The 144179-nt window shown below is 38.9% G+C and overlaps 1 pseudogene; it reads right to left on the reverse strand.

Moving 5' to 3' along the window:
• Positions 1 to 34261: 34261 nt before the first annotated feature.
• Positions 34262 to 101529, reverse strand: LOC149228701 (glycosyltransferase family 92 protein At1g27200-like; annotated as a pseudogene).
• Between the last annotated feature and the right edge of the window lie 42650 nt (positions 101530 to 144179).

Genomic DNA, 144179 nt, shown 5'->3' on the forward strand with positions numbered 1-144179 from the left:
TCCTCTTATATTTATACACAACGTTGGTGGGTGAATAGATGCGATTGTTGGGCTTCTGAGCCTACATGAGTTGTAGGTTGGCTTGATAATAATTCCATAATCAAAATAAATTCATATCTCCATGAATACTTATCGGAATTGGATGATCTTTATATCAATCTTACATCTCTCGACGAGAGGAATCTAATAAAAATATTATTAGCCATGAATAAGATGACCCACATGAATTTTTTCCCTGGTTTCCAATTTTAACACTCCCTCTCAACCATGGAGAACTTCATCTGCAATATGTCTATTGGTCGTTACTATTCATCCATAAAATGCACTGCCCTGTACAACCTGACCCTTGCCCTGCTCTGCTCTATTCTGCCTATTCTGCTTTGTCTTGTTCTGCCCTGCACTGATCTGTACTGTTTTGTTCTGTTCTGCTTTGCTCTTGCATTGTTTTGTTCTACTCTGCTTTTGTCCGAATTATGAAGAAGAAGAAATGATCGAGGATGTATCATACCGACTCAAAGTCAGTCTCAGAGTATGTACCACTGGTCCCAGACCAGTCTTAACCAACCCAAAGTCAGCGTCATAGTGAGTAAAACTCCAATGGTCCCAGACCAATATCATCCTCCACTAACTCAAATTTAGTCTCAGAGTATGTACCACTGGTCCCAGACCAGTCTCAACCGACCCGAAGTCAGCGTCATAGTATGGTACAACTCCTACCACTGGTCCCAAACCAGTATCATTGATCCCAGATCAATGGAGGTCATCCTAGCGTAGGGAGTACGGTAGTTACAACGATGCATCCATCGGTACTACTATGGTCCCTAACTTCATTTCCATGCTCATTGATCAGATGAGAGGTACTTCCCATGAGTCCCAGACTGCATGGGTAGGATGCCTCGACAGGAGAACTAATCAATCTTGTCCTCACAGGAGAACACATCAATCCTGCTACAATTTCCATGGAGAACACATCAATCCAGGCCTCACAGGAGAACACATCAATCCTGCTACAATTTCTATGGAGAACACATCAATCCAGGCCACCATGGAGAACACATCAATCCAAGCCTCACAAGAGAACACATCAATCCTGCTACAATCACCATGGAGAAAACATCAATCCAGGCCTCACAAGAGAACTAATCATCCTGCTACACAAGAGAGCAAATCATCCTGTTCCACAAGAGAGCGAATCATCTTGTCCCACAAGAGAGCGAATCATCTTGTTCCAGTGTGCACCACTAGGGGAGGGTGAGTCACCCTGTGGTCGTATGTTGCTCCAGTAATAACCGCAAGCCCTCAGAGCTCCCAGAGCTCAATGTATGCAACATGCAGGACCCTTGTACAAGGGTTTCTTACCGACTCCAAGTCGTTTGGGAAAATCACAGATTAGATCTTTCCTCGGGGCTTTGACAAGGTGTATCAACCTGTACATCATCTTAATGTGATGGAGCCTCCTTGCTCATCAACTTACCATATCCAAGATGATGTCGATCTGCTGGAGCAATCGACGAATACGGGATTCCTCAATAATCGAATCCCACCTCTGGTTGTTATAGAGAATCACAGTGGTATCCAATGTAAATCCAAACAGCTCACTGAAGAGCTTTCGCAACCAGACTACCTCACACAAGGTTATGCTAGCAACAATATATCCTGCTTCGGTGGTGCTCAAAGCCACCGACTTCTGCTTCCTACTCATCTAGGATATCGAAGCAGATCCCAAGGTGAAACAGTGCCCGGAAGTGCTCTTACGGTCCACCACACTGCGTGCCAAATCAACATCAGTATATCCAAGTAGTCTCACATCTCTGGCAATGTATCTTAATCAATGAGAGATTGTGTCCTAAAGACATCTCAGAAGATTCCTGGCATCAATCTAGTGAGGCTCAACCAAATATGAGCTCACAATGCTAACTGCAAGACATATGTTCGGACGGAGGTTCACCAAGAACATCAATGCGAATGAGTTTATGAAACTCAGAGGCATTTCCCAAATCTGGTCCGACATCACTACCATATAACTTCTAAAAGTTAAGATCCTCGAGGTAGTCACAGGCTTGCAGTCCATCATACCAAATCTTTCCAATATCTTTACCACATATTTCCCTTGAGATAGGAAAATTTCCCTTGGCTTCTGCCACACTTCAAGTCCTTGGTCCTTCATTTCAAATTCAGAAGCCATCTCCCTCTTACATTTGTGAATGAGAGGGTTTGCACCTATTAGAAAGAGGTCATCCACATACAACACCAGTATGAGAGGCTTGTCATCTTCAACCTTAAAGTAAAGGTTAGAATTGGTTTCACTCCTAATGAATCCCAGCTTCATCAAGTAGCTATCGATCCTCTCACACCATGCTCGGGGTGCTTGCTTCAGCCCATAGAGAGCCTTTTCAACCTGCATACATGAGATTTTCGATCATAAATCTCAAATCCTTCGGGTTGCTCCACATAGACCTCTTATTTGATAGAACCATGCAATAACGCGGTCTTAACATCCATCTGATGTAGGTTCCATCCTTGTGAATCCACAAGGGCTATGATCAAGCGGATGGTCGTATATCTGGCAACAGGTGCAAATATCATAGTCTATACCTCCCTTCTGGGATAACCCACGAGCAACAAAATGAACCTTATACTTTTCCATACTTCCATTTGCTGCATTCTTTATCTTGTCAAGCCATTTTGAAGTAACAATTGTCTTGTCCAGGGTCTGGGAACTACTTCCCAGACATAGACTCATAATCTATGGTCATAGCATCCTTCCATAGTTAATGCTTGACGACATCTGAGAATGATGAAGGCTCATTTTGTATGATCGTGCTCATGATGGTCAGGTATCCCTGATACTTGTTAAGTTTCTTACTTTGACGGAAGGTTCCTCAGGGTGTAGCATGTCCTTCGGCATCATCAAGTATCCCCCTAAGCCATGAAGGCCTCTTCCTAGAAGAGGAAGGCTCATGTGGATGAGAATCAATTAGATCAATGGGTTCTTCTACATCAGGCATTGATTCATCATCCTTTTCTTTCGGTTCCCTGGTGTCAGCTTCTTGAGAGCTCCTCAAAGTCGAAAGATTGTTCACCTTGTGGTGAACTTTTCTTCAGGAGTCTAGGAACCCAATGCTTGATGAGGGCATCGATTTTGTACATATGCGGCGGTGATTGTAGTTTCAGCTCATAGAAACTTCAGAAGTCTTTGATCATGTAGCATGGCCTGGACAGCTTCCATCATCGTGTGGTTCTTCCTTCCCACCACACCATTCTGCTCAAGAGTATGTGGTGTAGTAGTCTCCCTCTTAATTCCAACCTCAGGAGTGCATGAGTAAACCAATTGTAATATATCGGAGGTCTTGCTTTGGCTTGAGGGGAATGGTCCCCTTTTGAGCTTTCCTTCGGCACATCCTGGACATACACCTTCTTTCTCTACTCAGAATTCAGGCATCCCTGTCACCATTTGTCTTACACCGAGTATAGCTTTATAATAAAGGGGGGCAAACCTCTAATGCCAAAGTTCAGACTGAAGAGATGTGTCATAAGACATGACACCTAGCAGACTTCCATCGACCTGATATAATGAATCAACACTAAACCCAAGAGTAAAGGCATATTTAACATTATTTTTCCATATAAGTACCATTCGGATGGTAATCCTCCAAGAGTCGTGAGTGCCATTTCTCTGTCAGTAATAGTTTCCCCAATAGATAGGAGACCATTCTTGATCTCGGTGATTCTTAATAAGTATGCTTGCATACTTTCATCTTTACCCTTCTTGATTCAGCTTATTTCTAAGAAACAAAACTTGATTTGCATCATTAACTTTAAATAAACTCACCAGTCTATCGTAGATTTCCTTGGAGGTGTCCAGTTCAGAGATGTAGGCCACCAAGTGCTTGTCGATAGAGTCCCAGATGATCTTCTATTGTTTTGACTTCTCCATTTTTTCATTTGTTCCAGGCAGCAGCGGATGCATTTGATGGAGACTCAACAATATTGCCTCTCACATGATCCAACACTCCTTGATTCTCAAGGGTTAGATCGATAGACATCTTCCATCCATGATAGTCAGCTTTCTCACGGAGCTTTTCTTCAGCAGGAAAGAGTGTTGAGGACCCCATAGTTCTTTTAGGACAGCCTTGCCAATATTCTCTTCGATGATTGCTCTTGCTCTTGCTCGGGCTTTCTCTTCACCTCAGCTCTGATACCATGTTAAGTTATGGTATGTTCTATGCTTATAACAATTTACTTCTTTTTCTTATTATATTCCACTGATTAGCAATCACATGTACATAAAGTAAAGTGCAGATAGAACATTAAACGATCGACAGAAAACAAGCCAAGACAAGAGACACAAGATGTGGCGGCTAGCCAGGGACAAACCCCACAATGTGTGGGGAAACCCTTTGATCAAATCTTCTTTTATCTTCAATAATTCAGCAGAGAGAAATAGTACAATAAATCTGATTCATATCAGCAGTAGCAAACCCTAGATCAGTAGCATCAGCATTAGCTGCTTCATTATCAAACTAGGGCAGACCATATCTCACAAACCGACCGTCGGATTGACTTCATTCCACCACCAAAAGTTTCGGCTTCCAGAGGAGGTTCAGATGAACCTACAACGCAGTTCAAATGAGGAGATCTTCTAGGCCACGCAGGTCAATCTTTACTTCTGCAGTTGCAGCTTCAGTTTCAGCAGTTTCTAGCTTCAAATTAGGGCAGTCGATATCTTGCAAACCGTTCATCGGATTGACTTCATTCCACCACCAAAAGTTGCAGCTTTCAGAGGAGGTTCAGATGAACCTACAGTGTAGTTCCAAAAAGGAGATCTTCTAGGCCACTCAAGTCAATCTTTAGTTCTGCAATTGCAGCTTCAGTTTCAGCAGTTTCCGGCTTCAAACTAGGGCAGTCGATATCTTGCAAACCGTTCGTCGGATTGACTTCATTCCACCACCAAAAGTTGTGGCTTTCAAAGGAGGTTTAGATGAACCTATAGAATAGTTCCAAAGAGGAGATCTTCTAGGCCACGCAAGTCAATCTTTACTTCTGCAGTTGCAGCTTCAGTTTCAGCAGTTTCTGGCTTCACATGTGTGAGAGAGAGAGACCCATTTCAGCGCAGTAGAGAAGAGACTCATATCTGCGCAGTAGAGAGAGAGATGTGATGAGATGAGTGAGTCTAAAATGAGGAAAATTCCTCTTATATTTATACACAACGTTGGTGGGTGAATAGATGCGACTGTTGGGCTTCTGAGCCTACATGAGTTGTAGGTCGGCTTGATAATAATTCCATAATCAAAATAAATTCATATCTCCATGAATACTTATCGGAATTGGATGATCATTATATCAATATTACACCTCTCGACGAGAGGAATCTAATAAAAATATTATTAGCCATGAATAAGATGACCCACATGAATTTTTTCCCTGGTTTCCAATTTTAACAGATTCTAAACTCAAGCATGAATTGGTTGAAGTTGTTAATACTTATGACAAGATGTTTTAGGAACTTGAAGGGTTGCCTCCAAAAGATGAATCCAACATGAGATATATCTGCAACAAGATGCACCACTTCTGAATATTGGCATGTATAGAATATCAGTTTTGGAGAATGTAGAGATCAATAAGAAAATCCAAGCGCTGTTTGACAAAGTGATCATCGTTCCTAGTACATCTCCTTGTGGGTCTCCTATTTTTCTGGTTCCAAATAAAGAAGGTACATGGCACATGTGTGTGGATTTCTGATCTTTGAACAGGATCATGGTAGAGAATCGTTATCCTCTTCCTCACATTGGTTATTCTCTATATCAGTTGAATTATGTTGTTTATTTTACTAAGTTATACTTAAGAAGTGGTTATCATCATATAAGGATTGTTGATGATGATATTTGGAAAAATTATTTTAAGACAAAACAAGGATTTTTTTAATGGTTATTTATGTCATTTGGGATTTGTAATGCACCTGCTACATTCATAAGAGTTATGAATAATGTATTGTGACCATTCTTTGATGATTGTTTCATAGTCTACTTAGATGATATTCTTATTTTTAGTAAGACTCGTGAAGAGCATGTAAAGCAAATTTTAGATGTCTTGAAAAAGGAAATTCGTATTTGAATATGTCTAAATGTGAATTTCGGAAAACCTATTTGGTTTACTTAGGTCATATCATAGGAGGTGGTGAATTGAATATTGATCCCTACAAAGTTAAATTCATTGTGAATTGGCCTGAACCCAACAATGTAATAGAAGTTAGGAGATTTTTGGGAGCAGCCCAATATTGGATAAAATTTATTGCTAACTTTGTTGGAAATAATACTGAGAGGGGGGGTGAATCAGTATTATCTGATTAATCAAACTTTTTAAATGCTCAGAAACATATACGCTACTTCAGTTAAGTGAACCAGCGTGTACACGCTACTGTGACGAAGTAAAACAGCGTATAGGAAGAAAACTCACAATTTAGTTAGCTTTTTCTTCAATTAAGTGCATCAGGACATTATTCATCACATTAACAGTAAACATGTGCAGTAAAACAGAACAGATAAAAAGCCACACACATGAACACCAAGATATAAGGTGGAAACCCAATGTGGGTGAAAACCACCTGCTGCAAGTTGTCTCTATCTTTCTTTAATATGAAACTTCAGTTTACAATCTTTTGTACTGGTGCAGCCTTATACCAGTACGCAGGCTACAACCTGCAGAAGGCTTCAACCTTCTCTCGTTCTCCAAACTTCCTTGGAAGGGAGCTCCAACCCCCTTTGCTCTTGTACTAGCCAAGATACTAGTACGTAGGTGCTGACCTACAATCTTCCTTCTTTCAGATATCACTTTTCATACATTTTCAGACTTGGATATTCCTGAAGCACAACATTACAATCTGAAGACCACAAATCATTCAATTTCCACAACAGATCATTGAAGCATAAAACAACCAAACTTTGAATCACTGAACCACTGAACCCTGTCAATCACCAGTTACCAGAACACAGAGCAGACTACAGAATTCTGCAATAACAGTCAGACCCCACTGTAAACCCAAAATCAAGCTTCAAAAGATATACGCTACTTCAATGAGCAAAACCCGCGTATACACGCTCTTTTACCGAATCCAACCTGCGTACAGATCTAAAACTAAACTTTCTCAATTTGCAGCTGTACCAGACATTAGTTAGATCCAAAACGTAACATTGCGACAATATGCAGATCTAGAAATACGCATAATCAACCATATCATGATAGTGTATTTCAAACCATTAGATCCCGATCTATCCTTAGATCTAGTCTTCCATCAACCGATGTGATCTCTCCTTGGCTTAGATCAAGCAACCCAGAACCTGCATATCAGATCTCTTTCTCTCTTAGATATTCAAGCCTTGTCGAAAGATGATCTTGCCTAATGATCTTCTTCTCCTTATATAGTCTTAGTCCTAACTCAATACCAAGAGCCAAAACCATAGTAACACAATACCATCAACTTCAAAACTAGGGATCGACACGCCCGTCGAGACACAATGGTCCGAAATCATAGGCACAACTTCCAAGGACTAACCACCATGGACCAAAGGAACCTTTCCACATACACGCGCTTTTTATGAATCGAACTTGCGTGTACACGCGACTTGGGCTTAACGAAACGGCGTGTATGAGCTTCCTTGGTATGCTGTACTGAGATCTGTCTTCTGATTAAGTTGCCATCACCTGTACCAACCTCTGAGCACCTGTACCATCCTCTGAGTGAGTTGCCATCAAGGACAACACTTGAATCATAATGCCAACAATCTCCCCCTTTGGACTTGATGGCAACCATCACACAACCATCACACCAAGTCACTCTCCCCCTTTGACATCAAGGGCAAAGGGCTGTGCTCCCCCTGAGGACATGCTGATATCTCTGTTTGGCTGTGCTGACTTGTGCTCCCCCTGACCGAAGGCCAGATCTGCAAAAGATGTTCTTCAACAAGAACCAAGACTTATACACCATAAGGGACCTTCCTATCACCAAAAGACTCAATACATACATCCATACTCCCTACCAAGAGGGGACATACCAGAAACAACCAATTATATTACAGCATTCATCCCAGGCATAGTGGGGAAACCAACAAAGGCCGTTACATGACCTTGATACCATAAAAGAGATATGACAAGAGAGATACATGACATAGAGACAACAGATCTAGACCAAGACTTAGGAAAGACACCAGCAGCATCTGATAAACATCTTGTTAGATCAGCAACCAGAATTTCTTTCTGAGCTCCTTCTCCTGAAACCAACAACCAAAACATCTGAATGCCAACAATGTTTTATGAGACTTTTGAGCTGCTCCCCCTGAACCTGTGCCTGTTGCACTCCCTGAAACTGTGCCTGAAGAATTCTGACATTCCTATTGCTGTTCAGAACTTCAGAGTTTTCCCTTGCTGTTCAGAACTTCATATACGCGTTTTATTCTGTACAAAACAGCGTATGTACGCGGATATTCTTTCTGCAACAAGCGTCCAGCATACACGCGACTTACCCAGCATGAATCCGCGTGTATACGCTCATATCCCTTCCGTAACCTGCGTATACCAACTTTTCTGTAGAACAAACAAACTTCAACAACAGGATGAAGCATCAACTACTCCCAGCTTTTGTCTGAGATATTCAAAAGTTTCCCTGGGCAGTGGTTTTGTGAGAATATCAGCAACTTGCTCTTTAGAAGGAACATACTCCAACTTGACCTTCTGCTCAAGCACTTGTTCCCGAAGAAAATGGTACTTGATTGGTATGTGCTTGGTCTTTGAGTGCATGACAGGATTCTTTGAAATGCTGATTGCACTTGTATTATCACATAAGATAGAGACAGGTGGAGTGCAAGTGATTTGAAAGTCCTGCAAGGTCTGCATCATCCAAAGAAGTTGTGTGCAACAAGATGCTGCAGCCACATATTCTGCTTCAGCTGTAGATAAGGCAATCGAACTTTGTTTCTTGCTGAACCAAGATACTAATCTGGAACCCATGAAGAAAGCACCTCCACTTGTGCTTTTCCTATCATCCACACTTCCAGCCCAATCTGCATCTGTGTAAGCATGAAGAGTGAGATCAGTATTTCTAGGATACCATAAGCCATAGTTTTGGGTCCCTTGAAGATATTTGAAGATTCTTTTGACTGCCTGAAGATGAGTTTCCTTTGGGTTGGCTTGAAATCTTCCAACCATTCCTACTGCATGTGTAATATCTGGTCGAGTACCTGTCAAATAAAGCAAACTCCCAATCATGGATCTATAAGTGGGTTGGTGGACTGCTGCTGATTCATCATTTGCACTGAGGCTGCATCCTGTAACCATGGGTGTACATACTGGCTTTGACTCTTCCATGCCATACTTCTTCAAGATCTGCTTGAGGTATTTGGTTTGAGACAAGAAGATACCTCCTTCACTTTGTTGGATTTGCAATCCAAGAAAATATGTCAATTCTCCAAGAAGTGACATTTCGAATTCTTTCTGCATAACCAAGGCAAAGTTTTGACTCATGGTCTCTTCATTGCTGCCAAAAATAATATCATCTACATAAACAACAAGAATTAGCAATTTGTTATTTTCAACTTTTATATAGAGATTGCTATCTGCTGATCCTTTTGAAAAGCCTTGTTGGTGAAGATATTTGTCCAACCGATAGTACCAAGCCCTTGGAGCTTGTTTGAGCCCATAGAGTGCCTTTTTCAATCTGCATACAAGGTTTGGATCATTTCCAAGAATGAACCCATCTGGCTGCTCAATATATACTTCTTCTTCTAAGTCTCCGTTCAGGAAGGCTGATTTCACGTCCATTTGAAATACCTTGAAGTTTTGAAAGCTTGAGAGAGCAAGGAACATTCGGATGGCCTCTAGTCTTGCCACAGGAGCAAAGGTCTCTTCAAAATCTATTCCTTCTTGCTGTGCATACCCTTTACAAACAAGTCTGGCCTTGTTTCTGATTACTTCTCCATTTTCATTTAACTTATTCTTGAAGACCCATTTTGTTCCTATTACATTCTTATCTTTTGGTCTAGGAACTAATTCCCAAGTGTTGTTCCTTTCGATTTGCTCAAGTTCTTCATCCATTGCTTTGACCCAACATTCATCTTTGCATGCTTCTTTCACATTTTGTGGTTCAATGGAGGAGAGTAGAGCCAAGTAGCTTGAAGCTTCTGCAAGTGTCCTTCTTGTTTGTACTCCTGCTTCTTTCTGCCCCACAATCTGAGTTTCTGGATGATTCTTTTGGACATATCTGGATGGAGTCTTCTCTTCTATTCTTGTCTGCTCCACTGGTTCTTCTTGAGATTCTTCTTCTTCTTGAGGTTCTTCTTCTTCATCATTTCGCCTTTGAGAGTAACCTTCATCTTCTTCAATGTCTTCATGATGAACTTGCCTAGGAATATATCCCTTCTCATCAACCACTATATCAATACTGTCAACAATTCTGCCAAGTCTTTTATTGTAGCACTTGTATGCTTTGCTATGTGGAGAATAACCAAGAAGAATGCCCTCATCTGCTCTAGGTTCAAGTTTGCCAAGTTGCTCATCAGTGTTCTTAATATAACATTTGCTCCCAAAGATTTTGAAATGCTTCACGGAAGGAGTTTTACCACTCCAAAGCTCATGAGGTGTTTGAGTGCTGTTTACTCGGACATTTGTTTTGTTAAGAATGATAACAGCAGCATGTGCAGCTTCACCCCAGAAGGTTGCAGGAGTACCTGATTCATCGAGCATAGCACGAGCCATTTGTTGGATAGTTCTGTTCATTCTTTCCACAACCCCATTTTGCTGAGGAGTTCTAGCTGTAGAGAATTCTCTTCTTATCCCATGTTCATCGCAGAAATCGAAAAATTCATTTGATGTGAACTCCCCACCTCTGTCAGATCTGAGGCACTTAATTTTGTGTCCTGATTCATTTTCAGCCAATGCTTTGAAGGATTTGAATTTTTCGAATGCTTCATCTTTGTGCTTCATAAGCCCTAACCAAACAAACCTTGAGAAATCATCAATGAATAATATCAGATATTCTTCTCCTCGAGGTGTCCTTTTCCTAAATGGACCACATACATCTGTATGAACTAGCTCAAGAGGCAAGCTAGCTGATCCTTCCTTCTCTGGAAAGTTAGTTCTGGTTTGCTTTCCAAACTGACAAGATTTGCATATGGTGTTGTCTGGAATTTTGATATCTGGAAGATCGCGAACTGCCTGATATTTGCATGCTTTCCTTATTTGTGAGAAGCTTAGATGTCCCAACCTTCGATGCCATAACCAGTGCTCTTCATCCTTGCTAAGATAGCATTGTTGTTGTCCTTCTTCAAATATGTACAGATTATTTGGAGTTCTTTTGCCTTTGAGAACTGTTTTACCTGTATCAAGATCACGAACAAGACATCCATTCGATCTGAAAATAACCTCGGTTTTTTGATCACACATTTGGCTGACACTTAGAAGATTATGCTTCAATCCATCAACATACAAAACATTTCCAGCCTTAACCTTTTCTTTCAAAGGAGCAATACCTTTTCCTTTTATAGTTGCAGGAGTATCATTTCCAAAAGAAACTTTCTTTCCCTTTTCTAAAGTAGAATAAGATTCGAGTTTTTCTTTATCACCTGTCATATGTTTCGAACATCCACTGTCAATGTACCATAGATTTTCCTGTCCTTCTGCATAAAACGCTATCCCACATCTTTCTGTCTGAGGTTCTTTTATTCTCCATTTTTTGGTGCTCGTGGCTTGTTCCTTTTTCTCCTGAAACCTGCTCCTGCATTCAGACTCTTTATGACCAAAATTATTGCAAATAGAACATTCAACTTCATTTTCAAGAACTGAAAAGTTGTTATAGGTCCTCTTTGTAATCCCTGTCATACTTCTTTGTTTTTGAGCTTCCCTAGTCATGATTGTTTTATATGCAACACATTGAGCTGCTTTGTGACCAAAGTTATGGCAAGAAAAGCATTGTCCATTGAAGAAGCTTCTGCGGTTATTGAATCTACCAGCCAACTGATTGTAATTTCTATTTTCATCTATTCTTGTGCCAAACTGAGAAGATTTTACCTGTGGTTGGTTGTAGCTTTTGTTCACCCCTAAGAAGGATTGTCCCTGATAGTTTCTGTTTGTAATTCGTCCCTGCTTTACCTGATTATCTTCATTGTTCTTCTGCTCATTTCTTCTTGCTGCATCAAGATAACTTTTTGAGGTGGATGCTTGAGAGGTTTCTCCATTATAGCCCAAACCTGTCTTGTTTAGAGGAGACCGCTGCACATTGATAATCTCATCCAAAGTTTCAGATCCTTTGACAAACTTAAGATTAATAGTTTTTGTTTTCTCAATTTCTTTTCTGAGACCAACAATTTCACCTTCTAGTTTTTCAAGATGTTTTTCCTTTTCATCAATTTGAAATTGCAAAGTATCAATGATCACACTCTTTTCTTCTATGCATCTCTTGAGTCTAGTAATTTCATTATAGAGATTATCCACATCTACAGCATCCTCATAATCATCATCTTCAAATGCCATTAATAGCTTATATTTATTACCTTGTTCATCTTCATCACTGTTTGATAAGCCATCACTATCTTCATGGGTGTAGTAGCTTTTCTTATTTGCACTTTGTTTCTTATTCCATCTAGCAGGTTCTTTTCCTTTATCCTTATTAGGACATTTTGCAGCATAATGACCTACTCTTCCACAAGCAAAGCATTTGAAAGGTAGCTTACCTCTGAACCTTCCAGCACCCCTTTGAAGATTTCTGACAAAGTTTGATTCTTCTTCCTCTTCTTCTGGAACATGGCCTGCTTCATAGTAATCTTCTTTTCTTGATGCCTTAAAAGCAGCTTCCCTTCTGTCTGATGGACCTCCCTTTCTCATTTCATAAGCAGTTAGAATTCCATGTAGCTGAGACATAGTGAGAACTTTGAGATTTTCCTTTTCTTCTATTGCAGATACTTTAGATTCAAACTTGGGGGATAATGATCTTAGAATCTTTTGAACTACTATAGTCTCTTTTATTTCTTCACCCAGATTTTTCATACAATTAACAATCTCATCTACCCGAAGAAAATAATTAGCCACACTTTCATCATTATACATCTTGAGGGTCTCATATTGAATCCTGAGAGTTTGAAGTTTAGCTTGCTTTACCTGTTCATCTCCTTCATAGCTAGTGATCATTTTGTCCCATATCTCTTTTGCTGATTTGAAGTGCATGACCTTCATGAATTCTGTTTGAGATATACTTCCTAATAGAGTACTGACTGCTTTTGCATTTGTTTCATATGCCTTTTTCTCAGCTGGATCTGTAGGAGTAGCTGAAGGAAAAGCATAGCCTGTTTCTACAATGTCCCAAACTTCTGTACCAAGAGATTGAAGATATGCAGTAACTCTTACCTTCCAATAATTGAAATTTGTTCCATCAAAAACCGGTGGCCTGATTGATGCTTCTTTCTCGTAGTTGCTCATGATGAATGATCTTCCTTCAAGCGATCAAGCTTCTCTGAAGGACCTGCTCTGATACCAATTGTTGGAAATAATACTGAGAGGGGGGGTGAATCAGTATTATCTGATTAATCAAACTTTTTAAATGCTCAGAAACATATACGCTACTTCAGTTAAGTGAACCAGCGTGTACACGCTACTGTGACGAAGTAAAACAACGTATAGGAAGAAAACTCACAATTTAGTTAGCTTTTTCTTCAATTAAGTGCATCAGGACATTATTCATCACATTAACAGTAAACATGTGCAGTAAAACAGAACAGATAAAAAGCCACACACATGAACACCAAGATATAAGGTGGAAACCCAATGTGGGTGAAAACCACCTGCTGCAAGTTGTCTCTATCTTTCTTTAATATGAAACTTCAGTTTACAATCTTTTGTACTGGTGCAGCCTTATACCAGTACGCAGGCTACAACCTGCAGAAGGCTTCAACCTTCTCTCGTTCTCCAAACTTCCTTGGAAGGGAGCTCCAACCCCCTTTGCTCTTGTACTAGCCAAGATACTAGTACGTAGGTGCTGACCTACAATCTTCCTTCTTTCAGATATCACTTTTCATACATTTTCAGACTTGGATATTCCTGAAGCACAACATTACAATCTGAAGACCACAAATCATTCAATTTCCACAACAGATCATTGAAGCATAAAACAACCAAACTTTGAATCACTGAACCACTGAACCCTGTCAATCACCAGTTACCAGAACACAGAGCAGACTACAGAATTCTGCAATAACAGTCAGACCCCACTGTAAACCCAAAATCAAGCTTCAAAAGATATACGCTACTTCAATGAGCAAAACCCGCGTATACACGCTCTTTTACCGAAGCCAACCTGCGTACAGATCTAAAACTAAACTTTCTCAATTTGCAGCTGTACCAGACATTAGTTAGATCCAAAACGTAACATTGCGACAATATGCAGATCTAGAAATACGCATAATCAACCATATCATGATAGTGTATTTCAAACCATTAGATCCCGATCTATCCTTAGATCTAGTCTTCCATCAACCGATGTGATCTCTCCTTGGCTTAGATCAAGCAACCCAGAACCTGCATATCAGATCTCTTTCTCTCTTAGATATTCAAGCCTTGTCGAAAGATGATCTTGCCTAATGATCTTCTTCTCCTTATATAGTCTTAGTCCTAACTCAATACCAAGAGCCAAAACCATAGTAACACAATACCATCAACTTCAAAACTAGGGATCGACACGCCCGTCGAGACACAATGGTCCGAAATCATAGGCACAACTTCCAAGGACTAACCACCATGGACCAAAGGAACCTTTCCACATACACGCGCTTTTTATGAATCGAACTTGCGTGTACACGCGACTTGGGCTTAACGAAACGGCGTGTATGAGCTTCCTTGGTATGCTGTACTGAGATCTGTCTTCTGATTAAGTTGCCATCACCTGTACCAACCTCTGAGCACCTGTACCATCCTCTGAGTGAGTTGCCATCAAGGACAACACTTGAATCATAATGCCAACAAACTTCTCATCCATTGCAACACCATTACATGCTTTGACAAGTGCGAAGAAGGTCTTCTAGTGGAGAGGAAAGAAGCATAAATCCTTTGACACTTTGAAAGATAAAATAAGTTCAACATCAATTTTAGCACCAGTTTTAGCACTTCTAGATCTTAAGCAGCCATTTGAAATTCAAACCAATGCAAGCGGATATGCTATGGGAGCAGTATTAATGCAACATGTGTGAAGAAATGGAAGCATTATTTGATGGGTAAAGAAACGATTATTCATACTGATCATCAACCTTTGTAATATCTTCAATCACAAACTAAGCGACAACAAGATAGACATTTCAGATGGATGGGATTTCTGCATCAATTCCATTTGGTTATTAGGTATAAGAAAGGTATTTACAACAAAGTTGAAGATATGTTATCAAGGCACATTGTTAATGCATCTTCCATTCTTAAACATAACTCAATCATGCATGAAAGTTACGTTGAACAATATTCTCAAGATGAATATTTTAAAGATGGTTATGCAACTTTGAGTCAAGGCAATCAGATTGAAGAGTTGTATTATCATGTTCATAAAAAACTGTTGTATCATCTTGGAAAGTTGTGTATTCCATAGGGTGGAAGAGTTAATGTCATAAGGGAAGCCCATACTTATATTATTGTTGGTCAGTTTGGTGTAGGAAAAAAAATTCTCAGCTACAAAGGTATTTTTATTGGCCTCGTATGAATGAAAATGTATCAAGATATGCAAGAGGATGTTTTACGTGCACTTCGAGTAAGCCAAGTAATAGGAAATTGGGTTTGTACACTCCAATTCATATCCCTTCTTATCCTTGGGAAAGTGTTTCCATGGATTTTATAGGGGGCTACCTATGTCTAGAAAAGGACATAATTATTTGTATGTTGTCATGGATCATTTCAGTAAAATGTGTGTGTTGGTGCCTTGTAAGAAATAGGTCATAGTTGAACAAAACACAAATATGTTCTTCCAAAATGTTTGGGTTCATTTTGGGTTTCCTAATTCTATTATTTCTGATAGACATTCTCAATTTATTAATAATTTTTCGTCAATTTTATGGGAAACAATGGACACAAAGTTGAAGAAGAGCATAGAATTTCATCCACAAACCGATGACCAGAAAGAAGCAGTGAATAGAACAATAGTGCATCTCCTTCGATGATATTGTGGTAACCATCCTAAGATTTGGGATGAGAATTTTCATTACATCTAGCATGCCTACAATCATGCAAATCATTCATCTACATAAGTATCTCCATTTGAAACTTGTTTGGGTTATTTTCCAAAGTATCCTTTGGATTTGGTCGTTGTTAAAGATATTGCAGTAGATGTACATAGTGATGTGGACAAAGCCAAGCATTTCATTGAACAAATCCAGTTAGTGCATCAAAGAGTACAATAACAACTGGAGAAAATCCAAGCTAAGTACAAAGCAAGGCATGATAAGCACCGGGTTGATCACGATTTCCAAGTGGGAGATCAATTGTGGTTGTACATCAGAAAGGAAATATTAAAAGGTCAGAAGGTAAGAAGATCAAACCAATCAATATGGTCCTTTCAAAAATTTGGAGAATATTGGTAACAATGCTTTCCATTTAGATTTGCCACCTTACATGCAAATTTATTTGTTGTGAATGTGGAAACTTTATATTGTATGAACCCCTTATGATCGTTGATCAAGAAGAGAATGTTGATATTCCATCTATAGAATATTTTTCTCCTGAATATTTGAACGAGTTGCAAGAAGAAACTATTCTTACAACAAAATATTGACTTCACCAAGAGGTAATGTGGAGTATATTCATGTGGGGCTCAAAGGTACCAATATAAGTAAAGAAATTTTGATAGATATTGGGAAAGTGAGGGATTTTTACCCTCACTTCTTGAGTAAAAACATAATTTTTGTGGTCCAAAAGCTTCCAATGGGGAGTAGTGATCCAAGGGATCCAGAAAATTCTCAAAACTTAAAGTGCTAAAAATATTCCAAAACTAGTTCCAAGTCGTAGTGTTCATCATGTTGAATCGCCTCAATGTAACACAATATGAGAAAGTTATCACATTCAGAAGTTTTTGGAAAACAACAAAAAGTCAAAGTTGCAGGGTTGACTGTGAAGGAACGAATGCCATGTGGCAGTCCGTACACTGACATGCTGTTGACATCATCGTCTTACTGCATTGTATGGAGCAGTGATGTGTTGGTTTGTGATTGGATGGTACGGTGATTTGGTGGACCAACTACAGGCCACCATGTGGGCAAATCATAGGGCGCCACATGGCTCTATGGGAGACCACTAAGTGATCTTGATTTTTATGTAAAAATTTTGTTATGGACCATATTAGCCTCCATAGGACTCGAACCATCGACCTCCAAGTCATGAGTCTACCACCCAACTAGTGGGCTACAAGTATCACTTGTTATGGATAGGCGACAAGTTATATTTAAGGTGTAACGGGTTATCATTTGGAATTAACGTCAGGTCACTAGGCTAACGTGCCTCGCCCAATGCTTGATTATATGACACCCATGATACCAGGGCGCAAACATTAGAGGTGGAGTGTAGGAGGGGCAACAACCCCAGGTTTTATGAGTGCAAGTGATTGGTGGTGGAAGGGTTGGAGGGTTGGGCAAATAGCACCACACCCACGCCCATGGCCCATGGCCATATAAATCAGTGGAACCAACAGGGAACATAATGCGGGCATGGCATGGGCCAATGGCTTGATTTAAAATAATAATATATATTAATATATATATATATATATATATATATATATATATATATATATATATATATATATATATATATATATATATATATATATATATTATATTATATATTATATATATAAAAGCTCCAACGATATGATTGTTGACATTGAAGGATCAAACCTGGGATTTTTGAGTTCCTAAATAATGCCTCTGACCACTGAACTACGGGGTTAGTTTGTGAAACAATTAGTAGAGAATTTGATTTGGTAGAGAAAGTTTGTAGGCAATAGATGAGGAGGGCATATTTTGCTCAAATTTTAACCTTATTGAGTTGAAGAAGAGCCTAGATGGGGGTTTTTGAGCATTCTAGACACAATGGTAGTATTATTTTCGCATATTGAAGCTTGTATGTTGAAGTATTGATAATTTTATCATATAATAAAGCGGTCACCACTAGATGCTGGACCCAGATACATAGCCCAAGATGGGTGAACTCGTTATCAATTTGCATGTGTTTGATGCTACATTTTTTTCCTCTTTTAGCTATTAAAATTTTTCAAATTAGCTTAAGTTTATGTACTTTTTCAACCATGATCTATTGCCTAAAAAAATGTGAAAAATAGATATTAATGTCAATGTTGTGACCAACTCAATGAGAGATTCCTAATCATCTAATCATTTGCACAAGAGTCAAAGAGTTACATAGGCATTCCTATATAAAGCAGAGTTTGTCCCCATGTCAAAATGCCTAACAAGTATCTTATTTTAATCATGTACATTATTTTTGAAATTTTAGCCCCTTAAACTCAACACACGTATTGCTTACACATGTCAAAACTTGTCATTTATGTATGTTTTTATATAAATACATGTAATAAACAAATCATGGCCACTTTTTCTCATGTTGGTTAACTTGTGGATCTATTATTCCACCATTTGAACTCATTGAGGATATATATATATATATATATATATATATATATATATATATATATATATATATATATATATATATATATATACGTCAATTGAGTTTAGTTTTGGTTGTAAGGAAGAGTAGTTGTTATCCTCCTCACCTAGGTTCAAGTCTCGTAAGTTGATATGTTGACACTAGAATAGAGTAACTTTGTTTCACCCTTAAGTGATTATATACTAAGGGTTAGCCTAGTACCAACAACCTCTCTCTTGCCTTTGGGATAAGAGGGAGGTTGACTTTCCTCCCCGGGAAGTACTCAATGCCCAAACTTTCTACATAGAACACACACACAAATATATATAATTAATTGATAATATGTGCTCACCATAATGACCATCCCCATAGGTAATAAAATAATTTCCCCGCAAACATGCATAGTCAATCCTTGATTTATCTAGATTCATTCACTATTAATGCCAATCGTCATTACTTAATAATAAATAGAATAAACACATTAAAACAAATGTGTCCATAGAAAAGAACCCTTGAAGAATTCATGCATTTCTCACATTTAAGTGTCAATGACACAACCTCAAACCATTGTGAAAATAAAATTAAAATCATCTATACAAGGCCCCAAAGAACCATATAGACAATGCTATAAAATGATATAGCTATTAGTGCATGTAATGTATGATGTGGGAACATTCCCATATGTTGAATGTTGATCCATAGTTTAGATCCATAATAACAACAATATTTCAATAAATATTTACTAGTTTAATGCATTAGTTTTATAAATCAAATGCACACTAGGAGGACCCACCCCCATCACCCTGTCATGGGTCGGGGATCCAGTCCTTTTGCAAAATAATTACAATGTATTGTGAATCATCTTATTAGTCCCTACCCAAAGGTTCTGACAGGGACTATAGTAATTGTTCGATGTTTTTCCGATTAAAATTTCATGAAAACCAATGCTCATATCATGGCTATTTCATTCTTTTTCCAAATTCTGAAGCAAATGTTACTTTATGTCATTGTTATAGCGAAATTTTGAAGATGGATTTAAATTCACCATCTTATTTGGCCTCTTCCTGAGGCAAGTATGAGGCCAAACTTACGATAAGTATGGGCAAACCATGAAATTTTCAAGTTCACTTGAACTAATGTTAACATTAATTCTTAACATTAAATTCTAAAATGTTTGAAAACTATGGCTCTCAAAGTAACATTAGGTCAAAAGTAAAAAATATTGTCCACTGCTTATGCCTTCCACCGCTTATGTCTACCTATAACAAGTGCCATACACTATAACAGTTATCATATGCTTGCCATCACACTGTCATTGTTGTCCCTGAGCCCTTTATCCCCATGCCAGAAGCATGGGTTGGCTATAGAAATAGCTTCCTTCCATGGTTTTCTTCCCTGGGAGAATAGAACATATGATAATAAATGTAGTTGAAGGAGTTGGAATCATAGAGTTGGAGCGTTCGAGTGTTTCCTCCCACAACTTCAGTGTAGCATCCTAAATATTATGTTTGGTTTACTTGGTTACTCGGATCCTTGATAATGATATTGATTCCATTCCAGTGCGATATATGCATGACTTCAAATGGTTCTGCAATGCTCACTACTTATGATCAAAGCTTTGCACCTATCTTTGCAACACAAATTCCAGTGAGTTTTAGACAAAGCATTATCCTTTTAATTATGTTTTCTAGCTAGATATTACTCTTATTTTTTCAAAGTGTTACATTCAATACAAATCACTATTTTATCGAACTTGGGAGGTTTACAGAGTCTCCCATAATATGTGAAGAAATAGTTTTATAAATTTTTCTATCCAATACAAATCACCACTGAAGATCTACACAGTCATGTGAAGAAAAAAATAAAATTTGTTTTCCTTCTATAAAGCAAACATATAAATACATTTATCCAAGTAACATGGATTGCAATTATTCCTACACGAACCAATAACATGTAATTGTGTACATCTTAAATGGTCTAAAAGTGTATCTCTGGATTTATGAATGCCTCTCTTTTGGCCAATTGGGTCATTTTATTACTTGGGGTGGAAATAATGTTACTAATCAAAGGCAATGACAGTCAACTAATCAATTAAAATAAACATCTATCTGAAACAAATTAATCATAAGAATCTTCATTAAGAAACATACCTCTTCCACTGATGGTAATTCCTTCCATCTTCTCTACACCTGGTCTCCCACAAAAACCAATATAAAAGAAATATAGTTTACAAGTTCAAGGCTCCAGCCAACCTTTTACCACACTCATCAATTGTAAAACAAATAACCTATTTCAAATGGTAACTTTTCATGTCAAACCTCAACAAGAAATAAAATAATGGCCAAATAAAATTAAGACTTAAGCTTAGTAGCCTCTACCAATTTTGAATTTGTGCATAAATTTGAGCCTATCCTTGGAAATCGGCACTTGCTCATCTAAGAATGAAATGGAGGCCAAGTATGAGAGACTTCTTGAAAGTGGAATCAAACTGTAGATCTCTTTAGACTCTAGACAAAAGTAGCTTTGATAGGGAAGTTAGAAGCATACATGGCACACAAAAGTTATCAAAAGTAGCTTTGACAGGGCTCACAAATTACAGTTAAAATCATACAGTTCACACAAAAGTAGCTTTGGGAGGGAACACAAATTTAGATACATGAATTTCTGAAATGTGTTAGTGTCTCAAAAGAAATGAAACTAGGATCTAAAATTGACTTGGGGGAAGCAACATCTGCAAGATGCAAGTTAAAGGAGGCAATGAAATGCATAAATGCATCAAAAGAAATGGGAGCAAGATCCAGAAGCTTAGGTAGCTTAATGTAGTAAGAAGATACAATGAATCGCTTGTAATGAAGAAAAGTAGAATCTCTTGCAATGCAGAAAAGTAAAATTATGCAATTATTAGCTTAGGGTGTGCTCTACCTATATTTTCAAGTGTTGGTATCGTGTTTCTTCTCTTTATGGTGGTCGATAGAGATCCTCATTGTGTGACTCTTATATACTGTGGATCTCTATGAAAATTTATTTGCTTGATGATGTCATAATAGAGGGAATTTGAAGGCTTGGCCTAGGAGAGGGAAAATTATGGCAGCTCCTGGTAGAGAATGACTTTAAATTCTATCAAAAATTCATCTAAGACAAAGGATTTCTCTATTTTATAATTTGGTTCCTAGTCACCCCCTTATTGAGTGCATTTATCATTTTTACCAGGGTTTGGTGACTTCCAATTGCTTCTTTAAGTCTATTTTTGTGGCCCATGTGAGGGGAGATAGATAAGGCATCAGGTGGAGTAGGCCCTAGAGTAGGTGTGAGGGAGGTGGATTCGAGGTCTGAGTTTTGTAGCATATTAGCATGACATCCATTTTCTCTCCATATAGGCATATTAGCATGACATAAAATTAAGTTTCATGGCTGAATCTTGCATGCTATGTTGTGGATACAAAGTGGTGAGGAATGTGGATTTCATGTAAGGGCCTACGTGGTCCATCGAGGTCATTTTTTATATATATTTGTTTCATATTTTTTTATAATAATAGAGAACAGGACCTCCAATTTATCCATGAAAAAATTCAAAGCAGTCATATGTAGCCATAAATATCATGATTTAAGTCTGCATTGGTTGTAAATACCTCTCTCAGGTTTGTTGGTAATACACTTTTCAAAGCATCCTTTGTTGCCATCTCCATCATTATTGATGATGTGTTCAAGGATTTATTAGGTCATAGAGTTCCTGTAGAATGTAATGAATGTAATGCTATTGAACATGTGCTTTCTTTCTTGAGTTTTTTGAGAGATGGTTGAGATATATGATCATTTTCAAAGAGGCCTTTTTCTATAATGGATCGACTCCTTTCCGTTCTAAGTGTTTCCTCAAAATAATGCGTTAAGGGCCATGGATGGCCTTGTAAAATATCTTGCTACCATATACTATCCCTTGTCCATATTTGATGCAATGGTTGTCATTTAAGAGAATGTACCAAATGTTTTACATATATCTCCTGCAACATCTATATAAGAGGCTACTAAGGAAGCTTTATAAATCACCCACATGAGTCACTTAGCTAGGATAGATTGATCTGAATTCAAGATAAAATATTCGAAGGAGATTTACTATTTTAGATCATAACCTTAATGCAATATGAAGAAATGTTGACTCAACAGGTGTATATTGCTCTCTTTATATTGAAAAGTTCTTGTGGTGTTCTTTCAAATGTGAAATATTGTGATTTTAAAAGTGACTAGAATTTCTGAGCATTGCTTATATTTTTTTGCATTTTCTCATTTGATTCATATATGAGGTTCTATCTATCTCTGAATGCAAACAAATTTGATGCAAGATTCCCGATATGGACACTAGGAGGTGGTGCAGATTCTTCTTCTATTTAAAGCGAATGTAATAGTCTTTTTTGTATTTCTTGATTTCAATTGTCAGAGCATTTTATTCATTAGTAATTCTTACCAATATTTGAGTGAACTACCAATATTTGAGTGAAGTACTAATGACACTTAGGATGTCAAGTGAATAGAGCAAATTACCTCAGTGATAGGACAACCTTGCATTTTGCAGCAATAAATGGTCACACAAGATGCATCAAACTTCTTGTCGCATACTCTGTGCCCAGTGTACCTTACCATTTAAGTATACCTCCAACTTCTATAAACAAGGATGATCCCTCACCTGTGAGACATCGGTTTGACCTGAAGTAAGCATCGAGAACTTGCTGCCTCTATTTCTCTCTATAAAATGTTTTTTTAAGAGCTAGAAGCACTCCTATACATTATGCGGTGTGTGGAGGAAATATACAGTGTTGTTAGGTGTCTTATAGGTTTTAATTGCAATAATAGTCTCACTTTATTAACCTTTTGGTGATTGTAGTTCATGAGAGTTACCTGGAAACGTTCCTATTGGACTAATAGAACCATTATGAATTTGTGCCCTTTTGAGATCCTGCTTGCTCGGGGCGCTAGTAGAACCACTCTTATTTATAACAGGTATGTTGAATTCATAACCCAAATGTTCTACTTATAAACTGGTCATTTATTATATATATCTTTCATAAGTGTAAATGGTCATTTAGTCCCATGATTGTTTATGTTCCACCAACATATATTTGATTGTCTTTTCTTGTAGGTGGGTATCAGTTGAGGTAGCTAAATATGGGGGTGTCAATGGCTTGAGCCACTGTTAGCATGTAACTCGAATTTATCTTTACATTCATATGCTCCATAAATATTTCTTTCACTTCCCCTTATGAGTATACTTAATATTGCCAAGTATTCTCTATAATTTTTACGACCAAATCTGAAAATGTTCAGTTATGGTGACAATGATGTTTTACATCTCCTTTCCATATCTAGAAATGTTAATTTATGATGACAATGTTGTTTTATATATTCTTTTCCATATTTTTACAGATCCATTTGCGCACATCAATCCCATCATCCATATCAGTGTTTTAGGGCTCATCAAACCCTAATTTTAGTTGCTACATGCCCTAAACAAGTCACCCTTTCAATGCCTCCTTCCCAAACAGTTTCATGACTTGAAGACATCCAGAAATAGCCTCTAGAGGGACCAGCATAGGTAAGCCCTTGTAAGGGTGCGCTGCAGAGTAGTTAAGTCCACTGCCAAGGTGCTCTGTAGAGCACTTAGGCTTCCTTTCACTTGCGTTGGGCGAGATTGAGCGAAATTCACATAGGGTTTGGGGAATATTATTATCTTTTGGAGTCATATAGAAGGTTCCCTCACTTATCAACTCCTATGAGGTCAAAAATGGATGAGGAATGATTTAAGGTGCATCCTATCCTCTCATCCCTTCCTCGATGGAACTAATTCTAAGTATGGAAGGCCATTCAATGCCACCATTTATGACAAAACCTCCTTCATCTTCCTATAAATTGACCACTCATCTAAGTGATCAGGGGCTGGATTATGTTGAATTATAAGGAGATAATGCTGCTATGAGATTTGGCTTTGAAGCAAGTATTGTAATGCTACAAGTTTTTCATGCTTTTGATGTGATGTGGATGGGATCCAAGCTGGAGGAATGGCTTTGAATCAGACACCAATGGTTGTAATTCCTTCTTCTATCTAATAAAGTGTTTGAACCTTTTTCCCATATGTTTGTATTGTTTCATAATTCTTATATGTGTGAATTGTATCTGATTCCTTTCACTTATATTCAATAGATCGTGTGCTTTGATCGATTCTTTGTTCTCTGTTGTGTTTATAGGGTACTTTTGAAGCATATTAAGTACGGGAAGGAGCAATAGGATCAATACAAGGGATACGAGAGGAAAGTGGAACTGCTAGGTCTTCTTATCTTCTCATTTTATCTATTTCTTATAGGAAAAGTCTAAAACACTTTAAAATGTTGCTCTAGATACAGTTACTTATCTAGGGAATTAGTATTTATCCGTAGATACCAAATTATCCAAAACAAATTGGCAACCATACTGGGGAAGATCACCTTTCCTAGTAGCTTATCCACCTCCTAGGACATACTTGCAGGCCCTACTTGTGTTTACTGATTGTATTTTATCTCTTTTGCATTGAATTTTGGTCAAAATTTGAGGTTAGATGACTCTTGAATAGCCTGTCAATAATCAATGTGGGCTTGGTCAGGGGATAGTGCTCTGCAAAACACCCTTAAGTGAGAGACAGTGCTATGAAGCATAGTTAGGTCCTCTTTGACCTACGATGATCCACCTTAGGGAAAGATTTCACCTTTGGATTGAGTTTTTTTACCAAATTTCCTCTTTTTGATTGCTTGCTGATTGATCAATGAATGTCATGTCTCAGAAAACAAGTCTATCTCCTTTGCCAACCCTATTTTGATTTGATTGATTAATGTTTCTTTAATGTTTTCTTTGTCATTATCAGTCTATAGTCAAAGTTAGAATATAGTTGATTAATCTTCGTTCGAAAGAAAGTGTCGTAAAGTCTTATCTTCCTTTGAATTAGAACTGTTATAAAATTCTTCGTTCTTATGAAAGATTTATTGATTGTATGTGCATATTTCCTTTTGTTCATATTCACATTAAGGAAATCGAAAAGAAAAAATTGCATCGTTCATATTGTATTTTTTGAATGCTTGAAAGGAATAACTAGGGAAATTGCATTAGTTGTGCTCTTTGCTCTTTGTCAAAGATCTGATTGCTCTATCCCTACTAGCTAAGGTTTTCATTGTTCAATTGAATGAAAATAATTCTTATCATATTAGTTTCATTTTAGGAATTGCAAACATACATCACATGGTGAACCTTGAAAGGCAAATTCTAAAGAAGATCAACTTAAAATTTATCTGAATTTACCTAATGGAGCATTGTCACCTAATGAAAAACATTTAGTGGTTCTAGGCTAGAGACGTGTTCCGGCGTCGTAAAACAAAGCAGCTGTCGCTAAATTTTCTGCAATACATCCCAAGTGTGATACCTCATTCCATGTATGTGAGTATATTGTAGCTTGTCCACGTACCTTCGGGTATATAGGGCGGTGTTATAGTTCGTAAAGTATATGGGAATGCTCTCACTATGCCGTTTTGAATTAGGTAATGCTTATATGGATTGGGCCTCCACATACTTTCGGGTATATATGGGAGGAAAACACTCGATTTATATCCATCCTTAGGTAACCAAGTTGGCCACCTTGTACACTGTGATACACCAAACACAACATTTGGGTAGATTTCCTACCTGTACTTCTCGGTTCACCGGGAGGTATTATGCAATTCACAGTTGCTTGGTAAACCTTTTGCCTAGATTATCCTTCTTTTGGTTTTGTTATGTTACTTTGATTAAAACAAAATTAATTGACCGCAGATAACATCCTCCATGCTCACTCCTTAGTTGATCTTAAGTTGAAACATATGGCAACAAATCCAGAGTCCACCGATCAAGGAATTCCTTTTGATGGGAATCCTAGTCCTTTTCCTCCTTCCGAAAATATTGGTGCTCCATATATGGCTACATTGTCCCTTATGGGATTTACCATTGGCTTGCCAGTATGGTTATTTTCAACCCCCTTGGTTCAAAATGTTGTGATTTCTTCGTAATCGAGTACTCCTCCAACTAGACAAAATCAACCTCCAATTGATCCAAATGTTGACCCTTTGCCTTCTTCCTCCCCTTCTTCTTCTTCGTCTGGTGAAAGTATTGGTACTAGTAACCAGGTGGCTAAGAAGAAGAAGAAAGAGAAGAAGAAGAAGAAGAAGAAGCGAATTCAGCAGAGGGACAACCAAGAAACCATTTCTTTGAATGCAACATCTGATGAGAAACCATCTATCATGCCTCACAAAGTTTGATATCCATGCAAAATTTGTGCGAGATATCATCTTCTTCGAAATTGTCCTGATATTCCTCAAAGCTTAAAAGAATGGTCTTCTCATTCACATCATCCCATTTCGTCAACTTCTGGAGATCATGCTGGTGACACACCGTCAACTAGTGGAATAAAAGTTCATGAAAAGAAGGGTAGAGTTAAGTTTCCTTGTAGGTTATGTGAAGGGAATCATCCCATTCACCTTTGTCCCTATCTGGATGAAGCCAAAAAAGTGTTGGGTAACTGTCCTGCTTCACCGCAGTAACTTCCATCTAGTTACAGGAAAGTCTCCCTAAGTCCTTCACTAGTTGATAAATTGACAGACCAAAATCAACCGTCGGTCAAACCCACTCTCTCTGAAAGTGAATTCTATGAGTCTATACCCAGCCCAAATCAATAGGTCGAGGTAACAGTTGACCCGATTTCACCTTTAGCTAATGATACCTTTCCCGAAGAGAGTAAATATGATACCACTCAAGTTCTTTTTGTTTCTTTATATTCTGATGAGCTTGGGGGCAGTCCTCTTGTTCCATCATGACAGGAGGAAAATCCCCCCACTCTCATAACTCAAGGGTTAATTCTCCCATTTCTACAGTACCCCCTCCAAGTAGTCTGGTCACTTCCTTTGATTGGAATCGACTGGGAGGATTCCGTCTTCCTTCTTATGTGCCTTTCCAAATCATAGTACAGGTTTGTAATATGTTTGTATTGGGAAATATTATAGATGAAGGTGCATTTGTTAGTTTCTTTTCCTCAACTGCTTGGCAAGCGCTCAGTTTGCCATCACTTGTGCCTGTTACCCAAAATCTGTTAGCTTTTAACAAAGGAACCAGTCAACCATTAGGGATCCTTCCTCAATTGCCTATTACTTTGGGAGGAAAAATAATTTATCTGAATGTGATGGTAGTCCCAGGCCCTTTAGATTACAATTTACTTCTTGGGCCTGACTATGTTTGTGACATGGAGCTATTGTTTCAACACTCTTTCGAGTGATTTGTTTCTTGCATGAAGGTAGAATTATCACCATTCACCAGCTTTCATTTCCTAGTCCAAATATGGCTTCCAGTCAACCATATTCCCTCAATGGTCCTTTCGTACCAATGGTATCATCCCCACCACGGGTTAATTATGTGGCAACCCGTTCCATGCATACATCAACGGGTGATCAATTCTGTGATGTTGTACATTATGTATTGTGGGCACTAGAACCATATCTCTCCTTCCAGATCATTATTCTCCCATCTGATGAGAACCTCTTGGAAGTCATGACATCTTATGGGTTATGAACCAGGTCCCATGAGGATACTTCCTTGTCTTGTGTCAACCTCATTAAAAAATGAAAAAAGGGATATGAGGGTAGTTCCTTGTCTTGTGTCAACCTCATTAAAAAATGAAACCAAGGATATGAGGATAGTTCCTTGTCTTGTGTCAACCTCGTTAAAAATTGAAACCAAGGATATGAGGATAGTTCATTGTTTTGTGTCAACCTCGTTAAAAAATGAAATAAGGAATACGAGGATGGTTCTTTTACTGTGTCAACCTCATTAAAAAAATGAAATAGGTTCATGAGGATAGTTCTTTTATTGTGTCAACCTCATTAAAAAATGAAACAACTCCCATGAGCATAGTTCCTTGTCTTGTGTTAAGCTTGTTAAAAAATGAAATAAGGAATCTGAGCAGAGTTCCTTGTCTTGTGTCAAGCTCACTAAAAAATGAAACAAGGACCCTTGGACCAAAGTTACAATTCAAGACTTTGATTAGATCTCGTAAAATCCCAGTTGAGTCTTTCACTTGATCTCGTATATGAACCTTCATTCCATCCACTTGATAGCCATGAGTAGTCTACTTAGGTGAATGTAATGAAGCTTGGGGGGCATGCACCTTGTGGTAAAGTTAAGTTTCCTTGTAGGTTATGTGAAGGGAATCACCCCATTCACCCTTGTCCCTATCTGGACGAAGCTGAAAAGGTGTTGGATAACCGTCCTGCTTCACCGCAACGACTTCCATCTGGTTACAGGAGACTCTCCCTTTCATCATGTTGGGGGCATGTAAACCAATCTCAAGCATAGTTCTTCGTTTCAAGCTTGTGTAAAAATGAAACTAAATCCAAGCATAATTTTTCGTTTTAATCTTGTGTAAAAGTAAAACTGAATCCAAGCACAATTTTTCGTTTCGAGCTTGTGTAAAAATGAAACTGAATTCAAGCATAGTTCTTCATTTCAATCTTGTGTAAAAATGAAACTAAATTCAAGCATAGTTCTTCGTTTCAAGCTTGTATAAACATGAAACTGAATCCAAGCATAGTTCCCTATGGTTCAAGCTTGTGTACAAATGAACCCATTTCCATTTTTAACCCTCATGATTGCCATTCTATCACCCTCTTTTGTGAAATGAGCCTTGGTTTTTTTCATCCCATCGCGACCATCCCTTTGTCCGATCATACGCTTTCACTTGGTTGTTGTACCCCTTTTGAGGAACAGTTGCAATAAGTGGTCTTATTAGCCAGCCTCTTCACATAAATCAACATGTATGGAGAAGTTCCAACATCACTGAAACCAGTTGCTATCCTAGACACCACTCATACCTCAAATGGAGTCCTCTTTAAGCTCTTTTCAGACTCTCGAAATATGAAAACATTGCTGAGTGCTTGTCCTTTCTAGCTCGTTAACAGATTGGAAATGATATCTCTCTTGTATTATTTTACGCTTTTTTGGGCTTGAGTGATTAATTTATGAAAAATAACTTGTGGAGTTTTCTTTTTTTCCCTTTTCAAACTCTCTAAACATGAAAAGGATCGAGTTAGCTTTGTTTTTAAACTCCTTAAAACACCAAATAGCGACAAACTTGTCCATCTAGACAAGACCAAGTTTCACCTTCGCTAGACTCATTAAAACATCAAATAGCGATGGATTCACCCAAAGGGTGAAATTATACAACAGGCATATGTTATCCTCCTCAAGCTTGATAAAAATAAATAGGTATTGGTCAGAAATGACTGGGGAAAATGGGAAAAAGGGGAAAACCACTTTATGGTAGCACGTCGCTCTTGAACATGACACTTTCACTCCATCATCATGACTATCTAGGTTGGGTTACTAGCTTGATGGTTATCACACCGTTGGTATATCATACCATCCATCACTTTTTTCTGGTTCAATGCTACCAATTCATTTCAATGTCACCGACATGTTCAAGAGAAGTCATTCAGTCAAAATTCATCCTTTGCAATACCATAAACCTTAATTTTCATGACCGTCATTCCTGAACCCTGTGTCGTTAGTAAAATTCCATCTCTAAAATCACTACACTCATTTCGTGTCATTAATGTGGGATACATCAAGGCCCTCCTGCAACAAGTCGCTTCTTGTTGACATCAGCACATTATCCAAGAAGTTGACTTAGAAACACCCTTCCAGTACCTTGAAACTTGCATGCATCAATGGAAGGTTTTTCGCTTCTGGTGATAGGTTGACATCAATGGCCTTCGATCGAAAGACTTTGTATGGTGTTCGACATCAAATCATCCATTCACTCATGCATAATTTACTGCAGCACCTTGAGGATCATTATCATTATCAGTGATTTCACTCGCATCTATTAACATCTTACATCATTGGCTGGTAATCAGATAATGTCTTCGCATGTTCAACATCAGATCACATATTCACATGGTTAGATTCGTACTTGAGCAAACGATTGAATGAGATAGAAGACCCCAGATCTAGTTTCATCCATCCGGGCTATGATTTCAGGAGTACTAAATCATATGTACAATGGCTTTACATTATAGTCATTCCAATCATGGGTCTATATCTGTAGACGATTGTTTATGTACATATAATGAAAGTTTATAAGCTAAGCATGGGTATGCCTTCCCTCAACAATTCATGTAAAATCAAATATCATGATATATGTATTGTAATTGATGTAGGTCACCTTCCACTTCGAAACCTCCTCATCACATCGTAAAGCATTTCATTCAACATTGGCATTTTTCCGACTTCATCCTTTAGGGGACAGCTATTACAGATCCATTTGGGTACATCAATCTCATCATCTAGATTAGTGTTTTAGGGCTCATCAAACCTTGATTTCAGTTGCTACATGCCCTAAAAAAGTCACCCCTTTCAATGCCTCCTTCTCCTACAGTTTCAAACTTGAAGACATCCAGAAATAGCCTCTAAAGGGACCAGCGCAGGTAAGCCCTTGTAAGGGTGTGCTGCAAAGTAGTTAAGTCCACTGCCAAGGTGCTCTGCATAGCACTTAGGCTTCCTTTCACCTGTGTTGGGCGAGATTGAGCGAAATTCAAATAGGGTTTGGGGAATATTCTAATCTTTTGGAGTCATCTAGAAGGTTCCCTCACTTATCAACTCATATGAGCTCGAAAATGGATGAGGAATGAGTTAAGGTGCATCCTATCCTCTCATCTCTTCCTCCATGGAACTAATTATAAGTATAGAAGGCCATTCAATGCCACCATTTATGACAAAACCTCCTTCATCTTCCTATAAATTGACCACTCATCTAAGTGATCAGGGGCTGGATTATGTTGAATTGTAAGGAGATACTGCTGCTATGAGATTTGGCTTTGAAGAAAGTATTGTAATACTACAAGTTTTTCATGCTTTTGATGTGATGTGGATGGGATCCAAGATGGAGGAATGGCTTTGAATTAGACACCAATGGTTGTAATTCCTTCTTTTATCTAATAAAGTGTTTGAACCTTTTTCCCATATGTTTGTATTGTTTCATAATGCTTATATGTGTGAATTGTATATGATTCCTTTCACTTATATTCAATAGATCACGTGCTTTGATCAGTTCTTTGTTTTCTATTGTGCTTATAGGGTACTTATCAAGCATATTAAGTATGGGAAGGAACGACAAGATTGATACAAGGGAGACGAGAAGAAAGCAGAACTACAAGTAGGTATTCTTATCTTCTCATATTATCTATTGCTTATAGGAAAAGTCTAAAACACATTAAACTATTGTTATAGATACAACTGCTTATCTAGGGAATTAGTATTTATCCGTAGATACCAAATTCTCCAAAACACATATCTAGAAATACTTAACCCATTTTGACTTTGTCAACGATATATTATTCGCGTCCAACATTATTTCATGAGATTGGGTAACCTTGTATTCACAATTTAGATGACTCTTTATCACTATCATTGACCATATCTTAAACAAAGTAGAAGAAAAATAATGATTCCAGGAGATCATCCTACCGATGTTGCAGAAACCTCTCATTTCTCCCAAATTTTCCAATCTTTACACGTTGCCAAGTTTTTCTTATTTTTCTCCAATTTTTATGATTTTCCGAGTTGATGACCTCTGTTTCCTTTTTGGTGATGCTGAGTTTTGTAATGTTGGAAATTACATAACAAAGATCATGGTAAATAATGAAGATTACAATTCTATATTATATTTACTTGATTAATAAAATCATCTGGCTAGAATAGGTGTAATTCCCTATGGGATATTGTCAATACAACTAGAAAGTCTTTGGTTTCAAATGTGAGATTGGGGGTATCTATTCTGTTAAATTTACCTATGAATTGCAGTTGGTTTGATCCACAAAGAAAACCACATTATCATATGTCCCCATCTTAACAACACTCCTCCATTATCACAGTAATCGATGTTGCTCCATTGACATGAACCACAACTAGAAACAATGGTCAACTGCATTATCATGGGGATTGTGTTGTGATGCTAATGTTGTGAGCACTCTACCTTGCTTATAGTACACAACCTAACATAAATTTACCTGTGTTATGGTGCCTAAGACTTTTCCATGCAATCTATTATGAGTACAATTGATAAATACATATTTGAATTTTAAAGAGACTTGGACATACACCTTGTATTATTGGTGTTGGTGCCTCCCTATTTATAAAATCCCTCAAGCTTCCAAAATTTCCAGAGGGAGGTATTCTCTTATCCAAATAAATAAATATTATTTTTAAATGTGAAGTCATCAATTTCATTTTTTTATCATGTGTTAGATTTGTATTTCTCAAAGGTATATAATTATGGTATTTATCAATTGGCATTACCTAAAATATAGGATTGTTGTGGACAAATGGTTACAGGTTCCTTCGACAAAAGAGAGTTGTAAGAGACGCAGTTGAGCCTAAGATAGCTATTGTAAAGTATTTGGTTTCATGGAACTAGCATCTAATAATCCTAATAAAAATAATAAGCATTGTGCCATAACTTATTCCAATGTGTATAGAGTTGTGGCACATATATCGTAATGTCCATTTCATAGGTTATGTAGCCCTGTATGGTCTAAATCCATGCCCTTAATTGTTAATCATTTGTAAAATGATGTTTCTGAATCATGGGAGTCAAATTTATTTTCCAGGAAAGAGGGACTTAGAGTGAATCAATATTTTCATGCCTTTAGCCATTTTGTCTTGTAAAAAGGTCCCTAGAAATTTGAGCTAATACAATGAAGTATTGACAGGAATACTCATGTTTTATGTGATCTATATTGAGTTTGGGTGTGAAATTTTGTTAGTGATGCATGATAATTGCAAAATACAATAAAGTGATTAAGTATCAGTCTTGCATAGTGAAGCTTGAGTTTATTGCACATCATGCCTCAGCCTAATAGGATTTTGCGACCTTGATCTTATCCCCAACGTATCTCTATTTGTCTACAATAGGTTTTAGTGCAATTTTGTACCAAACATCTTATGGATCTATATATTGATCATATTGATGTCAATCATGGTGTATCTTTGGTATTTCAAGGGACAAGTGCAGTGGCACTTATATTTGATTTGTATTGGCAGGGATTATCCCATGTGTTCTTGTGATATTAGGCCTTTTCTTATTCCAAATTCCCCTAGATGGTTGGTGAGTATTTTTATTTCTTTTGCTTTGATGGTTGGTGAGTATTTTTATTTCTTATGGTTTGATTGTGGCAAGAAAGAGTTTTATATTACATTGCAAAGTATTGTCACTAATTGGTCATTTTGTATGCTTTTACCATGTTTCTTGTCCAATCTAAAATTGATCCTTAATTATACTTTATGCTATGCTATATTTATATAACAAAATGAATTATAGCAAAGTATCCATTACATACATGATACTACATATAAAAATGAGCATCTAAGAAATTTTTTCAAATCAATTGTACCTTATACCTGAGACTTACAAACCACTCTTTTGCGTCTATGTTTATTAGGGTATTTGATCATTTTTGGTTTGTTATCGACAAAGGTTGGAAAGAAAAAGTCCATGAGCTCAGTCCCTAGAACTTTTTTTCTTATTATCTTGTCAGTTTTGTAAATAAGTTGCCACCCTTATAAAGAATTTGGCCTTGAATGTGTCCCAGACATGGTATTTGTAGTGATTTAACATTGCAAATCCTCTAGGAAGGTTCATGATAATAGCCCTATCTGAGATGAAAATGATGGACTACGTTTATCAAGCTTTGGTTCAATGCAGATAAAAGAATGATAGATTTATGCCTCTCTGTTTTATTCCTCCCGCAGGTGTAACCTGCTATGACACCTTCATCTAGGTGTTTCTTCAATCCAATTGGGCCAAAGCTATGACAATCAAATTTGATTTCTCTTATTTTGAATAAGCCTAGATATGCAGATGTTGCAATATTGATTATCCTTTCCATGAATGTAAGGGCTAGTTTGAGTAGAATATATTGGCATAGTCTCATTGTGAATATATTTTATAGGGTTCATAAATTCATCTACATCCATGAAAGCCACCCATTGACATTCTTGGCGAGCTTTCAATGCACAATGGGAGAATTCAACCTCTTGGGTTTTCATCGATGGCCACATATGTCTACTCACATTGAAATAACCCAAGGATTTTATCACTCCTATGTTGTCATCATTGTTATTATCATAAAGAAACCACCTTTGGACACCCACATAGTTATGGTACATGATTTATTCTCTAAGAAATGGAGCTTTATTCCAAAGCATTGTGCAAGCACAAACCTGATGGAGATGCCTAAGCATCTGCACAGGTTTGGAGCTCATCATGGATTTAACTTCAATCCTAGCTACAAATGAAAGTAAACCACTCTTAGATCTCCATACAGAAACCTTCAACCCTTAAATTTATTTTATTTCTAAGCCATTATGCTTCTCACATTTGATCACTTCTTGAGAAGCTACCAAAACCTTGGTCTTAAAATCCTTGTTGCCCAAATCCATGGTGTACTTCTTGAAATCTCTGGCATTAATCATATCGGTGTCTAAATTGGAACTAAAAACACAAAAAAGATTATTAGTATCAAAAATCTCACCTCTTCTCAAGTTCAATCCTTTGATGAAAATAATCACGATGTATGGTTCTACTGCTGCCTCATAAACAAGCATTCTCCATGCAAAAGTCTTTGGATACCTAGATTGTGAAGGGAAAAAAATTCTATTTTCCTTGAGTTTTATAGTTAAGTTTAATCCCTCTGTAGACTTTTTTTATGGAGGATGTGAGCACCTCACAATTTGAAAGTATTGTTGTTTCATATCCACATATATGTTAGGATTTTAGAGTCTCTCACCATACACACATTCAAACTCATCTTTCTACAAGGAAAAACACCCATCACATGCTTTCAAGAGCAGAAAAACATGATTTAGAAAAGTGACAAGGTCCTAGACCAAAAGAGACTTATCCTTGTCCACGACTAGTTCTTCAACTGCATTATTTCTAGGTAAGGGTTGAGAATGATGTGCTTGGATAACAAGCCTTCCAATCCTTCCTCTAGGTGGAGGGTACAAATATGCCACACAATGAATCCAAAACATCATAAATCTAAAACATTGCATATATCATTGATCATCAAAAATTGCAACCTCATTTTTCTTTCAAATAATATCTTTGAAAGTATGCTACAAGTCCTTGGTCAGTGAGGGAACAAAGGAAATACAATACCATTTGTTGTTGTATTAATGTAAAACTAAAACCCAACATAGGGATATAGCATTGTAATAAGTTTTCATGCAACATCTCATGCATAACTGCCACAAGCCAAAGACAACCCATGTTCCAACTGAAAGAGAGTTAGTTCTATCAACAGAAACAAAGCCTCGCTTGAGGTGGACTATAGACATTCATGAGAGATTCGTAAACATTGTCACTAAGCTTGAAGATCCAGATAGTAATTAGATTATCTTTCTTTAATTTATTCTACATTCATTGATTTGAATTCACTTAGAATGTATGTCATATAGGAGGAGTTGAATTTATAAAATTTTTGTTTTGTTTACTCTCTTTGTACATGAGGTATTTTTGTTTTTTTTAGTCTCTTTGTTCTCATTATAGAGGCCAGACCCAAGGCTGTGAGGACCTGCATACACAATGTCATCAAGCGTATCTATCTTAAACTAAACATATCCTTTCCTTATATGTTTTTCACTCAAGGCAGGGACGTGCTGCTCGACAACCCTCCTTGTTTAAATATGAGTCATAGCGTTATATTATGTGATTCTAGTTATATGTATTTGAATCACATTTATACATTGTAAACCACATTAATTTATATGTTTTTACCTCATCGATTATAAAATTAGGTATTATGGGTCCATTGTAATTCTATACACTCCAATAACACCACATTGTGGTACATATGAAATTTATTGACACATTGTAAATCAAAATTAAATTGTGCATATATATATATATATATATGTGTGTGTGTGTGTGTGTGTGTGTGTGTGTGTGTGTGTGTGTGACTTAGTTGATATGTATTTTACATTGGTATTCATATATTGCTCCTAATTAACTCAGTGAGGCTTGATCTAATTTTCTAATAATAACCATTTGGCACGATTAAACGTCAAAGTGAGACCTAGTTTGAGTTAACATACATACCAAGATGGTTACATCGAAATTAATATTTGTATTTAGCAAAATTTTCATGAATCATGGTCGAGCTGACATTAGCACCCGCATAAATGTTTTGTCTATATGTTAAGTTTTATATGAAAGGCCTTAGGTCGAATCCAACTTTCATATAGTCTATTCATTAATATCTAACCCATGAATGTCATAGAGAAAATACTATTATCTAGATCCAACCTAATGAATATGCAAGAATTGTTACTTGTGTCATAGAATGATACAACAACTCTTGTTATTAGTCTATTACAACACCCAGAGGAGAATAGTGCTAGTATCCCAATAAGGGTGTGTCATGTCATTAGCCATAGTAAGAAGTAAATTTGAATGAGATTAATGTAATTTTAATTAAATCCAATTCATTACTAGAAATATTAGTATGGATTACAGTAAAAAAATTTCCAGTTTAATTTGGCTTAGGTGATACTTAGAATATTTCTCGTGGTTATAGAAGTACATGAGTAAAGCATGCAATGATCATTTAGTGTTATAATTTCCTATCCTTTTCTTAGTCTATATTTTATATTTAAGAAAGAAAAGTCTAATATAGTTTATATAACTTCATTATAAAACTCGAATGAAACTATTCATTTTCCTCACATATGCATCATATTCAAGCGGGTAGTTCCATGTGGTTATGAGAGCATTGAGATCTAGATAAAGAAAATAAGGTATATAATAGTTAAATTAGCTCTTTTTTAATATACAAGTTTCAAAAGTAGTATTTACAATGGGATAATGCACCAACTTATTCGTTAATTATGACAAAACTCTAAGCTTACAATTTCTATATCCCATTCATGCCACACAGTCCTAACATTCATCTAATATGAAATATAAATTCTAATTCCTTCAACATAATTACAAGAACAACACTTACCATTAACAATGAACATGTCTGACAGATTATTCATCTTGATCATACAAAAAAATTAGCATTCATGCATAATTCACACAGTGGCATACATTAAATAATTTTCCATCATAAATAAACATACTCAACATTCATAAACAAAAGGGTGTAGGCCTTGTTACTTATCTATTTTATTTAACAAGAAACTGAAGGAGGGACTTCCGCTCTCCTCCCAATCTTAAATCAATTGCACAATGAACTCTTATGTAGTTGATCACCCTTGAGCCAAATCCAAGATATGAGGACATCGCAGGTGATTTATAGTAGATTTTATTCAACACTCTCAAGTAGGTTCACTATAGTCTTTTTTTTCCATGTTGATGGTACCAAAGGTCTTATGGGGCTCTCAAGTGCTAGATGGTTAACTAGAGTGGGGAAAGGCATTGTTCTTAGCAAGAGGTAATATGACTTTATATCATTTTATTCCTCTGCATATAATTGTGGTCGAGTGGGGGAACCACCCTAATTCCTTCATAGGGATACTTTGTCCTTTCAGACCTCAAGGAGAGAAAATGTTGATTTCTTTTTAGAATAAATTTTTTGATATTCTAGATTATCGGTTAAACATGTGTAAATAATTAATGTCAATCATCTTGGTAATTGAAACAAAAGGTAAATGGATGAGTTTTATCTTCAAATGGCTCACTAATTGAGGAGGTAATATTAGAGTGACTCCTTTATTTACGAGGTAAGCCTGAAAATAACTCATTGAATTTAGAAGTTATGCCTTTACAATAGTACTCCTGGACCATGTGGATATACACAATGGTTGCAAAGAAATGTTCTAGTTAGTTTATACTTTACTCAAAGTTATGATGGTATATTCACTAAATTAACTGACTCGAATTCTTCCCCCAAAGGGAATTGGCTAGTAAATTTGATATGAAGGTATCACAATAAAAAAATTACATTACTATTATTTTTCATCAACACTACCCAAATCATGTTGTAAGTTTGACTTCAATACTAGTAGCATGTAATATTTTTATCGTATTTAAAAAATTTCTCAACCATGTAACTCATAATGAATGTGGTTGTTATAGTAATTCTAGTTAGAACAAGGGTCAACTTTTCCCAGCTGTAGAGCATTCAGTAGTTGACTTAGCGGATAAGGTTTTGGTTTTTTCAGGGCAACAAGAAATACTCAGCAATTTTATCTCAAACCAAGGATTCATATTATGGTGTAGACAACACTTTTGTTAATTAAATTAATTTGTAAATGTTTGAATCATGATTGTCATTACACCAAAACCTACAGGTGTTAGTAAATGGACACATTTCCAGAGTTAACGGATCCCTGAGAGGCGGTCAAGCATATGTCACGAAACACATGGAGAGCACTGGATTATCCAATGCTGAACAATCTCCCCCCTAGCATGAGCTGGGAGTGATTCGAAATTGAGACCTTTGGCTATGGTACCTCTTCTTGGAATCACAATTTTTGTTACACCAAAACACACAAGTGTTAGTAAATGGATGCATTGCCATAGTGAACGAATCCTCGAGAGGTGGTTAAGAACATGTCATGAAACACATGGGGAGCATTAGATTATCTAATTCCCAATAGTAAATAATTAATATCAAATTTTAATTATGATTTTGGCCCATTCTATTTATTTCCACATTCGTGCGCTTGTCATTGCTACATTTAAAATACTAGGGGTAAACAAGGGGATGTTACATTATTGGCTTGTAGGACCCATTTTAGGGGCAAGTCCCACTCTATTAATTTGGGGTCCAAAAACTTCTAGAGCCTATTTGAGGCATAAATCACCATTTTTGTGATATCAAGTTTCTTTGGTGTTTTTATGGCAAGTTATAGGATCTTGGAATTGGCATTAAAAAAAATTCTTAAACACAAGCCATAGTGCATGAGTACAATAATTATCCATTGGATGATCGAAAGGAGATATTTCAAAGCTCAAATCACAAGTCATTGATTTCTCTCACAACACGGTCATCCTCATGATGGCTCTAGAGAACAAGTTTATATATTTTGGTGATTTTGGTAGATCTAACTCAAAAATTAAATCAAATTAGAAATCTAGAGATAAAAAAGGATGCTTGGAAAAGTAGTTGAAATGGATTGGTTTCTTCTGAACCTCTATTTAAATTTGTAGTGAAAGTGGAAATGAAATCCTACAAATATGAGATAGATATTATTAAGTTGAGGTTACGAAGGATGAGGGTTAGGGTTTCTGAAATATTTTAGGTTTAGGGCTACAAAGTTGAGAGGCATGCGACCTGGTTAAAGCCTTGATTTCTACACCCCTCTGCTACTTCTAGTCATAACTATGTATGAAGATAAATTAGACTACTTTAACAAATGAACTATAGGAGTTTACATTTAGGCTACAACACAAGCCCCACTCTCCAACCCATCCTTTGCATGTGTTATATCAAAACATCCTTTTTCACCATAAATATGGGGTTCTCCTCTGTCTATCACAAGTGCAAAGGACATTACTATGTAGCGGGTCTCAATGGGAGGTCCATATTTGATCATGATGTCAAGTGCTCCTTCTAATGTGCCTCCCTTGTCAATGTCTCCTCCTAAAACCCCCCTTTAGGCATATTTTCCTCCTCTCATTCCTCATGGTGTAGCCTTATCCCTATGTTCCCCACTAGATTTTCCAAACCTTTGTTCTTTTTTTGTGCTACTTAGCTATCCCTCTTTATAATATTCTGCCAAAATTCCTCCTCCCAAATCACCTTTTGGTTTCCTAAACAAACTTCTCACTCCATAAATATTTATTGGAGGTGGTTTGTAGCCTAGGCCCACAAGAAACCCAGTCCCTCTAGTTTATCTATCTTACAAACAAACAAAGGAATGGATGAAATAAAATATATAGGAGCATGTGTTGGTACTTGGGAAGGATGTTCACTTAAACGATATCTACAAGATTAAAAAATATATAGTGGTGGGACTTTTTTCTAGTAAGCGCATGTTTACGATGGTTCTTAAGAAATGGACAAAACATAACTTCCTCTAACAGTTGGGTTATATCCTAAAACGCATAATTTTAGCTAAGGGATGGATGGGTTGGGTCATGGCCTCTTAGTAAGATGGATAAAAAAAATTAGATGGAAGATGTTTTTGGGCCACCTAAGCACACTTCACTAAACATTGGTCAATAAACTTTGACATGTGCTCCAAAAAAATGGACATTACTCAATTTGGGTTCAACTTCCTGGATTAGCCCTCATATTCTGGTTGGAGGTTGTATTCAAGGAGGTTGGAAATACCTTAGGTTTTTATTATGTTTCTGATATTTCTTATCATCAAACTTGATACATTGGGCTATCTTGCATTCTAGTTTGATTAAATCTCAAGACATGTCTCCCAAGCTCCTTCTCCATTAGTACTAGTGACATCATCCATCATCAAAGCATCAATTATGAAGGAATCCCCTTCAAATGTGTGCATTTCCATACTCATGGTCATCTCAGCAAGGATTTCCCCTTGAGAAAATCCTTTAAACATTAGGTTTGAAAGCATTTTCTCTTCTTTATGTTTCCTCCTCAACCTCCTAATTCTCACTTCTTGGTGGAACTCCCACAGAAGGATCATGGTCAGTAAAGTAATGTGGCTTTGATAATGAATTCTCCCCCTAATACACTTCTAAAGGTTTCATTAATTTAGGATTCAATGCTTGGACCTCTATCACTCAATCATCTAATATAAGGGATAAGGATCAACTCTTTGGTTCATCTACCATTATTGTTCCATGTTTGGAAGGCCAACCCTCCTCAATTATGTTGAGAGTCTCTTCCTTACATCTATCATATTTGTTTATTAGTTCTATTGTGGTGAGCAATTTGGCTTCTAAAATTTACTCTCCTCATGTTGTTGAGCTTATTAAACCTCTTACCAATCTCACCTCACCATGTTTAGCTCTCATGTTCTCCATTCCCCGCTCTTCTCCTTCTCTCCCCTCTTCTAGTCCCCTACCCTCTTCCTCTCTACTATCCCTTGACTCCATGACTCCTCCCCTTCAGGCCCCTTCTTTTCATTGCCTTATAACATTTATTCATTTGGGAACCTTCCCTCTCCTCAGTATTGAGAATCCTTGGATATTCTATCTTGTTCATAGTGCTAGACCCACCAACATGTCAAGGGATCTCCACAGTAAGAAGTCCCAATTGGACCTCAGAGCATTTGGTGTAGGAGTCCCAGAAGTGGATCGTACGGTAATGCCTTGACTGCGATTTCACAAAGAGGCAAGTAAGATAACTCTATTGGTAGCAAGGTTGTGACATATGCAGTAAGCCAAGGAAGGTGCTTGAGAGGTTCTAACACACGAGCGTTGAGATGAGTGCGCCCCCTGGAAACCTATGATAGCATAGCGTTAATAAGGGAATACATGAGCAAGGATGTATCACAACATGGAAGGCAAGTTAGCTAGAAATCCAAAGTGATGGTTAAACCAATAGCACATTTTAGAAAGATTCATACATACATACACAAAAATAGCTATACATGCATGTATAAGTAAACAAATACATATATCATTTAGAGTAAACAGATAGTTGAAATAAAATACAACATATGCATGAAACGTGTTGGCTATTATTGTATTAAGAATTTTAAGTTCCAGTCATACAATACATCCATGTCCAACCACTAGTTCTGATACGTTACATCGACAACTGCCTACTCCTCCAAGGAGATTTACTAGCTATGCGCAGCGGAGAAGCCAAGGCTCATTACAAAACTGCCCAAGCTCTCTCTAAGATAGTCCTATTGGAATCTTGGCTAAACAAAAGCCTTTATAATTAGTTATGAGGGATTATTTATAGCAAAGGGTGGGGTGACCCTTGACATTCCTCTTTGTGATAATTCATCTACCCTCATGACTCTTCATCTACTCTATGATTGTTACATCCAACTAACGACACTTGAACTTACACTTGACAATACGTTCCATTAAAATGCACATGTACCCATGTGAGACAAAAATGGCTTGAGCAAGGCATGCAAGACATCACTATGACTCCAACAACCATGGGAATTCCAACTCTTCAACATCCTCACAATGATCAATAGTAGCGAACTCGTGCCAATATCAGTAGTCCATGATGGTGTTTGTGTACTACAAGGTGACATATTTCTGGAACCTGACTCTTGCTTCCATAGCATTTGGGTACACTACTTGGGCTCCTCTATCCAACTCATCTAAAAGCATGTGCATCATTGTCTTCAACGCGGTCAGACCAGCAACATACTTGTGCATGGTGTCTGCACTAATTGACAAGTCTAGGCTCATGGTTATGCGCATTAACTCGTCAAAGTACAAGTTAAGCTCTATTCGGACTTGTTCCTTTATCTTCACTTGGGTGAGAGTCCCAATAGATGGGATCACATATGCGTGCACCAAAACATCCACACTCTTGAATACACATGCATGGGAAGCTTGTAGAAGTGATGAGTTGCGGGAGCTCTTCATAGTTCCGGATTTGACGCCGGATGCATGCCTTCAACTCGACCACTCTGGGCTTCATCATCTTAGGCAATTGAAGTGAGGCTCTCTTGTATCTCATCTTCCATGTTTGCATGTAATCAACAACAACATGCACATTTGACAAGATACGTGCTCTTTTAGCACATCGTTGCTGCCATCCATTGAGATGGACGACTACCTTATGCACAATGTCAAATTTGGAATACAACGCCCACATAACTATGTCAAGGACAATACTTCATCTAGTATTTCCTTCCTCAATTCTGCTCAGGAAAACATTGTCACCAACTCTCCTCCTTGCTTGGTTGTCTATAGCTCCTTAGCCATTTGCTCATTCTCAGCTATCAGAAAGCGGACACTTGAGCCTATGGCTTCGGCATATGCTCTAGTAGCATCGGCCAATGTTGTTGGATGTTTGTGCATGTCAGAAACAATCACTCATTCCTCACACGACACATGAGATATATGATCTTTTGGAGTTGACACTCTGCAGGATTGCGCAACTCTATGTTGAGACTCGTCAAATGAGATATTGTGCATCTCTCCTTCCAGCTAATCTCCAAGGATCTAGTGTCTCCTTGGTCACTTGGGACTTGCTCATATTTTGGATGTGTTGAAGCTGATGGGTCAACCTCTTGGTGGTGAGGCATCAGGTCGATGTCCTGCTCTAAATCCCTCCATGTTTGTATCCATCTATTCAAGCGCTCACTCTATCTCCTGAGCAAAGTCCTGCTCTTGCAATGGTTCACCCTGTTTGCCTGATGCTAGCTATTTTGATGATTCGACTACCTGTACGGACATTGTTTCATCCATCTACACATGTTACACCCCCTGTTGTACCTATTTTTTTTGTGCTTCCCTCTCATGTTTGCACAGCTCCTATTCCTTTCTGAGTTTCTCCTTCAACTCATGGAACTCCTTCTCCATTTCCTCCATTCTCTGTTTCTCTCTCTGCCTTTATGTGTTTCTCTTGTCGCATTGTTGCCTCTTTGCATCTATGGCCATAGCTGCTTTCTCCACAAGTGGATCTACTCAGAACTTGCAGCTTTTCTCTTCCTCCATGCGATCGAGAATCTTCCTCTTCACCTTGTCACGCACCGGTATGTTCACCTTTATTGTTGTTGCTGCTTCTGGTGCTCTCTGGGATGTTTCTTCGCTAACCATTCCACAGTGAAGCTAACTGGTTCATTGAGTCTAGAGGAGTTGTAACAATGTCTCCATGGGTCCTCCTCTGCCCAATGACATGCCCCATGGATCCAGTTTAACTGTACTCTCCTGCAGTGATCTTTCACAAGACAATGCAGGTCATATGATTTGTAACTTTGGAGGTTGAATGGATACTTCTTCATCTGCTATGCTTTGGCATCTACATGTTTGAAACTTCGAATCTTGTATAACCCGATGCATAGCAGAAGAGCAAACCAAGGTGCTTTCTTCTTCTAGTGCAGCCTAGCTGTCAATCCTATCGAGATGTGATATGCTACTTCCTGCATGACAAGTACGTCCAAGGAAAACTTCGGTAGAACATGCGGAGGCTTCTCCGTGTTGTACATCCATATGAAGGTGTTGGACGGTGAGGCATACCAATCAACTATGTCTATTAGTGCCTCCATTGTTGCCTTTGACATGCAGGGTGGATCCTGTTTGAATATCATCTTGTAAATCAAGGTAACAAAATGATGGGAAAGCCGTGTGATAACTCCTTTGAAGTTTCATTCCAACAACATCTTACAATAAGTGTTCACATCAGTCTCCATTGGTGACCATGCCCACTTCAAGCCCAAGAACTCCTATCCAGCACATACTGCATCCAAGATGTAGGCGGACATGTAGATTTCTACTTGCATACGTTTGGGTGGTTGTCGAGCTCTTATTACTTGTTCCTTCAGCTAATGATCCAACATGCCGGACTAGTTGCATAAATTTCCTTCTCTGGTCAGTTGGTCCAACCCGACCACCCAACTCTATGGGAAGGTTTCCATGATTTCTTAGCCATATAGTCGACATGCAAACATGACCAAGTATTGATATGCCTCCACAGTATCTTCGTCTTGTAGATTTGGTTGGGTGTCAACCTGAATCTAGTCAGATCCTTTACCCAATTCTTCAGAATGTCTCTGGAGTTGGAATTGCTGTTGGGTAAGCTGAAGGGGGTCTCCATGATAGTCACGGGCTTTGACATCTGATACATCTCATCATAATCCTGTGCCCTGGATTTTGCAATTTTCATCCCGCTGACACTGCTCAAGGTCATTGTGTCGAGATCAGTGTGCGAGACAATCCAGTGTATCATGTCCGCGCATGGGAACGCATGGTATCTGCATGTAATCCTATACAAGCTGGACTTGTGGATGTTTACGTACACCTAGTGGTCTTCGAGGTCTTCCCAAAATTTGCTTGCAAATGCATCATTTACCTCTTTCCATTTCAGCTAGATGTCCTTGTCTAGAATCAACTTGGTATCTTCATAGAACGATAGACTTGTAGAAACTCGCTCAACTGCTGCTCCAGTTGCACTTCCGTCAGAGTCCTTTGATCCTACTCTCTTGGAAGCCATTGATCCTGAACTGTTAAGAGACGGATGAACACTTGATAGATCTAGAGACAAAGAGACGTGCATGGCAAGAAATCTGTCAGGGAAAACCAAAGCGAATTCGGGAACGACATAACACATACTTGGGGATTAACTAGCGAGGATTGTGAAAGTTATTCTGGGAGACTAGGAGATTGGTTGCTAGACTTGCAAAAAAGTAGTCTAGGTTGTCTGGGAGGCATGACTCACTATTGGAATTGTGCAATGCACAATCCAGGCTGACTGCTAACTGTTGGAATTGTGCAATGCGCAATTTTAGCTGGCAATGGTTACAATCTTAGTGACTGCATTGCGCAATTTTTTGGGCCAGCAGTCATTATCCCTTAGAATTGCACAAACTAGGCCTGGAGGATAGTTACTAGGTAGAAATGCACATTTCCTAAGGGGAAGACAAAGCCTTCCCTCTCAGGATTGCGCAATGTTGTCTTAGTGAGGTAGAGTTTGGGCCAAGGCTGCCCAAACCTGCAGATGGGTAACTAAAAGAAAATGTGAAAGTGAATGTACGATGATACTAAGTGTAAGTAGAAGCAAATGATCATGCATGCAAATAGTGAATGAAAGAATCAGAAAATAGAACAATGTGCCTGTGGGTGAAGCGAGTCGCCAAATCGGTGACCACTCGTGCAAACTAGTTTTAGGCATGCGACAATAGTGAGATACTAACGAAAAGTGAAACTATACTAGTACAGGTTAGTATGCATGAAAATGATATCAAACGTTCAAATAAATCAAGCAAACAACACTCACATAAGTGAAAACACAAAAAGCGAAAGTTTTTTTGCAAAATACAAGTTGAGACCACTTACCCGTGAATAGCTAAGTTGGATGTGTCGAAGAGTCCTGTATGTGCTGTGGGATGTGAGAGCTCCAAGATCGATGTGAATAAATGAGATCCGAAGCATTGAATAAATAAGTTTGAAGCTCATGACATGCATGCCACAAATATAGGAAAGAGTGACACTTGGAGGAAATATTCTAAATTGATCTTTGCATGTAACCTCTAGCTGCTAAAAATAGCTCATTGAATCAAGGGATGCTTTTTGCATGTTTCCTTTTTCTATTCCAGGAAAAGGTAGCCCATGCATGCAAGTCAAGTTTCCTTGGTCCTGGGTGGAACTAGTCAACCCAAATACACATGCAAGAGCCTGCTCAACTACTGGGAAAAATGCACACTTCTGGAAGGGAGATGAGCTGGCTACCCAGGAGATTTGCACAATTTCTGGGGAGAGCAGATTATATCTGCCTAGAATTACACAATTCCTAGGCTGAGCAGCCCTGCTGCGAGGAATTGCACAATTTTCTGGATGAAGCTTACTAGCAGATTTGCACAATTCTGGAGCCCAGCAGGCTGCCAAACAGAATTGCGCAATTTCTTGAGGGAGTTGCTCAGACTGCAGCTAGACCAAGTCTGTAGAAGTAACTTGTGAGGAGAATGCAACAAGATTTGATATACATGCTATCTTTCTACAAGAAAATCATTGAAGCTTGTGTACTTGACAATGCAATACATGCTGTTGTGAAAGGTTGGTAGGGAGGTTCCAAAACAAAGCTAAGGCAAAATTTTGGAGGGTGGTTGTAGCCACTACAACACTTGGAGACACACTGGTATAACTCTAGTTCTCTGAATGGACCTTGCTCATGAAAAACAAGTCTAACACCTCCAGAAGTATTTTTTAGTTCTTAGTTCATCTTGGTTTCACACTAGCCTAATTGTAAGATGTAGCATCTACTAAGTTGTTGGTCGATTGACACACATTCCAAGCCAATGAAACACAATTTTTTCAATTGGGGTTGAGGGGTATATTGGTGCACAAGAGGTATAGTTTTCAGAATCTTAGTTTCATCTCTGGTGTTGCTCCGCTACTATAAGGCCTGGACAGTACCTCGGTAGAGTCACACAATAACATATGCATCGCTCTCATGCTAGTGAGCCTGGTCAGTATCCTGGTGGAGTTACTTGCATCACCTATCTATGTAGGAAGCCTTTCTCTTCTTTCGCCTTATTCATTTTTCATTTTTGAATTTTTTCACCTTTTTATTTTTTTATTATTTTCTCATAACTGTGCATAACACTTATTCATTTCAGAGGCAGAAGATGGATCCCAACTTATTGAGAGAAGAAGAGGGTGTTCCTTCATAGAAGTAGTTTATTATATACCTCTAATGTTCTTGTCAATCTTTCCTCCTCACCTTACTCTACTTGACTGAGATGACAAGGGTTAACGCAAAAAAAACCGATTAGAGTAGGTGACACTAGTTAGCTTGCAAGCATTGTGTTTTCGCCATGGTTCACTTCGAACAGTACATATTTTCCATCGATGTATCATGGAATAAAAGTAGAAAGTTCTTCATACAGAGGCAGGATGACAGATAACCAAGTAGTGATAGTTGCACAAAGCCTCTTGTATTTTACCCAGCTTGCTTCAAGAGTCAAACATGGTTTAATGTGAAACTAACATATGAACAAAACAAGAAAACAAAAAATAAAGCAAAGCATAAGTAGTATCAAATGAGAAAGCAAAGTAAGAAAACAAGCAGGCACAAAAACAAGTAAAGCAAGTAAGAAAACAAGCATGCATGCAAACAAACTGAAAGAAAACACTACTCCTACTCCTATGCTAACGGTGCATGGGCCTGATCACGTGAATTGATATTTCCAATGCAGCCACTGGCACATTGGTTGACCCATGTTGGTGAAGGCTTGGCTGTGAGCAACACAATTGTGTGAACCAATAGACAAGAAAGATATAAAAATGAAGGCAAACACACTCCATGTTTAAAAGTGTCCACGAGACATAAGTGAGTGCAAGTGCATGACATGTGGTCTGTGGACATTTCATGGTGATGTGCAACACTGCAAGCAACTTTGAAGTATATGCATACTCTTGACTGTGACATGCAAGCAAATGAAGGAAACAAAGACAACTTGCATAGCACACATGTGCTTACAATGTAAGATTCCTCCAATGCATGAGCGATGGGATCGTGCAATTCGAGTGGAGGAAGCATGATCTGTGTGTGTGATTGATCTTCAATGCATACAGATGAGTGATGAGGAGCCTCAGGTAATTGAACAATTTCCTGATTGAAAGTGAAGCCAACCTCAAGAGAGTGAGGGCTTGACATAACCATCAACTCGGGCTGAAGTGCCTCGAAAGTCTTAGGTGTTTCAACTTCATTGTCAGATAAATCATCATAAACCAGTGGCTTCAAAAAATCAATTGTGATAGAATCATGATCATGATCGAATATGGAAGTAAATGGATCACAATAGCCACAATCATAAAAATCAAAGATTTCATCGACATCCTCATGATCTGATGAATCAAACAGAGGGGTAGATGAGAAGCGAACAAATTCATCCTCTATGTTTCCAGAAAAAGCAGATGAAAGATAAAGTGGATTTTCAATGAATAACTCATCCTCTCCACTGCAAGATGATGGATTGACATCCGATGTGTCCTGCAAGTGATCAATTATGGGTGAATCCATAGATGAAGATACACATGTGAAACGATGGATGGTAGGTTCACCAAAGATGTCAAGAAAAAATGGAGCAGGCTTGGATAGAAGGGATTCATCCTTCGCCAAGTGTTGATGCTCAAGCTCCCAATCATACTCTTCATGAATGACAACACATGTTGGTTGTAAAACACTAACTCCATCGATGGCTTGATCCTCGTTCACAACAAGTGTAGAGTCCGGAATGGAAGAACACAAGACAATATCATCTGGAGGATTAGCTGAGTACAAAGATGGAGGTTGTGGAACAAAATGAATATGACAACTCAATAGACTCACAACCAAATATGTGAAAAAATTGAGCGGAGTGATTTTGGGAGGATGAAATAGCTGAGAAGATCTGTGAGCATGGTCTCCCGCATCACTCTGCAGTGGTGGAGTTGTTTTATGAGGGGACGCCAGACAGTCACTTGTGACAGTGACCATATCCATCTATGATTACGCAGCTCCATCACTGAAGAACACAGAGTGAGGCTTGAGTTCAAACTTCTTCTTGGGATGAGCATATTTCTTAAGACAGTACTTGAATTGGTCCCAAATATAGAAAAATTTCATCTGGCTCTTCGGAGCTTGAAACTGAAAATCATGGAAGCACTGCCAAAAATCCATAGGTGATTCATGTGGAGCATTCTGTTGTTGTAATAGTTTTTGTTCAAGATGCTCTGGATCAAAATGATAGAAAGTCCTCAATGATATCATAGAAGTGCTAAAGTGAGTGGACGCTGTCAATCGGTAGGCTGCACAACCACTGATGTGGAGATTCGCGAAGTGTCTATGCAAGCAGCAAATTGACTTGTTCATTAGAATATACATCTTCCTCATGAAGCATGGAAAGAAAGTCATGCAAGAACTCAGGCCAGGCCACTTCGCCTTCACCATCATATGTGTATGTGGACAAGAGATCAAAAAACTCCCTCGTGATGGTGATAGATTCGGCATGTGAAAAACATTGTGGAGGGAGGAGAGTGCAAGACTCCATGATAGATATGCAAAAGTTCAAAATAGGATGAGAGGACATAGCTTGTCATCTCGCCATCCTAGCACCAGAAATGTTGACGGTGTTGGACCCATTGACATGTCAGGGGATCTCCCCAGTATGAAGTCCCAATTAGACCTTAGACCGTTTAGTGTAGGAGTCCCAGCAGTGGGTTGTATGGTAATGCCTTGACCGTGATTTTGCACAGAGGAAAGTAAGCTAACTCTGTTGGTAGCAAGGGTGTGACATATGCAGTAAGCCAAGGAAGGTGCATGAGAGGTTTTAACACATGGGGGTTGAGATAGCACGGAATTAAGAAGGGAACCCGGAAGCAAGGATGCATCACAACATGGAAAGCACGTCAGTTAGTAATCCAAAGTGATGGTTAAACCAACAACACATTTCAGAAATATTCATACATACATACACAGAAATAGATATACATGCATGTGTAAGCAAACAAATACATATATCATTTAGAGTAAACAGATAGCTAAAATACAATACAACATATGCAAGAAACGTTTTGGCTCTTATTATATTAAGAAGTGTAAGTTCCAGTCATACAATACATCCTTGTCAAACCACTAGTTTCGACAGCATAATGTTACAGCCACAACCGCCTGCTCCTCCAAATAGATGTACTAGCTCTGCACAGTGGAGAAGCCAAGGCTCATTACAATACTATCCAATATCTCTCTAAGATAGTCCTATAAAAAGCTTGGCTAACCAAAATCCTTTACAATGAGTTATAAGGGACTATTTATAGAAAAGGGTGGGGTGACCCTTGACATTCCCCTTTGTGACAGTTCATCTATCCTCATGACTCTTCATCTACTCTATGACTATTACATCCAACTATCAACACTTGAACTTACACTTGACAAGACGTTACATTACAATGCACATGTACCCATGTGAGACAAAAATGGCTTGAGAAAGCCATGAAAGACATCACTATGACTCGGACAACCATGGGAAGTCCAACTCTTCAACATCCTCATGATGATCAATAGTAGCGAACTGATGCCAAGATCGGTAGTCCGTGTACCCCAAGGTGACATATTTTTAGAACCTGAATCTTGCCTCCATAGCATCTAGGTACACTACTCGGGCTCCTCTGTCCAACTCATCTGAAAGCATGTGCATCATTGTCTTCAATGTGGCTGGACCAACAACATACTTGTGCATGGTGTCTGCATTGATCAACAAGTCTGGGATGGTGGCTATTTGCATCAACTCGTCAAAGTATGAGTCAAGATTTAATAAGACCTGTGCCTTTGTCTTTGCCTGGGTGAGAGTCCCAACAGATGGGATCGCATGTGCATGCACCACAACATCCATACTCTTGAATACGCGTGGATGGGAAGCCTTTAGACTAGTGATGAACTTGGGAGCTCTTCATAGTTCCGAATCTAACTCTGGATGTGTGCCTTCAGCTCGACTGCTTTGGGCTTCATCATCTTGGGCAAGTGAAGTGGGGATCCCTTGTATCTCATCGTCCATGTTTTCATGTAATCAATAGCAACATGCATGTTTGACAAGATATGTGCTCTTCTAGCACATCGCTACTACCATACGTTGAGATGGACGACTGCCTTGTGCATGGTATCAAACTTGGAATACAATGCCCACATAACTGTGTCAGGGGATAATACTTCATTTAGTATTTCCCTCTTCAGTTCTACTTAGGCAGATGATATCACCAACTCTCCTCCTTGCTTGGTCGTTTGTAGCTCCTTAGGCATTCGCTCATTCTCCGCTATTAGAAAGTGGACACTTGAGCTAGTGGCTTCAAAATGTGTTGTAGTAGCATCGACCAAGGCTGCTAGATGTTTGTACACATCAAACATGATCACTCATTTCTCATATTGTGTAGGAGATGTATGATCTTCCAGAGTTGACACTCTGTGGGATTTCACAACTCTATGTTGAGACTCATCGAATGAGATGTTGTGCATTGCTCCTTCTAGTGGATCTCCAAGTATCTCAATGTCTCCTTGGTCACTTGGGACTTGCTCATCTTCTGGATGCACTGAAGCTAGTGGGTCGACCTCTTGGTGGTGAGGCATGAGGTCGATGTCTTGATCTAACACTTGCTGCCCCATGTTTGTATCCATTTTTTCAAGCACTCACTCTATCTCTTGAGCAAAGTCCTACTCTTATGATGGTTCACCCTATTTTCCTGATGCCAGCTATTTTGATCTGTCCACTGCCTATAAGAGTGTTGTTTCATCCGTTTACACATGTTTCACCCCTTGCTGTACATGTTGTTGATGTGATTCCCTCTCCTATTTGTGCAACTCCTATTCCTTTCGGAGTTGCTCCTTCAACTCATGCAACTCCTTCTCTGTTTCCTCCATTCTCTATTTCTCTCTCTGCCTTTGTGTGTTTCACTTGTCACATTGTTTCCTCTTTTCCTCTATGTCCATAGCTTCTTTCTCCACAAGTGGATCTACTCGAAACTTGCAGCTTTGCTCTTCCTCCATGCGATAGAAAATCTTCCTCTTGCCCTTGTCGCACACTAGTATGTTCACCTCTACTGTTACTGTTGCTTCTAGTGCTCTTTGGGATGCTGCTTCACGTTGCTTCACGTTGCTTCACTAACCATTCTATAGTAAAGCCAATGGGTTCATTGATTCTGGAGGAGTTGTAACTATATCTCCATGGGTCCTCCTCTACCCAATGACATGCCCCATGGATCCAGTTGAACTCTACTCTCGTGCAATGATCTTTCACAAGACAATGCGGGTCATATAGATTGTAATGTCGTAGGTAGAATGGATACTTCTTCATCTGCTATACTTCGGCATTCACATGCTTGAAACTATAGATCTCGTATAACCTGATGCACAACGGAAGAGTAGGCTAAGGTGCCTTCTTCTTCCAGTGCAGGCTAGCTGTTAACCCTGCCAAGATGTGATATGCTACTTCTTGCATGACGAGTACGTCCAAGGCAAACTTCGATAGAACATGCAAAGGCTTCTCTACATTGTACATACGTATGAAGGTGTCAAATGGTGAGGCATACCAATCAGCTATGTCTATTAGTGCCTCCATTGTTGCCTTCAACATGCAAGGTGGATCTTGTTCGAATATCATCTTGTAAACCGGGGTGACAAAATGATCAGGCAAGCATGTGATAACTCCTCTAAAGCTGCATTCAAACAACAACTTACAATAAGTGTTCACAGCAGTCTTCACTAGTGACCATGCCCACTTCAAGCTATGGAACTCCTGTCGGGCACAAACTACACCCAAGACATAGGCAGACATGTAGACTTCAGCTTCCATACCTTTGGAAGGTTTTCGAGCCCTTGTTACTTGTTCCTTCAGTGGATGAGCCAACATGCTAGACCAGTTGCATACTTTTCCTTCTCTTGCTAGTTGGTCCACCACGACAACCCATCTTTGTGGGAAGGTTTCCATGCTTTCTTGGCCATACCATTGACATGAAAAGATGACCAAGTATTGATACACCTTCCATAGTATCTTTGTCTTCTAGATCTAGTTGGGTGTCATCCTGAATCTAGCCGGCTCCTTTACCCAGTTCTTCATAATGTCTCTAGAGTTGGCATTGTTGCTGGGTAGGCTAAAGGGAGTATCCATGATAGTCATGGTCTCTGACATCTAATACATCTCATCATAATCCTGTGCCCTGAAGTTTGCATTATTTTTCCTACTGACACTACTCAAGTTCATCATCTCGGGATCAGTGTGTGAGACGATCCAGTGTATCATGTATGCGCATGGGAACGTGGGGTATCTACATGCAATCTAGTACAAGCCAGACTTGTAGATGTTCACATACACCTGGCAGTCTTTGAGGTCTTCCCAAAATTTGCCTACAAATGCATCATTGATCTCTTTCCATTTCATCTTGATGTCCTTTTCTAGAATCATCTTGGTATCTTCATAGATCGGTAGACTTGCGGACACTTGCTCAACTACTGCTCCACTTGCACTTTCATCAGTGTCCTTTGATCCTTCTCTCTTAGAGGCCATTGATCCTAAACTATTAAGAGGTGGACAAACACCTTCTATAACTAGAGACAAAGTGACATGCATGGCAAGAAATCTGTCAGCGAAAACCAAAGAAAATTTGTGAATGACATAACACATACCTCGAGATTGATTGGCAAGGATTGAACAATTTTTTCTAGGAGGATAGGACACTGGCTACCAGAATTGCGCAAAAGTAATCTGGGTTGTCTGGGAGGCATAAATGGCTACTAGAATTGTGCAATCCATGATCCAAGTTGACTGCTGGAATTACGCAATGCGCAATTTTAGCTGGCAATGGTTGCAGGCTTAGTGACTGCATTGCGCAATTTTCTGGGCCAACAATCACTGTCCGTTAGAAATGTGCAAAGGACTAGAGGATGGTTACTGGACAGAAATGTACATTTCTTGATGGGAGGATAGAGCCTTCCCTCTCAGGATTGTGCAATGTTGTCTTGGTGAGGCAGAGTCCAAGCCAAGGCTTCCCAGACCCGCCGACGGGCAACTAAAAGAAAATGTGAAAGTGAATGCATGGGGATACTAATTGTAAGCAGAAGCAAATGATCATGCAAGAAAAAAGTGAATGAAATATTCAAAACATGGAACGACATGCATGTGGGTGAAGCGAGTCACTGAATCAACAACTATTCGTGCAAAACAGTTTCATGCATGCAACAACTGTGAGATACTAACAAAAAATGAAACGATGCTAGTACAAGCTAATATGAATGAAAATGACATCAAGCATTCAAATAAATCAAGCAAACAACACTCACATAAGCGAAAACACAAAAAGTGACAGAAATTTTGCAAAAGACAAGTTGAGACCACTTACCTGTGAATAGCTGAGCTGGATGTGTCAAAGAGTCCTGGATGGTTGTGGGATGTGAGAGATCCAAGATCAATGTGAAGAAATGAACTTTGAAGCATCGAATAAATAAGTTTGAAGCTCATGACATGCATGCCACAAATCTAGGAAAGAGTGACACTTGGAGGAAAGATTCTGAAATGATCTTTGCATGTAACCTCGAGGTGCTAAAAATAGCTCCCTAAATCAAGGGATGATTTTTGCATGTTTCCTTTTTCTATTCTTAGAAAAATCATCCCATGCATGCAAGTCAAGTTTCCTTGGTCTCAGGAGGAACTGGTCAACCCAACTACGCATGCAAGAGCCTGCTCAACTGCTGGGAAAAAATGTTCATTTCTAGAAGGGAGCTGGGATGGCTACCCAGAATATTTGCACAATTTATGGGTAGAGCAACTGGCTTCTACTCAGGATTGTGCAATTCTTGGGTTGAGTAGCCCTGTTGGGAGGAATTACTCAATTTTATGGATGAAGCTTGACTGGAAGATTTGTGCAATTCTGGAGCTGAGTAGGCTACCAGACAAAATTGCACAATTTCTAGAGGGAAGGTAGATTTCCCTCCAAAATTGTACAATTTCTTGAGGGAGATGCTCAGCCTACAACTGGACCAAGTTCGGAGAAACAACCTGTGAGGGGAATGCAACAAGATTTGATAGACAAGTTGTCTTTTTGCAACAAAATCACTGAATCTTATGTACTTGATGAAGCAGGACATGCTGCTATGAAAGGTTGGTAGGGAGGCTCCAAAACAAAGCTAAGGCAAAATTTTGGAGGGTGGTTGTAGCCACTACAACATATCCTTAAACCAGGAAGGATGTTTTTTGTTTTTTCCTAACTCCTCTCATCAAAAGTCCTCTAGAAACATAAAATTGTTCTTGTTAAAAGCATAGACTTAAGCTACAAATGACATTTGGGCTAGGAAAAAAGTACAATCTTGAGGGCACTTAGAGCTTCAGACCCTACCATTGCTTCAAAATGAAGGTTCTCTCTCTAAATTGTAGGGGACTAGAAACCCCTCAAAGAAATTGGTTATCAAAATACTTGTTGAGACTTTATCCCCACAAATTATCTTCCTCTAAGAGACTATGCTAGAGGGGGGGTGAATTTATTCAATTAATGAAATCCATCCTTCTAGTGTGGGAATTCTTAGCATTGGACACCACCATCTTGGTCATTTTGATCGAGGTGTTGAATTTTGTAGCATTGGGAGGTATTCTCACATGCCAAGAGGCCTCCTAAGTCAGCCAAGAAAAATTATGGAAATTAAAATTAAATTTTTTATTTAGGCTACATGTAGGCCCCGAAGTGTCAATTCAACCCCATCAATGAATGGGTGTGACACTTGGTCAAAACACACCCTATTTGACCAGTATAAATACACATGTGACTCCTCCACCTTAAGCAATTTGGATCATCCAATAATATCTTATCTAAAAGCCACATATTGGAGCAGAAGAAGGATGCATTTACAGATTTTTGACTAATTCTGAAGTTCAACTAAATTTGACCATTTACTTTCTAATTGACCAAGCTAAAGCTACCATTTGACCAAGTTTTGACTTACTGTTATAGCACCATTTACCACCCTTGGTATTTGTGATGCTTGGTTTATGGCCTAGGGCAACCCCTCCTTCCAGACTTGGTCCAAATATATTAAAAACAATGTTTTATTCCCTGTACGCTACATTTCCCTGAGATAAAAGCATGTACAGGCAGGTTAGTCAATACCCAACCCACGTATATGTGTTAAAAAACTTAAAAAATTAAATTTCCTTAATTATGGGTGGAGTTCATGGGTTTTCTATTGCCCATGGCCCACCTATTTCCCAACTAAAAAACTAATTGGGAGAAGTATAAATTGACTTCTATGGGAAGGCCTAAAGGAGGGGAAGAGATAGTTTTATTATACTGATATTATCCCTGACTGAGTATGATGAATCCATATGCCTCATGCACTTCCCCAAGCTTCAGGAAACCCTTGTTTCCTTGATTATAGATATTCTCCCTCTTGCTTGAGATATCATGGTGTTGGTTATGGAAGAGGACTTTTGAAGGCTGGGATAGGACGAATCTGGAGGATGGTTCTGCTTGGAGCTGGATGAAGAAGACTCAAGTGAATTCTCTCCATGTTATTTATAGCTTACTGAAATAAAAGTAATGTTGTCTTGTTTCCAAAATTAACTTTGTTTATGCATAAAATTATGTTTTAATTCATATATGAATGTTGTTTTAATGTATGATCAATCATTTGCTTATATGATATAAAGTCAAATTTCGTGAATATGTTTTACTTCTATACTACTATGTATGTTCGAATTGAATGATTTTTAGGTCTAAAGAACATTGGGAGTTGCAGAGGGACTGAACCTTGTGGTACCTACTCGAATGAAGGAAATCCAGGTACGGTTGCTCTTACGTAGTTTGATTATATAAGCATTTTTCTTGAGTTGTATTAGTGCTTCTTGTTGTAGTTTGCTTCTGCTCTGTTGGGGTTCTAACCCAAATCCCTATGGTACTTATTCCCGTAATAGAATTGGCGACTCCACTAGGGATAACAATCTTGTTATTCCTAGTTTGGGTTGTTTAGTGTCAATCAGGGCTCATTCTTTGGTTTGCTTGCTGTTACAGTCTTATTTGGTATACTAGAGTCTCAGACCTTAAGTCTAATACTTTTTATCTGGCTTTGTTTTTTACTTTTCTTGCAAAGCTTTGTTTACGCTTTTTACTTTATATATAGTAGCGTACACACGCTTGTTTTTGTGAAGTGAACCCACATATACACGGGTTTCATATATCAGAAGCACATGTACATGCATTTGTGCTTGAACACAATTGTGTATACCAATCTTTGCATTGTTTTTTCAAATCTCTCTGCCCAGATAGATTTTTTGACTAGTCTATTTAGTCTCTGTGTGGTCAATTTCTGTCTAAAGAATTTCATTATTCTGCAAGCTTAATTTTTTGAAGTCTCTTCCTCATTGAAAATATTTGGCCTAGGTTTGCTTTTTGAGCGAGTTTGTAATTGGTGTTTTGGCACACAAGACTTTGTTTAGAAGTTCTTGATTATGCTGGTCCTCCAGAATAGGAGATTGTTTTCAGTCTCAGTGTCAAGCTTGGTTTTTGATCTACTTGCTTTTCTTTCCTTCGTTTCCCGGCCTTATAGCTTTTCTTGCTTTTTGAAAGTCTTTTTGACAAATTCAAAAGTATTTCTTTCCTGGATTCTTGGTTAGTTTTCCAATCTCTTTGCTACTGTTTGGGTCGTTTAGTACAAGTTGAAGCCTTTCTACTCAAGTTTTCATTCATTTTCGAGTTTGTAACTTGCAAAGACTCCTTGTGCTCTTTTTTCGATCTTTGAGTTTTAGTAGCATTTTGAGTGATTTCAAAAAATTATTTTGCTTGTTTCTTGAAAAAGAAAAGATCTCAAAAAACATTATTTTTGTTTTCTTTTGCCAAGTTTGATTTTGGTTTCTTTTGATTTTTGAAAGTAAATTGCGTTCTTTTACGATTTGTCCTTCTTGTTTGGAGAGAATTTTGTGTTCAAAATTTTTATCCTCCTCAATACTTAAGTTGGCTCATTTATAGTTATAAACAGTTTCTTTCGCTTTTTTAGAGTGATTTAGGATCTTGCATCTTCATTATACCTTGCATTAGGGTAGTTTGCATTGTTAAAGCATTTGTAGTCTTTTTAGTTTTTGGGTGTGTGAAGTGTGTTTCAAGAAAAGAAAAAGAAAAAATGTTTTGCTTTATAGAAGTTTTGTAGAACCCATGTAGAGATATCTTTCATTGAAGAACAAATGATTGCATTCATGTAGTTAGTTTTTCATTGATTTCTTTTGCATCATACAAACACCATTGGTTTCACTTCCATCTATACCCTTGACTTAAAAGAACAACCATTAAAATCAAGCGTTTAATTAAAATAAACTATAACTTTTGTATTTTCATCAGAATGCACCAACAAGTTTAGATTTATTAGGGCCTTGGATTAGGTGAGAGGAGAGTTAACTCTCCAAGGCCACTCTAAATTACAAAACATAGAAGTTTTACTAATGAGCGAAATCCAATAGCGTTAGGGAGACCGGGAAAGCTCCGTAACTAGGAGTAAAGCATGAGGGTTAGTGAAGATAAGGATGAGAGATACCCCCTATCTTACTTTTCAGATCCTACCTCTTCTCGGCTTATGATATGAGTTGGTGACCATAGGTTCCTATCCTAGGAACCACAGAGGTGGCTGCGGAGGGGAATCCCGTGGCACATGAGGTTAACATTGTATCACGTTCAGCAGTACTTCTGGAGGGCACCCTTGCGAAGCTTGGGGGCTTGCATTGGAAAAGGTTGTTGTCTGGAGGTCAACGTAACTACCTCTGATACCTTTTCTAGTAGGCCTGGGGCGTAATTACCCCAGTCTATTTTTTGGAAGGCCCTTGTTATTAACTTTCTCGTATTTTGGTGTCTGGTCCTAATCACCTGGAGTAGAAATACTTGAGAATTGTTTGATTGTTGATATCTTTATGGACATTTTAGTGAGTTTTCTTTTCTCCTAGTCGGCCTAACTTTATAATTTTTTGAGTCTTTAAGTAGATCTTTTAAATATTCAAAGTGGCTTACTGACAATCTTGATGGTCTAGGAGACTTCATGGGCTATCACCTACGAGTCTAAAGCCTTCTCCTAGAAGGCATAGGAGAAATTCTTCTAGTGGTTTTCAACCAGTGGCAACAGGTGCATCGGAGATTGATCCTTCGCTTGGGGGCATTAGTTCACAAGATAGACCTGGTACTAGACAGAGTTAGAGAGGAACACACCAATTCTTTCTCGAGTGCTCTTCCAGTCGAAAGATAATATCGAAGTTGAAGAGCTTTTAGAGTCAGTGGCGGCTCCGAATTCTCCCCTTCCTCCTGATCATTTGGACGTTTTGTTATACATTGGAACTCTGACTCATAGGCCTTCAAACCCAGGTTTACATACATCTATTCCTTCGATGACCACTGCTGGAAGCATGGCATCTATGACGAGTGTTGCGAGCATGCAGGCTCCCATATCTATACAAGGGGGAGGAACTATTTCCATCCCTCCTATTACTCCTATCATGACAATATTTGGGTCTGCTTCCATTTCGTCAATGAATGGAAGTTCTCAAGCTACTGCATCCAGTTTTGGATTTTTTCCTTTTGGAATGTTGTCTCAAGGGATTCCTTCAGTTCCTTTGAACATACCATCAATTGCCTCTACATCCATGATGAGTGGATTGGCTTTTTTTTAGGTTTTCCCATTTGGAAGTGGTCATATACCACATTCCAGTCTGACAGTATGGTCAATGCATTTTCCTTTTACAAGTCAAGGTAGTAACCCCTTCCAGAGTTGGAAAAACCCTATGGTTAGTGGGATAGGAGCTAGGAATCAGTTCTTCGGCCAACAAGGGAATGTGTCGTATTCTTCAGTTAATTCGTTTCAAAGTTTTCCACCCTTTGCTAACGCATGGAATCCTTATCAGGGGCTGTAAGATCCTTTCAATACTTCGTTAGGGGGTAACTTCACTGGTTACGGAGGATTTTCGATAGGAGTTGGTCAAACTTAGAATTTTGCTAGACCACAAGGATCACCTTTTGGTTCAATAGGCTCTATGAGCTACTTCGGGCAACTTGGTGCCTTTCAAAATCCAAGTCATTCTTTTCAGACCTTTGGGAACCCCACCCGCTCTGGATGGAATTCCAAAAGTCCCCCACGACTTCCTTTTCTGGCCACACTTAATTTTCTAGACTTAACATAATTGACAAATGATCCAATTAGGTACAATCCAACTTGGCCTCCAGTCCCAACTAAACTTCCCTCGAACATTCCAAAGTTCAAAGGGAAGAGTGGTGAAGAACTAGGAGATGATGTGACCACATTTCACTTATGGTGCTCATCCAACTCCCTGATAGAAGATTCAACCAGGTTGAGGCTATTTCAGCACACCCTGACCCAAAATGTGGCCAAATGGTATATAGAGTTTCCAGGGGGCACCTATACTTCTTTTTGTGATTTGGCTAATAAATTTTGAACCATTTTCAGTTCCTTGTTTGATATGAAGGCAGAACTGAACTTCTAGCCAACTTTCAGCAAGACACCGCAACTCACATTTCGGATCACATCCAAGAATGGAGAAGGAGAAAAAGGCTTATCAAATCTAAAATTCCACCAGACTTCCTTCTCGAATGGTTTCTCAAATCCTTACAACCTAAGATCTCAAAGGACATTTCTCTTTCCGGTGTTTATTCAGAAGAGTAGGCTATTTTTCGAGCCCAACAATTAGAATTGATATACTCTCAGTCTGGGACTCTTTAGAAAATTCTACCTGATGCTCCGAGGTCTAAGGTAGATTTAGCCAAACCGAAACCAAGCCTCCAGGCCGATGGTATATTTTGAGCAATTGACGCTAATACGATGAACCTTTTGAATCAATTGCAGCAATTGTCTCTACAAACTACTTCTTCTACTAGACAACACCGTCTACACCTACACCTTCCCAACCTACCTCTATAAACGTCGTCCAGGCCTCTAACCCCAAAGGAAATCAACAATCTGATGGGAAGAGGAAGGGATGAGGTAAGAAGAAGAACCAGGAAGGGAAAGGCAATGTAAACAAACCCGACAATGGTGCCAGTGAGGGTAGAAAAGAGTCCAAGAAAAAGGTTAAGTTTCCATGCAAGTTATGCAATGGAGATCATTTGACTCACCTCTTCCCTAAGATACAATATGCTCAGTGCTTATTAGTGCAGCAAGGGTCCTATAGCTCCCAAGTTGTTCTAACTAACCCTTTCCCCAAGGGCAGCAATTACTTGCTGGCGTGAATTCGAACGTTGGTACCTTCGCAGGGGGCAACTAAGAAGGGGAAAATTCCTCAAATGTATATATGATGAACTCTCATGTCAACATTGCTACGCGAGCATGCAATTATGGTGAAAAGGAAACATCTAAGGCTAAATATGTTCATGAAACCACAGACCCACTTCATATTGAGTGACCCTCTATTGAGTCTATACCTCGGATACCGAAAGGTTCCGCAATGCGCTCGACTATTAATGGTAATGCTAAGGCAACCCATAACTACTTGATTGTAGAAGATCTGGCTCAAAGTCCTTGTGCTATGTCTGCATTAGACGTACTCCAGTCGTGTCCTACTCATAGAAGTGCTTTGCTTTCGGAAATTAGTTCAGTAGATCCAAAGAGTTCTTTAGTGATCACTTTACGATGAATGTCAAAAAGAGACTTCCTCACCATATGGCTTTCCAGATAAATTCCACTTACCGAAAGACCAATGTTTTTCAAACAGTTATAGATGAGGGAGCTTCCACATGTGTAATGTCTATGTCATGTTGGAAGGCCATTAGATCACCTTCGATTGTTCCTTCACCGACTCTCTTGACAGCATTTGATGGACATTCTCATAGGCCACACACGATTATCCTGAATTTTCCTATATTTGTTGGGGGAAGGTCATAAATATTGAGGTATAAATCATTGATGCCAAGCTAGATTATAAACTCCTCTTAGGCAAGAATTGGATTTACGAGATTGATGCCATAGTTTCATCTTTATTCCACATCCTCTGTTTTCCTCATGAGGGGAGGATTGTTAAAATTGATCAGTTGGATTATTCTCCAGGTGACTCCCACACAACTTCGTATTCTATTGTTCCATTGGTGGATAATCCCTGTCAACCTATTGAGAATTTAGGAGTTGGGATGTACTCTTCGTTAATGGGTATATTTGACCTTCCTGCTCCTACAGCTAGAATCAATGCAATTTTATCCTCTAGGGGACCTTCATGGAAAAATTTATTTCAAACTCATTATTTTTCGGACCCTTGGAACTTACCTTCATCTACCACCACATTGGATGGAGGGCAGGTTGGTGGAATGGAATTTCCCATGTCTGCAGCAGAACTTAGCTATCAATCTATCGTCAACTCTACAGACAACCATGCCACTCCTTTTTCACAAGAGGATTTAGATGTCGATGTGGCTCTGTCTCAGACCCTCGATTCTACTTCAGCTCTGGATTGACTGGATACAGTCTTACCATCTGAAGAAGAAATTTTGGAGACAATGATGGGTGTGGATCGACCATGGGAAGATTTACATCATCGTTCATATTTTCTTCCTCCATTGCATGAAGTTGAATCTAGGTTATCCAATCTGCTTACTAGTGATGTTTGTATAGTTTCAAACCCTTTGGCTCCATCATAATTATCTACCGATGGTAACATGCCAGTTATCTCACGAACTGTACCTATAAAAATCTCTAGGAATCCTAACGTCATAGAAAATGTCTTCATCGGAGCCGATTGTTCCCCTGAAGAAATCCAAATCTACAACAACCTCTTTAAAGAGTTTCGAGATGTGTTCGCTTGGTCTTATCAGGAAATTCTTGGAATTGATCCATCTATAGTCCAGCATGAGATCAAGACGTATGAAAATGCTAAACCTATTCGTCAGAAACTTCAATTAGTCAATCCTCGAAAAGTGGAAGCTATTAAAGCTGAAGTTGAAAAGCTGCTTAAGGTAGGTTTCATATACCTCATTCCTCTAACTAAGTGGGTTTCTAATCTAGTACTCATAGATAAGAAGCAAGGAACGATCTGAGTGCGTATCGACTTTAGAGATTTGAATAAAGCTTGTCCAAAAGAAAATTACCCCATGCCTTTTATTTATCAAATTGTTGATGAATGTGTGGGTAATGAATTTTTTTCGTTCATGGAAAAATTCTCTGGTTACAATCAAATTACTATCCATCTAGAGGACCAGCACAAGACAACCTTTATTTGTCCCTCAGGCACGTTTGCATACAAGAAAATGCCTTTTGGTCTTAAAAATGTTGGAGCTACTTTTCAGTGGGCCATGTCTTATGCTTTTCACGACATCATACATGTTACCAAAGCATACTTGGATGACTTAGCTGCTCGTTCTCGCAAAGAATTGATCATCCTAGCCACCTTCGGTTAGTTTTTGAGAGATGTCATTTTTATAAAATCCGGTTGAATCCGAATAAGTGTGTTTTCGCAGTCAAATCTAGTCGGCTATTAGGATTCATCGTATCAACTGAAGGGATTCGAGTAGATCCTTTCAAGGTTGAGGTAATAATTCAGTTGCCTCCCCCGTCTTCCATTCGTCAACTTCAATGTCTCCAAGGAAAGGCAAATTTCTTGAGGAGATTTATAGCAAATTACTTCGAGATTACTAAAGGGTTTATGCTTTTGCTTAAGAAAGGAGTTCCATTTTTATGGGACGACTTCGCGCAACGATATTTTGATGCTTGGAAAAAGGCATTAATCTATACTCCATTATTGAGTACACCAGATTATGGTAGAGATTTCCTGTTGTATCTCGTTGCGGCAGAATCAACCATTGGTATGGTTCTGGTTCAGGAAGATGATGATGCTCTTAGTGAGCATGTAATCTACTACTTGAGTTGAGGCTTAGTAGGACCTGAGCTATGCTTTTCTCCCATTTAGAAATTGGCCTTGCCAGCTGTCCATGTTGTCCAACAAATTCATCATTACATTCTACTGTGCAAAATGTTCATCTTAGCAGTTGTAATTCCTTTTCAGTTTGTCCTCAGTAGGCAAGTGATTGGGGGCAAATATAATCAATGGATTGTTATTTTGCAAGAATTCAATCTCGAGTTCTTGTTAGCCAAATCTAAGAAGTCATTGGTTTTTGCGGAATTAATTTCAGAGCTACCTTGTGAGGAAGCCATTGTTTATGAGGAGAATTTTCCTGACGAACATTTTTTTCCTCATTTCCTCACAAGATACCTAGGATGGAGATATTATTATATATCTCTAGACTTCAAAGTTCCCACCAATTTTATCTAAAGATGAGCATCGAAAGTTACGTCACCTTGCCAAAAACTATGTTATCATTGGTGATACATTATATCGCAGAGGGGTTGACTCAATCCTTAGGCGTTGCTTAACTTTGGAAGAAACAAAGTATGTACTTAATGATTGCCACAGTGGAGCTTGTGGTGGTCACTTATCAGGGCTTGCGACAACCCAGAAAATTTTGTGTGCAGGCTACTTTTGGTCTTCAATTTTCAAATACTGTATTGAAGCGATCAACATTGCCACCCTTGTCAAATCTATACTTAGAAAATGCACGCGCATCCAGCTCCACTTTCTCCTGTTATCACTGTCGGTCCATTCACAAAGTGTGGCATTGATTTCACTACTTGTAATCTGCCTTCAGCAGCGAATCACAAGTACATCATTATGGCCATAGACTACTTTACGAAGTGGGCTGAGGCCATGCCTACTTACAAAAAAGATAGTGAAACAACAACCTTGTTTCTCTTCAACCAGGTTATTTCACGATTTGTTATCCCAAGAGATATTCTCACTGACCATGGCAGTCACTTCCAGATTCAACTGATGACTGAATTGGATCTCAAGTTGGGCTTCCGGTAGGAGCATTGGTCTCCATATTATCCTCAGGCCAATGGGCAAGTCGAAGATATGAATAAGTCCCTTAAGACTATCTTGCAAAGGACAATTAACAAAAATTGGTCCAATTGGCACATCATGTTGTACCCAACACTCTGGGCATACTGAAACTTAGTGAAGACTACCACTGTTTTACTCCTTTTCAATTAGTTTAAGGGCTGGAATCTATTTTTCCTATCGAATGTGAAATTATGTCCCTTAAGCTAGCTGTAGAAATTCTTCTAGAGATGTCTAGTCTCGAACAACACTTCGTTCATTTGGAACATCTCGATGAGCAACGTCAAGATGCAGCCATAATAAACGAAGCCCATAAGAAGAGAGTTAAAACTCAGTATGATAAAGCTACTCGTCCTCAGGGTTTTTTTGAAGGCAACCTTGTCTTAGTCTATGACCAAGACAAAGATGCCCTGGGGGCAGGCAAATTCAAGTCTATGTGGTATGGTCCTTTTGTAGTCAAGCGAGTTTTGGGAAAAGGGGCCTGTGAATTAATTGATTTTGAAGGGAACAAGCTAGCGGAGACCCAAAATGGGCTGTACCTTAAGAAGTATTTTTCTTAGGTTTCGGCCAAGCAATTTCTTGTTTGTATATATTGTATCTTTGTACATATTTGTTTAGAATTTTGTGATATCGACATTTTTTTTATCTGCTTTCGCAGGTGTTGATGGATGATTCGATATATTTCAGATTCGTCGATGGTGCTAGTCGGAACACTCAGAACCTTGCTTCCATGGCTTGGGTAATTTATTATCCATCTGGCCAGTTTATGGTGTCAAGGGGAGTATGTATTGGCCATGCTTCAAATAACATTGTCGAATATGCTACCGTTATTAATTTACTATCTGAAGTAATTTCTTATGGGATTGATTCGTTGGTAGTTTATCTAGACTCACATCTGGTAGTGTCACAGTTAAATAACATTTATCGGGTTCGTGATCCTTATTTATATTGCCAATTTTTTAGAGTGAGAATGTTGCAAAGATCATTTATTTATATTACATATGTTCACATTCCATGATCTAAGAATTCATTAGTAGAATCTATTACTAATCAAGCATTAGATTGGAATATTAATCATTCATCAAATTAAACAACATCAAAAAATTTGAATCTGTATATATATCATAAAATCGCATGTATATAGATAAAGTGTTCAAAAAATAATATACAAAATTAGGACGAAATGCCCTCAAAATTTGGGTTCATGCCCATAATCATGTCCAGTCATACATCAGTCTGTCTATCAACCTGATTCAGGATGAGCAGCTAAAAGGTTAACTACTACATTGGCTACATGGCGAAGCATGCAGACCCAATCCCATGGTACCCCTACCACATGATGCTGCATCTCCTCAGGTAGATCCTTTATGGCTATCATAGGTACTTGGTGAGTCAGTCTCACCAAGTTTATCTGAACTGCATATAGGACTCTCTTTATCTCAGTTGCTGCCTCTTCGGTTCCTCTTCCATGACACTTGTGCCTTGGAAATCCATTTGGTCTCACAAGGTGCACATCTAGAACATGGTCATTTTGTCAGTATTTTGTCTCATCAAAAATATTTCTAAGTTCATTTCATATTAAAAAATCCAAAAAATCTTTAAAATTTACAAAAACTTAAAAAATTGTTACCTATGTCTCCCCATCCTTCATTTGGTGGTAACAATAAGTCTGTATCTCCTCGGAAATCCATACCAGCATACAGGTAGTTGTTGACTCCGATGATCTGTTGGTCCCACCAAGTGAAAAACTCATCATCAAAAGTCATACTAGGCACGTCCCCGCCTCTAAGGTGTTTCATCAAGTCCGCCCACTTGGCCATCCGTGGATCTCTAGGGCTGCTAATGGAGACAGATACTTTGGGATGTAGCCTAGGTACCTTCTCAAAGAAGAATGAGCATAAGATAGTCCTTATCCAAAGTTCTTTGTCTGACCCTTCTGAATACAGGACAATTTTCTCTTCATGTTGGTTAGAAGAGGCATGCACTAGTCAAAAACCGTGGTAAGCCATTCCACTGCTAGGCTCATGGACACTTTTGATGCCTGATGCAGTGAAGTTGATCCATTTACCCTTGCAATGATAAATAGTAGAATCCTCAAAGATAAACTTTTCACGTGTTTGATTGGAATCTGACTTCCAATCTTCTTTGGGTGTCCAGGACAGTATATATGTACATAGTCTTCTACTGAAAGACTACTTCTTATCCTGCCAGTCGAATGCATGACCTCCCCTCTTTGGGAGAGACCTGTAATAAAGTAGATGTCTTCAACCTCAATCCATAGAGGCATCTGGTCTATCATTAAGGCATCATCCTCTGTACTCTAGTAGTGGATTAGCAGTTTGAGCAGGCGTGTGTTGGCTTTCATGTTTGGAATTTTGAAGAATTTCAATAAGCCACAACCTCTCAAAGCGTCTAGTGCATTTTGGTCATTCATTACCTCATTATCAATTGTGGTATGCTCTCTTTCCCTCCATGTGATGGTCATCCTGTAAAATATTTGAGTTTCAACTATTAGTTTTTATATTTAAACTTTAACTTGCGTACATGTGGGTTCCCTTTACACACAGTCATGTGTAGGGCCATTGTATACGCAGGGTTGATCACATCCAACCCATGTGTACACAGAGATGGATTTTTGGGCATAAATTCCCATATTAAAAACTTTAAGAAAACTTCTAAAAACTATCACAAAACATTACAAGCATGATTTGAAGGTTACCTGATAACTTTGGTGCGATTTGAACACTCCAATTGTTTAGAGGAAAGCTTTCTCCTTTTTGATCCATAGCTCTTTGCTCCAAATAGAAATGAAAAAACTGTGAGTCCAAAAGTCATTATATAACTTTGAAATTGCAAAATATTTTTTCAAAAATTGATTTTTGTCTCATGGATTTTTTGACTTGTGGGCTTGGATTTTCTAGAGTAGGTTTTTTTTCAGGATATTTTGGAGACTTCTTTGAGATGTTATTTTGGTCCCATGACCGCTGACCCGTCATGGTAGGTATCATTCACTCACTGGCATATAGGTTAGGGAAAACCATTTTTTCCCTGCATCTTGCATACTAGCCTCCATTCAACAATACATTAGCCATAGGGTCGACCCCATCGTATCATGTTTAGAAAACCATTTTCACTCACCGATTTTAAAATCATGGTACGATGGTAGAGCCATCCTTTACATGGTCATCTTAGTTAGAACCTCGCTGACATTGGTTGCCCATGCTGCTATATTGAGTAGGCATTGGAGTCCTCTGTAGTCCTGCCATGAATTATGCATTGAAGACACATTTTCCTTTCTTCTGCGTTGATTTTTGGCCTTATACCCTAAAGGCTCCTTTGTGTTGAGTTGTACTGCTACATTGCATTTTGACTATTTGCACCTTTTGGCCTTGAGCTGGCTTCACTTGGACTCATGTTTAAGCCACTTATTTGACCATTTCTTCTACAAAATGAACCATGCAATCACTTAGCTTATGCAACTTGACGCATCCTTTTACCCGTGGAAAGAGAATCCCTTTGAGTGTCCTTGACCAGTTTTGCCTCCCTGCATTGAGCATAGGAATGTTCCCCTCCCAGGAACTAGATCCTCTGTTTCTCTGACACTTGTTCTTTCCACTATATTATAGCATTCTTTTATTCTTTTTCTAGCTTAAAGAAAAAGACAAAAAATTTATATATTCCAAAAAGAGCGAGAACGGGACAACATTTCCATATTTTGTTGGCAGCTAGAGTAAGTTGTGTCGCCCTTAAACAAAGCACTCAAAAGAAAGTCTCTCCTCCATTTTGGGCAGGATTTAGTTTGACTTAGGTACGCCTTAACCTTCTTATTGAGTCAATACTCCTCTGATTGGTTACCTCTTCCATTCATATGGAGAGTTTGCTCATGCCTCCTGCATGACGAACTTATACAGAGTTAACATATGCTGCCATATAGTCATCATTGAGTCGTGCTTTTGTTCAAGGGAAGTAAGCCTGAGTCGGCCTCTTTGTGGTGTCTCTTGACCTAATTTTCATTCAGACATCCCTGGTTGTCAGTGTCATGTTTGTCATCACATCAGTTATATTGGTCCTTTGCTCGTGCCGGTTTGAGAAGGTCTCCATTAACTTCTTTTTGGTGGGTCTTGTCCTTATTGACGATGATATATTGCTCTAAGGGCAAGCCTAGAGCCGCACCTTAGCCCTATTTTCATTATTGATAGGTCACCTTGTGCTCAGCGTCGATTAGTATCATGGGTCTTTCACTGAGTGGTTTCCCTTATGTTCGACATCAGCTTTCATTATCACACATTGGGATTCATGTAGTTCCTTGGTTTCCATTTGACCCTATTAGTGGAATCCTCTCCTCTATGTCAACTTTCATTATTGGTTGGTTCAAAGGATTTCTATCGTGTGCTAGCTACATCTTGTGTACACTGGAAATGTGCTTTGGTTGGGTTACTACATCTTTTCATCTGATTCCTTCCACATTGTTGGCCTACATGTTACGCCTATGGGTTACACTCATGCTAGAATGATGAAGGATGCCTTAATTCCTTCCTTATAATGGATCTTTTCCTATCGACTATAGCTCATTTGCTCTGGGACAAAGATCTAGAGTCCATTGGCAGTACCTTGGGGTTTGCAGTAATTAGTGGCAAATTCCTTCACTATCGACAGTGGGAAACCATCATTGTCCCCTGATTGATAGATTCTTCCAGGTGTTCGACTTTAGCTCATTTATTCGCACTTGTTAGATTGTATTGGGTACCTTGACTCTCATTTTCATTATCGTTGAGTAGTCTCGCATTTGTTAATGGTATACATCAATGACCGGTAATCAAAAGATTTCTCACATGGTCAACCTCAGACCATTTATTCACATTGTGTAGAAATTTACCGCGGCGGTCGGTGAAGACCTCGGGTTGCATCAACATGTTTTGGTTCAATTTTCAGTTGCTTCTGTTACTACTAGTTGACACCATCCACCGTATATGTTACAAGTTTTCACAGCGACATCTTATACGCTGGCATCCAAGTTGCAATGTAGTATCATTTTATTCCATCATGTTCATTTGGTACTATTGGGATCAGTTTTTGTCATCAATGATCAACTTCATCCTTCAACATCATTGATCGTCTTCTTATATGTGATATCCAGACATGTACTTTTTTCGATCATGATTAGATGATCCATCATGTACTTTCAGTTTTTTATACTTGTATACATATTGGATCCACTTGTACTTGATATGTGGACATGCTTTACATTTTCTGAGAATGGTTATGCCCACCTCAGACAACAGTTTCTTTCTGATCTATTTTGATGGCTTGGCAGGCTGAATTCTAGTGAAGTCCCTCTCAGTCTCGACAAGATTCTTTCCATACACTTAATACATTTCGGCCATCATGTACCCCTTCCAACCTCATATATTAGGGGGCATCTGTTATAGCACCATTTACCACCCTTGGTATTTGTGTTTCTTGGTTTATGGCCTAGGGCAACCCCTCCTTCCACACTTGGTCCAAATATATTAAAAACAATCTTTTATTCCATGTACGCTACTTCTCCTTGAGATAAAAGCGTGTACACACGGGTTAGTCAATACCAATCTCGTGTATATGTGTTAAAACACTTAAAAAATTAAATTTCCTTAATTATGGGTGGAGTTCACGGGTTTTACCTGTTGATTACCTCCTATTTCCTGTGGCCCAACTGTTACACAAAAATATTGTCACCGTGATTATTTGCAGTCAGTATGGGTCTATCATCACTTGTACTGTCCTCCTAAGCAAGTCTCAGACCTTAGCTCTTCAAGTCAAGCTTTGAAAATAAGAGAAAGACACTAAAAATCAATGAACCTCTGGTTCCGCACTTTCTCTCACTGTCACCTGTGGTCCCGCACCTTCTGTTTACAAAAAATGTGGACCTGCCTACTCTGTCCCTAAAGGTGTGGGTGCGGACTCCTGTGAAAGTCAACAAGGCGCAAGTTTATTCTAAAAAACTCACTTTGGGTTAATTCTAGATGATTCTAGAAGGAATTTTGGCATGGATTGGCTGCTCTTAGGTGGTTCATGCATCCCAAAAGAGAAGGAGCTAATCCCTTGATGAGAGGAGCTATCCCTTTGAAGGAGGGCTTTATCCCTTTGAAGGAGGACCTAGTAACCTCCCTCCATTGCACTATAAATTCAGGCATTGGGCTGGTTGCTAAGGAGGTTAGAAGCTGAACATTTTTGAGGGTAAATGCTGGTGAAATTAAGACTTCCTAGTTGAGCTTAAGAGGAGAGATCAAATACCTTTTTGGCTTCATTGGGAAGTGAGTGAAACTTGTCAAATTAGAGGAGACTTCTTGTTGGACCCTGGGAGGAGCTTGTATAGCATCAAGGCACAGGTTGTAAAGTTCTTCTTCTTTTGAATTAATACAATCAAACTCATTTTTCTCAACAAGTATCTCATGTTATTTGTTTCATGGACTCCTTGACTTTCATGTTGAATATGTTTTATGATATTGGCTTTTCAGGTGCTATTTAATTTGTTTGCTTGTTTGTGTTTATAGATTCGTGACAAAGGAGCTCATTTGGATCGAAGAAGCGAGGGCATCCACAAATTTGCATTGGACCTAAGGTAGGCCCTAAAAACACTTGTTTGCCTTTGTTTATTAAAGCATATTTAGAGAAAGATAGTGTCTGGTTGGTTTGCTTGTCATTAGGTCTTCTTTAGATTCTAGGAAGGTCTATCTTGTCCGCAAGATCGACTTATTCCATGTGACGAAATGGCGACTCCACTGGGGACTTGATTTTTTCCTTGTTTTTGCTTTGACCTGAGAAACTGTGTTTTTGTTTCTGTTTTTGGCTTGTTGTGTGTAAAATTGGGTAGAGTTTGTAGATCCAGGGTTATTTTTTGTTTTTCATAGCTTTGGGAGAGGACCACACCCTAGCCTTTTGACACAGTGCGTACCTATCCGCACCTTTGCTTTTAGAACAAAGCGGGACCGCACCTGTGTTAACTGTGGGCCTGCGGACCCTGTCAAAATTTTGAAAAACCTAAGATTTCCTCTGTTAGTCATCTTAGTTTTTGTTTAGAAGTTATTATCCACTACCCAGACCTGCATATAACTTGTCAGAAGCTTTCCTTAGGTTGATGTCATTAGTGTTAGGGTTTTAGGTGAAATTCCTAGGAGTTTTGCTTGTTGGGCTTGTTTTTCATTTTGGTCTTGTAGTGGCTCTGAGCTTAGAAGCTGTAGGGACCTCAGATCACCTTGGTGTCTACCAGCCTTCTTATGAGTCGGACCATTTATAAAATCTCCCCTTGTTGAGGAATCCGCTTTGAGTTTTCTCTTTACAAAACTTCGAAAAGCTTGTGTTTAAAAGTTTGGATTTTCATTTTCAAAAGGAAAACAAAATTGGTTATTCTTTCCTGATTTGTGATTCTGCATAAATTGGTCCTTAGCTTACATCTAGCTAAGTAAAACATCCTTAAAAAAGACATCTTATAGGCTTTGACTTCAAATAGGTTTTTATAGTTTATAGATCTCAAAGTTAGTCATTTCCATAGTTTTGAGTGTTTTATAAAAAATAAAAAAATCTCTTTTGGAAAAAAGTTTGTTTTTTGTACTGGTTGAGTGCTTTGAAACGGAAAAGGGAAATTTTTGTGAAATAACTAGTTGTCTCATTTTGAGTGCATTGGAAAGGACAAAAGCTCTTCTTTTAATTTGTTTGATTAAGAAAGATTTGTGTTTACAAAATTATTTGCATTCTCAAACTCTCTCTTAGTTTAGAAGTTCATCGAAGAGAAAAGAAGGTTTAAATCATCTTAGGTGCATTTTTAGTGATTTTGAGTCGAGTCTTCATACCATGAGTTTCATCTCCGCACCTTTTGAATTAAACAAAAACCAATAAAAAATAACACTTAAAGTAAAATTCATCTAGCAACATTTTTATTTCTAGGGCTCTGATACACCAACTTAGCTTAGGCTAGTGTCTTGGAGTAAGAGAGTAATTAACTCTCCAAGACAGTAAAAACAAACAAGTAGCTGTATCTTGTGGTAGGGAAGAAATCCAATTGTTGCATTTATGCTCTGGGAAAGCTCCTCTTAAAGGAGAAGCACGAGATCGTGTTCGAACTAGTGTGGGAATCAATCCTTCCTCATTGGGAATGACGCCAGAAATTCACGTATTAAAAATGGTAAACCTCAGATTAACCATTGTCGAGGAGCCTGGGGTCACTTGTTGGTAAACCTTGGATTATGTCAAGGAGCCTTCAAGGGGATTGAGCTTGCTACTCTGCCCTTGCGTGCGTATCAGATCGTAGACTGTTCCCCCAGGTATATTTGTTTTAGTTGGTAACCTTAGTGGCCATATTCTTTAGGATTCTTCCTGAGGTGACAGTGGTGGGAAGATCCCACTGTACCTGGAGCAGACGTCGGCTAGACTCACTTGGATTTTCTAGGGGGTTCTCTTCACTTGAGACAGTTAAGTGGAGGAACTTGTGCCAGTCTATTCATTAAGCAGGTTGCCGGGGTAACTGTTCCAACTGCCATTTCTGTATTGAACTCTGCGACGTTGGATTTCATCACCAACTAGTGTTTTCAGTACAGAAAGTTACTATTTGTGTGTGTTTGATCTCCTAGATTCTTTAGGCGTGTGATTCAAATTTGTTTGGTTCTTTAGAGGCTTTAGGTGGTTTTCATTGAGATTTTACTTTGTTTGCGTGTGAAGTAGTTAAAAGTTTTTAACCGTGGCTGATTTACCGAGGAAGTCTCGTAGACTTCAAGGCCAACCTCCTGAGTTTTCACCGAGCCAGCTTGAAGGCTTGAAAGTCCTCGTAACTCCTAGAGACAGTAGAGTTGGGTCACCTGAAGAAGGAGAATCTTCTTTGATAGTACATCCTGATTTTCAAGCGTTAGTAGCAGATTATAATCCACAGTTAGTGTCTGTTTCTGAAGTTACCGGTAGCTTTTCATCTACTAGTGATATAGGTGAGGAACCTGAAATATCCGAGCCTGAAAGTGAATTTGCTGCTACTCCGACATCGGGGTTTGCTTCTCCAGCTTCTAGTGGTCTTGGTTCACCTAGGGTAGAAAGAGTAATCACCCAAGATCTTCCTTCTGGACTTATAGCTATTGAAGAACTTGCTACTCTGGAAGAAGAAGTAGGCATCCCTATCCCTGAAAATCAACCTGTTATTGAACTAAGGGAGCGTGAATCAATTTTTTACAGTCCGCCTAGGAGCAGTACTTGGTATCTTTCCTTGACTAATTTTTTAGAAAACCCAGTGTTAAGTTTTTCACCACCTCGCATTCCTTATCACCCAACACCTAGAGGTTATTATCCTCCATTAAATATGTCAAGGCAGTCGTCCATGTTTACTCAATCGCCTGAATCCTTATTGTACGGCGGTCCTTCTGTTCCCTCTGGGTATCAGTCACTTTCTGGTACTTTTTCGGGAGCATCTCCTCAACCCATTGAGCAAGGGTTATTAACTGGAAGCAATGGTACTAAGCCATTGAGCATAGAAGACATTCTCATGATGTCAGGTTCTATTCCCAATCCTCAACCTCAAGTGGCCAGTTACCGCCTAGGGGGCAGCCTCAATTATCGCCTGGGGGGCAACCTCAAGGACAGTACATAGCTACGGGACAGTACGTTCCTCAAGGTCAACCCTAGTATCAATTTGTACCTGAAGGTCAACCCCAGTATCAATTTATACCTCAAGGTCAACCCTAGTATCAGTACGTGCCTCAAGGATATCAACCCCAAGGTCAGTACTCGAACCAAGGTTTCCAACCACCCTCTGGTCAAATGTATGTTCAAGGAACGGGAAATGTACCTTTAAATTATCAATCCCACCCTCAACCCAGTTATGGTCCTCAATATTCTCAACCTGTTATGGGCCCGTACTCCGGAATGAACATAGTGTGGGATCCATCGCAAACTCAACAGGTGTTGCAGCCAAATGTACAGTTGTCATCTCAAACTAGACAACCCTTAGTTTCTGGTACACCCCAGCAACCAGTCGAGTCTAACATTCAAACTTTTGTATCTTCAGTAGTTTCTCAGCCTGGGCCTAGTACGCCTCGTACTCCGCCTCAAACGACTGCTACAACTTCCGCAACATCTGTTCAATCTACCCCACCTACTTCTGGAGTATCAACAGCTCCGGTTTCTACTGTTCTTGTATCTACTCCTCAGACATCTTTACCACCGTCTGGATCCACGATTCAAACTTTGGTTCAGATGCCTATAGGACAACTTGGTTCAAGTATGGTTGTTACAAGTCAACCACAATTTACTTATCAACCGTACCAGGGACAGTACCAATTCGGTCCTGTTGTGCAGCAGCCAGTCTATCAGTATCAACCGTACCCTGGGTACACTTATCAACAACCTCAACAACCCCAGTACAGTCCGGTTAATCCTAGTTTCCGGGAGGATACAATATCCCAAATGAAATTCCTATTCCTAGTTATCCTAGATATCCTCCTCCTGGGGCTGGTCTCATGACCCAGAGTTTAAGGGACCCTAATCGTCAGTTACCATTTATCGCAACTTTGGACTTACCTGACTTGTCATGCCTAATGAACGATCCCATTAATTATCTTTCGTTTTGGCCGCCAATGCCGAATAAGTTGCCTAGTGACATTCCTAAGTTCGAAGGTAAATTAGGAGAGGACCCGTCGAACAATGTGATGACTTACCACCTCTGGTGTGCGTCTAACTCCATTTTAGATGATTCAATCCGTCTTAGACTTTTCTAGCGCACTCTAATTGGTCTTGCAGCCAAGTGGTACATTGAGTTACCGCGAGGCACTTTTTATAATTTTAGTCAGCTAGCTACCTCGTTTTTAACTCATTTTCAGTTGCTAGTCCGATATGACAATGGCATGGAATTGTTAACTTCGTTAAAACAATCGACATCGACTTGAATTTCAGATCATATTCATGAGTGGAGACGTCGACGGCGTTTAGTGAAAGTTTTTATTCCGGATCAGATCTTGGCTGAGTGGTTTGTAAAATCTTTGTTGCCAAAGATCACTGAAGATGTAGCTAAAGCCGGAGTTGTTGCTGAGGAGCAAGTAATTGCTCAAGCACAGTACCTTGACTTGGTCTATACTCAGTCAGGTACATTACACGAGAAAATCCCTGATCTTCCCAAGAAAAATCAAATCGCTGCAGCTCGTTCGGGATCTCATGCCATCGATGGTATGATTGGTACGGTTAACACTAAAAGTAAGAAGAAATCTTCCAAGAATTCTTCTCCTATCATAACCTTGCCTGATTCCCCAACAGGAGATTCTTTTGCAGAGATTTCCTTCGATATTCACGTTGTAGAGTCATCTGCAGCCAAATCAAAATCCGGTGGGAAGAAGAAAGGAAAGAAGAAGAATAAAATGGACAAAAATTCAAAGGAGAAACCTGAAAAATTGGAAACCAATGACGAAAAGCGCAAACCTCGTTATCCTTGTCTCATTTGTGACGATGAACATTTTACAAGAGACTGCCCTCATCGTGCAGGGGTTGCGAAGATTGTCAAGGGTTCCCAAACTCCTACTGTTTTGAAGGATCCTTTTCCAGCTCAAGACAATAAGATGATAGGTTCTTCCTCGAGTGCCAATGAAGAACCCATACTGATGATGTCCCATGTTCGGATTGCGACTCGATCGCAAGATTATGGTAGTAAAAGTCCTGTTGATGGTAAAGAAGCAGAATCTTCTCATTCTAACCCATCAACCTCAGCTCCCGGTTCCGATCCACTACAGATCGAGAAACCTAATCCAGACTTGGTAATCAAACTGCCCGCCAAGGGTATACTTCGAAAGTCAGCTTTCAATCCACATGCGAAAGCGGCTCAGAACTATAACATTTTTGAGGATTTAGTTGTTTCACCCTCAGTAATGTCGGCTTTGGAAGTGTTGCAATCATGTCCAGCACAACGTAAATTACTTTTGTCGGCTATAGGAGTTGTTGATGTTCAAGACTCGAACCTAATAATTTTCGATCTAGAAAATAGTACACCGCATTTACCTCATCAAATGGCTTTCCAGATCCCAGTGATAGTCAAAAACAGGCCTATTCATCGGACTGTGATTGATGAGGGAGCCTCAACATGTATTATGTCGATACAGTGTTGGAGATCGCTTGGTTCTCCTTCACTAAATCAATCCCTGACGATTCTAAAGGCCTTTGATGGCCGTGGGTTTCATCCTTTTGGCATTCTATAGGATTTGCCTATAGGGGTTGAAGGAAAAATCGTTAATCTAGATTTGGAGGTGGTTGATGCCCCTCTAGATTACAACCTTCTCTTGGGTCGGAGTTGGTCTTACGCCATGACAGCGGTCATTTCATCGGTCTTTCGTGTTATAAAGTTTCCTCATAATGGAAAGGTCATAAGAATAGACCAGCTGGCTTACTTTTCATCCGACCCAGCCTCTTCTGAAAGCATTCAGCATGTCGGTAAAACGACTATCCTGTATATGGATGTTGGAGTAGGATTAGTTAAAGATGTCGGTTTACTGGGAAATTTTCCTTTTCCTTCAATCAATGCATCGTCTTCATTTGCAACTATTCATATGATTACATCAGACATCATTGTTTATGATGATCCTTGGATCATTCCTTCTGAATCTGAGATAGACTCATTTGGTGATGTTATGCCTTTGAGTCCATATGAAATTGCGTATGATGCCATGCAATCGTTTACCGACCCATCTTCAACCGAAATTGACTTCATGAATGTGGTCCCTGAGGAATCACTTTTCACATCAAGCTTGGATTTAATCACATTTTCTGAACTTGTTCACTCCGATGAGCAAATTCGTGAAATCCTATGTGTAGATGATTTACCATGGGAAGATCTCCATCACAGATCTTCGTTTTTACCCTAGAATGATCATTTTGAAAATGATTTCTCATCAATTTTTACGACTGAATATGTCAAGGAACCTCAGAATCCAATGAAACATCCCGATTCAGAGTTAAATTTGGGAAACATCTCTCGAACTATTCCTATTGACATTTCGGTTAAGCCTGGAATTGTTGAGAACATTCATATAGGTGCCTCGTGTACAGATGACGAAATTCAAATATATAAGGCCCTATTTCAAGAATTTCGCGACGTGTTTGCCTGGTCCTATGAGGAAATGCCAGGAATTGATCTCGCGATTGTTGTTCATGAGATCAAGACTTACCCAGACGCTAAACCCATCCGGCAACGTTTGCCTCAGATACACCCAAGAAAAGCTGCTGCAATTAAAGCAGAAGTTGAAAAATTACTCAAAGCAGGTTTCATTTATCCGATCCCGTTAACGGATTGGGTATCAAATATTGTTCCGGTTAACAAAAAGCAGGGAATAATAAGAATATGAATCAATTATAGGGACATCAATCGAGCCTGTCCAAAGGACAATTACCCAACTCCCTATATCGATCAAATCATTGATGATTGTGCCGACAGCGAAATATTCTCCTTCATGGATGGTTTTTTTGGGTACAATCAAATCAATATTCTACCTGTTGATCAACCAAAAACGGCTTTCATTTGTCCATGGGGCACATTTGCTTATTGCAAGTTACCTTTTGGGCTCAAGAATGTTGGAGAAACTTTTCAAAGGGCCATGTCTTATGCATTTCATGACATCAAGCACATTGTGCAACCCTATCTCGATGACTTGCCTGCTCATTCATTACATCGAGCTGATCACCTCGTCCATTTATGAGCAATCTTCATGAGGTGTAGGCATTATCGGATTCAGTTGAACACACATAAATGTGTCTTTTGTATAGAAACAGGTCGATTACTGGGATTTGTAGTTTTGAAAGCTAGCATTCGCGTTGATCCCTCGAAGGTCGAAGCTATCGTCAAATTGCCTCCTCCTTCGAGTCTTCGCCAACTCCAAAGTTTGCAAGGGAAATCAAATTTTTTACGATGATTCATTCCTAACTACGCCGAGGTTACAAAGGGTTTTACCCGGTTGTTGAAATAGAATACACCATTCTATTGGGACGAGATAGCTCAGAAATCTTTTGATGCACTCAAACACGCGTTGACCCATGCACCATTATTGCATCCTCCCAACTACAACCAGGATTACTTCTTGTATCTCGCCGCCTCTCATTCCACCATTGGAATGGTCTTAGTTTAGGAAGATGAATTCGGAAATGAGCATGTGATATATTACCTTAGTCGAACTTTAAATCCAACTGAGCTAAAATACTCACATGTGGAGAAATTGGCATTGGCAGCTGTTCAAGCTATCCAACGTTTTCATCACTACATTTTACTACGTAAAACTACAGTAATTTCGGATTGCAACCCTATGATCTACATTTTGACCAAGCAATTGCTAGGGGGAAAGTACTCTAAATGGATTGTTATCCTGTAGGAGTTCGACTTGGAATTTGAGAAATCTAAGTCTAAGAAATCTTTAGTCTTTGCGGAGTTAATGTGTGATTTCCCGAGTACTGATACGGAAACTGTGGTGGAGGAGCCCATTGCGGATGAATCCTTGTTTCTAATTAGTACTTTAGATCTGTGGTATGGGGATATCATCGTTTATCTCCAGACCCAATCCTTTCGGCCAGAAATTTCAAGGTCAGAACGTCGGAAAATACGATTCCAGTCCCAACAATATAGGATTATTGGAGATACTCTTTATTGCCGTGGGGCGGACTCTGTTTTTCGACATTGCTTAACTCACGAGGAAGCTGAAAGGGATCTAAATGACTGTCACTCTGGAGCGTGTGGCGGTCATATGTCTGGGTATGCCACAACTCAAAATATATTGTGCGTTGGCTACTTCTGGTCGTCTTTGTTTAAATATTGTATTACTGCGGTCCGAAAATGCCACAACTACCAAATTTTTGATCGAAAGATGCACGCTCCATCTGCTCCTCTCCACCCTATAATTGCCGATGGTCCTTTTGCCAAATGGGGTATCGATTTTATTACATGTAACGCTCACTCAGCCAGGGGGCATGCGTATATCATCCTTGCGATAGATTATTTTACCAAGTGGGCTGAGGCGATGCCTACATTTGAGGCAGATGGCAAGACAGCTGCAATTTTCGTGTTCAATCATATAATTGCTAGGTTTGGTGTCTCACAAGCGATAATTACTGATTATGGGCGTCATTTTCAAAACGTTATGATGACCGAACTTACAGGCCAGCTTGGTTTGCGTCACAATAGTTCAACCCCTTATTATCCACAAGCTAATGGTCTGGTTGAATCCATCAACAAAGTTTTAGTCATCATGATCCAACGAATCATTAGGATTCATCAGTCGAATTGGCATAACATGCTATTTTCACCGCTTTGGGCATACCGAACTTCAGTAAAAACATCAACAAGGTTCACTCCTTTCCAACTAGTCTATGGTCTGGAAGCTGTGTTACCCATTGAATGCGAAATCCCGTCACTGCAAATGGCCATCGAGTTACTTCCAGCCACTTCCGAAGAGGAAAAGCGTTTGTTATACTTGGCTCAATTAGATGAGAATCGACGTGATGCTACATTGGCAATCGAGACTCACGCAAAACATATGAAAGCTCAGTATGATTGAAATGTGACCCCTCGAAATTTTTCGGAAGGGGATCTAGTCTTAGTTTACGATCAAGCTAATGATAAATTAGGTGTTGGAAAATTCGTTCCTATGTGGCATGGTCCCTATGTTGTCAAGCAAAAGCTAGCAAAAGGGGCCTATGAATTGGTAGACTTTGACGGGGACTCTTTGGGTAAACCCAGAAATGGTCTTTACTTAAAGAGGTATTATGCTTAAAGAATGGGTATGGAGATTTTTAGTTAGGATAATTTTTCTTTCTAGCTGGTGTGTTTTAGTTTAAACAATGTGCTTAGCTTAGAGAGTGTTTTTTCGTCATTATTCCTGCTTATCTTGGTTTTACTCTTGATATTGCAGATGTTGATGCCTCTCCAAACATACATTGGTTTCGCCGATGGTGCTTGTCGTAATACACAGAACATTTCTTCCGCAGCTTGGGTTATCTATTCGCCCTCTGACGAGTTAGTATCTATGCATGGGGTAAGCCTCAGTCAAACAACGAACAACATTTCCGAGTATAGTGCAGTGATTGAGTTATTATCTAAATCTATTTCATTTGGGATTCGGAGTTTGATAGTGAGGTTAGATTCTGAACTCGTTGTATTACAGCTTAATAGAGTGTATGCCATTAGAAATCCAGTGTTATTAAGATTATTTTTGAGAGTGCATCTCTTGGAACATGAATTTGATTATATTGAATATCAGCATATTCCAAGATCTTTAAATACATTAGCAGATGCAATTGCTTCTCGAATGTTAAGTAGACATTTGCGTTAATCATACATGTAAATTTAAAACCATTCCATAACATGATTTACAAAATAAGCCGGTAATAGTGATATATATATAGGAGTGTGTCAAAAAATACATCGTCCTCGATCATAGGTTGAAAAAACACCTTATGATCGGCAAAAATGATAAGTACAAAAAACAAAAATGTCATATGTTCCCACAATAAGCGATCATCCTATCACTGGTGATGATCTCGATAAGAAACCACTGCACGGGCCACCTTGCAAAGGAACCTCCTAAAAGGTCCCGGGACCCCAATCACATAGCGCTGAAGTCGACGAGGAATGTCATCTATAGTGGTCTCTGGAATATCTCATGTCAAGCGCTCGAGATGACCCTCCAACTCGGCCAAAACCTCTGCTGATTCGTCCTGTGGGGCTGGCGCGGCTGCAACTGGTTGTTTCCTCTCGTAAGGCCGAAGAGCGGCTGGTCGCTGTGGACCCACATCTGCATTTGAAACTTTTGCTATCAGTTTTGGGACGATAGAAAAATAATAAAAAAAATTAAATAAGAAAAATGCTGAAAATGATTTTACCTGAGTCATCCCACTGCTCTCCTGGTGGAAGATCCATGTCTGGGTCACCACGAAAATCTACCCCAACGTAAGGGAAGTCCTGAATAGAAAAGACCTGGTTTTCCAACCATTGGAAATACTCAGGTTTGAATCGAGCAACCTCTGTCCTCTCGTCCGGGTGACGGGCCATAACTGCGACCCATCGCATCAGTTTGGGCTCTCGAGGAAGCCCAGCTCCAACAGTAAGGTGCTGCGAGATCAAAATAGGAACCCTCTCCAGGCCAAAACTCACAACCAAAGCCCCATAACCAAATGTCTTTAGTTGTCCATTTTTGGCCCTGGTTAGTTGGCCTTTCCAATTGGACAACACAACATCGCATCAGTTGAATATGGTGCCTCGAAAGCAATCAACTGCCATACACATCTGGGATCCGGTGGCAATATGTAATGCGGCAGCCCCGCAAAGTCTGGTGACAGTAAATGCAATCACCATGAGTTCAGGACAGGATATGGTTTTTATGTCTATCCCTTTGTCTCTAGCCTGGCTGTTGCAGAACTCTATCCGGAGGCTATCGACAGACTGGCCACCTGGCCTAGCCACAAACAGAGTCATGTCTTTGCCTCTCTTAGGCAAACCAGTCAAGAAATATATGTCTGCCGGCTCGATTTCGAGCTGGTGGCCACCAATGAAGAAGCACTGGTCCTGTATGCTCCATCTGTCAACCAACCACTTAAGAAATCCACCTGAGCCCTCATGCCAGGAATGGCCCAGAATTTGTACAAGCCGCACACCCTCAAAGCATCAAGTGAAGGTTGATGATTCCATGCGGCAACATCCACGTCCTCATGCTCTCGTTCACACCAATCTAGCATGATGTACTCTCTGCATCAAGTAAAAAGATAAATTAAAATGCTAGAAATTATTTTGTTTGGTCCAATTTTGAGAATTTTTGGGTTAAAATCCCTTGCGGCAGGGACCGCACCCTCCGGGTTAGACACAGTGCGTGGGACCGCACCTTATATACATGGAAGGTGTGGACCCCTGACTTTTTCCCAATGGAGAAAAATTCGGGGTCCGCAGGCCAGCAGTGGAAAACCTGCGGGCCCCCACGCGCGGGTTTTAAGCCTAAAAGCCCTCCCAAAAATGAAATGAATGACTAAAACAAAAATTGAAATGGTTAAAAATGAAGAGTAAGATGATATGGATTACCTGGAGAAGACGACGTTCGATTCCAACGGTTGGATTCCGCAATCTTCACGGGAAGTTTTCTGAACAAAAGCACTATTTTCTCATCCAAAACTCAAACGGTAAAAATGAATTGACGAAGGCCCTTTTTATAAGTTTTCTGAGTAAATAAATTGCAAATTTGTTTATGTTTCACTTTGGAGAGGTATTTTTGTGACATTTTTATCCATTTCAAACAGGTATGAGTAATGTTTGCATTTTTGTTCAGGATAACGAATTATTCAAGTGAAATCTATCGTTTTCGACGAAAAAACATTTAGAGTCACCTTTAAGCTCTTTTCTGACTCCTAAAACATGAAAAGATCGCTGAGTTTTTCTTTTAAACTCGTTAAGATGGAATTAAAACACAGTCCACTTACAGCTCTTTTCCGACCGTAAAAACATGGAAAGATTGCTGGATTTTTGTCGTTTCAAATTCAATATTGGTTATAAAACGACATGTTGTTGATCGTTTTTTTACTTTTTTGGGTCAAGGGCACTAATGACGAAAAGTACTCCTTGGTCGTAAAAGATCAAGCGGTTCTCTCAAGTATTATTTTATACTTTTTCGGGCTTGGGAGACACAAATTTACGAAAAAGGTCAACCCTGGAGTTTTCTTAAGTTTTTTCAGACTCTCTAAAATTGAAAAATGTCGAGTTTCTCCTATACTGGACTTGTTAAAATTTCACAGTAAGGGACCCGTTCAATTACAAACAGGAACGAACCACTCCTTATTAGGGTTCGAATTTAAACTAAGTTGGAGTCATCCGAATGATGAGCTTATAATCAAGCAAATGTTATCCTCCTCAAGCTTTTCAAAAATAAAGAGGTACTTGCCATAAATGGTGGGGGAAAAGAGAGAAAAATGAGTCTGTTTGTCATACTTCATAACCGCTCTTGAACACGACACTTTTATTCACCTGGGTTGGGAAATCCTTTGCCTAACAGTTGATCAAACCACATTGAAAGTCTTCAGCCGGTTTCTGGGTATTAACTTTGGGTCAATTGTCACCAAGCCATCTGTCGTGTCCTTATGTGTTCAAGAGGTCACTGCTAATAAGCCATTCATCTGCAAAATATCTGTCATCCATCTTGACCATCCCTGAGTCAGTCCTTGCAACTAAATTTCTTCAACTTGATCTATGATTTCATGTTGTGGGCTTGCCTACGACGGATCACTTTCTATCGACTTCCTCTACAACAGGTCATTCCTCCTCTATCTAAAAGGATCACTTTCTATCGACTTCAGCTCATTATCTAGAAATCATCAGTACCTTGGGATTTGCATGCCTCAATGGCAGGTTTCTCGCCTTTGATGACAGGTTGCATCATTGAGTTTCGATCAAAGGATTCCGTGACATGTTCGACATCAACACATTTATTCACATTTCATGGATTGTACTGAGTACTTTGAGAGCCATTGACATCACTGGTGGTTTCTCTCACACTTGTTAACAGTTTACATCAATGACTGGTAATCAAGTGGTTTCTACCATGTTCGACATCAACACATTCATTCGCATGGATAGAATCGTACTGTTTCGGGAAGTAGAAATGAAGACCCTGGATCTAGTTTCCACAATCCAGGCTGCGAGGAATTTTGTATTCATTATATAATGGACTATTCATAAACAGATGGCTGCATCCATACTATGTCCACATGAGTCTATACTTGTGATGCTTTACAATATCATTCCTATATCAGAGCAGTAGTTAGTTTTCTAAGTTAGTTTTGATCTGAGTATGGGAATGCCTACCTCAGTGATGATTTGATCTCATATATATATCTTGCATTGAATGTTTTTACAGGTTCCAACCAGGCTCTCCACAAGATGATCCTCGAAATGATAAAGTACTTCACTCTTCCTAAATGATAAATTAAATCCTCATCTACTACAAACTTCGCACTTTAGGGGGAAATCTGTTACACAAAAATATCGTCACCATGATTATTTGCAGTCAATATGGGTCTATCATCACTTGTACTATCCTCTTAAGCAAGTCTCAGACCTCAGCTCTTCAAGTCAAGCTTTGAAAATAAGAGAAAGACATTAAAAATCAATGAAACTCTGGTTCCGCACTTTCTCTCATTGTCACTTGCGGTCCCGCACCTTTTATTTACAAAAACTGCGGACCTGCCCGCTCTATCCCTAAAGGTGTGGGTGCGGACCCCTGTGATAGTCAACAGGGCGCAAGTTTATTCTAAAAAACTCACTTTGGGTTAATTCTAGATGATTCTAGAAGGAATTTTGACGTGGATTGGCCACTCTTAGGTGGTTCATGCATCCCAAAAGAGAAGGAGCTAATCCCTTGATGAGAGGAGCTATCCCTTTGAAGGAGGACCTAGTAACCTCCCTCCATTGCACTATAAATTCAGGCATTGGGCTGGTTGCTAAGGAGGTTAGAATATGAACATTTTTGAGGGTAAATGCTGGTGAAATTAAGACTTACTAGTTGAGCTTAAGAGGAGATATCACATACCTTTTTGGCTTCATTGGGAAGTGAGTGAAACTTGTCAAAGTAGAGGAGACTTCTTGTTGGACCCTGGGAGGAGCTTGTACAGCGTCAAGGCACAGGTTGTAAAGTTCTTCTTCTTTTGAATTAATACAATCAAACTCATTTTTCTCAACAAGTATCTCAAGTTATTTGTTTCATGGACTCCTTGACTTTCATGTTGAATATGTTTTATGATATTGGCTTTTCAGGTGCTATTTAATTTGTTTGCTTGTTTGTGTTTGCATATTCGCGACAAAGGAGCTCATTTGGATCGAAGAAGCGAGGGCATCCACAAATTTGCGTTGGACCTAAGGTAGGCCCTAAAAACACTTGTTTGCCTTTGTTTATTAAAGCATATTTAGAGAAAGATAGTGTCTGGTTGGTTTGCTTGTCATTAGGTCTTCTTTAGATTCTAGGAAGGTCTATCTTGTCCGCAAGATCGACTTATTCCGTGTGACACCAACTATTTACCAACTAAAAAACTAATTGGGAGAAGTATAAATAGACTTGTATGGGAAGGCCTAAAGGAGGGGAAGAGATAGAGTTATTATACTAAGATTATCCCTGACTAAGTTTGATGAATCCCTGTGCCTCATTCACTTCCTCAAACTTCCGAAAACCCTTGTTTCCTTGATTATAGATATTCTCCCTCTTGCTTGAGATATCATGGTGTTGGTTATGGAAGAAGACTATTGAAGGCTAGGATAGGACGAATCCAGAGGATGGTTCCACTTGGAGCCGGAAGAAGAAGACTCAGGTGAATTCTCTCCATGTTATTTATAGCTTACTGCAATAAAAGAAATGTTGTCTTGTTTCCGAAATTAACTTTGTTTATGCATCAAATTATGTTTTAATTCATATATGAATGTTGTTTTGATGTATGATCAATCATTTGCTTATATGATGTAAAGTCAAATTTTGTGAATATGCTTTACTTCTATACTACTATGTATGTTTGAATCGAATGATTTTCAGGTCTAAATAACATCGGGAGTTGCAGAAGGTATGAACCCTGTGGGACCTACTCGAACGAAGGAAATTTGGGTACGATCGCTCTTACGTAGTTTGATTATATAAGAATTTTTCCTGAGTTGTATGAGTGTTTCTTGTTGTAGTTTTCTTATGCTCTGTTGGGGTTCTAACCCAAAGCCCTACGGTACTTATTCCCGTAACACTTACTTCATTTGACCAAGTTTCTTGTTTTTTTTTACTAAGAATCTGATTAAGTTTGATTGTAGAAATGGATTATTTGACAGTAGAAATGACCGCAGGTTGACCACAAAATTTCAACCACTAGTACAAGTTGACCGTAGGGGTCAACTGTAATTTTGAAGTTGCCCAACCCAAAATTTGACCAGAATTGACTATTTTCAAGGTTTGACCAACATTGACTAAGTTGGAGCTTTGACCAAGTTTGACTAGTATCTTAGATTTTGGCATAGGTTCTAGATTATTCTAAATTTTAAATATAATTGAAGCATAATTACTCCTAAGAATAAAATATGTTGGGTTTTTCCTAAGGTTTGTTTTCCGAGGGCAAATTTGCTACCTCTTTTGATCATACTATTTTCATCGCATTACTATTGATATTTCTTGTTTGTAACTGCATAATGATATATGTGACATACGATAACTTGATTGGAAATCATTGGAAAGTAATTATCAAATCAGAAGATCAATTTCTACTATGCATTATTCTAGAAAATTCAACATGGTATCAGATCCTTGTTGAAAATAGCAATGAAAAAGTTAGCCTACGAGACAAGTGTTCAACAACTTAACTATTCCTTTGATATGTTACCAAGTGTTCTCAAGCTTTAGAAGGAAGCCATTATAGAGTCAGAGGGAGCTAAGGAGAAAATATATGTCTCTGGTCTCTCAGGCACTATAACAAGTGGTAGAAATATTTGGTTAGTGGATACTGATGCCTCTAGGCACATGACTAGTTTTTTATATGCTCTCTCAGGCTTGACAAGAGGAGAAACACAACTACCATGAGGAGGCAGCCCTAAATAAGGCTAAGTTTCTTATATTGTTTGATCAATCGTTGGTCTATGTTTATGGTAACTTTCCCTAGAGTGGGATGGAGTGTGCCCTAGTTTGGGCCGCAGCAAGGAAGAGACCTATATAAGCCGATTTGGGAGAGTTTGTCTGTGCTAGAGAGACTAAGGATTTTGAGGGCATAGGTAGAACTATTAAGGTATATTGATAATTGAAGGTGGAAATATTCTTTGTGAGTTTTTTATCAATATTTGGCAAGGTATCCAGTCATATCAATCCTCTTAAATTCCAATAGGTCCCCAAAACGTGTACCTATCCTAGCATCCCATGATATGGACTTGCAATTCTTAGCACAATCCAATTGGTCATCTATGAGTCTTTTTTGAGAGTTTGAAACAAAAATTTACAAAACTAATGGTGACAATTCAGAGCACCCCTGTATATAATTTAGGAAGATAGGCCATCTCCACCAGTTTCATGCATTACCCAAATAAGATCGAATTTGGAAGCAAAAGATCCATGATGTTTCAAACTTATTGAAGACTTCCATTCCTGGCCAACAATGTGTTGTTCCTCTAGTTTATTTTAAAAGTTACCATAGTGTCATTTTGATTCAATCACTTCAAAACCTAAGCATCTTGGTAGTTCACCAAAAAAATTATATAAGAAATTTCTCTTGAAATAAGAGGAAATTTCAAGAAATTTCAAAGATTGTTATATGCCTTAGATCAAATCTTTTGTAATCTCCCTGATAGAATGTGGAATGAAATTAGGAAGTCCAAGAGTAGACTTTTTTGATGCGAGCTTGTGTTAACCCTTTGAATGAAGAAACCCTAGCTCTTACAGTTCATGCAAGGAAGAAAGCAACATACATTAGCAGTTGATGTTAAGGATGAGAATGAGCATCCACCTTAGAGGAAGACAAAGGTATCTAATCTTGATAATAATGTGGAAAAGATCAAGAGGGAGTTGATGATTCCCTACAATCCTTAACAGATTCTTTCTTGATTAAAAGATAAGTACTACATATCATTGTCTCTTGATTATCAATTTTTTATTCCTTGGTCGGCCTCTTGTCGTAGTATTATTTTCTTGGTTATAATTGTTTCTTCAATGGCCTCTTCAATAATATTTTCAGTTACATCATGAAGGCTATCAAGGAAATTATTCATGTAGTAAATGGAAACATCAAGAAGTACAAGGTGTTGAAATCATAGTGTAGCTAGGACTAGAATAGTGTTTTACAATTGATAACTATTTTTAATGATACAATCAATTATTTATTTCCACTTCAATCATTAAGTAGCTATACATGAAAATTTTCAACCATTCAATTATTCAATAAGATCAGTAAATAGAGGTCACAGACAATGAATAGTAAACAAGAGACACCCAGAATTAGGCTCACAGCCAAGGCAAAACCCACAAAGGGGAAACCAAACCAAATTTTTTTCCTTATGAGAGATAACTTTTCTCCATCAAAATTACATCAATAATATTCCAACAAATCAAAAGTTGACCTCAATAAAATATTAGTCAAATTCAGTCAACAAGGAGAGAAAAATCGTCTCCAACTCAACTATAATAGTCTTCTCAATAAGGCCAAAATTCAGCCCTTAGGTCACTATAATAAGAGGCCGAAATTTAGTCTTGAATTCTCCATAGAAAATTCAACACATTGGTCAACGAAACTTGGTCAAACCCACATTTAAGTCACTTGGTCAACTTAGGTCAATGTCATATTGTAGAAGAGAAAATATCAGTCTTAAGAATCAACAAACTTCTGAGGTATGTGGCCTTCCAAGGAGATTCGATATGAGGTAAAATAGATGCCAATATACTCAAGACAAAATATAGTTGACCTAGTCACCAAGAGAAATTCAACGCATAAGAAATGGAGGTATTCTTTTCCTTCACATTTGTGGATATGTTCTCTAAAGATTGCAAAATGAACTTGATGAAATTTGATGCAATTGATGCTACAAATGAGTGCAATCAATGCCATATATATATATATATATATAGTGTATGTGTGTGTGTGTGTTCTATGTGAGCTAATTAGCCTTAATGGGGCTCACTTAAGGATCTCATTAGACCAACTTGTAGGATGACAAAAGTAATTTTTTCCTTCAATTTTTTCAATGAAAAATGTCCACCATAGCTACATAAATTTTCAACACTCCCTCTTAGCTAGGGAGGTAGTTTTTCATTCTCTCTCAATATCAATCTTCCTGACAAATTCATAGGTCTCACAACCCAAAGCCTAAGGAAGATAACATAATCCAAGTCTCTCTCTCTCTCAAACTCATCATAATGAAATATACCTAGCATCCATCGAAAAGCATCTCCCCCACCACGAGGTATTACAACACATAGCCTAAGGGAGAAATCAACAATGCATATATTTGACCACAATTTCTCATGGCACACATCCTACATGAGGAATCAACAATATAACTCCTGGACCACAAGGCCTCACAATACACATCCTACAAGAGGGACCAACAATACAATTCTCGGACCACAAGGTCTTACGATACATAGCCTACAGGAGGGATCAACAATACATCTCCTAGACCACAAGGTCTCATGGCACACAACCTATAGGAGGGATGAAAAATACACCTCTTAGACCACAAGGTCTCATGGTACACAACCAACATGAGGAATAAAAAATACATCTCCCATACCACAAGGTCTCACGGAACATAACCTACAGGAGATGGTCTAGAATGTGATTCTATGTAATCAGTGCTCCCTCTCTCTCAAAGAGGGGTTCTCAACAACTCCATTTTGTTATCTAAAATAGACAAACTTTATCTGGGACAATGAATTTGTCAATACATCGGCAACATGCTCACCATTAGGAACATATTTGAGCCTCAAAACTCCTCTCTGGACAATATTTCATAGGTAGTGGTATTTGATTTCAATATGCTTTTATCTGCCATAGAACACTTGGTTCTTATATAGCTTCACACAACTTTTATTATCACAATATATGATAGTCTGCTCCAACATTTGATCAAACAAATCAGAGAATATTTTTTGAAACCATATAGCCTCACAACATGTAGCACTAGAAGCAATTTATTTAAATTTAGTTGTACTCATAGTAATAAAGGTTTCTTTTCTGCTATACCAAGAAACCATAGTGAAACCCAGGATAAAATAGTATCTAGAGGTGCTCTTTCTATCATTAGAGCTACCAACCCAATCAGCATCAGAGAAATCATACATTTTTCATTCCCCATTGGAAGCATTCATCATACCATACTCAATGATACCTCATAAGTATCTCAATATGTGTTTAGATACAATCCAATGTACATGACAAGGCTCAACCAATAATTGGCTCAATGTATTCAACACATAAAAAATATCAGGCCTGGTGTTCACAAGATAATTGAGCGAGCCAATCAATTTTCTACATATAGGATTAATCAACTTAGATTCACTATCCCATATATTCTTAAAACTTTTCACCATAGGATTGTCCATGGACTTGCAGTGCATCATGAAAAATATTTGAAGAATCATAACAATGCACTTACCTTGGCATAAAAAGATTCCATCAGGCTTTTTCCAAATTCCAATCCCAAATAGTAATGCATGAGGCCAAGATCCTTCATCTAAAATTCAAAAACTAGCTCCCTCTTGCACTGGACAATCAGTACTTCAACTCCTGTCAGAAAAAATCATCTACATACAATAGAAATATCATGGGTTCACCTTCAACAACTTTGAAATCTAAAGTTAGATCAGCACCACTTTTCTTGAAGACAAGACTCAATTGGTAACCATCAAGGACTTCTTCAACTTACAAACATGTTTCTATCTGTCATGGACCTCAAACCCTTGAGGTTGTTCAATATAGACTTCTTCTTCAATGACCCCATTCAGAAAAGGTATTTTGACATCCATTTAATGTAACTTCCAACCTATAATAGATGAAAGAGAAATAATGTATTTAATAGATGCATACCATGCAATAGGAGAAATGGTGTCGTCATAATCCTCTCCCTCTTTCTGGGAGAATCAACGAGCCACAAATCTAGCCTTGTATTTTTCCACACTTCCATCAATAGTGTCTTTTATCTTGTAGATCCATTTTGAATATACAACGGACTTCCTTTAAGGTCTAGGCACGATTTCCCAAACATCGTTCTTCAATATGGAATGATATTCTTCAGTCATCACATATTTCCATACTTGTTCTTCAATAGCTTCTTCATAGGAAGACAGTTCAGACTCAATGATATTGCACATCAAGGTTGTATAACCAGAATACTTATTTGGCTTCTTGATTTCCCTGAAAATTCCTTGAGAAGTAGCATGAGCTTTAGCTTCCTTTAATGTTTTCTCTAACCAGGTAGGTCTCTTTATTGTCTCAACTATAGAAGCTTTTGTAGATTCAACATGTTCATGATCAATGTCTTCTTTATGTGGGGCTTCATTCAAAGGTTCAAGTTCTTTATATCTGGATTCCACATTCTTTGGGGCTACTTGTACTTCATCATCAAAGTCCAAGTGTGAACCCTTTAACTTCTAGAATGTAGCATCCTCATAAAAAATAACATCTTTGCAAGTCTCAATATATCATTGCCATGGAATATATACCCTAAAGGACTTTGAATTCTCATTGTAGCCAACAAAGGTATCCTTATTTCTTGATGGTTCAAACTTCAACATTTTTTCTTTGGGACCATGAACAAAAAATAGACAACCAAAGATTCTTAAAGGTTCAACATTTGGTATCTCACCTGTAAATATTTCTTTGAGATTCTTATAAACCAATATTCGATGTGGGCGTATATTTTGAATGTATATAACAATCCTTGTAGCTTCTCTCCAAAGAAACACAGGTAACTCTTGGTCACGAAGCATGGATTTAATAGCTTCCACTATGGTTTTATTATCTATTTCAGCTGTCCCATTTTTTTTAGGGTAGTAGGGAACTATCAACTCCCTCTAAGTCCAGCATCACTGTAGAAATCAATCAATTCATTTGATACATATTCCCCACCATTATCAGACCTTAGAGTCTTGATTCTTCTCCTTGTATGATTTTCAACTTGCACTTTGAAGTCATGAAACTTTTAAAGCACTTGATCCTTGATCATGAGGAGATATATCCAAGTTTTGTGAGAATAATCATCATAAAATATACATAGTACAAGCATCCACCCAAGGTTTTATCAGGCATGGACCCATAAACATCAGAATGCACAAGATCCAGTATTCCTTTATATATCCTATCACTACTAGTGCATCTTCCCTTAACATTTTTCCTAATGGCACATCCTTTGGATAGTCCATCAGGATATATTTTAAGTTCAGGGGCACCTTTAACAAAATATTTCAATCTACCCAAAGCTTTATAATGCATATGAGTGTACCTTATATGCCAAATTTCACTCATTTTTGTAGTGTTGTGTAGAAGAGCTTGGTATGAATGACCAAGGAGATGATATAATCCTCTAAATCGTACCCCAATGACTTCAGCGGATTCAAAGGATGCATTTTTCTTCCATACTAAGACTTGTCCATCAACAAAAGAAACTTTATATCCTTTGTCTTATAGAGATGATATGGACAATAGATTCTTCTTTAAACCAAGAACATATAAAATGTTTTTAATAGATACATTACCTCTGGATTCCAATTGGAAGGATGACGTACCAATGCCCTTAACTTCATATTTTCCATTATCTCCAATGTCTACCTTTTGAGAAATATTATTTTTAATTGTTGGAATGAAAGAGTCATCAGGGAGAAAAGACCCTGGGTTCGGGCACAGAGGACCAAAAATGGTCTAGTGTAGTCTAGGACAATGCTGACATTTTCACCTTACCTAAAGGGTAAGGAGTCTCACCCGAGACATGCCACAACCGGAAGTAAGAAAGGTTCAGCATGGGGTCAAGGGAACACCAACTGAGGCATCATCCAAGAACAAAATTATATCCACTACATGCAAAACAAAGATATATCATAGCATTGATTACATAAGAACTACTAAATACATGCATTTGATGGAACAATTAATTTTTTTTAGAAACTCATCACACAAAGGGATCCATACACATCATGATTTGCAACCAATCTAGCTTTCTTTCCATTAACTTAATAATAAAATAGTACAACATGTCTTTATCATTCACCACAAGAAACTACAAGGAATACCCGAATCAGATCCATGAGTTTGATCTCAACCTCAAGGGCCCAGTTCACATGGACTCCTGCGTCCTGCTACCCATCTACCACAACTAGATATCTGCTGCCAGCTCCAACAGCCTTGCCCACTATCCCATTCAACAACCAACCTCTCTTCTTTTCTGGCCCTCTGCTTTTATATTCCTTTTTGTCGCCTGAACTGACAGTTCTTGCTTAGCTTATCTTTCACTTTCCCACCCACTCAGCTACCTTTGTCTTCTACTGCCACCTTGTCGCAACTCTTGTGCAATTGCCTATTCTTGCCTTGTTGTTCAGTTGACTCCTTCGCAAGCTAATCGTTGTTGCAACTCGCTTCCTTCTCATCCTTCAGTCAGCCAAAATTGGTCAAAACCTTTTCAAAATTAAACGAAGGTCGCAACAGGCCCCGACCACAATCCTTTGACTCGTCCCCGATTCAATTCATTTCGACCTTGATGATTTCTGTTGGTATTTCCATTGGTTCTATGGGTGGAGGTTGTACTGTCAACTGTGCTGGTTCTACTGATGGTTTCTCTAGTGCTTCTTTTGCCTTGGCCATTGCTTGTAAAGTGGCATCTGTCTCTACTATACTTTCCTGCCTCTGAGGGTCCCCCATTCCAAACGAAGGCTCCAACTCTAGAACAGTGGTCGTGGCCTGCTGCTTGAACTCTCTGTATCTTTGAATGGTAGTGTCCCATTGGGCGAGGATTGTGTTAACACGTTGAGTGAATGCCTTGGCCGATTTCGACGTTAACTCTGTGGGCCACTAGTTTTGTAGGTCACTCCATTATTGTTCGTTGGAGTCACACACCTCCTTCAAGGTCAGAACCTGTATCCGCTCCAGTGATTTCAGATCTCTGATTACCTTCTTTGTCTTTGCAGACTCCTCCTCAATATGATCAACTTGGGCTTGAATGGCATCAATCTAATCGTTGATCTGCTGTAGTTGGGAGGGGTCAATATAGTCCTTTGTGTTGGAAAATAGGATCTGTATTTTCTCTCTCATTGGATAAACCAAGTGATTCTTCAGCACCAGGCTTCCTGTCCATTCATGGACTTTGTTCATTAGAGCGTAGCCGTCGGTGAGGGCATCTACTAAGGTCTATTTCTTTGCTTATACTTCGGCAATTTTTCCCTCGACCATTCTCGTGTAGATCTCCACTGGGTCTAGCAGTGTGGATATCACTGTCTCCGAATTCTTAATCATGTTGCTATTGGTAGCTACCAAGTTCGACAATGCCACCTGGATGTGATCACAACATTTTACCAGCGTGCACTTCGTGATGTTCGCTGGCGCCTCTGTGTTTGCCTCAATGATTGTTGGCCACAATGTTCAGAACCACTACATGATTTGATCAGCCTGGGCTTGCAAATCTGAATTTTCTTGCCGCAGGTGGTCACGCTCTTTTGTTACTTCCTGAAACTGCCTTGCTCACTGTTCATGTTCCTTGGCCAAATCCTCATGGATCCTTTCAGCCCTGTGCATTGCTTGTTGTATAAATGTAAATAACTAGGCCGACGACCAGTGCTAGAGTGTGTTAGCCTACATTATATTGGGTTCAGGGAACTGTTGTTAGATGGGTAAGCCACTGGCGATGGATTTGTCGAAGTGGGATGTAGGCGAATGAGCTTTTTGTGAATGCAGAGTGAATTGTGAGTGGGTGGAATGATGCTAGGTTTTGGGACTACTGTGAGCTTTATTAGGAAAGGTGGCAGCTATGATTCAATCCTGGCTTCCTACAAAATAGTATCTAGGCTTCTCCCTTGCGGTGGGTTTGACCCAAGTGTTGGTGATGCAAGTGATTTTGGTTGTGTTCCATTAACAGGAGTGGTTCCCTCTATCCGCCCAGCTAATTTAACTTTCATTTCCACAATAGTCTTTCACCGGTCTTCTGGGAGGGTCTCTGATAGGGTTGCAAAGGTGGAGGCTGTGTGTGGGGAAGACTCCCGCAACTGAGGTTAAGCAGTGGAAATGGAGGGGACCTCCTCAACTATGGGGGCTGTAGAGACTGAAAACTTGATCTCGCCAGTAAGGTTGACAATCGAGGCTGGTGCGACAGTTTTCGGCGTTTTGGTAGCTAGATTGCAGACAACTTGTTTTTTCTTTGGCTTGAGGACTGTTGGCTGGGAGGGGATACTCCAGTGGGGAGTTTCATGGCTAGTGGGGTTGTTATAATAGGATAAAACATGGTAGATCCCTAAAATTGGGCAGGGTAATTTCTCTCACCTGATTCGAAATTGACAATTATTCGTCTAAGTTCGAACATCTTCTCCTCCATTTAAAGCACCATTGGTTGGATTTCATCATCGGGTGGCCACTTCCTACTGCTCTCTGCCACATCTCCCCCTTGCGCCTATTACTTCAAGGCTCCAAAAAGATAGTTTCATTTCCCGTCTGTGATTTCACAAGACTTTCCCAGCCATGATCCCACCTCTTTGTGCAATGCTTCTACCATTAGTACAAACCTTTGTGGCCTCATCTTAAAGGTATTTGGTTGGACACACTGCGGCCTCAGGTAGGTGTGCACATGTTAGGACCCGAACTAGAGTTCTTCTGAGAATTCATTTAGCAGAGTCTTTGGTATCCTCTTCATTGACCTTATGGTCACCAGCATCTACTCGTACCAATCCTCGAAAGCTATTTCATTTATCTCCTTCGTACTGGGGTCGCCTGATGCCCTTCATGGGTCGTAAAAAAGTTCCATCGGTTGGCCTTCAATGACGGTCACCAATTCCCTCTCCTTCAAGGGCCTCCACTTCCAAATTTCCAACGACATCAAAATGTACCCAAACACGAAATTGGTACCCCACGTGTACACATCTTCACAAGCTTCAAATAGCTCGTTTAGAACAAAGGTGGACCAGTTCAGTACCTCTCCCAGGAAACAATGTCCTGCCACTGAAATGACATCCAACGTGTATTCATTCTTCATAAAGTGACACATTGTTTTGCCTGCTATGAGGTTGCAGGCAAACCTGATGTCGACCTTGTTTATTATATCCAGCTTCGCTCCTCTCCCACCCCGCTCAAACCCATATCTAGCATAGATATTATCCTCAGACTGATTCTTGGCTCTCTTAGTGCCTGTCTAGAATGCTAAACTAACTGTTTTCCCTCCCATGAACAACCCTGTTAGTTGACTAATATCCTCCACATGGATGGGATACTCCTTCTCCAACCAGAGTGATCCTCCGTGCATCTTGCTCGCCAAAAGTTTGGTACACTGCATTTCAGTGAATTGGGTGTCGAACACAGGTAAACTCATCAAATGGATTAATGTCGATCTCTGTAGCTCCTTAAAATCCTCCCTAGCCCTGAAGATCTTGGTGCCATCCTCCTTCTGGAAATCCTCCGCATAAACTTCTCTTTTCATGGTTGGGAACTGGAAATAGTCTGTAAAATCATTGTCGATCAAATTCACCTTGTCATATTTGCCATACAGGTTTTAGACCACTGCAATCCTTTCATCTAATGTGTCCTATGGGATGGATACAATTCCTTTCACCATCTCCTTTCGCCTGTGATAAACAATATACATGTGAGGTTTCCTACTTTGTCTCTGCAACTATTCTTTAGAGTGTCTCTATAATTATTCTGCTATCTGTGATTGAAGTTCTGGAATTCCCTTCATTATCCTACATATTTAAATAGCCAGACCTGACATGATTTTTCCTAACTGACTAGAACTTAGCAACTAATTACTCTGAAAACTTTCCCGTGTTCTATCTATACCTTGCCTCCATCGGCCGACCTAAACGTGACGACCATGACATGGGCTGCGAAAGTACAAAGTGGGATGCATGGCATATTTATTTTTCGATGATGGGGTTATTTATTAACTAATTTTGTACTTAATGGGAAAATATTTTGCGGCTCCTAATTTGACAATTTTGTTATTGGTTATTTAATATGGAAATGACTATCGGTACAGCAGAAAGGATGGGTACAATGTGTGATCATAATGTCTGGAAAAAGTGCATGCCTACATGTACCTTACTAACAGGGGATTACATGTGTGACTAATAACTCTACCTCTTCTTCTCCCCCCCAACTACAAATGGGTTGTGGCGTGCTGAAATTGTTGCCACAACCTTATTGTCCTTTTGCTAATTTTTATGACATGACTAGACTTAACCTAGTGGCCATTTTTATTTTATTTTATGCATTGTAGAATGGATTCAGGTGTGTAGCATTCACCAATCCATGTATTATTACTCCATCCAGTTGCGCGAGATTTAATGCTCCCAAATATTTCATTTTTGTGACTATAAACGAGCCTAACCAGTGCATCTACACTTTCCCTAGGAATTTCTGGAACTTGTTGTCATATAGGAGTTCCTGTTCCCCTATTCCAAAATGATTCTTCCTAATGTGCCTATCATGCTAAGATTTTTTCCTTCTCTTCTCCACTGACTAATGAAACTCGGCCAAGAAGCAAATTTCGTCAAATTCCAACAGTTGATCCAGTCTGTCCCGCAATGCTATGTTGTCTGTCATTCATATGGCTTTAGATATGAAAATACTTGGTAATATAAATTCTGCTGGAACCACAAATTCTCTTCCATATACTAGTTGAAACAGAGATTTCTTATGAATTCTCTTTACTTTTGTCCTGTATGCCCATATATTTGTGGGTATTCTTTCATCCCAATCGTCCCTGTTGGCCAACACAACCTTTGTTAGCCCTTTCTCCAGAATTTTGTTGAATACTTCCACTGCATTGTCGGCCTATGGGTGATAAGGGCTACTCTTTTTATGATGAACCATGAAGGTCTTCAACAAATTCTCAATGGTTTCATTTAGAAAGTGCATTCCCTAGTCGCTTGTGAGGCTCCTCGGGCATCCAAACCTTGAGACTATGTCCTCGGAAATCAACCGTGCAATTGTTTCCTCCCACCGAGTGAGGTATTTTGTTGTTGTTATTATGTATCTCACTCACGAGTGCCTCTCCAATGGAATAATGGTTCCAATGAAATCTACTGCCCATTTATCAAAGATTTTCGTTGTGTGGACATGGTGTAGGGGCAACTCATCTCATCATGAAGGCTTTCTGACCCTTTGACAAATATCGCAGGTCTTAGAAAATTCTTTAGAATATTTATGAATAGTTTGCCACCAGAGTCTTGCGTGTAGTATCTTTCTTGTGGTGGCTTTACCTCCCACATGGCCTCCTACAATCCTCGTGTGACATTCCCATAACACATCATTTATTTCATGCTGGAGGAAGCAACACCTTAGTATTTGATCTAAGCCCATATTATAGAGGTGTCCTGTGATCAGCTGGTAATATGCTACCCTTACTACCAAGTGTCATCGCTGTGCTGCCTTATATCCTTATGGGCAATGACCCATTGTCAATAATGTGGTGATCTCTTCTAGGTGTTCTAGGATTGCCTCTATTCTGAATAAGTCGGCATCTGGCAACTGATCATCCACTGCTCCTTCATTCTCCCTTGTCTCTAGTCATGGGAGGTGGTTTGGTCCCACATTCAATCTGTCGGGTTTTATGGCCACCTCAAAAGTGAATTCCTATAACGCCAATAGCCATCGGCATATTCTCCCTTCTAGTACTGGCTTGTCTACCAAGTATTTGAGTGCAGAATGGTCTGTAAAGAATATGAATGGTGCGACCAATAAATAATTCCTAAACCTTTGGAGAGAATAAACCATTATCAAGGCTTCTCTTTCGGTTGTTGTGTAGTTTCTCTCCATAGTTGACAAATTTCTGCTAGCATAGTACACCGGGTGGTCCATATTCTTCTCCCCTGGCTGCAATAAGACCGCTTCTAATGCTATACCTGACATGTCGATGTGCACATGGAACATTTTATTCCAATCGGGATATATGAGTATTGGTGCGCTTACCAGTATTTCCTTTAACTTATTCAGAGTTGTCTGACAATCCTCAATCCAAACGAACTCGTCTATTTTCTTCAGAAATTTGTCCAATGGGGCTGTGATTGATGCATAGTTTCTGATGAATCATCAGTAGTACCCCATGTGACCTATAGTATATCTTAGTTGTTTTATGTTGCATGGTGGTTCCATGTGGATGATTGTCGCAACCTTCACTGGGTCTACATATACTCCATCCTTGCAGACGATATGGCCTAGTAGTAATCCAAATGAGATTGTGAAGATACATTTCTTGAGGTTTAAAGAAATCTACAATTGCCTGCACCTTTCAAAAATTAATCTTAATAAGCTGGTGTGTTGTTTTAACAAAATATACACTGTCCAGTCATCCATGTACACCTCTAGAAATTTGTGAATATAGTCTCGAAATGCAGTTATGACAATCCTTGAGAAGATTGCTGGTGCATTCTTTAGTGGGAATGAAATTACATTTTATGCATATGACCCCCACTCAATAGTGAATGTTTCTTTTCTTTTATCCTCCTCAGCTATTCGAACTTGGTGGTACCCCGAAAATCCATCTGTGAAAAAATATGCTTCATTCCCTGCCACATTGTCTAGCACTTCATCACTTAAAGGCATCAGGAACGGGTCATGCACACATGCATTGTTAAGGCTTCTATAATCAACACATATTCTAATCTTGGTTGCATCCTTCTTGTTCTGTATGACTATCAAGATTATCTATTCAACTTCATCTGCCGAAAATATGATTCCTGCTTCTAACATTTTGTCGATCTCTTTCCTAACTTTCTCCTTCACCCTTGGGTTTAATCTGTACGGTGTTTGCTTTATCGGTCGGGCATCTAGTATTAATACAATCTTCATTTCCCCTATATTTCCTTTTATCCCCTTCAACTCTACTATTGAGGCTGGGAATAAGCCTTGATATTCCTACAGTAGGTCAAAAATATCTTTTGTGGTCTGTTCATCCCAATAGTCTCCCACAAATGTTATTTTGGGCTTTTCCTCCATCCCAAAATTTTGTTTCCTTAGTTTCACTGGTAGAAGGTGGGCACCTCTTATTGAGGGGCTTTCCCAGATGTACCTCTCTCCTTCTGTTTCCCTGAAGGTTAGGTGTATCAGTCCATCCAACCCATCCTCCTCTAGTTTTTCTTCCACCTTTTCGTAGGTCGCATATCCTGGCGACTCCATGTCGTACAGATATTGCAGAAAATTTTCTTCTGGCCCTCCTTCAACCAATGGCTATGGGGTGACCAGAACCCACTTTATAGCCTAGAGTGCCTTTGTCATGAATGATTAGTTACTTCTGAATGAAAATTTTCTAACAAATTGTACCTCCAAAGCATCCCAATATGTCTTCCACCGATGGAGCTCCTCTTGTACACACCAAGATCGGGGGACACTTCCAAGGGTATGTATAAATGTGTGTACCCATCGGTCCTTCAACATTCCTTTGCTCTTCCACTTGGTTATGAAATCTTTGATGTGCTTCTCGAGACTTGAATACCCTCGGTACTTTTCCTTATCCTGTGGCTAATATTTCTCTTGGGAAAATCTATCCTTCATGGCTTGCTTGATGCTCATCCAGTCTCTTAGTGCATTGTGGTGCACCTTCCACCATCTTGTCGGTGTTTCCATGAGGGAGATATCAAGAAAGGGAATATTTTTATCCTCCATTCTTTCTTGGTCTATCCAGTTGCAAAAGGAATCCACTTGTTCAAGGCCATAATATTTGGGATAGTTTCCCATCACCGTTCCTATCCAATTTACTCGGGTTACCATTGCACATCGTCTAGTATTTAGTTCATACCCACCTTGTTTCCATGCATCCCATACATCTTCTAAGCCAGTCTTTGAGCTTTGGATACTTCTACAGCTAATGGAACCTCCTACCGTGGGATTTATATAATCTTCCCTCTTCCCCGTTATGAGCGAGTAAAGTTGGTCTAGCATTCCTAGTTCATCCCTATCATCTACTAGCTCTGTGAACCTAGGTCCTTGATAGGGGTCCAAGGGTTGGATCACCCTTAATCCTTTTGCTTCAAACATCATCAGTTCTTTCTTTAGGTCGATGACAGTATAGTTTTCTTAGGCCCAATCGATCCCAAGGAGTGCTAGGTATGGGTCCTTATCCCCCATGATGTCAATAACCTCAAATTCAGTGTGTGTCTTCACCCCTGCTACATCGAATTCCATGTTCTCCAACCTCCCAATGGGCAGTATACAGTAATGATTTTCCATCCTTAGTTGAGTTGGTGAGTATTTCAGTTGTGGCTTCCCCATTGCCTTCCATGTTTTTCTAGGTAGGATGTTTACATCCGATCCCAAGTCTAACATTGTGTCCTTTATCTGGAATCTTGTAACCTGCTCATTTATTCGGAACTCTTTTCCACTTCTCCTTTTGTTCCATTTCAATCTTCTGGAGTTCTTTTCTAGCAAATCTGTGAGTGATCGCTCCACTTCCCCTTCTTCTATGGATACCACAACTCCTTCAACATGCCTTCATCCTCAACAATCTTTAGGAATAGTTTAAACCATTCTTCAATCGTCTAACAGCGCTCAAGCAAGTGATCCTACCATTTCCGATTGTCTCTTTTCTCAGTCATCTCGTCAAGCATCTTAGCTACCTCATGATAATATTTCCTTTGGCATTCAGGTTGATATACATTCTATGGATATGTTGCTTTAACAATCAAGGGTGGGTCCATTATGCTATGATCCTCCCTTGTCCTCTTTCCTCCTCAGGTGACTATATTAATATTGGTTGTGGGAATACTGTCATTGGTCCATGGTTCAACATTAACCAGGTTATCCCCCCTATACCTAGTCCTTTCTTCCCACTTTGTAATGAATTTTGAACAATCCTCCATGGCATGGGTATTAATCTTGCATTGTGAGCACCAAGGTCTCCTAGGGAGTGGGCATGCCCCTCCTAGTCACAATTGTAACACCTCATGGGCCCTCTTCCTCTAGCTCTCCCTCCTCGCCCATTTCCTCCTCATCCTCCTCGATTAGACTCATTAATTTTGAACGTAGATATGTCTAGCCATTCTGCTAGAGCATCCACTACTCTGCATTGATCAATGTGATGCATTGTAGATTCATCGAACTCATAGTAGTTGTTATTGGGGACGTTGGAGTATTCCTGTAGTATCAGGTACATCCACAGAAGGTTTCTGTATGCTCTACATATTTCATAAAATTCTAGGCTATTCCTTCCTGGGAAAGCTCCTTGCACTCTTATAGCCACAACTCCTGCGGTCGGTGGAGCCCTTGATGACCCTACGAATCCCCCTAGATGATTAGTCCCTCACAACCTGGGGCACTCTGTCACAATGTGCCCTTCCACTATGCAGTGGGTGCACCATAAATTGACTTTGGCTGGTCGTACTAGCTAAAGATCCTTCACCTTCTCCGTTAACATTGTGATCTGGTTCTAGAGACCCATGATCGATGGATCTTGCAAGCTCATCTCTCCCCTGTATTCATGAGGATACCCAGCCATGGCCTCTATTTGGGATGCTTGCTCCAACCATCTTGGAGCGTTCCAATTTTCTGTTGCGTCAACAACGTTCTAGTTAGGGGAAAGAGTGCCTTGATAAACTAGTCCCGCTAGTGATTTGGGTCCAGGGTGTAACTCAATTTTGCGATGGCATCCTTAAGACTTTGCATGAACTCCTAGGCCATCTCACCCTCCTTTTTCTTAATTTCCAATAGCTCCGATAGCCCCTTCTGGTCTGTTTGTGGTACTTTAAATTCCTACACAAATCCTCTCTTGATATCATCTTGATATCATGGGGTTCTAGTTCTACTCTGCCCACTTTATAAACCAACACAAAGCCCTCTCCCTCAATGTGGTCTAGAATTCCATTGTCCTGATATTGTCTAGAGTCTGACATACTCTCCAAATAGCCTCATAGAGATACCAATGTTTCTCCACATCCTCATTTCCCCTTCCCGCAAATTCTGGATATCATGTATAAGACCCTGCCATATTGACTTTGGGTGCAAGATAATAGCACAAACCCTTTGTTCCTAGGCTACTGCGATCCCTGAAATCCTAAGTTACTGATATTGCTGGCTCCTTTGTTGCTCCCAATATTAAAATTAGTTTTGTATTTCTCATGTGCACTATGTTCTTGTACTGCCTTGGCTAAGCTAATAACAAATTCCTCTAGATTGTAATAAGGTACCAGGGGAAGATCAGGGGAAACGCCACTGTCTTGGGGGTATTGTTGATGATTCTTAATCGATGGCTCTCCTTCGTTAAATAAACTCCTCATCGCATCACTCGTGTCTTCTTCTCTTTCCTCTCTATGCCCACTCAACCTCTGCTCTTGTGATCCACCTTTCGCAACCTGTAGGGAAGGTCCCTCTTCATTCCTCTGACTCCTACATCTCTCGTCACCACTCTAGCTCTACCCAACATATTCCTCTCCTCCCTCCTTGACTCAGGGTTTTCCCATCACCACTCCTACTTGGTGGGGGCCCATCCTCCTCTTCCCCAGAGTCTTAATCACTCTCCTCTACCACTTATTTGCTAGTAGTGCTCTCCTCTATGCTTTGAAATCTATAGCTTTCTTCAACTCTTCTAAATCCATCCCTTCAGAAGCATTTCTATTCCTCAACTGGTAGCATTCCCCCCTCTATGTCCTTCCCCTTGTACTGGGGTTTTATGCTACCATCCCTGTGGTAAGCGATGGCAGTAATCCTTCTTCTACCATAAACATCTTAATCCACATTGGGACTTCCTTCATCAACCTCCCTCTTAATCCGTAGCCGAATACAACTTCTTCCTTTGAGAAAGGTTGATAGCTCTCCACAACAAATTCGATTATATACCCTTCCACCATAGTCTTTACCCAAAACTCAACTAATTTAGTCAGATCGTTGTCCAATTGTTGGAGCAATGTGATATCCAACGGAGTCCAGTTTTGGTGAACTATAGTCGATCCCCTTGACTGGTTCTACCCCTTCAACCTTCTTAACCAATTACAGGTCTTCGGGAAACTTGCACCAGAAAATCTCATAATGATCATTGGTACCATCATCATATAAAATCCCCTCACTTAGCTTGTCAATTGGCTGATTTCTATGGGCAACTTGCTCTGCTACAAACTGATCTACTTTATTATTCCACCAATCCCTAATCTCCCTATTGAATATCCTCAACACCATGTTCCGAACCAGTTCTCATAACTTCATGTCCCAACAACAGAACCATTTGTTGGCATGAAAGAGTCATCAGGGAGGAAAGACCCTGGGTGCGGGCACAGAGGGACAACAATGGTTCGGTGTAGTCTAGGACAACACCGGCATTTTCACCTTACCCAAAGGGTAAGGATTCTCACCCGAGGCGTGCTGCGACCAGAAGTAAGAAAGGTTCAGCATGGGTCAAGGTAACACTAATCGAGGCATCATCCAATAACAAAAGTATATCCATTACACATGAAACAGAGATACAACATAACAATGATTACATAAGAACTACTAAATACATGCATTTGATGGAACATTTAATTTTTTTAGAAACTCATCACACCAGGGGATCTATACACATCATGATTTGCAACCAGTCTAGCTTTCTTTCTATTAACTTAAGAACAAAATAGTACAACATGTCTTTAGCATTTAGCCCAAGAAACTACAAGGAATAACCAGATCAGATCCATGAGTTTGATCTCAACCTCAAAGGCCCAGTTTGCATGGACTCCTGCGTCCTACTACCCATCTACCGCAACTAGATATATGCCGCCAGCTCCAACATCCATTCCCACTATCCCATTCACCAGCCAACCTCTCTTCTTTTCTATCCCTCTACTTTTATATTCCTTTCTTCCACCTGAACTGACAGTTCTCGCTCATCTTCTTTTTCACCTTCCCTCCCACTCGGCTGCCTTTGTCTTCCACTGCCACCTTGCCGGAACTCTTGCGCAATTGTCCGTTCTTGCCTTGCTGTCCAGCTGACTCCTCTGCAAGCTAATCATTGATACCACCCATTTCCTTCTCAACATTTGGTTAGCCAAAATTGGTCAAAAACTTTTCAAAATTAAACGAAGGCCCCAACAAGCCCCAACCACAATCCTTTGACTTGTCCCCTAGTAAATTCATTTCAACCTCGGTCATTTCTATTAGTATTTCCATTGGTTCTATGGGTGGTGGTTGTACTGTCAACTGAGTTGGCTATACTAACTACTGGTTTGGTGCTTCTTTTGCCTCGGCCATTGCTTGCGATGTGGCATCTGTCTCTACTATACTTTCCTACCTCTGAGGGTCCCTCGTTCCAAACGAAGGCTCCAACTCCGGAACAATGGTTGTGGTCTACTGCCTAAATGCTCTATATCTTTGAATGGTAGTGTTCCATTGGGCGAGGATTGTGTCAACACATTGAGTGAATGCCTCGGCCAATTTCAACGTTAACTCTATGGGCCACTGGTTTTGTAGGTCATTCCATTGTTGTCTGCTAGAGTCACACACCTCCTTTTGAGTGTCCCCTACTCAAAATATAGAACCCTTCTCTACTATGCACTTTTCTTAAAGATAAATCTGACCATCAAATAGTACTAAGAAAAACACCTAAATTAAGAAAGGTGAGCATCTAAGTCAAACTATAAAAGTATACTAAATATGGCTCTATATAAGTTTGGGAAACACTAGACAAGCATGCTTGCATACAACAACCATAATATGCCTAAAATCGATGTGATTCTTTCATTGTTGCTATAACCTCACAACAAAATTGGAATCTATAGCATGTACCCCAAGGCCGTATGCATCTGTTGAAGGTGTAGATTGAAAGGATATGATGAGATGAAGTACTAATGAAGGAGAAACACCTTCAAAACAATGGATAAAGTCTACTGTGAATTCAACCCATTTGCACACATACCAAGGCTGTTACTGGATACACTTCTCTGCTGAATGGATACTGTAATGTATTGTAGTGATGCTAAAGAAAAAACACCTTTAGTGCAACACGGATAAACTCTAATAGATATTGTCACTATGGCCTCGGTTGTAGATGATCTCATCAATATAGGTAATAACTTTGATAATTAAAAAACCAAAAGGTGAGATGCATATATCATTTGAAATGATAGATTTGGGCATACTTTATTATTGTTTAGGAGTATTACTATAGAAAATGCAAGGTAGCATGTTGCATATTTATGTCACAGGCCAAGGATGAGAAGAAATACATAAAATATTAAATAGCATGGTATAAGTCGATTGCATGTTTGTTTGAAACACGAATGGATTCTCCTTGTGCGGGTTCTAATCTAGTGGGTATAACTTTAAATAAGAAATTGATAGTTGTGGGGTTGGAATTGTCTCACAATTCATGAAAAGTCCCAAATTTGTTCACTAGAAAGAAGCAAAGCGAGTCGTCAGGTTTATGGAAGGGAACACCCTATTCACAGGAAGATAATTTGAAATTAGTTAGGCATATTATTTCTCATCTTATTGTATGTGTGTGCTTTGAAAATATAACCACATCCAAAGACTCAATAACAACTCTGGTAAAGTTTATAGATGTGAAGCACTTCTGAGAAAACCCATTGCTTAATGAAAATTGAGCGAGGAATATGTCAAAGGATTCAATATTGCACTCAATCATAAAAGGGAAGTTGGTGTATCCAGCATCTTGCCAACAAATTGACTCCAACCATAATGTGAAAGGAAAGTTAACTGTGAAACCTCTTTCCCACTTTCTAGTATTATTGCCTCTTGAATTCCAAAAGGTATCTGGCTACTTAGATCCACAAAACTCATGCGAGGTAAACTCTGCATGATACAATTGTGGCGTAAAATCTTGACACACGCTCTAGTTTCCCTCTAAAAGAGGGTAAGTCAAAATATTATGACAATCTTAACTATAATTTGATCATACACTATTGAGGTATTGCATGGAATAAACAATATACTATCAATGCACTAATGAAGAACTCAAAATAAACGAATTTCTTATTGCTACAATAGTGCCACTCTTGGGATTCTCATATAAAGCACCTATAGAGCTATAAAAAGGGTCTCTTTCACCTCTAATTACCTCACCTTAATATGTCAATCCGGGAACGTTTTGTTATTTCAAAGAGTGTCTCAGTCTGAGGCTATCATTTGCCAGAGTAATGCTAGTAGTACAATGTTTAGAAATACAAGAGTAAATGGATGCTTGTTTACAACTCAACTGCTTCAAAAGATTAAATCACACATTCAAAAGACTAAGCAACTTATCAGTCAAGGGTTCGGTAGCAATAACCCATCCCTTTGGAAACTGATGGAAAATGAAATCAGAGAACAGATCGTAGATCTAGGAGCCGAACAGTAGATGTCAATGCTCACTACAGCCTGAGATCATTCTTCACGTCAACACCAAGAAATGGAACGGCATATAAGAAATGGAACGACAATTAAGAAATCGAACAGAAAATCTGAAATGGAACAGCAAATCTGAAATGGAACAGAAAATCTGAAATGGAACAGCAACTAAGAAATAGAACAACAACTAAGTCTCACAAGCAGTAACATCTTAGTCTATCAGATCAAATGCATTAATCATAATCTACAGGAATCAAACGGCAATCTTTCACTCTTAAGGGTGGATTGAATAACACACACCAATGGAACAACACTAATTACTGATAAATTATGGAACAACACTTGAAAACCATATACGCACACAGCACACTTAAATAGTAATCTGATCCAAGTATCGATCTCAGTTAGAAAGAATACGACTGCATTTCAAAATAGAACAGCATTGTTCATAAATCCAAGAATCGCAAAGAACATCACTTCCAAGATGAATTCTGTAATGTTAATGAAAAAGTGCACAACACAAAGGCTCTGTAATGGAACAGTAACAGTATTCTGTAAAGACTAGCAGTATTATACCAACTCTTAAAAGAAAAATAATATGTTGCAGAGTCAATACAATAGTTTTGTCTATAGAAACCTTAATAAATTAAACATAACAGAGCATGTGATGTAAACTTATAAAACACATCAGATTACCAAATAACGTCGATAAGCAAACCATGCATAAACCAAACGTAATAATACAGGAGCAAGTGTCCTCCAGGGCCGGGCCCTTAGCCTCCAGGGGTACACCACTTGAAGTTATTCCAGACTCAAAGATGAAATAGTAACCAAGTTTGTATTAATGCATAGAGCAGAATTACAATAAACCAGTTCTTAACGAGACTCGATGATCAAAGTTTTGATCTTAAAAGAAATTACATAAAAGAATATCTGTATCTAACTCTCTTTTTTCCGAGCTAACAGTGCTTCCCCTTTTATAAGGGTGACAGTGGAGATATCTAAGTGCAGAAATAGATAAAACAACAATCCCTTAGGATCAAGGATCCTGAGGGATTCGTCGAACCGTTAGTCCTCAGTCATTTCTTTCCTCTCCTGCGCCGAGCTGATATCTCCACTTCCTTTCCCGAGTTGATTCAATTTTATTTGCTTTTCCTTGTTTGCATACAGTCTCCCGTCAAAGGGACAGCGGTTAACCCATCCTTGTCCTTTCCTTTGGAATGGCAACTTCTCGTTTTTCCTTCTTCCTGCATAAGGAAATGATAATTTTCAGTGTTTTCGTGTTGCATATTAATATCACATGTTTTATTACAGTTCTTTATCATTTTCCTAGCTCATGATGCAAAAGGTTTGTAAGTTCTAGTGAAAAGATACTGAAATAATCATCAAAAACATACCTTCTTTAGTTCTCCAGCCCCCTGCTTACCCTGTTTCATGCCCTCATGAAAACATTGTAGTTGACATGTAAGGTAGTGAGAGAATAGGCTGGAGATGGAATCTCATGTGGAGGCCTACAGCCATGATGCATAACTAGGTATTCAAAGAAATGGCCTGTCTGATCCTCAGGTATCTCATACAGGGCTTGGTATCCGGGTGCAGGGTGCCGAATAATTGGACTCTGGAACCTATATCCTAACTAAGATGGCCCTGCCCTCAAAAAAATTTCACCATAGAGGTGCAAGCGGTTGGCAGCTAATTTAAGATTTTCATGCTTAAATGGTTCCCTGAGCTGGATATTCGGATTAGAGATTTGATACCGAAATTTAGCTGCATCAATGACAGGGTCTTTGATAGAGAAAAAGTATTCTAATCCCTGTCGAATGAGTGCCTCATGCATGGGTCCTAATGCTTCAATTACACCTGGAGTCTTCATGAGGTTTCTATGTGCTCTCCACAACTGTACTGGATCCCTAGGCTCAGCCCTTACCCACAAATCTAATCCATTTTCTTACCTTTGGAAAGTATTATAGGCTTTAAGCCATTTAATTTGATTAACCCCAAATGAAATAAATGCCTGCAATTGGATATCCCCAACAAAAGGGCCAGGGTTCAGCTCAGTCTCCTAGTCTAATACAAGGTTATGTAAATAGAACTCACATAGTAGTCTCTGGACTTTTACCCCGTAGTGCTTACAACAGTCTATAAAATCATTGGCGATGTTAATTTGTATGGGAGCACCTGCTTTAACAACCTTTATTTTTAATTGCAAATACTGTTCCAGTAAAAACAAAGCATAATTCTTAGCAGGGGCTCTACATGCTAGGACGTTATTGTATAAAGAACACAAGTATCCATCTACTTGATAACTATATCTAACCTATGAGTTACCTTCACGACTTTCTCTTGTTCCCTTCGCCACCCTTCAAAAGCTTGGCTTTCGGATAGATTGACGTTCCTAAGCTGCTATTGTAGCTCTTCATACTTTTCTCGAGGGACCGTTTGCTCTCTAAGCTTTTCTGCTTCTTGTTGAGCTTGCTTCAAACCCTTTCGTAGGGTTACCGTTTTTGGATCCCTTCTCCATGCGGCAGTGGAGGCCGGGAGTTTTACCTGAACTTTCTTATTGCATTGCTTTGAGTTCATAACCCTTATCACTCCTGAAAGTGGTGCCTCCGTCTGAATTTCCTTATCATGGGTCAACATCTCATCCATTTCTATATTAACATGGATATCAGTCCATTGCTGTTCCTTTTCAATTGGAATAGTAGTATGTTTCTCAACATCATTTGGAACAGCAGCCTAGTTTTCGACAGGGTTTTGAACAGCAGTATGGATTCTAGTCCTCCGCACCTGTGCCTTGAGGGGTTTTGCTGGAATGGTCACATTTTTCCTTCCCGAAGTACTTTTTACCCTTTTCCTTGCTTTTAGAATCCTAATCTACTGGTGGAGCTGGACTATTATATTCAGTAATCTCTGTTGTTCCTTTCGCAATTCTTTAATTTCCAAAATTTCCTTAGAAGGAATAGCAGGTTGTTCACTGCGGCCTGGACTGTGACTAATTCCTGGATTTTCTCTTTGGGATGTTTCTTCACTGTTTTGCTCTGGCTATTTTGGGGCAAGAACCCTAACTGGTTCTGTTATTTCTTAGGCGACCTCTTTTTCTACCCCTGTTTCCTCAGGAATTTCTTCTGGTGTCTTCTGGTTAGGAACGGATTGTTCCTGTTCAGCATCTCCTGTCATCTTTTCATCATGAATAGGTAGATTCTCTTCTTCTGCCTCCTTTGCATGTGATTCTTCAGGTGCATTTTCCTCCTAGGGTTTCTTTTCGGCGTGGAGGTCTGATGGACTAGAAGGTTGGCCATATTCGCCCATATTGGCCAAAACTTCGGCCAATTCATCTTCTCCCACTGGGTCCTGCAATGGGCTACCTTCCTGCTGTTTCGTTTCCTCCTCCTGCTTGGATTGCTCGGCTTCTTCTTCTTTATCTTCTTCGGTTTCAGTTTCTTTTTCTCCTTCTTCTTCAGATTGCTCGGCTTCTTCTTCTTTTTCTTCTTTAGATTGCTCGGCCTCATCGTCCTCCCCTTCTAGCCGTGGGGGTTGCTCATCTTCTATTTCTACCGACTGGCTGGTGTTTTCTTGGGGCTTCTCAAGTCTCCCTTATAGCCGTGCTAGCCAGACCGATTTCCTGCATTTTTATGGCCACTCGGGTGTACCAGTGGCATGTTTACGCTTTGTCGATTTCCTGCATTTTTCTGGACGCTCGGGTGTACTGGTGGCATGCTTACATTTTTCTGGATGCTCAGGTGTACTGGTGGCATGTTTACGTTTTGGGGATGGTGCGGTCAATCCCCCATTTATCATGGCAATTAGCTCTTCCCAGCCGCTTTGCTGCTGGTTGAGGCTATGGCTGATTATTAACCAAATCAACCCATGATGACTAACAACTGACTCTACATGTTGTGCCTTTTTTATGCTCCATGCAACGTCATGAAGTAACAAATTCAAAAATGCAGGTAAATTTACAGAGCATTTTTGCTTTAGTATAGCTAAGAGTTTGAGATGTTGTGGTCTTACCACGTCTTTTCTGCCTTCACAGGTGATGTAGCTTTGAATGGTCTTTGCCAATTCTGCCCACGGCTCTTCTAATGCTGCTGGTAGAACCCCCTTTCCTCTAATTGCATGGCTCTGGCCTTCGTCCTGGAAGATTTATATAATCTTTTGCAATCTCTCCTTTTTTAACGTCCATACAGGTCCAGTGGCTGGCAGTCCCGAGACTTCTGCGATTATGTCGTCGGTGACTGCTATGCATCTCCCCCCCACTGTGGAGTGATCTTCTTGCAAGTTCTGCAAGAATTCAATTGCCACAGTCTCGTTAGACTCCTGCAAGCGGTTGAGATAAGTCAGCCACCCTGCTCTTGCCAGGATTTCCCGGGCAGCAGCAGAGACTGTTAACACCTGCGGTTCTCTCCGAATCGATCTTCCTCCCATGGTTTCACTGTAAACTCTCAATGGAATGGCAGTTGTTCGTGCTGTTGAAACACAAAGAGGCTGACAGATGCAAGACTTATTCAAAATCTAATGTTGCAGAGTATACAATAGAAATGGCTTATGAACAGCAAGTCATGCAGAAAAAATAAAAAAAATAGTATACCGTTGAGCCGTGCTATACCCCAGTACACAACTTCCCGAATAGTGAGCTGACACGTAATCCAGGGAATGATGAGGTTAACCTCCCCCCCCCCCCCCGCAATGTGATAGGCTGTCCCAGCCGTCAAATAAAGGAGCAGCGCCCGCTCTGAAGTAGAGTCATAAAGGAACAACGTATGGCAATATGCCATGTTTACAAAAGTAGCGAATTACCGAAATCGAGGCATAGAGTTGGATCGCTTAATACGTAAGAAACTGCTATGATATGATGCGAGGCTGGGGGATAGGACATCTGTCGTGGAACAGAATCTCATGCGGTCATTGTTAACTGTTCTGTCATGATTGGTAATAATAGATGTCCATGCATTACATGGTTCAGGAAATAATATATGATAGATTACTAAGGTATAAGAAACAGAAGGGTGCTAATAGCTACCTATTGGTGTAAATAATGTGACTTCAATACCATTAACAATGCTCTATTGTCGACAGGTGTCCATAACCTTGGCAGAGTTGTTTATTTCAACCATGGAACCATGATCCTTTTTGTATGCTTTAGGAAATGTTGTGTGATGTCAAAATGTATGCCATTATGCTGGCTTGGTGACCAGTTAGCCATAATGCCATTCACGAGGAAGGAGCGAAAAGTGGGCAGGTCGGCTCATGATGAGACCTCCTATTCCAAGGGTTGTTTATTTGATATACCTTTTGGACCATATCCCTGGTGTGGTGGCCATAGTGGGAATGCCACTTCGCTTTCGTCCTCATGATCATGGTAGGCTGGCTCTTGATGAGACCCCCTATCCTGCATTTGACAACTTATAAGTCATGTTTTCTTTTTTTTTCTTTCTTTTTCATAAAGTACTTTCCCTTATTTATACACAAAGGGTGGTTCAACACTCCTTAAGAGTAGGAATGGTGGAAGAAGTCTTAACATCTCAATAGGAAGATATAAACACTTTGCTCTTATTCCTAAATAATAATCAAAGAGGATTAAAAGGGATCAACATGATAAAGATAACCAATCAGAGCAAAATTAGTAGAACATGATAGCAAAAGATGATAAATAAGTGTGTCCTTCCTTCTGTCCTCTTACCAATTCAGAGAAATTTCATATAAAGATAGCGATTTATGATTGACTGATTTCAGTATGTTGTGATTTTGTATCCATTGCATAATATTCTAAAAGACTTGAAAGAACAGGAGCAATAAGCATTCTCAATTTAGAACAACAAAAGGAACAAGCTATTTCATAGGGAGAGCAAAAGCATGCAAGTGGTGTTCCTTTTGGAAAAAAGGAATAACAAAAGATCACAAATGTTGTTCCTTTGGAAAAGGAATAGCAGAAAATGCAAATGTCGTTCCTTTGGAAAAGGAACAGCAAAGATGGAAAGCAGTGGTCCTTTGGAAAAGGAACAGCAGAACACACAAATGCCATTCCTTTGGAAAAGGAACAGCAGAACACACAGGTGCCGTTCCTTTGGAAAAGGAACAACAGAACACATAGGTGTCGTTCCTTTGGAAAAGGAACAACAGAAATCGAAAACGTTGTTCCTTTGGAAAAGGAACAGCAAAACACACCAATTAGTTCCTTTGAAAAAGGAAAAACAGAAATAAAAAATGTTGTTCCTTTGGAAAAGGAACAAAAAAACACACAGAAATGTCGTTCCTTTGGAAAAGGAACAACAGAAATAAAAAAACGTTGTTCTTTTGGAAAAGGAACAACAAAATAGGCAAATGTCGTTCCTTTGGAAAAAGAACGACAGAAATCAAAAAATGTTGTTCCTTTGGAAAAGGAACAACAAAAACACACAAATGCCATTCCTTTGGAAAAGGAATGGCAGAAATAAAAAATGTTGTTCCTTTGGAAAAGGAACAACAGAACACAAAAATAAAGAAAAAGAACCAAATTACAACAAAATGACGGCTGATCCAAAGGGGGTTGCTCTTTTGAAAAAGGAACAGCCGGAATAAAATGTTGTTCTTTTGAAAAAAGGAACAACAAAAATAATAACAGCAAAACATTGATTCAAAAATATGTACAAAAATGATTCAAGAAAATAAATTATGTACAAACTTTAAAAAGAAGTAAATTCCTTAATGAATTACAAGTGAGGAAGACTTCTCTTCCTACCCCAAAATCTCCATATCAGAGTCTCGGTGTAGCTGCTGGCAGAAGGACTCCTGAGTGAGTGGTTTGCGATAGAGACGAACTCGGTGGCCATTTGCCTTGAAGGCATATCCAGAGCCGTCAATAGTGATTAGAGTAAGGGTCCCATTGTCATGTATCTTCTGGATTTTGGATGGTCCCAACCAACGAGTCTGGAGTTTCCCAGGGAAGTCCTAAAACCTGGAGTCGTACAAAAGAGCCCAGTCTCCTTCGTGGAAGACTTTATTTTTAATGAAAGCATCATGCCATTTAGCTCGCTACTGTTGGAGCAGGGTAGTGTTTTGAAGTGCATAGAGCCTAATTTCATCCAGCTCATTGATCTGCTGTAATCGATCAATCTGTGCCTTGGTTAGATCTAAGCCAACTTCCTGTGTTGTTCGTAATGTTTGGATTTCGAATTCTATGGGGAAAATGGGTTGTTTTCCAAACACTAATTGATAAGGTGAGTAACCAGTGGTGCTTCTTCATGTTGTTCTGTAAGCCCACAGTGATTAAGGTAGTCTGGCAGCCCAATCATGTCTATGCGATGCAATGGTTTTCGTTAGGATTGCTTCTATTATTTTATTGCTACTTTCTACCTGCCCATTTGCCTGTGGGTGGTATGTAGTGATTTTATGCTAGACATGATAGTTGTTGAGTGTTGCAGCTATTCTGTTCCCAGCAAACTGTGGTCCACCGTCTGTAATTATTTCTCTTGGAAGGCCATAATGTAAAAATATATGCAACAGGAACTATATGACAGAGTCCTCTGTAGCTCTTGGCAATGCCTCTGCTTCAACCCACTTGGTGACATATTCTGTTGCCACCAAAATATATGCTTTCTGGTTTGATGATGGGTTAATTGGTCCAACGAAATCAAGAGCCCATCGCTCGAATGGTTCGATGACTAGCTATGGTTTCAGAGGCATCTCATCAGACTAACCAGGGCATCCTTCTCTCTAACAACTGTCACAGGCTTGGACAAATTTCTTTGCATCTTTGAAAATCGTGGGCCAATAATACCCTGTCTGCAGCACTTTATGTCCAGTTCTGCGATCGACGAAATGTCCACCACATGGTCCGTCATGGCAGGCTTTTAAAATTTCAAATATTTCATCTTCTCGAACGCATCTCCTCATATGCATGTCTGCCCCTGTGTGGAACAAATAGCCCCCAATCCAAGAAAATCGAGCACTCCACTGAATAATCTGTTTCCGCTCATTAGGGGTTAGATGCTTTGGTAATTTACCTACTGCTAGGTAATTGGCAACATCAGCATACCAGGGTGTTTGAATAGCCACAGCAAACAGATGCTCATCCGGAAATTGGTCTTGAACTGTTGCTGCATCGATAGGCCTTGGTATTCTTGAGAGAAAATAAGCTACAGGATTTTCTTTTCCAGGTCGATCCTTGATTGTAATATCAAATTCCTGCAATAAAATCAGCCATCTAGTTATTCTGTCGTTTGTGATAGGCTTGTTTGCTAAATATTTTATGGCAGAATGATATGTGTACAAGATAACAGGATATCCAGTAATGTAATGTCTAAAATTATTGACAGCATGTATTACAGCTAGAAATTCTTTTTCAGTAACAGTGTAGTTTAATTCAACAGGGGATAAATTTTTGCTGATGTAGTAAATTGCATATGGTTTTTTATTCTCTTCCTGCCCAAGGACTGCTCCAATGGATGTATCTGAGGCATCAGATGATATCTGAAACGACAAATCCCAATTTGGTCCTCGAAGGACTGGGGCCGTGGACACAAGCTTCTTCAGATCCTGGAAAGCATGTTCACATTTTTTTGTCCAAAGAAAATCAACGTTACCAGTTAGTGCATACAGAGGTGCAGTAATGTGCGAATAATGTTCTATAAATATTCTATAATAATCAGAAAATCCAAGAAAACTGCGTACCTCTATTTGAGTGGTAGGAGTGGGAATAAGAAAAATTATTTGGATTTTTGCTGGGTCTACTTGAATGCCAACTACTGAAATATAATGTCCTAGGATAAGTCCTTCAGTCATCATCATACAACATTTTTCGTGGCTTAAACAAAGCCTCGTAGCAATGCAGCGTTGTAGGACATTTTCTAGGGTATCCAATGCTGGATCGAAATCATCTCCATATGGTGTAAAGTCATCCATGTATACTTCAAGTCCTTCATTTATTAAATTTGCAAAAATGCTAAGGATAGCCCTTTGGAATGTGGCAGGAGCATTGCATAAGCCAAAAGGTAGAACTCGGTAGGTAAATGTTCCCCAAGGACAAGTAAAAGTAGTTTTGTCTTGGTCTTCAGGGGCAATCTGAATCTGATTGTATCCAGTGAAGCCATATAGGAAAGAAAAGAATTTCTTTCCTGTCAGAGTTTCTAATACTTGGTCAATAAATGGGAGAGGGAAGTGGTCTTTTTGTGTTGCTTTATTTAGCTCTCTGTAGTCCACACAGATTCTCCATTTCCCATTCTTTTTTGGTACCACCACAAGCGTAGAGACCCATTTACTATCAGAGATAGGATAGATGAAATTGACGTCTAAAAGTTTTTGAAGTTCAGCTTTTACCACATCTTTTAGATAAGGATTAAGTCTCCTTTGAGTTTGACAAACAAGTCTCACATCTTTTTCTATATAAATGTGGTGTGTACATAATTGGGGGTCAATTCCTTTCATATCAGGGTAGTCCCATGCAAATGCTTCTTTATATTTCTTTAACAAATGGATGAGCTTCATTTTTTGTTCGGATGTGAGGTTGGCATTAATGTTTAAGGTTTTTCCCGGTTCAATTTCCACAATTTTACTATTTTCAACAGAGGTAACAGGTATTGTTTGATCATGTGTATCTTTAAGAGGATCTTCTTCTAATTCGTTATCAAATGCTGCCTTTATCATATGACAATGTGTGCAGGATGTGATTTCAGTTTGACTAATAAAATTATTAATGGCATTGTCTTCTGTTTGGTCTTTGAAATCAAGTGCCTCTTGTATAGTTAATGGAGATCTAATGTTATCAGTAAGGTATGATACAGGGTGCCTATTAGTTTTGATTATTGTGACACTTGGCTACGCTGGAGGATATAGAACTAAGTTCTTGATATTTGGTCCTCTGGTTATGGTCATATTTCCTTGCGGGCAGCCAATATAAGCATCGGCAGTGGCAAGCCAAGGTCTACCTAAAATCAATGGATGTCCATCAAGTCGGGTTTTAGGATTTATTATCAGAAAATTAGTTGGATATTCCCAGGAATCAACAGAGACCATGACATCATGTAGTGTGCCCTCCGGCCTAACCACGGATCGGTCAGCCAATTCTAGCAAGGTAGAGGTGGGTTCTACAGATGTAATGCCTAGCTTTTGTCAAGTAGTGGTTGTTAAGATATTGATTGCAGCTCCTAGATCAACTAAGGCATTGGGAAGGGTCTGACCATAAATTTGCACAGTTACTATTGGATTTCCTGGGTCTTCGTATTTAATGGGTGTTTCTTTTCCTGATAATAAGTCAGATAGAGTGCCAACTACTTGGACTCTTGGATTATTTGTTACATTCCTCCTTGGTTTATTTACACACAATTCTTTGATAGTCTTTGCATATATCGGGATGTCTTGAATGGCTTGGAGGAATGGAATTTTTATGTACAAATTTTGTAATTCTCCCAGAATGTCAAAATCAGGATATTTTATAGGTCGAGGTATGATTAATCATTCTAGGAATGGGGGAGAGGATGTGGTTGCTTGATTATGAGTTTGTTGTTTGTTCACATCCTCTTCTTGTGACAGATGTTCTCTGGGTAACTAATTTTCAACATGGGTTGTCCTTTCTCCCTCGGTTTCAATAATACGCCCAGATCTTAACTGAAGATCATTACATTCCCTCAGATCGGCTCCTATCTTTGGTGTTTCTATGATTTGGACAGATTGGACCGGTCTGTTATTTGGATTGGGGTTGGGTTGGGCTGGGAGTTGCGGTCTCAGATTAGACTGGGGATTTTGTCGTAAGGCTGGCAGTGTAGGTTGAGGTAGCGGAATGGTTCCTACTGGTTGATGCATTGGTCTCTGCCAGTTTGCCTGCCAGGCTGAACTTTGTGAAGTAGGGGGAGTCCATTGCGGTGCGTACGCATTACTTTGCCAATATGGGGGGGGTATAAGGAAGATTTGACCAACCAGATTGGCTTGCCTGATTCAGCCATGAGGTTGAGGAAGGAAACGACTGTGGTGACCAGTTTGGAAACGGGGGTTGGGATTGACTTTGCCACATATTATATCATTGAGAATTATACTATGGAGACTGAAAAGAAGAAGTTGGGTCTGGAAACATACCCGATTGTCTCAGCTGCCACTGACAACGCTGGTTGAGCAAATACACCGATTCTGGTTCTTCTTCTCCCTCTTTATATACTGCTTTTAATCTGGGAAGTGAGGGATAGCTTTCTGTAAGGTGATCATTTGTGCAGATGGCGCATGTTTGGACTGCATCCAGTGGACACTCCTTATGGCTATGCTTTTTCCTGCATCGGCGACAGAAGATTGCCAAATTCTGTTCTGCCTCCATTTGCTTCTGTTTGGCCTGCATAATGTCAAGTTGTGTAGTTAGTGTCCCTAGTATATCAGTTTGAAAATTTTCCAATAAATTTCCAATTTCTACACACGTTACTCCTTCTATCGAAATTTTATTAGCTCTTACAAACTGATCATGTTCTACCGGTTTTAATCTTGTGTTGCCTCTCGAGCTCCTGATACATAAATCAATAATGTCAGCAAAATTTTCTTGATAAATATCCCCTTTTCCCATAATGTTTAATGTTTCAATCCATTATTCCTTCATGCCCCTTATTAATGATGTTTTTAACACATTATCAGGTAAAGGTAGTGATGCATAAGGAGATCTTTGTAGATTATACTGGAAACGTTCCACATACTCCTCTAATGTTTCGTTTGGTCTAGCTATCATCTGGAATATTTCGTCATTCAGTTCTCTAGACCTGCAATAGTCCTGATATTTTTTTAGAAAATATTCTTTCATTTGATCCCAGTTATTTATAACCCTGCCACCTAATCCCATAAACCATATTAAAGTAGCCCCTTTTAGTGTAGAGGAAAATACTTTTAGTTTCTGGGGGTTGGTGATGTAATCATATCCCCTGCACAGTACATCAAATTCAAATAAAAATGCATCTGGGTCTTCTGATGTAAGACTGTGGAATGTAGGGATATGTTGAAGAGGGATTGCTTTCATAGGCGCATTTTCTACAGAATCCACTATGGGGTATTGTAATGTAGAGGTTTGAGTGTTTGGCTAGTTTTGAGCCATTGGGTCGAATATATGCCAATAACCTTCTGGGATATCTAGGAGGGTATTCCTAGGTTGAAAAGGGAATGGCTTTAACAGGGATAGTTTTAATAACACTTCCTCTATCTGGGATAATGAGAGTGCCTGATGTTGGCATTTTGGCACAGGTGTGGCGCTACGATCTAGGTGTTGTCCTTGATGGAAACTCTCTTTGATGACAAATCTCAGTCTAGACTACAAGTATGAAGAGAAATTTCATATACGCAGGTTCATTAAGCCCAAGTTGCGTATACACGCATGTACTCTATATATTAAGTCGCGGATACGTTGGTTCGCTATATACGAAGTCGCGTATACACGCAGCTACATGAACATAAAAGTGCATACATGTCGAGAAGCTTCCCTTTGGTCCATGGTAGTTAGTCCTCGGTACTTGAACCTATGTCTTTGGACCAAAGTATCTCGACAGACGTGTTGATCCCTAGTTTTGAAGTTGATGGTATTGGATTTCTATGGTTTTGGCCCTTGGTATTAAGCAAGGCCTAAGGCTATATAAGGAGAAGAAGATCATTAGGCAAGTACAATTGAAAAGTCTTGAATATCTGAAAAAGAAAGAGATATGGCATGCAGGTTCTGGGTTGCTTGATCTAAGCTAAGGAGAGATCACACCGGTTGATGGAAGACTAGATCTAAGGGCAGATCGGGATCTAATGGTTTGAAATGCACTATTATGATATGGTTGATTATGCATATTTCTAGATCTGCATACTGATGCAATGTTATGTTCTGGGTCTAACTGATGTCTGGTACAACTGCAAGTTAAGAGAATTTATTTTTAGATCTGTACGCAGGTTGTCTTCGGTAAAAACGCGTGTATACACGGGTTTCTCTCATTGAAGTAGCGTATATCTTTTGAAGTTTGATTTTTGGGGTTGTAGTTGGGTCTGACTGTTATTGCAGAGTTCTGTAGTCTGCTCTGTATTCTGGTGACTGGGTTTGACAGGGTTTCAGTGGTTCAGTGATTCAAAGGTTGATGATGCTAGTATTGATTGTTTTATGCTTCAATGATGAAAGTTGAATGAATTTTGGTCTTCAGATTGTAATGTTGTGCTTCAGGAATATCCAGTCTGAAAATGTATGAAAAGTGGTACCTGAAGGAAAGAAGATTGTAGGCCAGCACCTACGTACTAGTATCTTAGCTAGTACAAGAGCAAAGGGGGTTGGAGCTCCCTTCCAAGGAAGTTTGGAGAACGAGAGAAGGTTGAAGCCTTCAGCAGGTTGTAGCCTGCGTACTGGTATAAGGCTGCACCAGTACAAAAGATTGTAAACTGAAGTTTCATATTAAATAAAGATAGAGACAACTTGCAGCAGGTGGTTTTCACCCACATTGGGTTTCCACCTTATATCATGGTGTTCATGTGTGTGTTTTCTGTGTGATGATCTGTTCTGTTATACTGCACTTGTTTTACTATCATGGTTAATAATGTCCTGATGCATTTACTGAAGATAAGCTACTGAATCATAAGTTTTCTTGTTATACGCTGGTTGCTTTAGACACAGTAGCGTGTACACGCTGTTTCACTTAACTGAAGTAGCGTATATGTTTCTGAGCATAAAATGAAAAAGTTTTTCTGATAATACTGATTCACCCCCCCTCTCAGTATTATTTCCAACAATTGGTATCAGAGCAGGTCCTTCAGAGAAGCTTGATCGCTTGAAGGTAGATCGTTCATCATGAGCAACTACGAGAGAGAAGCATCAATCAGGCCACCGGTTTTTGATGGGACAAACTTCAATTATTGGAAAGTAAGAGTTACTGCCTATCTTCAATCTCTTGGTACAGAAGTTTGGGACATCGTAGATACAAGCTACACTTTTCCTTCAGCTACTCCTACAAATGAAAACGAGAAAAAGAAATATGAAACAAATGCGAAAGCAGTCAATACTCTATTGGGATGTATATCTCAATCGGAATTCATGAAGGTAATGCACTATAAATCTGCAAAATAAATATGGGACAAAATTGTCACGAGCTATGAGGGAGACGAACAGGTAAAGCGTGCTGAACTTCAAACTCTCAGGATTAAGTATGAGACTCTCAGAATGTATAATGATGAAAGTGTGGCTAACTATTTCCTTAGGGTAGATGAGATTGTTAATTGCATGAAAAACTTTGGTGAAGAAATAAAAGAGGCTATTGTGGTTGAAAAGGTTTTAAGATCTTTGTCCCCCAAATTTGAATCTAAAGTGTCTGCCATAGAAGAAAAGGAAAACCTGCAAATTCTTACTATGTCTCAGCTTCACGGAATTCTAACCGCTTATGAAATGAGAAAGGGAGGTCCATCAGACAGAAGAGAAGTTGCCTTCAAGGCTTCAGGCAAAGAAGATTATTATGAAGCAAGTCACGTGCCAGAAGATGAAGAAGAAGAATCAAATTTTGTCAGAAATCTTTAAAGGGGTTCTGGAAGGTTCAGAGGTAAGTTACCTTTTAAATGTTTTGCTTGTGGAAGAGTAGGTCATTATGCTGCCAAATGTCCTCACAAAGATAAGAATGACAAGGGAAAGGAACCTGTTAAATGGAACAAGAAACAGAATGAAAAGAAGAAAAGCTATTACACTCATGAAGATAGTGATGGTCTTTCAAATAGTGATGAAGATGAACAAGGTAATAGATATAAACTTTTAATGGCTTTTGAAGATGATGACTACATGGATGCTATAGATGTAGATGGCTTTTATGAAGAAATGAATAATCTCAAAGTTTGCTTAGAAGAGAAAAGTGCTATTACTGATTCTCTACAATGTCAACTGACTGAAAAGGAAAAACATCTTGAAAAATTGGAATGTGAGATTGTTTGTCTTAGAAAGGAGATTGAGAAAACAAAAGCGATTAATCTCAAATTTGTTAAAGGATCTGAAACCTTGGATGAGATTATCAATGTGCAGCGATCTCCTCTGATCAAGACAGGTCTAGGATATAATGGAGAAACATCTCAAGCCTCTACCTCTAAAAGTTATCTTGATGCAACAAGGAGAAGCGAGCAAAGGCCAAATAAAAGTCATCAGGAGAATCAAGGACAATTTACCTCAAGAACAAATAAAGACCATCAAGAAATTCGGGGACAAACTGCCTTAAGGACAAACAGAAGCTACAATCAGCCATAGGTAAAATCTTCCCAATTTGCTCCAAGAATGAATGTGAATAGAAGCTACAATCGGTTGGATGATAGATCTGATTATCGCAGAAGTTTCTTTAATGGCCAATGCTTTTCTTGCCATAACTTCGGTCACAAAGCAGCTCAATGTGTTGCCTACAAGACAATCATGACTAGAGAAGCTCAAAAGCAAGGGAGAATGACTGGAACCATGAAAAGGACTTATAACAACTTTTCGGTTCTTGAAAATGAAGTTGAATGCTCTATTTGTAATAACTTTGGTTATGAAGACTCTGAATGCAGGAGCAGGTTCCGGAAGACAACTCAGAAGGAACAAACCTCAAATGTCAGAACATGGAGAATAAAGGAACCGCAACCAGAAAGATGTGGGATAGCCTTTTATGCATAAGGTCAAGAAAGTCTATGGTACATTGATAGAGGATGTTCGAAGCATATGACAGGGGACAAAGAAAAGCTTCAGTCATATACCACATTAGAAAAGGGGAAGAAAGTTTCTTTTGGAAACGATATCTCTGCAGCCATAAAAGGAAAAGGTGTTGCTCCATTGAAAGAGAAGGTCAAAGCTGGAAATGTTTTGTATGTTGATGGATTGAAGCATAATCTTCTGAGTGTCAGTCAGATGTGCGATCAAGGAACAGAGGTAATATTTAGATCAAATGGATGTTGTGTTCGTGATCTTGATACAGGTAAAACAGTGATCAAAGGAAGAAGGACTCCAAATAATCTATACATATTTGAAGAAAGACCACAACAATGCTATTTGAGCAAGGATGATGAACACTGGCTATGGCATCAGAGGTTGGGGCATCTAAGCTTTTCACAAATAAGGAAAGCATGCAAATATCAGGCAGTTCGTGGTCTTCCAGATATCAAAATTCCAGACAACACTATATGCAAATCTTGTCAGTTTGGAAAGCAAACCAGAACTAACTTTCCAGACAAGAAAGGATCAGCCAGCATACCTCTTGAGCTAGTCCATACAGATGTATGTGGTCCATTTAGGAAAAGGACACCTCGAGGAGAAGAATATTTGATATTATTCATTGACGATTTCTCCAGTTTTGTCTTTTTAGGGCTTATGAAGCACAAAGATGAAGCATTTGAAAAATTCAAATCCTTCAAAGCCTTGGTTGAAAATGAATCAGGACACAAAATTAAGTGCCTCAGATCTGACAGAGGTGGGGAGTTTACCTCAAACGAATTTTTCGATTTCTGTGAAGAACATGGGATAAGAAGAGAATTCTCTACAGCTAGAACTCATCAACAAAATGGGGTTGTGGAAAGAATGAACAGAACAATCCAACAAATGGCTCATGCTATGCTTGATGAATCAGGTACTCCCGCAACTTTCTGGGGTGAAGCTGCACATGCTGCAGTTATTATTATTAACAAAACAAATGTCCGAGTAAACAGCACTCAAACACCTCATGAGCTCTGGAGTGGTGAGACTCCTTCGGTGAAGCACTTCAAAATATTTGGGAGCAAATGTTATATTAAGAATACTGATGAGCAACTTGGCAAACTTGAGCCAAGAGCAGATGAAGGCATTCTTCTTGGTTATTCTCCACATAGCAAAGCATACAAGTGCTACAATAAAAGACTTGGCAGAATTGTTGACAGCATTGATGTAGTGGTTGATGAGAAGGGATATATTCCTAGGCAAGTTCATCATGAAGACATTGAAGAAGATGAAGGCTACCCTCAAAGGCAGAATGATGAAGAAGAAGAACCTCAAGAAGAACCAGAGGAGCAGACAAGAATAGAAGAGAAGACTCCATCTAGATATATTCAAAAGAATCATCCAGAATCTCAGATTGTGGGGCAGAAAGAAGCAGGAGTACAAACAAGAAGAAGAATTACAGAAGCTCAAGCTATTTGGCATTACTATCTTCCACTGAACCACAAAGTGTGAAAGACGTATGCAAAGATGAATGCTGGGTCAAAGCAATGGATGAAGAACTTGAGCAGATCGAAAAGAACAACACTTGGGAATTGGTTCGTAGACCAAAAGATAAAAATGTCATAGGGACAAAATGGGTCTTCAAAAATAAATTGAATGAAAATGGAGAAGTAATTAGAAACAAGGCCAGACTTGTTTGTAAAGGGTATGCGCAGCAAGAAGGAATAGATTTTGAAGAGACCTTTGCTCCTGTTGCAAGACTTGAGGCCATCCGAATGTTCCTTGCTCTCTCAAGCTTTCAAAACTTCAAGGTATTTCAAATGGACGTGAAATCAGCCTTTCTGAATGGAGACTTAGAAGAAGAAGTATATATTGAGCAGCCAGATGGTTTCATTCTTGGGAATGATCCAAACCTTGTATGCAGATTGAAAAAGGCTCTCTATGGTCTCAAACAAGCTCCAAGGGCTTGGTACTATCAATTGGACAAATATCTTCACCAACAAGGCTTTTCAAAAGGATCAGCAGATAGCAATCTCTATATAAAAGTTGAAAATAACAAATTGCTAATACTTGTTGATTATGTAGATGATATTATCTTTGGCAGCAATGGAGAGACTATGAGTCAAAAATTTGCCTTGGTTATGCAGAAAGAATTCAAAATGTCACTACTTGGAGAATTGACATACTTTCTTGGATTGCAAATCCAACAAAATGAAGGAGGCATCTTCTTGTCTCAAACCAAGTACCTCAAGCAGATCTTGAAGAAGTATGGCATGGAAGATTCAAAGCCAGTATGTACACCCATGGTTACAGGATGCAGCCTCAGTGCAAATGATGAATCAACAGTAGTTCATCAACCAACTTATAGATCCATGATTGGGAGTTTGCTTTATTTGACAGGTACCCGACCAGACATCATGCATGCAGTCGGAATAGTTGGAAGATTTCAGGCAAATCCAAAGGAGACTCATCTTCAGGCAGTGAAGAGAATTTTCAAATATCTTCAAGGGACACAAAATTATGGCTTATGGTATCCTAGAGATACAGATCTCACACTTCATGCTTATACAGATGCAGATTGGGCCGGAAGCGTGGATGACAGGAAGAGCACAAGTGGTGGTGCATTCTTTATGGGCTCCAGATTAGTATCTTGGTTCAGCAAGAAACAGAGTTCGATTGCCTTATCTACAGCTGAAGCAGAATATGTGGCTGCGGCATCTTGTTGCACACAACTTCTTTGGATGATGCAGACCTTGCAGGATTTTCAAATCACTTGCACTTCACCAGTCTCTATCTTATGTGATAATACAAGTGCAATCAGCATTTCAAAGAATCCAGTCATGCACTCAAAGACCAAGCACATACCAATCAAGTACCATTTTCTTCGGGAACAAGTGCTTGAGCAAAAGGTCAAGTTGGAGTATGTTCCTTCTAAGGAACAAGTTGCTGATATTCTCACAAAACCACTGCCCAAGGAAACTTTTGAATATCTCAGACAAAAGCTGGGAGTAGTTGATGCTTCATCCTATTGTTGAAGCTTGTCTGTTCTACAAAAAAGTTGGTATACGCAAGTTACGTAAGGGATATCCGCGTATATACGCCGATTTATGATGGGAAAGTCGCGTATATGGTGTACGCGTTCTGTAGAAAGCATATCCGCGTACATACGCTATTTTATGTAGGAGAAGTCGTATATATGGAGTTCTGAACAACAAGGGCAGACTCTGGTTGGAGAAAGTCTGAGATGGGTATGCCAGAATTCTTCAGGCACAGTTTCAGGGGGTGCAGCAGGCACATGTTCAGGGGGAACAACTTAAAGTCTCATAAAGCATTGTTGGCATTTAGATGCTTTTGGTTCTAGTACACAACTGTTGTTGGTTTCAGGAGAAGGAGCTCAGAAGGAAATCTTGGTTGCTGATCTAAAAGATGTTTATCAGATGTTGCTTGTGACTTTCATAAGTCTTGGTCTAGATTTTTTGTCTCTATGTCATGTATTTTTTTTTTGTGATATCTCTTTTATGGTGTCAAGGTCATGAAACGGCCTATGTTGGTTTCCCCACTATGCCTGGGATGAATGATGTAATATAATTTGTTGTTTCTGATGTATCCCCTCTTGGTTGGGAGTATGGATGTATGTATTGAGTCTTTTGGTGACAGGAAGGTCCCTTATGGTGTATAAGTCTTGGTTCTTTTGAAGAACATCTTTTGCAGATCTTGCCTACAGTCAGGGGGAGCATGTTTCAGCACAGCCAAGCAGAGATATCAACATGTACTCAGGGGGAGCACAACCCTTTGCCCTTGATGACAAAGGGGGAGAATGATTCTAAGGATCTTGGGGTTGCCATCAAGTCCAAAGGGGGAGATTGTTGGCATTTGGGCACAGGTGTGGCGCTACGATCCAGGTGTTGTCCTTGATGGCAACTCTCTTTGATGACAAATCTCAGTCCAGACTACAAGTATGAAGAGAAATTTCATATACGCAGGTTCATTAAGCCCAAGTTGTGTATACACGCATGTACTCTATATATTAAGTCGCGGATACGCTGGTTCGCTATATATGAAGTTGCGTATACACGCAGCTACATGAACAGAAAAGTGCGTACATGTCGAGAAGCTTCCCTTTGGTCCGTGGTAGTTAGTCCTCGGTACTTGAACCTATGTCTTTTGACCAAAGTATCTCGACAGACATGTTGATCCCTAGTTTTGAAGTTGATGGTATTGGATTTCTATGGTTTTGGCCCTTGGTATTGAGCAAGGCCTAAGGCTATATAAGGAGAAGAAGATCATTAGGCAAGTACAATTGAAAAGTCTTGAATATATGAAAAAGAAAGAGATCTGGCATGCAGGTTCTGGGTTGCTTGATCTAAGCTAAGGAGGGATCACACCGTTGATGGAAGATTAGATCTAAGGGCAGATCGGGATCTAATGGTTTGAAATGCACTATTATGATATGGTTGATTATGCGTATTTCTAGATCTGCATACTGACGCAATGTTATGTTCTGGGTCTAACTGATGTCTGGTACAACTGCAAGTTAAGAGAATTTATTTTTAGATCTGTACGCAGGTTGTCTTCGGTAAAAACGCGTGTATACGCGGGTTTCTCTCATTGAAGTAGCGTATATCTTTTGAAGTTTGATTTTTGGGGTTGTAGTTGGGTCTGACTGTTATTGCAGAGTTCTGTAGTCTGCTCTGTATTCTGGTGACTGGGTTTGACAGGGTTTCAGTGGTTCAGTGATTCAAAGGTTGATGATGCTAGTATTGATTGTTTTATGCTTCAATGATGAAAGTTGAATGAATTGTGGTCTTCAGATTGTAATGTTGTGCTTCAGGAATATCCAGTCTGAAAATGTATGAAAAGTGGTACCTGAAGGAAAGAAGATTGTAGGCCAGCAGCTACGTACTAGTATCTTAGCTAGTACAAGAGCAAAGGGGGTTGGAGCTCCCTTCCAAGGAAGTTTGGAGAACGAGAGAAGATTGAAGCCTTTAGCAGGTTGTAGCCTGCGTACTGGTATAAGGCTGCACCAGTACAAAAGATTGTAAACTGAAGTTTCATATTAAAGAAAGATAGAGACGACTTGCAGCAGGTGGTTTTCACCCACATTGGGTTTCCACCTTATATCATGGTGTTCATGTGTGTGTTTTCTGTGTGATGATCTGTTCTGTTATACTGCACCTGTTTTACTCTCATGGTTAATAATGTCCTGATGCATTTACTGAAGATAAGCTACTGAATCATAAGTTTTCTTGTTATACGCTGGTTGCTTTAGACACAGTAGCGTGTACACGCTGTTTCACTTAACTGAAGTAGCGTATATGTTTCTGAGCATAAAATGAAAAAGTTTTTCTGATAATACTGATTCACCCCCCCTCTCAGTGTTATTTCCAACACCTGATTTCTGAGGAGATTGAGTTTCTTCAACAATGATTTTTGCAGCACTTTCCTTGTCTGGGCTGTTTAATGGCTGAGTTGTTCCAATAGGAGACCTTGGTTCCTCAGTTTCTCCTATTTCTCCTTCTCCTTCACAAATATTGTTGAAATTCTCTTCCTGCAATAGTTCTAGAGTAGAATTTTCAATTTCTTGAAAGTCCTGCTCTTTAGTTTGACTATGCACCTCGGCAAAGGCTACAAATGGTGATCCTGTGGCCTGAAGGGAACTAGTAGGCTATTTCAAAATGACTTTCCTAGGTCCTACTGAGGGCTGAGATTCTGCTTTCTTGTAGATTTCGTTTATGAAGGTTGGTCGGCTAAGGGTCACCGGCCCCTTAGCTTTTTCTGGCTTGGGTAGAGGTTTGGAATTTTTTTTCTTGTTTTTTTGGCTTAGTCATGCACTCAAATTAACTACTAAATTCTAATCAAACAAAACAGCAGTGAATCTATAGGAAAGCGGGCAGAGGAGCAAGGATTGTACATGCTCCACACTTAGGTTCTTACCTTCCGTTTTTAAAACCCAATTCTTCCCTAGCAGGGTTGCACACTACTCTGAAAAAAGAACAAATGGCTACACTCTTTCCCCAGAAACGACACCAAAATGTAGAGCTATAAAAGGGTCTCTTTCACCTCTAATTACCTCACATTAATATGTCAATCCGGGAACGTTTTGTTATTTCAAAGAGTGTCTCAGTCTGAGGCTATCATTTGCCAGAGTAATGCTAGTAGTACAGTGTTCAGAAATACAAGAGTAAATGGATGCTTGTCTACAGCTCAACTACTTCAAAATATTAAATCACACATTCAAAAGACTAAGCAACTTATCAGTCAAGGGTTAGGTAGCAATAACCCATCCCTTTAGAAACTAATGGAAAAGGAAATCAGAGAACAGATCGTAGATCTGGGAGCCGAACAGTAGATGTCAATGCTCACTACAGCCTGAGATCGTTCTTCACGTCAACACCAAGAAATGGAACGAGAGATAAAAAATGGAACAACAATTAAGAAATCGAATAGCAAATTTGAAATGGAACAGCAAATCCGAAATGGAACAGCAGCTAAGAAATATAACAGCAACTAAGTCTCACAAGCAGTAACATCTTAGTCTATCAAATCAAATGCATTAATCATAATCAACAGGAATCAAACGACAATCTTTCACTCTTAAGGGCGGATTGAATAACACACACCAATGGAACAGCATTGATTACTGATAAATTATGGAACAACGCTTGAAAACCATATACGCACACAGCACACTTAAATAGTAATCTGATCTAAGTATCAATCCCAGTTAGAAAGAATACGACTGCATTTCAAAATAGAACAACATTGTTCATAAATCCAACAATCGCAAAGAACATAACTTCCAAGATGAATTTTGTAATGTTAATGAACAAGTGCACAACACAAAGGCTCTATAATGGAACAGTAACAGTATTCTGTAAAGACTAGTAGTATTATACCAACTCCTAAAAGAACAGTAATATGATGCAGAGTCAATACAATAGTTATGTCTGTAGAAACCTTAATAAATTAAACATAACAGAGCATGTGATGTAAACTTATAAAACACATCAGATTACCAAATAACGTCGATAAGCAAACCACGCATAAACCAAACATAATAATACAGGAGAAAGTGTCCTCCAGGGCCAGGCCCTTAGCCTCCAGGGGTACACCGCTTGAAGTTATTCCAGACTCAAAGATGAAATAGTAACCAAGTTTGTATTAATGCATAGAGCAGAATTACAATAAACCAGCTCTTAAAGAAACTCGATGATCAAAGTTTTGATCTTAAAAGAAATTACATAAAAGCATAACCGTATCTAACTCTCTTTTTTCCGAGCTAACAGTTCTACCCCTTTTATAAAGGTGACGACGGAGATATCTAAGTGCAGAAATAGATAAAACAACGATCCCTCAGGATCAAGGATCCTGAGGGATTCGTCGAACCGTTATTCCTCAGTCATTTCTTTCCTCTCCTGCGCTGAGCTGATATCTCCACTTCCTTTCCCGGGCTGATTCGCTTTGATTTTCTTTGCCTTGTTTGCATACGGTCTCCCGTGAAAGGGACAACAGTTAACCCGTCCTTGTCCTTTCCTTTGGAATGACAACTTCACGTTTTTCCTTCTTCCTGCATAAGGAAATGACAATTGTCAGCGTTTTCATCTTGCATATTAATCTCACATGTTTTATTACAATTCTTTATCATTTTCCTAGCTCATGATGCAAAAGGTTTGTAAGTTCTAGTTAAAAAATACTGAAATAATCATCAAAAACATACCTTCTTTAGTACTCCACAACACCTAACCTGCATGGAAAAAGCTTCCTAGAATAGAGTACTTCCTACCTAGAAGTGTGTCCCCTGCTCAAAATATAGAACCCTTCTCTACTGTGCACTTTTCTTAAAGATAAATCTCTGCATAAAACAGAACTAAGAAAAATACCTAAATTAAGAAAAGTGAGCATCTAAGTCAAACTATAAAAGCATACTAAATATGGCTCTATATAAGTTTGGGAAACACTAAACAAGAATTCTTGCATACAACAACCACAAGATGCCTAAAATCGATGCAATTCTTTCATCATTCCTACACCCTCATAGGAAAACTATAATCTGCAGCATGTATCCCAAGGCAACATGCATCTACTGAAGGTGCAGACCGAAAGGATCTACTAAGATTAAGTATTGTTGAAGGAGAAATACTTTCAAAACAATATATAGAGTCTAATGTGCATTCAACCCATCTTCACACAGGCCAAGGTTTCTATTGGGTACACTTCTCCCCTAAATGGAAACTGCAGTGTATTGTTGCTCTACTAAAGGAGAAACACCTTTAAAGCAACACAGATAAAAGTATAACATATATTGTCACGGTGGTATCAGTTGTAGAAGATCTCATCAATATAGGTGACAACTTTAATAATTGAAAAACCAAAAGGTGAGCTACATAAATCATTTGAAATGAGAGATTTGGGCATACTTTATTATTTTTTAGGAGTGTTAGTATAGAAAATGCAAGGTATCTTGTTGCATCTTTATGTCATAGTCCAAAGATGCTAATAAACACATAAAAGATTAAATAGCATGGTACAAGTCGATTGCAGGTTATTTCGAAACAAGAATGAGTTCTCCTTATGCAGATTCTAATCTAGTGGGTTTAGATTTAAATAATAAATTTATAGTTATGGGGTTGGAATTGCCTCATGATTCATGGCAAGTCCCAAAGTTCTTCACTAGAAAGATGTAGAGTGAGTCAGAAGGTTTATGAATGGGAACACCCTATTTGTAGGGAGATAACTTCAAATTGGTCGGGCATATTATTTCTCGTCTTCTTGTACTTGTGTGCTTTGAAAAGCTAACCACCTCCAAAGACTCAAGAACAACTCTGATAAAGTTTATAGGTGTGAATCACTTCTGAGAAAACCCATCACTTAATGAAAATTGAGTGAGGAATAGTTCGAAGGATTCAATCTTGCACTCAGTCATAAAAAGGAAGTTGGGGTATCCAGCATCTTGCCAACAAACCAACTCCAACCATAATGTGAAAGTCAGGTTAACTGTGAAACCTCTTTCCCACTTTGTGGTATTGTTGCCTCTTGAATTCCAACATGTATCTTGATGCTTAGATCCACAAAAATTGTCCCAAGTAAACTCTCCATGATACAATTGTGACATGCAAGCTTGACACACACTCTAGTTTCCCTCTAATAAAGGGTAAGTCAAAATATTATGACAGGCTTAACTGTAATTTGATCATACACTATTGATGTATTGTATGGAATAAACAATATACTATCAATGCACTAATGAAGAACCCAAAATAAATGAATTTCTTGATGCTGCAATAGCACCACTCTTGGGATTCTCTAAGGAACCACTAACCTATACACATTTGGACTCTTTACTTGGTCTGCACAAAGGTTAAGCAATGGTAGTGATCACTCTTTTCCATCTCGTGGAAGGTCTATACAAAGTTAGCAATAAATTGATTTAAAAGTGAGGTATATGCCTAAAAAATAGGAGTCTAACTCTTCAACTCTAATTTAGTGGCAAGGAAATATTCAACTGTAAATTCTTGGTCTTCTATAGTGTAAATTTCTAGATAAATGGCTAGCCTAAATCTATCCATTGTCCACATATCCCAAAATACCATGTATGTCTAGACTCTGGTTGTGTGTGAGAGAGGGGAGATCCCATAAATAATCCATTATCAAAAGAAAAAGTTAAAGCACAACATTCTATGGAGTTTTTTTTTTAAATTTTATTACATACCTTAGAAAGTTTGAGAGGACATAACTGAAGCTTCCCTCTCCTTCCACACTTCATTAAATATGCCCCTTTTCCAATGCAGATGTGGCCTAGAGAATCACAATCAAAAAACATAATATGAAAAGTAAGTTTAACAAATTAAAGTAGATTTGTTATACCTCAAGCAATGGACTCTAAGAAATTGGATTCATTCTCTACAAAAGATGATATAGCAAGATCTATTCACATTTTTAACTGAAATAAAGGTAAATTGGATTCATGCTCTACAATAGATGATATAATAAGATCTAATCACATTTTCAACTCAAACAAAGGTAAGTAGAGTAAGCTCAAGCTCCAAAATGATGGCATCCAACTTCTGAGTAGTAGTTACTGTATATATCTAGCTAGAGGCTATAACATAAAGATATTTGTTATATGTGAAGATAACAAAATGAAAGGAATGTGAAATTTTGACCATCAACTATAAGTTCCTTTCAAGGACTAGATCAAACCATAACATTTTTATCAAGATAATCAACTCACCCATGCTAGTACGCTTCTAGTAGTTTCATGATAAAACTCAAACTCAATAAACTTCAAACAACATAAATTAACCAACAATATGTCTGAGGTTGGTTACTTAAGGATTATATCATACTAAATTACCTTTTGCATCTAACCTTGAAAATGACTATGAAAGAAATGAAGGAAAATCAATGATTATGATGGATGCATGTGATGAAATAAAATTAAAAAAGACCTTTCTTCTTGCTACTAATGAGCCTTCTAGGGGATTCTTGGATGAAGTTGATCTTGGTCTGCTTTCTGAAATCAAAGAGACACTTTCTAGCTACTCTGATTTGACGGACAACAACCCTAATGCTTATGAAAATGATTATGGAAAGCAATAAGCATCGATGAACCTGGTCATGAAGAAGGTGTCTCAAACTCTAATATGGATAGTATTTTAAATTTCTACAGCTAGCAGAGGGTTTTCCCAATTGGGTTCCCTAGAATATTTTGTTTTTTTTTGCTATAGTGTGACTATGTTTTATTTCTGTTCTATTCCACTGGAAATTGGTAGAGATATTTTTTGCCTTGGTGCAACAATTAATTTCATATTTATTCATTCAATAAGTAGAATAATTTCAAGGAAATTCTATGGAAGGGACAATTAATCTATATTTGCACTTATATATTTTTGCAAGTAAAATTCACAACTAAAATTTAAACCAAAGCGTTTAGGTTACTAGAAAGTGGCATCACAGCATATCTCAAAATTGTAAGGCATAAATCATACTATTCAATAAGGTTGAGACTTGAGATACAAAAATCTTCCCAAGTTATGCAAGCAAGAAAACTGCTGATTTTTAGTTCTAAATCTATCCAACTAGAACAAAATTATGCCATTTTCAACACCCTCTAGCCAAAGTTATTCCTGGCCTCATTCAACTCAATTAAGAATATATTAATCTTGTTGAGGTTTCTTCTTCAGTTCATGCTTCTAAGTTATATACTGATGCAACCTAATATATCATTTATGTTAAGTGATTATTCATTCAAAATTATTTAGTTCGTCCAGCACATGTACCTAATTTTCTGATCAGTTTTTGGGTAGACTCTATCAGACATTTGCAATAGAAAATAGAAGATTGTTTTAGTACCTAGCGTTATAAAACTCTAAACTAGAAAAAGTATTTTGTTTTTTTTCCCTAAAAATAGTTACAAAATTTTCAATCCCAAAGCCATTTCAGGGAGAAATTTAGTATTATTTTTGGAAAATTTGAATGCAACTAAAAGAAATTCTTCCTGTTTTCTCAAAAGATTCCAGCACCAAATGTGAGTGAATTCACATAACTTAATATTTGGAAATAATTAAATTTCACTTCACTTTTCCTGAACCATATATGAGAGAATTCACAAAACCTGATATTTGGATTCTGGAAACACATAAATTTCACCGCATTTATTAGGATTGGAAATTCCCTAAGATGCAAACATGTAGCATTAATGATACTTGTTTAAGGACAATGTTCATCTTATAAATAGTGATACAAGAATCCTTGTATACATGCTTGACACAGTTCTTTGGTCACAAATAATGAAACTGAACTCCATCAATACATAATAGACAAGGTAGAATGTAAGAGAGTATCTACTTTTCAACATATACTCTGACAAAAATAAAAATCTATACAGTCATATAAAGTTATCACCACACAAAAAAAGGAATTAGAAACCAAAATAAAAATAGGAACAGGCTTGGATTGTTATGGTTACTCTAGAAAATTTTTAAAGATGTTCAATATGTTAATATGAAAAATAATGTAGTTGATTATGATTTATTGAGCCCAAGGGTTTAGCCCAACCGAATGTCATTAATGATCTCTGTATTTGGCTAGTTCTGTGTTGGCAGGTGCCCTGTTTGATATCCCTTGGGTGAGGTGCACTAGTCAATGCCAATGGGTTTCCCAGGGATGCCATCCATGAATGTAGGGAAACATCCATTGCGATTCCCTAGAGAGTTTTTCTTGGAAAGAATAAAAATAGGATTTCCTAAAGAGAAATTTTGAGATGCATATAGTGTACACCCAGTAAAATCAACTCTATAGAGACAAACCATAAAAGAAGGTGTTAGTCCTTATAATCTCCTAGGCTAAAAAGGAAATCGACAAGGGTAACCTCAAACCACTTCAGCTTAGTAGCTAGCCCTACTAAGCATGAGAGGGATCTCTCTAAGACTCTCATCAGTGATATGACTTTAAAGCAAATGAATTTTAGGCTAGATATGTGTATTTGTTTGTTTGTTTGTGAAAATTTGGTTTTTTAAGGATTTACCGAACTTAGGGTTTGGAGCCACAAATAGGTCTAGGCTGTGGGAATGCAGGAGCAAACATAAGAAGGAGCTAGATGTTATAATCCATGGTGTAATTTGTGTATTTTTCAGTGTAGCATAGAGGATATAAAGTGGAAGAAACTAATGAGCCTAAATAAGCATGATTTCATTAGCTTAGGAAGACAAAACACATAACTATGAAAACCAAAGAACAGAGCTTGAAAAACAAGAATTCTGAGTATTTTACCACAAGGAATTCATAGAAAGAAGAGATATAATGTAGCTAAAGATGTTTAGACCATGAGAAAACAAAAATAATGAAGTACAAGCACCATGAACTCACTGGGCTAGAGTTCCTTGAAAATAGCTGCAACCTGTAGCTGTATTAGCTGAAAGATGATTATAATGCAAACATCCTTCACTAAAAGTTCAACCCTCTTCTCTTGAAGTGAAATAGTACTTATAGACTCTCCTAGACCACTTTCCCACCTTCAGGAGTCGAATTCCTTGGTGATTTAACTGACTCCAAGGTTCTCTCAACCAATAGGTGAGAGTGAGAAGGTGCAACTCAAACACCTCATGAAGAGTTTGTTTAGGAGTTTGCTTCTTTTATGAGGCCTAATAAACATAAAAAAACAACCTATGATGTACATTTATTCATGCCTACATCACCTAGCCTTGTAACTAGTGCCATTTTACATAGAGAATCTTGACTTTGACCAAGTCTAACTCAAAACTAGAAATTTTAAACAGTGACATTTTCCAAATAAAAACATAGAAAGTGTAAAAGCGCAGTGCCAACTTTGAGCTGATTTGGCGGTGCCTTCCAGGGGTAAAAATGCAAATCTAAGAGAACGGTCAACTATCCCTTCAAGTCTAGTTTCTAGAAAAGTTTGAATTTCTAAATTTGGAGGATGGGAAGACCTTTAAAAATCCATTCTCCCGATCAGGTCACTCCAGAAGCACAGCGCCTATCAAAAAATGGTCTAGAATGCTAGTTTTTTTGCCACTTTTTTGCATTTTTCTCCAAAACTAAGTCACCTCTGCAAAATCTGGGAAAATGGGGTTTTAGAGGATGTCAATACCTTTCCAAAAATGTATACCTTTCCTCAAATGGATGCCTGAGGAAAAAGCGCAGTGCCTAGAAAGGCCAAATTTATGAATTTAGACCAAAATTTGCCAAAAAGCTCAAAATGCTCAAAATTAGCTCAAAATTGGAGGGAAGGTGTAAAAATGAGTTTTTTATAGCTTCATGGATGCTTCAACAAGAATCTCCAAATTTCCCTTATCCTTTTGATCTTTTTTGGTCTCCTTGAGCTTGTTTTTAAGTTGTTTCACTTTGACATTGGTGATCATGTTTTGAGCTTGATAGTGATGTGCCATGTGTCTAAGAATTTGATTGTCTCTGTTTTCCTTCTCCAGGAACTTCTCTAAGTGTTCATTCACCTTGTTAAGCCAATATTCTTTATCTTGATGTACCTCTATGGCAATCCTTTCTTCTAGGTCAAGGTCATCATTAAGCAATATTTGTTTTTGTTTCTCTTGAAAAGCTTCCTTGAGACCTCTAGTTCTTGGTCTTTTCCTTTTCCCTTTCACCTATGATGCTTTAGGCTCGCTTGATGTCATGATCTCCTTACCTTTGCCAATTTGCTACATTAACTTAGTTTTTTCCTTTTCTAGGATCAACTCTTTTGCTTTGAGTTGACCTTTTTCCTGTTCAAGGAATGATATAATGTAATTTGCCCTTTCCATATTTATTGCCAGCTCCTTGATTTGGTAGTCCTTGTCCCTAATAATCTGCTTCATAATTGAAGTCTCATCTTCTTCCTCTAAATAAATAATCTCAAATTCATGCTCAACTGTCTCCTTATCCTTTGTTGTCGATTCCCGCTTTGTCGATGAAGAAGGCTTGGCCCCTTTCTCTTTGTGAGAAGAAAACACAAGCCTCTGCCCTTTCTGATACACTTTGGTCACCTCTGGCCTAGGTAGCTTAATCTTCTTTGTTGTTTTGCTAGATGACCCCATATCTGTTTGTTGTTTTGGTGCAACTGGGGATTGGGATGCTGCATTTTCCTCATGCCATTTTAAAGTTGTTTCTAAAAAGGCTTCCCAAGCTATACCCGTCTCCGCCAACTGATGAAGGACAATTGTTTTGATGATATTGTGATGAAACAAGCTTGGAGAGTGCTCTTTTTCCTTTAACTATATATTTTCAGACATTTTTGAAATGCTCCTGAACAGGTATTTTCACATGTTGAGTGGCTTTTGAGATGTGAAGTGCATCAAGAGGCGAATATGATAGGCATACAACCTGGAGAATCTACCTTCACAGTTAAAGAACCTCATGATGGTTTTCATTAAAGGGGCATACTTCTCAAGAAAATATCTGAAAGGCATGAGGTGAGTATGTGTATCTCTGTAAGGAGTCTTTAAGAAGGGCTTGTAGTTTTCAAGATCTAGACTGATTCCCTTGAACCAATATTCACCACTGTCTGGTAAAATAGTTGATAGTGAGATGGAGGCCACTGAGAAGCTAAACTCAGTACGAGCAATGACAACAATCTCTCCTTTCAGTTGTGTAGCTACCCAATCTGTCAGTTGCTCATAAAACCCTGCTTCACTTACTCTTTTATAAAACTCCAAATAGTGAACATCCTCAAAGCATTGCTTAATGAAAGGATAGGAGTTGATTTGGTTGTAGTCTGATGGTTCATATCTGAGAATCCTCCCTCCTTTGTGTTGTCTCTTTTTCTCTGGTGAAGATTCAACCTTCATGATGACACAAAGTCCTAGTAGTAGGAAGTGAAAATAGATGTGAGGTGAGAATGAAAATGAAGTGATATGTGAGAGATTTTGATGAAATGATGGGAGGGGTTTTATGAAAGATGAGATGACTTTGAAAAACTGATGGAAATGAGTGAGGAAAATAGTGAACAAATGTGGTTGCTTGTAAGTGAGACAAAGAAGGTTTATAATGAGATTTGCCCAATATAACTCTAGGAATGAGCTAAGGTTTTGTTTTATTAGTGTTTTAACTTTGTTTGGAGGTGGATGAACTGGTCAAAATGACTCATCAGACATGTGTGCAGGTGTAGAATATCAATTTACATGTTTTGGAGATGAAAAGTTATGATGACCATTTCTACCCTAGCATTTTTCATGGAACTTTTGCTACAAACTATAGGTTGAGAAATTATTGACATGGAATGAAAATGGGAAGACAAATATAGAGGGAAATGATGTACTTACTGGTTCCTCAGCCTTAGAAAGCAATTTGACCAAGCTTGAAAGCAAAAAATTTGAATTTTGGGAAAATTTGGGTGAGTTTCAGATACTTGTCCTACGTGCAGTGCAGTTCTCCTACGTGCAGTGCCAAAGCAAAGCGCAGTTCACCTATGCATAGTGCCTACCTCCAAAGCACATCGCAGTGTATCTACGTGTAGCGCCTTCAAGTTTTGGCCAATTTCTCCTACGGAAAGGGGTTTTTTTCTTTTTTTGGGCAAGTGAGCTCGGTAATGAGGAGTGAATGAGACATGAATGAAAAGGTTTTGAGTCTTTTTGAGTTTATATAGGGATAATTTCTTCACTTTTTCAAAAAGAGAAAAGAAACTAATCCTCCTTTGTGAACTGATTTCACTTTTTGAAGGCAGATTTTACCTTTACCATTGTAAATGTGCTTTTTTGCATCTCCTGAGTGCTAGAGCTTCCTTCTTCTGAAACCTTTGATGTCATGAAAATATGAAAAGTGTGTGAATAAATCCTGATCAATTCTTCAACTGTTGCTTTGTCATGTTTGACTTATTTCTAGTTTTTTTTATGGAAATGGTGGACCTTGGGGACCCTTGTGACCTAATGGATGACCTAAGACCTAATGGAATGATGATGATGACTTGACCCATTTTCATGGTGTATGATAAGCAACTAGCATGATTGAAATTTCAGACAATGACTCCATCTTCGACTGACCATACAATGACCAAATTTGCTGTGTAAACCTAGTAACAGAAAAATTTGATGATGAAAGCCTGAAAAGATCATGGTGAAAGCATTTTTTTGATCCAGGTGACAGGCTAACAAGACTGACACTAACAGAAGGAAAAATACATATGCTTTTACCTATGTTCCCTTGTGAGTGTGCGCTTCATGTGAGATTTTACTATGGAGATCACATTCTCCTTTTCACCTTCAACTTTGCAGACTCCATTTTCATGAGGTTTACTAAATGAACTACCATTGTTTAGCTGATGATGTAAAATGTTACTTCTTTCAGATAATCTTATACCCAATATCCCATTAGAAACACTAGGTGTTGGCAGCCTATTATTTCCAACATCCCTACATGAGATCTCCTCTGTTATCCTTTATGGATTTTCCAAATAGTTAGTAGTTGTAGGAATGTGTCTATCTTGACTATATATAGTTCTTCAACATACATGAGCAGTTAAGATGCTTCTTCTCACAACAATTGACCTTGCATTGCCCATGAATTCTTATAAATCATTTTTTTATGACCAGAAGATGATCCCTGCCAATTTCTTCCATCTTTATGAGAATTAGCTGGACCTATTTTATCTTCTCTTGATGCTAGAGTATGTTCCATCATTTCCCATGCCTGGTCAACATCATATTTAACTGTATAACTTTCTATCTCTAAAACATGGGATAAATTACTTCTTTGAGATGATTCACGAAAGAGAAGCAACCTATTTTTGGGTGTGGGTTGTACAATTGCATCAGTCCCATCTCTGGCCCCAAATCTGCCAAGGGAAGAGCGGGGTGAAAACTGCCAAAATCCTCTTCCTAGTGTCGACCAATTGTCATGTAAAGCATGTACATGCTCCTAAAATATGTGCTGACTTGAGAATTTTTTTCCCATACAATGGATACTTGGGATGTAGACCTAGATACTTCAGTTTTCTTAAGTGAAGCTCTTGCTACATCTAGCAGTCTAGGAGATGGATTTGGAGTGCTTCATTGCAAAATCCTTCTATGAATTGTTCTTACATGAGTTTTCCTTGTCTCTGCGAGAGGAGAAAAAGAAGAAGAAGGTGGTGATAAATTGAGCTCTAAGTTTATTCTTTCTACAACCATCCCAACTGGAGCATCTTCCACAAATCCTTTAATTCCTAAGCTTCATCCCCATTGTCAAAATCAAGCACACAATCCTCAACATCTTCATCATATGTGTTGGACTCTTCAGGCATAGATGTTTGATAGCCTTGACAATACCAATCTCCTTCAGGGATAGCCCTTCCAAGGCCAACACAATATGTATGATATGTTGAATCATAGTGATCACACAATAATAAAAGATCACCACCACCAGCCACATTACAATCTAAGAAAACTATATTTACATAAGGATCAAGAAATCCCATCACTTCTTCTTTTGAAGGATGATATACATGCCAAACAGAACCAAATCATATAAGAAAATATTCCTTCAAATGCAGAACCAACTACTTAAACTTAAACCCTACATATGCAAATAAATAATCATGCTTCACAGGAAATATAGTAAGATAAAGGCAACGAAATATCTTTAAGAAATCCAACAAGGTGTTGCAGCTGGAAACTGATATCACCAAATTGTAAATCACCAACAAACACAAGGATTGATAGAATAAAAGGATGAAATAAAATGAACTAGACCCAGGGGAACTCAAATGTATATGTCTTTAAACACGAACCTATAAATTAAAAGAACCCTGATAAATAAAGATTACTGCTACAAATAGAACATAAACTACTCCAAATAGTTATTGGGAAAATAACTAAATTCTGGAATTCAAGCTAGGGCATAAACATGTTTTCAAATGGCAAAGTTGAATGCAGTTAAAAGCATCAGGGGCATGCTTCAAATCCAATTCCTATCATTGAAATAAAGAAAACTACCATTGGAATCTCAGGCTTGGATCCACTTCTCTATTGAATTTGTTCATCTACTTGTCTACTCAATCTGTTATAACTGCACCAAATGGTGCCACATAATAAATAAATTGTAACTTCAACATATATTTTCAAACAAAGGCTATCTGATGGACATTGGAATGAGTGATGCAGGAGCATCCCCAGCCCATTAGTGTTCTTTCATCACCAGAAACGTGTTTAAATTCCAGCATCTCGTTCATGTTTAATCATCAATTTTTGCTTGTGAGACTTACATGAGCCCACAGGAGATCACTCTTAGTTTCACTGACTCCCACTTTAAACATGACATTTCTAAAAATAGCTGGAAGGGAAGGCAAGATACAATGTACTTAGTTTATTCACCCATTACACTGGAACCACAATTAAAACAAGAGGAGTTGAGATGACAGATTGTTGCTACTGGAGAAATAGGACAAAAACAAAGAGATACTAAATTAACAGAAATACAGTAGAGCGCGATGTCATGGCATCATAGATCTTGTTGTTTCCATAAACATCTTGTTGAATGATGAAACAGAAATCAACTCCAACAATAATGAAGACATTCATTGCAAACGAGGAGATCACTGAGAAAGAAATATTAACATAGACCAGAAATCACTAGGCTAAAGTGGAAGAATTCGTTGAGGAAAACAAATTAAGAGAAGCAACAGACTCTCTCGAGAAGAAGGCACCGATTTTCCACAAATGAAATTGAGCACAATAATTGGGAAAGAAGATCCTTGGAGCAGTTGAGGCATATCACTCAGAAATTGAGGAAGATCACTCCACTGAAAATGAAGGAGATTGTTAAGGAATAAACACTGAGCAGCAAGAAGGGTAAATTCCTCGAAAGAAAACTAGCATGGAATCTACGCCTAAACAAGAAACCATGCAACCCATTGTTGTGTGAGAAATAGAGTACTTATTTTTATTCATTCTTTCTTAATCCCATGCATGAGGATCAATTTTTGCTGCAGAGTGAATGTAATTGAGTAGCATCACTGTTATTTCACTGATTTACTTGAATTTTATAATACAAGTTCAATGATAAAAACTTCATGTGGAATTGTTTGGCTTCTATTTAGTGATGTACATTGATTTTGATTGACACCATCCACTGAGATGGGTAGTAAATTTTATTTCTTATCTACCTACAACAAATTAGTATGTGTTTGTGTAGGTTTTGTGTTTTCCAGCACCCATCGATTAGTATTAAAGAAGGAATAACCTATAGTGAGGCAAATCCAACAAAGGAGGGAGAAAAATTTTTAGGCATTTCTTATCTGTAAGGAAAAACCTAGTAGCACTAGGGTTTGTAGGTTTTCTCTGATTTTGGAAATGGGAGGGTTTAAGTTTATTGTATGTCTACTTCTTCTAATTGATCTACGTTCCTCCGTATTGGTTGAATAGTAGCCCCTTGTTTTAACTTATCACAATGTTCCCCTACTCACTAGTAGTCCTATTGTGGATTTTCATCTCATTTGTTATGGCAT

Source organism: Pinus tabuliformis, chromosome J (assembly GCF_031772625.1).
Source record: "Pinus tabuliformis cultivar Carrire ecotype Pingquan chromosome J, CPIR1, whole genome shotgun sequence".
Taxonomy (NCBI): Eukaryota; Viridiplantae; Streptophyta; class Pinopsida; order Pinales; family Pinaceae; genus Pinus; species Pinus tabuliformis.